Here is a 127,821-nt window from a genome sequence, read left to right as displayed (position 1 = left end):
CAACGGCCAATTTAATAACTTGCATCGATTCCGACTTGAACTGAAATTGACCCAAACCTGTTTTAACCCGTCAAAACTCGAATTTAACCTGACTTGAATTCAACCCGATTCGTTCATAACCTGACCCGAATTTAACCCAAGTTGTTACAAACCCGACTTGAAATCAACCCGACTTGTTATTGACCTGACCCAAATTCAACCCGACTTGTTATTGACCCGACCCAAATTTTACCATACCTATTACTTACCCTACCCAAAAATTCAACCCGATCTGTTACTAACCTAACTTGAAATTAACACAACTTGTTATTGCCCTGACCTAAATTCCACCCAAATTGTTTCTGACCCGATTTCAAATCACCTTAAATGCAAATTAGACCACCTTATTATTGTTGATCAAAGTATTTTGTCTTGGGAGACCAAGTCGGTCCGGGCCAGCAAAAGAAAGGAGCATCATCCTCAAATTTAAGAGTTAAATATAGTATATATTTGTTGTATAGTCAAAGGAGATAATTATCTTCTTAAATTATAGACTATAGTTCCCTAGTATATTGCCATATATATTATAGTCAAGGAAATAATTAGCTTGATAAAAATAATAATTATCTATTTATAATTAGTTGAACCCGAATATGACCTGACTTGGAAATAACCCGACCTGATTGTAACCTGCAAATTATTGACTTCAACATAACCCGACTTGAATCCGAGAATGACCCGATTTGGAAATGACCCAATTTGATTATAACCTGCAAATTATTGACTTGAACCGAACCCGACTTGAACCCAAGAATGACCCGACTTGAAAATGATCCGACCTGATTATAATCCGTAAATTATTGACTTGAACCGAACCCGACTCAATCCTGAGAATGACCCGACCTGATTCTAACCCGCAAATTATTGACTTGAATCGAACCCGACTTGAACCCGAGAATTACCCTAACCCGTTCTAACCCGAATTAAACCCGACCTAAATCCGATAAGAAGTATGACCCGACGTGATCCGACTCAAGCATGGCCCAACCCAAACCCGACCCACATAGGTTATGGAATTAATCTGAATTGACCCGACCCACTATTACCCTACCTAAACCCGACCCGTTTACCCGAATTAACAGCTCTAATTACAACTATATTGATCAAGTTATTTATAGTATGGATGGAGTAATTAGTTCATGTGAAAACTTTATTTTATTCAACCAACTTGAGTAATATACAAGATTGCAAGGTAAAAAAGACATGTTAAATTATTTAAGATGGTTTTCATTTAAAAAAAAATGGAGATGAAAGTAAAAACAATCTTGTTACATTGTTAGGAGTGTTTCCTGTTATAGACAAGACTAAAAAATATAATGCTAGATTCCCAATTTCCCATGATTAATGTACTTGATATGATTGTTGATTAATTAAGAAAGAATAATTTTAATGTATAAGCAAAAAGAATTACAAAGAAGACCACATTAATAAGGACAAAGGCATCATCCACCATCGAATTGGTGGTGCACATGGAGAGGTTTGTTGGAACCATTTTTTTGGTTGGACGGTTCATAGGGATTTGGTTATGCTCTCTACCAGCCGAAAGGCATGGCATTCCCAACTATTTACGTTGGCCTTTTGCCCTTGTCTTTCCTTTTCTATTATAAATTTACCGTTTTAGTAAAGTTTAGCTACCGTTTCAGTAAAGTTTAGTTACCGTTTCAGTAAAGTTTAGTTTGTTATCATCGTCCTCACTTCTACCTTTTTTTTTATTTCTATAATCACAATAATTGAGATTAGAACTCAGAATAACAGAGAAAGTAAAAAAGTTTATGTGACCAAGTACAAATTTGAGCTCTACGGAGTAGTACGATGTGAGTTGCTTGGAATTTGAACTTGTGAATTGGTGTAACGTTGCTTGTTTATAAAACAATGAAACCTTTCTATAAAGTAACAACTAAGATCACGTAATAAAGGGATTAAAATTTAAAAATATAGAGCAATTTGGTTGTGTAATGTTGCGGCATATTACAGAATAATGGAACAATAATTAGGATGCCTTAAGTTAAGGGGCTTCAATGAAGGTTCTGGTCTTTTATATAGCAGACCCAGATCCAATCATTCAACGGTTAGTTTATCATAAAAATAAAAGTGGTTATTAGTAAGATAATCATATTTAGCTGTTCATTTGCGCGTAACTAGCTACCAGGTCAAAAGAATCTAATCATCATTTTTATATTTCTATTTACAATTTTTCATGCTAGGACAACTACATATGACCTTCCTGCCGCTCAAACAACCCCCAAACTTTATACCAAGTATAATGTACCCTCTAATTACATATAAAGAGGCTTCCTTTAAGTGATCCTTTGGTAGCCATACATGAAAATCTGCGCGTTCTTTTTGACTAAACCGAACATATTAGACTTGATCAACCCTGGTTAGATCTACAACATTGTTTTTTTTTAAGGTGAAGAGAACAGTCGGATGTAGTTGGAATTTACTCGAAAAGTTGCTTAGCTCTCCCATAAGTAAACACAATTTTGCACCTCAACAGTAGAGAAATTGTTTTTAATCGATTAATAAGAGGAAGTAGTACAACTGTACAAGTATATAAATAAGTAATGCAACTATACAAGTATATAATTAAGGACCGGTACAAAATAAATGATAATAATAGTATTATGAACACAAAAGAATGAATTTAAGTATTATTATTGAAATGCACAAACTATTATCTGGGTTTTTTTTTCCAAATTTGTTTATTAAGAAGGGGGGTGGGGTCCAAAGTTGTTGAATGTGAATATCACCTTTGGCCCCCACCAACTCCACCCCATCACACAAAATTAATATCCCCCCACCACCACCACCGACACCTTTCACCATCACCAACAAATAACAAAAAAAAAAGGTAAAAAAAAAAAAAAATTAATAAAAAAAATTACAGTTTTTTTTTTCATCTTAACATAATTTTACTGTATACATTTATAACTACAGCAGCTTCTTTCTCTCCTGGGGGGAGCTATGCAGGAATCTTGACGATAGTGGTAAGAAATAATATTGAACACCTCCTGACCTTGGCTCCCCAAACATGGTCTTTTTTACCCTTGAATATATTGTAAAAAAAAATTAAAAAAATTAAAAAGGAAAACTGTTTTAACATCACTCTCTAAAGGCAGTCATCTGAAGCTGTTCACTTGTCACCAATTTTACATCTGCCAAAAAAAAATCGAATAAAAAAAAATTAATAGAGCGTTTTTATGATGGACCGTGTTACAATAACTTTTAAGATATCACGATAAATTAGTGTGAGACAGTCGTCTAAAACTAGAACTTACAAATTACTCACAAAAGAAAGAATAATAATGGAAACATTGATAGTGAGTTGTTGGTGACAAGCTTTTAAAAGGTGAGCACTAAATGCAAATCATGTGTGTATACTTTGTTTTTTTTTTCTTTATATTTATACTATGCTTAATATGTAAGTTAATTCAGGAGCATCAAACTTGTACCTACTTAAGAAAGACTCACAAATGAAGAAATATTTCATTATCATCACCACCCACTCTCCTAAAGATTAAAGAAAAATTTTAGGTAGAAGAAAAGGAAGCTTAAGCATTGCCTTCATATTACAGCAAATTCTGAAACCAATCTTTTGAACTCCATTTACATTAACTTTCTTCGAAAGTTGGAACTGTTTTAAGGCAAAGTATTTCCCTAAAAGAAGGCCAATAATATGCAATAAAGGTTGAAAAGTCTAATGATATGAGAATAATAATCAAATCAATAAAATAATTGGGTTGGAAAGAAACAAAACATGTAATGTGAGGGTGTATCAAAAAGAAAAGAGCCAAGATTCGAGGTGAAACCTTGTGGTTTCTTGTGATGCCTAACTGTCAGCCTCGAGACAGCGTGTTCACTCATTGGCAAGCATTCAAGCGCTGTCCCACGGAGCCAAGCACCCAACATGTTGATTTCATCAATAACCCTGTTACATAACCATGTAAATTTGTTAGACACAACAGCAAACATAGCATAAAACTGCACTCGAAAAATCAATTAGGTACACAGCATATATGATTCTAAAATTCATCCCATTATCCTAGAACGTGATACTTAAATTTCAACGCACAAAATAAGGCATATAGAATCTCATTCTGTATACTACTAGTGATAAAATATTTCCTGAAACAATAATTGTCGTTATTGTCAGTTCACAGACCAAGACTACACATATATACATGATACATCCCCTCCGTTCGGATCATTTCAGCATGACTTGAACTAGCAACGCCGCAGCTAGATAGGAGTGTAGGTAACTATGTTGAATTTGATAACTAAATCCACTCTCTGTAAGGTGTGTCACATGAAAGAATTCCCCTCTATCTGGACTAAAAGTTTATTTACAGATGAATACAAACTAAATTGGAGTCAATCGGCTTGTCTTGACAATATTACTCCGAAGTTCCTTTGATAATAAAATATTTATATCACTATAAGGTATAAACATACAAAAAAAAAATAGTAATATGGACATATGGTCTGAAAACACTTAGAAGAGAGTTGTATTCTATAAGGACAAGACGTCATCATCAAAGCAACAGCTGGAATTTTTTTAGCTGTTTCCTCAATTAGTACTAAATTACTAAATTGACTCTCCGGCTGTTTCACAAGCAAACTAATTGACCACCCATCATCCTTGTGTTTTACTCTCAACAATCTAACTCATGCCCTGCTATTTCTTAGCGATACAAAGTCAACACAGTGCACCGGGAAGTACTTTTCCATGGAAATCATCACTTACGGCACACAGCGGCAGAAGTAGCAATAAATTAGCTACTTCAGGATACAAATAATAATTGCAGGGCCACATAAAGGTTACCCTTAAATTTTAAGCCCACAAATGTGTGCGATGTAATGTAATGGTAGGGACCTTCATAACTTTGCTAGAGTTCTACAAAAACTAATGGATGAAAGACCTATTAAGAGTATCACTTTAACACGAGGATAATATATTAATATTGACTTATTACTAACCAAATTATTATTTCACCTCGAAAATTCTACGGGTAAAAATTTAATCAATAGCTAAAAGTAAAAGCTGACCAATTCTGGTTAACACGGAAATGAACCATTTCAATAATTAGTACACCCTACAAGACTAATGCTTAATCTTTGTATTGAGTCAATGTCACTGCCTGTCTGCTCTTTCCCCACTAATGATCCATCATTTTCCTAAGAAGAGTTTGGGGCAACCAACAACTGTCAAGCATAACACTCTCTCACTCACTCAACTACATTATATCCATAGTTCATGAATTTCTTTTTTTACAGAATAGTTCATGAATTTCTAATACATGGATATCATTAACTCATACGGAGTATAAAAGATACTATCAAAGTTATTAAATTAATGAACTTATCTAACTTCCGAGTTCAGACTTCATAAAGAAAATACGAAAACAAACACAACTTTAAATATAGTAGATTAAACATCATGATCCCACTCAATTCCTAATGACTCAGTCAAGGATGACTAAATCAAAACATGTGAAACGAGTCTTTCTAGGTAATCTTTAATATCATTTTCCAGTATGATGGTACCTTAGGTTCCCAGACAATGTTTTTTTTTTCCCCATAATACAACGTACACACAATGTGTTTATAGATTTTTATCAACGTGTAGTAAGAGTGTTCATCTTGAATACTGTTGATGTCTTTAATAGAGTATATTTTTAAATGGGGGAGTGACACTTTCCTTCAACTTCTCTCGATATCTATTTTAACACCATAGAAGTATAATAAAAATTATCCATCAATCATATTACTCCCATTAGACTTTGAGGGTAAATGTTTTAAACAAGTCTCCATCAGAATTTGTGTCCTTTCCTCCTCTTATGCTCCATCAAACCACCACTCACCCACAAAGCCACAATTGTCAGTGAGAAAGCAATCTTTCTTAATAGCCTAATTCCAGCCATCCAAGTTCGCTTTTCTCCCTAATACAACGATCAAGACATTACTTAACACCAAAGCTGTTTGCCACATTTTCAATACAAGTAACACCTTGCGTAAGCCTATGTACACAAAAACATTGTGGAAAAATACAGTCTAGTCTATTATCAAGAAGTAATACAGCAAAAATAACATCAGTAGATTTCCTCTTGGGCTTATACGCCCACTTCCTTTCACCAATCTCTGTCCAACTCCGATGACACAAACAAAGATGAGTAACATCAATGCATGTGCAAAAGGTTGAGCTTATTAATCTAAATTCCACGCTACTAGTATACGTGTAATTTAGGCCACCCATGAACAATTTAATACTGAATTATCTGTTTCATGGAAAATAATACTACACTTCTCACTTCCTACAAGATCATCCATCAACCCAAAAGATGAAAAGAACAATCTTTGAACCACCATCCCCTTTTTTATTACACGCATTCTCTTTTTCCTCATGTTCATTGCCTCCCAACTAAGGGAACTTCACTTTCTGTTCACAAATACTCACCACTTTCCAGAACAATCCCACCTAAAATCCATAAGGCCCGTTACTTTACCCCGAATTTTTGGTCATCAAATGAACATGAATGGATTTTTCATACGAATTACCTTAACGTTGCGGTTATCCTCGGATTCACACTCCTAAGCAATCACTTGTACTATTTCAAAATAAATCAAAACAAAAACCTAAGACCTTGTACCTAATTATAAATTCTCACGTCACTAATATCCATTATATTATGATCAAAATATTTGCTACAAAAAATACTCTTTTAGATGAAATGTCATGGTTAAATTCGGTTTTACCTCCAATTATAGCCAAACTAAACAGTAATCTTACACCTAATTAATTTTTCTATTAAAAAATAATCACATATAATAATCAAGAAATTCCCAGTAAAATCATCCAATCAACAAACTAATGAAATAAATGGTAAATAAAATGAAAGAAATTACCTCTTCTTGTTTTGGTGACAACTTTAGTAACACGAGTAGATTTTTGAAGAGAATCAGTTTTATCATCTTTTTCTTCCAAAGGAAACAATACTCCATCAATCCCTTGAACAGAGATCCTACCATCTGTATAAATATCCGGGTCAAATAAATAGGCCGAACCTTCTCCTTGCCCGAATTTGACCGACCCGTCCGCCTCTTCGGCGGTCATCTTATGAGGCAACCTCAAAGTGTCATACTTAATCTTACCAAATCTTCTCACTGCATTGTACATACTTTCTTCCGTTTGGTATTCCGGTATTATATGGTAGTACATGATCTGCTCCGGCGCCCCGGGTTCGGATAATTGGTCTGTGGTTAGCTTCGCCATCGCCTCGTCGTTGGGGGCTAATACTGTAATTACATATCCTTCCGAAACTAGTCGTCCCATCTCAGTGGCGAGGGAGGTGAGGTTGACAAGGATGTCAGCTAGCTCATTGTACCCTCCGTAGTGTACTAGTGTAGTGATGAAATCCTTCACTTGAGCCTCACCATTGAAATGATGGTGAGACCCACCTGGCCCCGGTGCGGGCGCCGGGGCCAGGCTGGGGCCTGGCGCCATCGCGGCGTAGATGGGGAGTGCCGGCGGGGCGCCAGGTGGTGGTGGGGGACCCGCGGACTTCTTACTCTTCCTCACCAACTTATTAGTCCGCGGGTCCACCACCGGTGCTCCTTGCGGAATCACCGCGGAAATCGACCTCAGGTTGCGGCGCCGATTGAAGTCCTCTAGCACCGACTGTGGGACTAGAAGACGCTCAATCCCGTGGATCACACCATCAGGCCGTACAATATCATTGGGCCGAATAACCTTGGCTAGATCCACGGTTTTAAACCCAGATTTCTTATTCTGATGCAAATGGACTTTCTCATTGGAAAGAGTCAAGTGATGTCGTCCATTGGAGTCATGACTCGGCCAACCCTCGGAGTTAACTCGAGCTGGAATAACATGAAACAGTAGAAGAGTCTGAAGAGAGCGAAGATTCCCGGGTTCGAGTAAGAAGCGCTTGAACTCAGGGTCTAAGTCGCGCTCCAAAGCCTCATTTCTGGGTGCGAAGATGGTGACATTTTGCTTACCCACAACATCCTCAAGCTTCTGAAGAAGAAGAGCCTTCTCAACCAACTCAGCTAACTCAGTATAATGCGAGTCGAGCAAAGCAACAAGAACGGAGTTAGAGTTGATTTGAACAGCCGAATTAGAATTTGTCGAAGATGAAGATGTGGATTTAGCAGGACGAGCAGGCAATGCAGTAGAAAGTGAGGAGAGGAAGAGGAGAGAGAAAATTAAAAGGCAGCCATTAAAATTAAGGCTACCCATTTCAGCAAGGTTCAAACAATGGTGAAGGTGAAGATCGAAAATGTGGGTGGATCTCTGTTTTATTATTATTCTGGTCAAATTAATTTCTCAGAAAAATAAATTGGAGATTGAAGAAGATGAAGAAAGGGGGAGAAGAAAAGGGAGGGAGGGAGGAGAGAGAAAGAGGGAGGAAGTGAGTAACTATGGTTTGGTGGAAGAGTGTCGGCTCAGTTTAGTTTTGTGAGGGAAATGAAACAAGGGATGGTGACGTGGAGAGAGGTGATTGGACTGTGATAGGGGTAAGGTGAAAGTCTTTTTGGAGGGTAAAATTGGAAGTTTGACAAGAAGGTTCTGACAGCCTGGATGTGGGGTCCACACAACAAGCTGAGTTTGTAAAAAGTGAAAGCCAAGCCGATAAGCCGAGTCGAGTCGAGTGAAGCCGAGCTGAGCTGGATTGGGCAAGTGGTTAGTGTTGTTGTTGTTGAGTTTGAGGGTCCTTGAAATGTCCATGTGGTGAGTAGTGGAGAGTTTATTTTAGTTAGAATAGAAAGAACAGCAGACAGTTGTGAGGCATTGTGTTGCTTGCTATTTCTTCAAGTCAATCTCTTTTTTTCTATTGTCTTTACTTTGTGGTAAAGATAAAACTACTTGTGATTTGTGAACCCTTTTTAAAAAAAAAAACAATTAACAAATGTGTGTATTTATCTTTGTTATAAAGTGAAGCTTGATTTTCATTTTATTTTTTTTGTTGTTTTAACTTTATAATGGTTAAGATTAACATTGTGATCGAGCCCTACATCACATGGCCTACTGTTGAATTTTTTGTTTAAGGCTGTATAATACTAACGACCAATTTCCAGATTTACAACTTGCGCCGATTTCATTAACTCATCAAGCCTACCACAAACATTTATGACAAAAATATAAAGATCATATATGGTTCCAAATGGCATTATATGACCCCGAGATGTATCCCCTAAAATCTAAAGGCTTTTCACCACCGGGCCCTGAATCCTCTAAAATTTCCCAAAAACGTGGATATTAACCTTCAATTTTGGAATTTTTTTACTTTTCTTCGTCCGGAAAAAAAAAACTGCTGAAATGTTTACCATGGTCCCTAATACCCTCCGAAAGTCCAATTGGGTGGGTGGAACCATCAATTTTGCCTTTAAACGGCCAATTTACCGGTTTACAACTTGCACCGATTAAATTAACCTAAGCCTACTACGAATATTTATGACTACATATAATGATCATATATGGTTCCAAATGACATTATATGACCCCGAGATGTATCCCTTTAAATCTCCAAAGTTTTCGACACCGGACCTCGAAACATTATAAATTTCTCAAAAAACGTGGATATAGCCTTCGATTTTTGAATTTTTTGACTTTTTTTCATCCAGAAATATAAATTGACGAAATGTTTACCATGATCCCAAATACCCTCCGGGAGTCCAATTGGGTGGGTGGAACCAACCAATTTGCATTTAAACGACCAATTTACCGGTTTACAACTTGTACCGATTTCATTAACTCAAGCCTACCACGAACATTTATGACAACATATAATGATCATTTATGGTTCCAAACGACATTATATGACCCCAAGATGTATCTTCTAAAATCTCATTTCATTTCGACACTAGCCCCGAAACCTCCAAAATTTCTCAAAAAAGCATAGATATTAGCCTAATTGCGGAAATGTTTACCATGGTCCCTAATACCCTCTTGGAGACCAATTGGGTGGGTGGAACCATCCTATTTGCCTTTAAACGACTAATTTACCGGTTTACAACTTGCACCAATTAAATTAACTCGAGCCTACTACGGACATTTATGACAACATCTAATGATCATATATGGTTCCAAATGTCATCATATGACCCCAATATGTATCCCATAAAATCTCAAAACTTTTAAACACCAAGCATGGGCTCTGATACCATGTTAAATTTCGAGACAATATGAAATGGGCCTGGACAATCTCAACAAGGAGGATGAGAGTTTGGTCCACAAACAAGGCTTTGGAGCTTCCATATTAAATCCAATTGGCAATAGTATGAGTGACTCCTCTACCTTATAAACTGGAAACACCTCTCCTCTTTCTCCAATGTGGTACAATCACAAGTGGATTATACTCCCTCCGTTTTTAAATACTTGCTCCAAATCTATTTTTTGCACTATTCATTTATCCTACTTTGACTAATGTTTGTGATTTATACATAAGAAAAATAATATAGGCTTGTAGGTACTTGTTGGAATCATATCAATGAATAGATTATTAATTTTTAATTGTTAGAATTTATACTTATTGATAATTAAAGATATTAAGAATCAAAGATTAGCATCGTCGCATCGGTATGCGTGTCCAAGAGAAATGGAGCAAGTATTTAAAAACGGAGGAAGTAATGGGTTTCAACATTAAGTTTGCCCTGAACCCGTAATCTTTTTCAGTTCGGATCGTAATTGATTACCTCTACTCCTCTGTCTCCTCTATTATCAACTTAAATGAAAGAAAAGTAAAATAAAAAAAATTATTATACTAGTATGTATTATTTTATTATTAATGAATAATAAGATAATGTGCAAGGTTCTTTGCTTCATAAACCTATTACCAAACCCTCCTTTTGTTTTTTGTCCTATAGCTTTGCTTTGAGTTTTAGAGAGTTGTGTTGTGACTTGTGAGCTATAAATAATACAGCTCATTCTCAAGCCGAGCCGAGGCGATGATGGGTTAAAAACAAAATATAAGCCGCACAAAGAATATCACATGCGGGCCCGCCAAAACGCTGTCGTACCTGTAATGTCTTTCTGAACTTGAAGATGAGCTGTCTATGTCTTCGATTAATAAGCCCACCGCAACTATTTTATTTAATTAATACTAATGTATTAAACCGAAACCAGAAATATCTACTGTATAAAATTAAAATTAAAAACACATGAATTCATAAAATTTACTCTTTATTACTTTACGAAGCACTTGTGAGTTGTGATACACGGCAATGCTTTGACGACGACGTATTTTCTGCCGGAAGGCCGTCCGTCTCCGTCAATTGTATTACTTTTCTCTGTTTCTTTTTATTTGTCTCATTTATCACCTTTTAATACGAGTAGTTTTTAACGCGCATATTTAAATATATACTATCTCTGGATCGTATTATATGCAACTTTAGAATTTTTTATATCTCACAAATAATACCCCAAATTTGCAAATAATATAATCCGGTGGTAGTACATATTTTAAAATGCGGTACTGTGTGGTCGGCATTACTCGATTAGACGATTAAGGATTATTCAGTCGGTTAGGAGTTATCCGCTCAATGTTTTAATAGGTGTTAACTTGCGCACGGTAACCACACCAAACCTATATTTACTAAGTATGATACTACCTCCGTTACATATTATGTTTAGGAAATTATTTATAAGATATAAAATTTTTTAATACTACACATAATATATAACGGAGGTAGTATGATATAGCTGCGTATCAAAACAAAATCAACAAAAATCTCTCCTAATATTTTCTCTTACATAAATCAATAATTAGCTAAAGTTTTCGATTAGACATACAAAAAATAATGTAGTGACCAATGATAGGTGTAGTATTTTTTGGCCAAAAACGAAAGGTGAATTGTTCTTTAACCATGGTTTATTGTTAAGCAACACCCAAAAACGTAGCTTTAATACCTTTTTCATAAGTGTGACAAATTTTTTCATTATCCTCATTGATTAATATAATTGTGCATAATTAACCCAACTTTAGTTTAGAACTTATAATACGTGACACGTTTTATCAGAAACTTAAAGACCAAGGCTAAACCGCAAGGCATATTGCAAGTAATATGAGATTTTGAGTGTGTTATAACCAATAAGAATCCATATTAATATTATATCAATTTATTAGATTAAATAATTATAAGATGAGTTGGTACCAATTATAACATTTACTTATTTTGCGGTTTGGTCTACGTTAAGTTTTAGAAGATTATTTGTTGAAATTAAACTAGATTATGTTTGATTGTTTAATAATTGAATCATACATATTTTAATACTTTATGTATAATGCTTAGTACTCCGTATTACATTAGCACAAACAAACTACAAGTAGTCCATTAAATATTGGACTAATCATTTTTTGCCCTTTATTGTAAATGGCTTTTCGAAATGGCATTGCTAAAAAAAAAATGCTAAGTTATACACCAGCCAAATGTTGAGGCCTTGTTTACCTACCTCCACTTATATTAAAGTTAGTAAATTTCGAAAAAATAAATCAAGCTCTAGTACATTTTTTTCATCAAAATTAAGTTGAAGAATACTAACAAAAAACTCAAACAATCTCTTTGTAATGGTAGGTTAAAACTCAACTCTTCATTTAGTAGACAATAGAAATCAGTACGCCAAAATTAAATTAATTACTTCGTATATTAGGAAGTAATATAATCAATCATATTATTATAAAATCATTATTGATTGCATACACATTATTATTAATTCATTGATGACGATACTCCTCCCCTACCATTCTATGTAACATCACAACAACCATAAATAGCACAATGACTTCACTCAATCTCAACGACGAATGGCAAGTTAAATCAACGCATAATTTGCAAAATTTGCTTCTTATTGATTATATTTAATAGCAATACAACTCCCTCTTAAATTGGCATCAAATAAAACATAAGGGTTTAATTAATGAAATTTTGGCAACACAATTGGTTTAAGCTTAGTCTCAAACACTAGATATAATAAAAATATTTCAAAGTAATAAAATATGTAAGCACTTGTCGGTTAATTACAACTCTCTCAAGTCAGTATTATTAATTATATACTAAATAAGCAAGGAATTGTATAGTAGGTTACTACTCGTGACTCCAAAATAGTTTTATGTTAAATTGTCATGATGAATAAAAGAGAATTCATTCCTTCATGACAAGCAATGAACCCTAACAAAAGCCAAAAATAAGCTAGTAGTCAAGTAACTCACACTAGATTCTTAATTTAATACGGAGTACACAACATCCGTTATCACTATTAAAATCCAACAACCTAATTAAGAAATATGGTATCAACTACTATTATTAGTTTTAACCTCATACCCAATACCAATTTATAACACGTAATTGTCGGTCATAATAAGCATCGAACCCTAACAACCAAATTTTAAATATGGGGTATGTTGTATGTACAACTACTAGTAAGTACTCAACCTCACGCCTAATGGTCAACTCAAGGCCAAATCTTATACCAAATTTTTGATATGACCATAATCTATACGACTATTAGGTCACAATTCCTCTTTGTACCCTTCTCTTTTCCTAGCAATACCACTAATTTCATTGATACAAAACAATTTCTTTTAGGAAAAAGAATGAAGAAGGGCCAAAAGGCCCCAAATGGTTGTTATTATAAAAAGTTAGGTGGGCACTATATGTTCTCTGGGGTAGCCCCTTAACTCAGAGAGTTACAAATATTTGTGAAGGCTTCTGTCGGTGCATTCATCAAATACTTGTATTATTTCTTCTTTTGTTTATTGCTATACTAATATATCGAGTTAAAGTTAAGCTTAGCCTAATGATAAGGATCGGGTTATTCAAGTTTAAGGTTAGGATTTCATCACGATTTAGAACAATTTGAAGTGAGGATTTATTACCCTTCTCGAGTTCTCCTACACCCAAATGACCTATAGTGCAATTAACTCGTGTGAGATTCTAACCGATGAGTGCATTTTTTGTCCTTTCTTGATACCTACCAAAGAAAATTGTTATACTAACATAGTGCTACGGAGTATTTCATAGTTAATGAACTCTATTAATCATTTTTAGCAAATGGGTCCATATATTAAAATGATTTAATTACTTAAGGTGGGCCATGATAATCATATTAGTTATATTGTCAGTTTTTGTCACGTGTCACTATTAAAGACAGCTCCTGAATAATCATATTTTCTACAGTAAATTAATTTTTATTTTTATTTTATGTTCTTGGTGGAATGGTGGTTTACATGGTCGTTTTCGCATTTTCCAATTAACAAAAAGCAAGTCAATTCCACAAAAAGTATAATTACAATAAATTATTTAAAAAAAAAAAAACCAAAAAGAAATTAAAGGTGAAGAAAGATTGTAAAATGATTGGGTTTGGAGCATCTTTTTACGTACAAACTAACAATTAACCAGAGATAATATGTTTAATTAATTAAATAATGACCACTTTTTTGGATTTTATATTGTACACGTTCTTTCTTCTAGGAGTATAAGCTAAGTACATGGATATGATGAATCTTTTATACAGTAATTAAAATAGAAAGTTATGTCTATTATTTATACTTTTATAAGGCTGCCGACAATTTTATTTATTTTTTTACAAACTAATTTCCAGTAAATGCATAGTAGGCATTTAAAAAAAAACGTGAATGTATAGTAAACACTACATATGAATGATTGGAATCACAACTTTTGGCTTTACAATCTCTAGTGTTGTGTGGAATATTTTTATTTCTAAAACTTTTATCTATCTTATTATAGAATTTATGAAAATCAAATTAACTTAAGCTTGAGATAATGTATATGATAAATGTTATATAGATCATAAAATACACTCTACAATTCGTATTATGTTATGGTATGAGGTGTCATATATACGGAGTACTTGGTATAATACTACTAGCAATTAAAAATATTATTTGCTAGATAAAAGATTGTCACACACAATTTTTTGAAAATAAAATTTTCGCTAAACTACTTTGTTTTGCTAAGAAAATGTTGATTTCCACGTGATATGACAACTTATAGTTGTTCTCTTTAGCATCCGGTATGATTTGCTGCTTACTTTTGGTCATAATAGCAAAGTTTACATTATTGGTAAGATGTCACATAACATTTACTATGTGCACATTGAAAACCATTCATATCTTAAGTAATCTAAGGGTATAACAACATCAACATAAGTTTCAGAGGCAATAAAATCAACTTAATTAAAAGTCATTCATACTCGATAACAACTCTTAAATTGTAACTAAAGTAACTATATAAATCTCCATGTTTCGCAAAATTCAAAAAAATAATTTAATTTGACCTAATCAAAATAAAGAAGAAGAGTTTTCATCACTTATAAGCATGTTTCATGACCTCTATTAGATCGTTGAATTTGGTATATTTTATGTTCATTTGATGACTTAAGGGAACTTAAATCCAGTTTAATTCACATCGTCATCTTACAATTATGTCATGATTTAATAATTTTATTATTATTATTATTATTATTTATTTTTGGTAAAAATATCATGAAATTTTGTAGCCTTCTTTAACATGTTTTTGGGTCTGCTGTACTTTAATGGTAAATTAAATGGACTTCATGCAACCTTAGCTTGTGATAACTAGTACTACTTGAAGTTCATTAACCAACACATTTACTCTTCGGGTATGTTCGGGTATGTTCGGGTATGTTCCTTACCTATCTTTCAATCATTGTCAGTGCTAGCAATTTTGATTATATTTTTTTTCAGTCGATATGGACTTCCTAACTTTCAAGTTTCAAGCAATTTTGCATTCACCTAAAGGGTAGTACAATTGTTCAAGTTTTTAAACATCAATGCTTATTAGAAGAACTATTTAAACCTCTAAAATTTGAAATTAGTGCGATTCTCAATTCCCCAAAGAAAATTATAAAATAAAAAAATTAATCCGAGATCAAAATCTAAGCACAAAAATAACTCAATTTGTAATTTGACATCTTTGATAAAATGTTAATTTGGTAAAAAATAGGGATCTTTTGTTCATTGCATGCCCTTGTCTTAAGGTATAAATTTTCCTTAAAACTAAAGCGCTCATACGTGAGGTTCCAGGTCTCCTAAAGTGCGTTCTGGAGCATAAGATAACCCCACGTCTCTCAATTCTTGCTACTTTACTTCTATAACAATTAATTACATTTGTTATAAATCTTTGTAGGGCAATAAGTATTTAAAGTCTCGTGTGTGACAATATATTAGAATGAACACAAATTTTTATATGTGGCTGGCCGGCCACACCGTGTGGCCGGTGTTACTGAACCAGGGGTTACTTGATGCGTTTTGTCAGGGATTAGGTCAGGGGTTACTCCAGTAATTACCCAGTCGGGAGTTACTCGAGGGGTTACTCGATCAAGGGTTACACGATCAAGGGTTACACGTGTGTTAGCTGGCCACACGGTGTAGCCAACCACACATAAAAAGCTCTGTAGAATGAAATCCTCGTTATGATCATGATCTTGATGTGCACAACAAAAAAATGAAACGAGAGTGTGTGGACAACCGTACAAGAGTAGGAGAAATTAGGGCCTCTCCTTTTATCATTTATTATGCACAAGTGCACAATTTATACAATGCCGCATAGGATTGACAATAATACTACCATACAATTTCTCACTTGTATTTCCTAATTGCAAAATTGATTATTGATTACATTATTTAAGATGTATTAATAAAGGGTTCATAGCTAAGTACACTACCGACACTATTATTGAGCAAAGTCAAACTAAGAGCAATGCAAATTATTGAAACTTTAGAAGTGAGAAATTCTATTAATGCTCACGTCACTTTATAGTGCTACAAATAATCAATAATATTGAAACAAGAGCTACTCATATTACTTTTTGTAGCCAGCATATTGTAAATTCTCAATATTATCTTGCCGGGAATGACTGTAAACTAGATATGTGAATTCGGGTAAACATGTCGGGTTTGGGTCGGGTTAACTCGGGTCAGGTCAATTCGGATTAATTCAATAACCTATGCAGGTTGAGTTTGGGTTGGGTCATGCTTGATTCGGGTCACGTTGGGTCATACTTCTTATTGGGTTTAAGTCGGGTTTAGGTCGGGTCGAGTGAACAATAGGTCGGGTTTAATTTGAGTTTTTACGGGTTAAAACGGGTTAGGTAATTCTCGGGTTCGAGTCGGGTTTGGTTCAAGTCAAAAATTTGCGGGTTAGAGTCTGGTCGGGTCATTCTCGGGTTTGAGTCGGGTTCGTTTCAAGTCAATAATTTACGGATTATAATCAGGTCGGGTCATTTTTAAGTCGAGTCATTCTCGGGTTCTAGTCGAGTTCGGTATAAGTCAATAATTTGCGGGTTATAATTAGGTTGGGTTATTTCTAATCTATAAATTAGGAAGATAATTATCTCCTTTGACCATACCAAAAATATATACTATATTTAACTCTTAAATTTGAGGATGATGCTACTTTCTTTTGCTAGCCTGGACCGACTTGGTCTCTCTAGACAAAATGTTTCGATCAACAATAATAAGGTAGTCTAAATTTCATTTAAGGTGATTTGAAATCGGGTCAGGAACAATTTGGGTTGAATTTAGGTCGGGTCAATAACAAGTCGTATTAATTTTGAGTCGAGTTAGTAACAAATCGGGTTGAATTTTTTGGGTCGGGAAAGTAATAGGTCTGGTAAAATTCGGGTCAGGTCAATAACAAGTCAGGTTCAATTTGGGTCAAGTCAATAACAAGTCAGGTTGATTTCGGGTCGGGTTTGTAACAGGTTGGGTTAAATTCGGGTCCGGTTGAATTCAGGTTAGGTTAGTAACAAGTCTGGTTAAATTCGGGTTTTGACGGGTTAAAACGGGTTTTGGTCAATTTCGGTTCAAGTCAGGTTCGGTGCAAGTTAATTATATTGGCCGTCGTAAACAATAAATAGGTGCAAGTTGAAAATCGGTAAATTAGACGTTTAAAGCAAAATTGGATGGTTCCACAAACCCTAGAGTCGAAAAGTATTAAAATTCTATGAGATACATCTCGGGGTAATATAATGTCGTTTGGAACCATGATCATTATCTGTTGTCATAAATGTTCGTGGTAGCCTTGAATTAATAAAATCGGTGCAAGTTGTAAACCGGTAAATGGACGTTTAAAGGCAAACTAGATGTTTGATGTTTCCACCCACCAAATCGAACTCTCGGAGGGTATTAGGGATCATGGTAAATATTTCGACAATTTTTATTCCCGAGATAAAAAAGAAAAAAATTTCCAAAATTGAAGGCTAATATCCACGTTTTTTCAAAAATTTTTGAGGTTTTGGGGCCCAGTGTAGAAAAGTCTTGATATTTTAGGTGACACATCTCAGGCTCATATAATGCCGTTTGGAACCATATATGATCATTATTTGTTGTCATAAATGTTCGTTGTAAGCTTGAGTTAATGAAATCGATGCAAGTTGTAAACCGGTAAATTGGTCGTTTAAAGGCAAATTGGATGGTTCCACCCACACAATTGGACTCCAAGAGGGTATTAGAGACCATAGTAAACATTTCGGCAATTATTATTTTCGGGCGAAAATAAGTCAAAAAATTCCAAAATTGAAGGCTAATATCCACTGTTTTTGAGAATTTTTAAAGGGTTCGGGACCTAGTGTCGAAAAGTCTTGAAATTCTATGGGATACATCTCAGGTTCATATAATGCCGTTTGGAACCTTATATGATCATTATTTGTTGTCATAAATGTTCGTTGTAGGCTTGGATTAATAAAACTGTTGCAAGTTGTAAACAGGTAAATTGGTTGTTTAAAGGCAAATTAGATGATTCCACTCACCTAATTAGACTCCCCAAGGGTATTAGGGACCATGGTAAACATATCGGCAATTTTTATTCCCGGGCGAAAAAACACAAAATATTCCAAAAATTGATGCCTAATATCCACATTTATTGAAAAATTTTGGAGGTTTCCCGGCCCAGTGTAGAAAAGTCTTGATATTTTAAGGGACACATCTCAGAGTCATATATATAATGAAATTGGTGCAAGTTTTAAAGGCAAATTGGATGGTTCTACCAACCCAATTAGACTCTCGGAGGGTATTAAGGACCATGGTAAACATTTCAGCAATTTTTATTTCCGGGCGAAAAAAAGACAAAAAATTCAAAAATTGAAGACTAATATCCACGCTTTTTTAGAAATTTTGTAGGTTTCGCACCCCGGTGTCGAAAAGTGTTGAAATTGCTGGGGATACATCTCGGGCTCATATAATGCCGTTTGGAACCATATATGATTATTATTTGTTTTCATAAATGTTCGTGGTAGTCTTGAGTTAATGAAATCGGTGCAAGTTGAAAACCGGTAATTGGTCGTTTAAAGGAAAATTGGATGGTTCCACCCATCCATTTGGACTCTTAGAGGGTATTAGAAACCATGGACCCAAAATTGAAGGCTAATATCCACGCTTTTTGAGAAATTTTGGAGGTTTCGGGACCTGGTGTCGAAAAGTCTTGAAAAACTATGGGATACATCTCGGGGTCATATAATGTCATTTGGATCTATATATGATCATTATTTGTTGTCATAAATGTTCGTGGTAGGCTTGAATTAATTAAATCGGTGCAAGTTGTAAACCGGTAAAATGGTTGTTTAAAGCCAAATTGGATGATTCCACCGACCTAATTGGACTCCCGAAGGGTATTAGGGACCATGGTAAATATTTCGGCAATTTTTATTCCCGGACGAAAAAAGGACAAAAATTTCCAAAATTGATGGCTAATATCCACGGTTTTGGAAATATTTTGGAGGTTTCATGGCCTAGTGAAGAAAAGTCTTGATAATTTAAGGAACACATCTCAGGGTCATATATATAATGACGTTTGGAACCATATATGATCATTATATATTGTCATAATTGTTCGTAGTATGCTTGAGTTAATGAAATCCGTGCAAGTTTTAAACCGGTAAATTGGCCGTTTAAAGGCAAATTGGATGGTTCTACCAACCCAATTAGACTCCCGGAGGGTATTAAGGACCATGGTAAACATTTCAGCAATTTTTATTTCCGGGCGAAAAAAAGACAAAAAATTCAAAAATTGAAGACTAATATCCACGCTTTTTTAGAAATTTTGTAGGTTTCGCACCCCGGTGTCGAAAAGTGTTGAAATTGCTGGGGATACATCTCGGGCTCATATAATGCCGTTTGAAACCATATATGATCATTATTTGTTTTCATAAATGTTCGTGGTAGTCTTGAGTTAATGAAATCGGTGCAAGTTGAAAACCGGTAAATTGGTCGTTTAAAGGAAAATTGGATGGTTCCACCCATCCATTTGGACTCTTGGAGGGTATTAGAAACCATGGTAAACATTTCGGCAATTTTTATTTTCGGGCGAAAATAAGTCAAAAAATTCCAAAATTGAAGGTTATCCACGCTTTTTTAGAAATTTTGGAAGTTTCGTGGCCCGGTGTCGAAAAGTGTTGAAATTGCTGGTGATACATCTCGGGCTCATATAATGCCGTTTGCAACCATATATCACTAGAAGAAAAATAGCAAAGGGCACCGGTTCAAACCCGGCTTAAGGCACCGGTTTGAACCTGTGCCTATGTGGGGGTGCCAAATACCCCCCCCTTTTTGGCACCAGTTCAAAACCGGTGCCATAAACCGGTTTTGGCACCGGTTAACCGGTGCCTTAAATAGTTCCGCGAAATATTATTTTTTAGTGGAAGCTCTTTTAGGCACCGGTTAACCGGTGCCTTTTTGGTATTTTTTTTTTACTTTTTTCTTGCAATAATAATAAAAATAATATACAAACAAACATCACAAATACGAACCAAACAAAAATAAATGGTAAAATACGGAAGTCTTGATCGAAATTGTTATATTCAACATCAAAACAATTGTAAATCACATTATATCCAAGTAAATTGTTATTGTACAATACAAAAAAAAAATTAAAAAGTTACAATGAATTATAATGAAATTCAACTCATAAATTGAAATTGTAAAACAATAAAAAATAAATAAATAAATAAAAAATTACAACATCAAAACAATAAAAAAAAAAAAAAAAAAAAGTCTTGAATCCTTGAATTGTTGCATGAATTAACACCTGCATCAATTAAAACCCATAAATTATTAAAAGTAAAAAAAAAAAAAAAAAAAAAACGAGAAACAATAACCCAGAAAACTCATGCATGAAAGAGAAAGAGAAAATCAATATAGAAAACCCAGAAAACCGCACAAACAATGAATTAACCCCAAAACTTTCAAAAATCAATTAACCCCAAAACTTTCGAAAATCAATTAACAATAACCTTGAAAACTCATGCATGAAAGAGAAAGAGAAAATCAAGATAGAAAACCCAGAAAACCGCACAAACAATGAATTAACCCCAAAACTTTCGAAAATCAATTAACCCCAAAACTTTCGAAAATCAATTAATCCATAAACTTTCGAAAATCAATTAACCCAGAAAAACAATTAACCCCAAAACTTTCGAAAATCAATTAATCCCAGAAATTTCGAAAAATCAATTAAGTGCAAATTTACAACAATCAAACCCAAAAAAATTAAGGCAATGAATTATAATTACACCAATCAATTTTGAACAATATTACAACAATCAAACCCAAAAAAATTAAGGCATATAACATAAATAATTAAACCCAGAAACCCTTACTAATTAAACCTAGAAACATGCACTAACCTCAAATTTGACCAGAAAATAAGTGGACTTGGTGGCGGCGGTGGTTAGTGGCGTCGGTGGTGGTGGGCAGAAGACAGAATAGAGGTCGGAGATCGAGACAAAAGAGGACAGAGAAGGGAGAGAGGACAAAGAAGAGAGGTCGGCGAGAGAAGGAGGGGAGGAGAGGAACGCCGACGCCGATCTAGATCAGAGGAGAGAGAAGGTGAAGCGGATCGAGATCAGAGGAGAGAGAAGGAGAAGCGCCGAGGAGAGAGAAGGAGGTAGGTTAGGTTATATTAGGGTATATATAAAGGAAAGGCCGGTTTTTTTTTTTAGAGCAACGGTTCAGTGGCACCGGTTCAAACCGGTGGCCTTTTTATTTTTGGCACCGGTTTGAGCTGAACTGGTGCCATTGTTCTTGGTCTAAATCCCCGCCCAATTGCAGGCCGGTTTTTGGCACCGGTTTGGCCTGAACCGGTGCCAATTGGGGGTTGCCTTTTTGTATTTTTCTACTAGTGTATGATCATAATTTGCTGTCATAAATGTTTGTTGTCATAAATGTTCGTGGTAGGCTTGAGTTAATGAAATCGGTGCAAGGTTTAAACCGGTAAATTTTTCGTTTAAAGGCAAATTGGATGGTTTCACCCACCTAATTTGACTCTTGGAGGGTATTAGAGACAATGGTAAACATTTCGGCAATTTTTATTTTCGGGAGAAAATAAGTCAAAAAATTCCAAAATTGAAGGCTAATATCCACGTTTTTTGAGAAATTTTGGAGGTTTCGGGTAGAGCTGTCAATTCGGGTAAACGGGTCGGTTTTGGGTCGGAAAAGTGGGTCGGGTCAACACGGATTAATTCCATAACCTTTGCAGGTTGGGTTTGGGTTTGTGTTTGGTCATGCTTGAGTCTGGTCATGTCGGGTCATACTTCTTATCGGGTTTGGGTCGGGTTAATAACAGGTCGGGTTACATTCAGCTTGGGTTAACAATTGGTCGGGTTTAATTCGGGTTTTCACGGGTTATAACGAGTTAGGGTAATTCTCGAGTTCGAGTCGGGTTCAGTTCAAGTCAATAATTTGCGGGTTAGAATTAGGTCTTGTCATTCTCGGGTTCGAGTCGGGTTCGGTTTAAGTCAATAATTTGCGGGTTATAATTAGGTCGGGTCATTTTCAAGTCGGGTCATTCTCGGGTTCAAGTCGGGTTCGGTTCAAGTCAATAATTTGCGTGTTATAGTCAGGTTAGGTCAGGTCATTCTCGGATTAAAGTCGAGTTATGTTTAAGTTAATAATTTGCAGGTTACAATCAGATCGGGTCATTTCCAAGTCAGGTCATTTTCGGGTTCAACTAACTATAAATAGATAATTATCATTTTTATCAAGCTAAATATTTCCTTTGACTATTATATATATGGAAATATACTAGGGAATTATAGTCTATAATTTTGGAAGATAATTATCTCTTTTGACCATACAACAAATAAATACTTCCTCTGTTCTTTTTTACTTGATCTGTTTCTTTTATCACGCTTGCCAATGCAAAACTTTAGCGATCAATAACTTTAATTATTCATAAGTAAAAATTATAAAAGTTGTATATTACAATAGTACTTATTGAGACGAATTAAAAAAGATATCATATGAATATATTTTTCCTCACATATCATTCACAAAAGGCGGTCAAAGGAGAGGTGGTGAATAGTGTAAAAGTCAAAACAGGTCAAGTAAAAAAGAACGGAGGAAGTACTATATTTAACTCTTAAATTTGAGGATGATGCTCCTTTCTTTCTGGCCTGGACCGACTTGGTCTCCCTAGACAAAACCTTTGATCAACAATAATAAGGTGGTCTAAATTGCATTTAAGGTGATTTGAAATCGAGTCAGGAACAATTTGCGTTGAATTTAGGTCGGGTCAATAACAAGTCGTGTTGATTTCGAGTCGGGTTAGTAACAAATCGGGTTGAATTTTTTAGTCGGGTTAGTAATAGGTCTGGTAAAATTCGTGTCGGGTCTTTAACAAGTCGGGTTGAATTTGGGTTGGGTCAATAACAAGTTGGGTTGATTTCGGGTCGGGTTTGTAACAGGTTGGGTTAAATTCGGGTCGGGTCGGGTTGAATTCAGGTCAGGTTAGTAACAAGTCGGGTTACATTCGGGTCGGGTCATCTCTAGGTCAGTTTGGGTTGAATTCAGGTCAATAATTCGGGTCAGGTTGGGTTGAATTCAGGTCAATAATTTACGGGTTACATTCGGGTCGGGTCATCTCTAGGTCAGTTCATGTTTGGATTCGGGTCTCACATACTTGGGTCAACTCGAGTCTAGGGTTGGTTTCAGGTTGGGTTTGGGTCAACATTTTTTCGGGTTCAGATGGGTCGGTTAATAATCGGGTTTGAGTCGGTATTTTGGGTCGGGTCAACTTTTGACAGCTCTATGTTAAACTGTAAACTGATGGCAAGCTCACAATAAATTCATCATTTTAAGGTTATTTGTTTTATGAGTAGTGATTTTTTTTAAGGTCTCACAAATAAGTTAATATAACGATCATAAGAGTATGAGATCATTGATTAATTATACCCAAAAGTTATAAACCTCGTCATTTTTCATTTTTAGTTTTTTTTTTTTTTTTTTTTAAAAAAAAAATTTAGTTTTGATAAATTATGGATTAAGTACAATCTTAAAACATAATGCTACTCTTTCAAAAAAAAAACATAATGCTACAAAATTTTGATATTATAATAAAAATATAAAGGTAATCCATTAAATACAAGTTGGTTGAATTATATGATTATTTTAATGGCAGCATAGCCCATTTCTGGCAAAGACCACCATCTCTCTGATATTTTGTCAGTTCAACTTTATGAGCATCACGCCATTACTGCGTATAAATGGCAAATTTGGAGCTCAAATTTAATCTTTTCAAGTCACAATTTCAACGAACAAGTTCCATTGTTCCAACAAACATTTATCGCTGCAATTCATAAATACAAACTTGAAATGAGCAATTATTAAGAAAAATTATATGTAATGCGTGCTACTGTTTTGTTTATGCTAAGTACTAAAGAAGTTTTACGCATAGATATAATTATGAGAACATCTCACACAAGATTGCCATATGTGAACTTTATGCACAGTGAACATGACAATCTAAATTCGAAAGGAGTATTGATCTGTGTTGAATATCACTTTCACCTTTTCCATTTCACTTGTCTATTTTATGGTTGCATAATCATATACAGAGACGTTGCAAACCTATTTTCTCCGTAAACTTTATCATAATTCATAATCCAAACACAAACGCAATTTTTATCATGCAAATAAACTTTGGACCAAGTTTAATTAAACGCATATAATTGGACATGATCAATATCAATATGTAGGGAAAAATAAGGCAATGACGTAAGCTTTAACTTTACTCCTATAAAATTCTTCCAAGTTCCAACCACTAGCAAAAGCATCAAAAACATCAAAACGACGTTGACCCACTAACCCATATTACCAAACATTTCATACTCTGCGAATCGCATTAAATACACGGAATATATAATCAAATATCATGTCGACCATCAATCTCATAAAAAAGTCATCTTTTGATCTGCTACTAGAATTCTATAGATTATATTCAATGGAAAGAGGGCACCGCAAATAATGATATGGAGATCTCTCCAGCACACAAGTAAGATGCGTGAAACATGCCCACGGAATTGTACGTCAACCCCGTACGAGCCATCTCAAGTAGATCATGGCCAGCAAATATTTTCATAATTTAGGTCGAGATACAAACATATAATTTACAATCACGTACTCGAGGTACCATCTTTAACAAGCTCGGATGAATCTCTATGTATTTTTTTTTTTATTATCTCTTCATATCACAATTACAAAAGACATTTTCCATACACGGAAATTACCTACTAGTCTGCTATTGAGACAAAAGCATCAAAATCACAGCATCCACCCGATCGCGCAGGAACTGTATCTGAGACAAAAAGAAAATAATCAGTCCATGCTAATATAATCGAATACACTTGTTGATTGCAAAACTTAACAAAATCATAAGAGACCATGATTATACAAGTTGCACTAAAAACATGCTAAAGTTCTTGATTGAGAATGAAATTGTCCTCATAATGTCAATGAACATTGATCAAATCATCCATAAGAAACCATATTTCAAATCAAATATCTGACATCAGAAAATATCAAAGTCCAGCATTTCTATCAGAATAATCAGATCCAAGATTTCAGGATCAAATTGTGTCAGATACCATACATTTACAATAAACAAAGTATTACTGTACATTGTTTCTATATTTGGAATGCTGTGGAATATTTCAGCAATGTAGACAAATGCACTATGCCTATGTATACTATGAACATCAAGCTCTTAATGAATTCTACTTTGTTCTCCTGAGCATAAGAACGTCAAAGCAGAATGAACAAATAGAGACAGAGAGGGTAGTACATACTAGATATACAACCATCAAACAATTACATGCTCATAACCATTTTACAGCCATATCAGAGCCAAAGGTCTAGAATTCAAAGGTTCAAATTTAGATACCAAACCGGATATCTAATATCCGAAATGCAACACTCAAACATTAGGTCAGGTCTCGGATATATAACAATTCATTTATTGAATAGATGCCGCAAAATTTCGGACCAGATATCCCAATGATAATCAATCTCGAAACACGTACTCACGACTCAAATCAAGGGGAAGAGCTCATGGCAAAGGCATCGATGAAACAAAAGATGCTGAATTCACGGTACACTCCAGCATTTGTTCTTCTCTTGAGCTAATGTGGATGGAGAAGAATATAATTAAATTGATTGCCTTAAAATCAATTTACAGAGCAATTGATGTGTTTCCTTAGATTACAAGCCTTAAAACATTGATAAAACTTACTTTGCATATCTACCTCACGACCTCTCAAGGAAAGTCATGTGCAATCTTATAAAACAAAAAACCCTGTAGTAATCCACAAAGCTTATAGTTTTGGACATTCAGGCTGCATGAAAAAACAAGGGATAATGATCCTACTCAACATATTTTAAGGCTCGCCAAAAATAATATCACCCCCCCCCCTTCTCTCCTAAGGCACGAACACCCCCTTGAGTATGTATCTTATGGTTTCCAACTTCATCGCAATTCCCAAAAGCCCCAGCTAGCGTAGGTGTTTAAGAACATCTCATTTATTTTTGAAAATGGAAAGCAGAATAAGGGGTCTAGACCACCAAGGGAACTGTGACAACTGGACCCAAAGAGAAAAATTTAAACATGAGCAATAAGTCAATAACACATTCCTATAAGAGTAGACTTGCTGGTTTAGTTATAAAAAAAAAAAGATAGTCATAGACTAAGAAATTTGGTGCAGAGTTACAGACTTACAGAATGTCACGAGACTCAAATTAAATTCCAATTTGACTCATGACCAGTACAAGAACCACAGCAATGACACCTAATAATCCAAACTTAAAACTAGTGGTGATACAAATTAAAATGAAAGGAATTTTTAAAGCTGATGGTAAGAGTGATTTTTGTTGGAGATTATAGAGTATTTAGTTGATTATACTCATGTTATGTTATGTTAAGTTTAAGTCATTTGGTTAAAGTGTCATGACTGTCATGACTTAGACAATATAGGATTAAGATAGTAGTATACAACAAATCAAGCGAAAAGAAATAAAGTATGCTGATTCGTCACTAAAGTCACACCCGCTACCTACTAACAGTTTCAGTTTCGGTTTTGATATCTCGCGTTTTAGTTTGGCATTTACATAATGCTTTATTTGATAAATGTCGGTTGACATACACCTATCAACTACATACATGAGACTCCTCATTTAGCATTGGAAGCTATATAAATCAGACTTGTCATCGTCACAAAAATAAATCAGTTTGTTATCTTGCTTCGGAAGTTTTACACTTTGTTTCCATTTTACATTGTTTACATTGAGCGTGACCATTGTTCTTCTTCTTTGGATCTCGAAGGTGAATTCAGTGCAACCCATGCTCAAGGTATAGGGTTGGAATATTACTTTGGGAAAAGTGTATAATGCCTAAAAGATAATATAATTGCTGTAGCCATTTTTGTGACCCTTTATTTTCTCTAACAATTTTTGGGTTGGGAATGAATTTAATTAAACCATTAACGTTACCAAGTGTTTGGTTAGAAGGTTTGAGTAACAATTACCAATACCCCTGGGTAATGGTTTCCACTTATTTGTTACCTCTCTAAAACCTAAGATTTAAGTGATTTCTTTCCATGGTTAAACTGAATAAATGAAAAATAAGAGTTATATAATTCTTTTCATCACCCTAATTTGCTTCCTTTCCACTCCATTTCCGATATTTATACCCATCCCCTTAGTATCAGAATCCCCTATAGATGGCATCATACAATCACAAGAACCTTTTAACGAATCAAGTCTTATCATTTCCCCAATACATTCAGCTTCACTCATGTTCTAGTTCTTCCACCAATCCAATCAGAAAATAATCATATATATATATATATATATATATATATATATATATATATATATATATATATATATATATATATATATATATATATACTACCTCCGTTTCTTTTTAGTTGACACGTATTCCTTTTTAGGAAGTTTTTTTTTTGGTCGACACGTTTCCTTTTAGGGTAAATTTTTTACCTTGCATTTACAAGTTACCCCACTTGCTTTTTCATCCTCTCTCTCTCTCTCCTCTCCTTAATATATGTGCCTAAATCAAACGTGTCAACTAAATAGAAACGGAGGAAGTATATATATAGATTGGATCAACAAGAAAATTCTGACATTGACTATTCCCAATTTACCAGTTCACCACAAGGTACTATTTCCAATAAGTACTAGCCCTCTCGACTGATAATTTATAGGAATGAAGTAAACATAAAAACAGCACCAGTAATCCCAAATGCTTTTCTCTATTAGCTCGCTGTCAGCGCAACTTCTCAATAGATGTTGTCACCAAAAAGTGGGGGCAAGCAGAGACAAATTAATAGAAAGAGCTTATGGAGACTAGAGAGTGAAATTAGGGTATTAGATTTTGGGGGGAAAGTTCATCTCTATGCAGCTTACATGGCTAATATTATGCTAATCAGTGCCTTTTTCATTGTAAAATCCCAAAAGGTGGTGGTTAAGTCACTTGAAAAATGATATAAAGGTGATTTGGTATAAAAGAAATTCAACAAGTGGTATCCAGTATTCCCACAAAGAAAAACATAAGGTGGTTTACTTACAAAAAATTACATAAGAAAGGTGGATTATATAAGTAAAATAAATAAATAAAAGGAGACTTTTTTTATAAAAAAAAATTAAAAAAAAAGGTTGCTTCTCACAACCTATTCATACATTGCAATATTTATTGATTTGGAATTAAATACCACAACAAAGTTGGAAGAATTTAACAAAAAGTGATGCTTGATATGATGTTATAAAACCCCAATATGTCATAATTAATAAAGAACCATTTAGAAAGAAGTTTACACTACTTCAGTCTCACCTCAAAGAAAAACATCAACTCTCAATCAAGAAGACAATCCCCACACTCTTCCCAACTCAATATTACTACTATCCAACTCCCAAAAGTACACTCTACCATATGATATATTTTTCCTCCAAGTCTCTTTGCCATGGATGATACAGAAATGACATAATCAACTCCCCCCCCCCCCCCCCCCCTCTTGGAGAAACCATTTCATTTGTTTAGCTCAGAAAACTAGATGCTGGTACAAAAGTCCAATATTTTCACTGGTCAGGTATTAAAAAAAAAAAAAAAAAAAAAAAAAAATCAACTTCAAAAACAGTACACTACAGAGTGAAGAATGATCGTAAAATTCATTACCATGCACAAATTTATCAAGCAGCAAAGATTTTACAAGCAGTTATTTAAAGAGAATGAAATGATTTGGGCTATAAGACTAACCTTCAACATCTAACGCTATAAGTTGATGCAATGGCCAACATTATCCTCAGTCAGAACCAGAATGTGCAGCACATGCTGCTTGCGTCCTGTTGTCACTCAAATGATTCTCTTCCGGAGATGCAACTGAGTCGACCTCATGTTCTGTAACAGGGTCTCGAGCTTGACTGCTCTCAGAACTGTCAGATACAGATTCATTGCTGGGTCTCTCATCATCCCTAGTTTCCAGACGTTCCATCATTCTAGACACAGTTGCAATTCCAGCATTCACTTCTCTCCTTACTTCAGAACCAATATCAGTCATAGGAGAATTGCGGGAAAACCACCTTTCCTTCCACCCTCTTGTACTCTTGGAGATAGACTCTTTGTACCTATTTAAAACATCAAAGATAATTAAAGAAGTTTAAATAATATATCAGGTTTGGAGGTCACTTAAAATTTTAACATGTTTAGTACCTAGAAGACATCGCATTAAGCCGAGACTTGAGAGTTTCTGAAAACGTTTGGAGATCAGATGGACCTGCTCTATCTTGACTTCTTGGTGAAGATTGACTGGGAGAACTTCTAAGACAATGAGACAGAGTACAGGTATTAAAATATGATGATTGAATAAATAGCAACGGAAACACAAGTGAAATATATATATATTCCCTTTGTAATCCTATCTAAATTTTTGTGTATGCATGTGCGTAGGGGGGGGGGGGGGAAGAGTGGGCAAAATGATCATATACTGAGAAGGTCACATCACTAACCCACTGTCTGAGGGTGATGCACGGCCGGCACTAGTTCCAGAGGCAGAAACCATGTCTGTGTGGCTTGAATAATTAGGCAAGGATAGATGCGGCGATGCTTCTCCTCCAATTCTGAGCAATGAAGGCGTAACAGCTGAACTGGCTGGAGTAGATTCAGCCTGCCCTCCTTCAGGAAGAGAGACAGAACCAGTCTGGCCATCAGGTTGAGCAGAGAACACCAGAAAATGTGGACGGCCTTGATTTGAAGATCTTCCTCTGTGGCCTTCTCTTCTAGCAAAATGACGAGCACGGCCCATAGCAGCAGCAGCAGCTAAGTGCTGAATTATGCGCTCCTCCAATTCAGCATCATTAACACCAACAGGCAACTGCAATGCATGTAAATGAGGGTAAAGAGAAGTAAAAGGAAAAGTCCATCCCCGAGAAAAAATTGGCAACAAGGAAGAGGATTGAAAGAGCTGTCTACTTACATGCTGTATCTCAAAATTGCCTAGCGCTGGATGGTGAAATATTGCTGCATTTCTCGGTGGGTTAAGCCTGATGTTTCTCTCCTGTACTACAGCATCTAACAATTCTTGGCTGCAGAGAGTCAAACATTAAAACCAAAAAAGTTGTGAGAAACTTTCTAGTAAACCAAAAGCATAATTAGACAAAAAGATTATAGTGCAAACCCTGTAGGATCCTTCAAGCTGATAGGCTGCCAACACATTGGGCACTGAGAACTTCTCTGGCACCTGCAAGGAATATAGGGCGTAGATATCTAAACATCAGTGTCTATAGCAACCACTTGAACTAGAACAAAAGCAAGTTCCATGAATAAGATTTAATATTACTTGTACTACCTCCGTTACATATTATTTGCAACGATTAGACATTTTTCCTCTCTACTTTATGTCAAATCGTTGCTAATAATATGAAACGGAGGTAGTATATGCTTTTTCAAGAATAATAAAACACGATTTATCCTCGCCGGAAACATATATCACAATAACTTTTCCAGCCAACACACTTGATTCAGGTATTTACAGACACACCCGCAAATCTAAGAGCGGTACTAGTTCCGCTATCATAATAAACCGTTCACATCAACTACTGAAACTATCATCTTAGCTGAGAGAATATAAAGCATTTCCCACATCCAAAAATCATAGATCAAAGTACAATTCTTGGCTACCACATACTGCAATTCTAGGACAATTACTTAAAACAAGCAGATGGTTACACAAGATTCAACTCACAAACAACAGACGCACCTATCCACAATCCACTGGCATTTTTCATACTACATTTCTTCACAAAGCCAATACAACAATGTAGGGCCGTAATAGAACAGCCGGACAGCTAAGCTTCTAATCTCACCAGTCGCCCGAAATGAGTAACTACTCAAGTTGATCAATAATAATCCTGTTAGGCTCTGTAATACAAATACCCATGCAATAACTTGATAGACCCAGTAACTTAATGAACCCTCCCCCATCTCTGAAAATGAGCAAGCTTTATCCAATAGAACAGTCCTTAAAGACAATTAATAGTTGCACAATCCATGATTCATGTCATATCATAGCACAGCGCCATACTTTCTATTGTTCCTCAATTCCAATTAAGGCCAAAACCAAACCCTAATGATTCTACAAAACACAAAACACAGAAAAACCGAGCATGATTACCATTCGAGAATACACTGCAGATGAAACTCGTGCTTACATCCCGTCACCTGCAAGTTTTAAAAAGTATTAATTCACAAATCAGCTCTAAACATTCACAGGTTCCAATTCAAAGAAAAACTCAATAACAAATAATAAGCACACAATGTATAATTACCGTCGAAGGATCACTATCACAAAACTCCTCAAGACAAATACTACAAGCATCATCACAAGCTTCTTGAATGCCGCCTTCTACGAACGCGGCAGCCGACGTTAATTTCGCCTCCTCCAACTTCTTGTTCTCCTCCATTGGAACCTATCAAAACCCCAAAAAACCCTCAAATTTCAGATAATCACAAAAAAAATTCCACAAAAACATCCAATTATTTCTCCAACGATTCTAAATCGCAACATCCACGTAAAAACAACTAAGAAAACCTAAGAGTCAACTCGAATTATCCATCCAAGTAAACACAAGTCAATCCAACCGATCAAATTCAACAAACTAAAACATAAACAACAATTACAGCACAAACCAGCTAATTCAACCTAATATAAACCTCAATAAACCCTAAAATTCGGAATTAATACAAAAAATGAATCAAATTAAAAAAAATAAATTACCTCCATCAACTCAAATTACTGATAAAATTAGGGCAAGATAATCGATTGAGAAACTTCAATTGAAATTCAGATACAGATCGTATAGATGAAAACAAATGGATTGAAGGATAGAAACCCTAGAGAGAGAAAGAAGGGAGGAGAGAGAAAATGGAAGAAATGAGGAATATGGAGAGGATGAATAGTGGAAGAGAAAAGGAAGACTAGTCTACTTTAGTTCATCTTTTTTCTTTTCATTTTCTTTTTTTGTTTTTATTTCTTTCTATATATTCAATTTTTTATTACAGAAAATCTTAAAACGCGGTGTTTAAACCCACGGAGTTTTAAAGCTAGGTCATTCACTCAGCTTCTTCCACGCGGCAATTTTGTTTTATGTAACAATCATCAAATTATTCATTTGTCAATGTTGAGTGATTATTTCTTCGGTGGTTTGTGTCATATTTGCTAAATATGTTTATTTTTCTTCTTTTCAAACATGAGTGTTGATTACCAACAAAAAATAAAGTGCATAGTTTGTCAATGTTAACCTTATTTGGTTTCCACTAATTAAAAGACTTGAGAAGAGTGTGACTATATTCGATTTAGGGTTGTTCTCTTCAATAAATGTATTTATTTCGGTAAATCGAACACAATATATGTAAGTTACTTATAATCTATTTAAATTCAACAAAAAATTATTACACAAAATTTAGGAAAAAAATTTAAATTCAATAACTATTAGATGATTTGAACAATGCCTTAAACTAATCTATATTATGTGGAGTATGTTATATAGATTATATTAAAAAGCATTCTGAATCAAAAACAATTCATAAGCCACATGATACTCTTCGAATAAGAAGACAAACTAACTTAAGTTTTAGCAAAAATTAGGAGGGGGATAAAGAGAGACTGAATAAGAATAATTTGGCAACTTTGTTACTTATTACAATTTTTTAAACCAACTCATACCAAATACGTAGTAGTAATAAGGAAAAACATCATGGATTATTAACTCATTCACCATTTATTTTCTCCCATTCCACTTTGTTATCCATGTATCTTACACAAAGCATATTATACATCACATTTTCTTAAAAAAAACCACTGTTGCACATAATCATCATTAAGGATTTATGTGAAATTTCATAAATATAACTTGTTAGCTTTCATCAATATAATATAATTAAGTTTATAAATAAATTAAATGAATGGCATTAATTACCATCGGTGTGCACATCTATATAGAAAAATGCTCCAAAGGATTAAGGATGGTTGAAAATTAACTTCTTTTTTTTTCGACAAGAGAAGATTAACTTTAAGATATACGGAGTAGTAGTAATTCACAGGCCTTCTTAGAAGGCCTCACATGTACTGCTTAGGTAGCCACAAATTTAAGAGGCCATCATCGTTTGTAATTGTCGCACACTTGCACTATCCAGTTTGGCTTAATAAATTAGGTTATGTTGGAAGTGATGTGATATTGCATAAACATGATATCTTCAATAGCTTTAAGCCTCTAACAGTGGCATCATGCTTGGAGAGGTTAGTTAGTACTCCACTAAAAGGAATAACTACCACTCCCATTCTCAAAAGTACTCCGTAATTTATTCGGATTTCAACATAGTCTTTTACGAAGTAGTACTCAGTATAAGTATATTCAATTACGCATGTGAATTGTATGATGTAAATATATTGAAAAAAAAATATACGTAGTATAACATTCTACACGATAACATTTTGATACACACGTACCAAAGCATAGTTTAATATAATGATAAAATTTGTAGAATTAAACCCTACTAAAAGCACTTTGAAGGTGAGGATTCCCTTACCATCCCACCTCACTATTTTTAAAGTGACTAGTCTACTAACCTAAGCCGGAAGGATCTGTGAGAGATACCATATGCCTTACCAACCATAAAAAAAATGTACACATACCTAAAATGAAACATTTTTAAAAAGCATAACGGAGTGTAGTACGAATGTACGATGTACTCCGTAGTCCGTAAGATTAAGCGGTTGGATAATTTGTTTGATGGGAAAGTAGATGGACAAGCAGATAGAGGCACTGAGGTCCAAATTCAAGCTTGAGATAGTTGGGCCCATACAATAAGGGATTCCTGGGCCCATAAACTTACAATCTACCCAATTGTCCAAAGATAATTGCAGCGGACCAATTCTGTTTTTCTTCATGTTTTAAAGATGTACACTGTTACAATCATTAAGCTTGTTGTCTATCATAACTCTTGAGGGTAATTACACACCACAAACATTAATAACTTGATAATAATTTCAATGTGTAATCGTATTCTCTTAATAAACTACTTCGTATGTGATAGTGTGATACTATAATTTCGATTCCTTATAATAGTCCCGACTCTCCAAGTATGCACGCGTAACTCTTGGATGAGTTGGATCCATTGAAAATATCATGGAGTATAAGAATCGGATCATCATATATACCTTGTAAGATCATAATCTAAGAAATGACTGAAAGGTTCGGATTAAATTTTTTTTTTGGAAGGAATTACTTGATTCATAGTTTTATAATTTTCAAACCAAAAAAAAAAAAAAAAAAAAACTTTCATATGTGTTTTGTGATCAATACTATTCTCCAAAATCACAAAGATTCTAGGGATTGAATACCCATCTTGATGGAATAAAGTTACCAAAGTGTAGTAAAAAGTGACATCTACGGTATAATTTTTTATAAGAGATAAAAATAATATTCCCTTCATTTTTAAATATTTGTTCCATTTTTTTTTCCAGACGTTGTCAAATAATTGCTCAGTTTTCTTATTTGAAAAGCCTTTACAATATTTAGTTCATTTTTCTCAACTAGTAGACTCACCATAAATTATATTTTATTATTGCATATTCTCTCACAATCTCACTTCCAATTCTATCAACTACTTTTAGCTTTTACAATTTTTTTATACTTCCACCTATCCCACTTTTTCCATAATTTATTATTTTCTTCAATTTCTCTTAAAACTATACACATAAAGAAATGGAACAAGCATTTAAAAACAGAGAGAGTATAATTCTTATCTGTACATTCTAGGAGTTCCCTAGTCGTTCAATGTTTATCATGATAGTTGGTGAAGTATGGCCAAAATTCAAAGAATCTAGAACATTGCTAAACTATTGGCATTGATTCCCTATGTTAGGCCCAATAAGGACCAAGGCTACAGAGCCAACACAGGTCCAATCACTCTCTATTCGGGTTCATAGTAATATAGTATGCAATTGCAATTGCGAAGTAAGGAGCACCACATTAAACTCGATCACTTTGCTCAGCCCAATTAAACTCAAAGGGATATGATTGTATATGTAAGTTAGCTTTTATGTTTGTCCACACATAATTTCAATAGATAACTTGTAGAATTTGTTATATGTATACGGGTGCACCGTATACTTGTATAGGAGTTTACTCAACTAACCAAAAATTAGTTTTTGTTCTTTATTATACGGTGCTCTTGGGTATATATAGCAATCTCTCAATTTAACGGTACTCTTGGGTATATATAACAATCTCTCAATAACTTGTTTAAAATATGATTTATTAACAAGATGTCATTAATATTTGGAAAATATATAAATTACAACAAATCCAATCAAGACAAATTCATATCTCCATGATAACATACAATTTTATAGTAAGAAAATGGTCAACACAACACAAAGATAATGAAATTAAATACGAAGTATTACATAAGTCAATGTTGAAGATCATCAAAATGGAGTAATTGTTTTGTTGTGATTATATCCAACCATGATGATAGATATGATAGTAGTACGGAATATATTCTAGTTAGTGAAGTGAACTTAAATTCCACCCTTTTAGCATGAAAAATTGCAAGTCGTTGTGGCCTTATCAACAAGAGTAACCATAAAACATTCTCCATGATTAACAAGCTCAATTACAAAATATTAATTGAAACAAAATACTCCAAGCAGATAAACTTCACAACCATGTATATTGAAAAGAAAAGGAAAAAAAAAAAAAACTTTGCAATTAGTTTTAATTTGCAATTAGCTTTATTGCCCTTCACATACATGCGATGACAAGAAGCAATATACTTTAATTCAAAAATATATACTTAAACAAAACTCAAACGCTAATAATCGAAACAACAAAATTTTGATATATACCATTAAACTTCATGGAAAAGCAAAAAAACCTTCACATTAGTGTTCTATGCAAATACTTGGACATATGATAAAAAGAAAAAATTGTATATTCGTCCCATTTTCATGTAAATGCATTATTCTATATACCAAATTACCATTTAACAATCCACCAATTGTGGCGCTTCCGCCTAACCTTACGGTATCAAAATTTGGGAAGCAAACACCTAATCAAACCATCAACAAATCCAACACAACATACTTCTCTAATAATCCAATCCAATTACGGAGTACAAACAATAATACCATTGACGTTCCACCACTCGTACATTCATACTATACGACTTGTCCTTAATCCGATTCATTTCAACACAAATGAATAATCAAATGTCGTACTCGTACCATGGTGTCATTCGTGTGCGAGTCAATCGTTCCATGCAATCGTGCAACCCAAAAATTCAATAAATTCAATTCGGTTCAATTCAACTCAACACGACACGACGGATTCAAACGAAAGTGTCATTTATCATGATCACAAACTTGACAAACAACTTGATCATCATCATAATCATATCTTTGAGAAGGGCTTCTCCAAAACCCGGTATTACTAAAGCGGTCCCACATCTGTTTATCCAACTCAACCGCTGAACCATCCGTCGAAACTTTAATCATCTCAAAAGCCTTCCAATCAAAATCCGACACTTCATCCACATAATTCTTATTGTGCGCCTCACCTACACTAGAACCCCCCTCTTTCGCTTCAACCAACACCCTTTTCTTCTTCTTCTTCATCAACAATTTTTGTCGTTTCTTCCGCCACATCCGACGGCAGATAGACGCCGGTACTTTATAAACGGCCAAGATTAAACACTCCATTAAAACGCAAGGGCAACAACATGATACCACTACGCAATTCGCCGCTGTTCCTCCGGCGACTTCTCCGACGTTCGATAACGACTTTTTCCGGGTTCTCGCCGGTGGTTCTGCCGGAGTTAGGGTTCTGGCGGGAGGAGATAAATGGCGATTTTGAGGCATTATTTGTGTTGATCGTATAAGAATTCGACCCGTCATTCGTAAGAAGAAAAAGAAAAATGGTGGAAAAAAAAGGAGAGAGAAAATGGAAAAAGGAAGAAAAGAAAAGAAAAGACGGCAAATATCTGGCGTGAACGTGATTATATTGAATTTTGGATTTTTGGGTTTTCCTGTGATTTTGGGTGAAAAGAAGTTACTTTGATTAATTGAATTTTAATTAGTAATGGAAAATGAAATTGAATTTTAATTGGGTTGCTTTCTTTGTATTTGACCAGTGATAAAGTGAATTAGTTTTTTTAGGCAAGTATTAGGGTGACGTCTGGCAAAGAAACGGTTTATGCCCGTTGTTGATTGTTTTGGGTTGATTGTTTTGGGATATAAGATAGTGGATAACGACGTGTCTGTGCCAGTTGGCATTACCGGAAGACGGCTTTACTCCCTCCGTTTTTATTTGTTTTTCGTTTTGAAAATAATCCCTTTGTTTGTTTACATGACTCATGTTTTTACTCGTTATACTTACTTTGAATTTTTTTTACTGAAATAAGGTCTGTTCATTTTACCTTATAAATATATGAAAATAATTTCAGTTTATTAAAATACAATAACTTTAAAGCTCCTGTTTGGAAAAAGTAGCGGTAACGGGTAGCTTTTAGCTGTTAAGGTAGCGAGTAACTGTCAATTAGTAATTGATAGAGATTAGTTGTTAAAGTAATGGTTGATAATATGAGTGTTTGACAAAAGTAGCGGTTGCAGTACTAAGGTATATCAAAATTTATATAAATATTATTTAAAAAGTAATTAAAATTTGTGAAACGCTAACCGCTACTTAAACACTATTATTTTTAACGTTTGAGAAAAGCTGCCTAAACGCTACCTCTATTGTCAACCGCTACTAGACTCGCTACCTTGTCACACACTCTCAAATTTTCTCTACCACCAAATCTCTACTAGAATCGCTAACCGCTAATTCAAACGCTACCACCAAATAGGGCCAAAGAAGAAATATAATAGACAGTTAATAAAAATAATTTCAATTCAGTAAAAATTATTTAAATTCAGCAAAATAAATATTATTTCAGTTTTAATAATTTAAGTTAATTCCTAAGAAAAATAATACTCCCTCCGTTTTTAAATACTTGCTACATTTCTATTTTTTGCACTATTCAGTTATCCCACTTTGACTAATGTAATATAGTTGTGTGGTTACTTGTTGGAATCATCTCAATGAATAGATTATTAATTTTTAATTGTTAGAAATTATACCTATTGATAATTAGAGATATTAGCGATAAAAGATTAGCATCGGCATGCATGTCTTAGAGAAATGGAACAAGTATTTAAAAACGGAGGAAGTAATAATTTGAGTTTATCAAAAAAATAGTTTCACAGATGAAATTTGAGCATTTAATAAGGGTCAAACATTACACGGATGAAATTTGAAAAGTATCAATGGGTCACTTAAAAAAGTAGGAATGTAGGATTTTGGTGTAAGTTTGCAATCGTGCAATTAAATAACTTCTGTTTTTAGGTTTGACTCTTGTTGTGAGGTTTTAATTATCATGATTCTTTAATAAAAGTGAGCCAATATAGGTCTATGGTATTTGGTACTAATTATAAAGGTGTGATGTACTGATGTATCACCTAATTTCAAGTACAAGACATATACTTATGCCTCAAACTTTATTCAAGTAATGCTCTATTCATCTAACCTTATTCATAATTATAAAGACTTATGAGAATACATTCAATTTAAGTCCATTAGTGCAAGGAGCACTCATTACATAGACTAAAACTATGGGGATCATAATAAGTAAGAGCCTGATCTCATTTACTGAAATGAGCTGAACTAAACTAAATATTTTTTAAGAGACGAAAATTAGGAGCTTAGCTAAGCTGAAGTGAAAATAATCGTTTGAGAACATACCCTAATACTAAGTATAAACAAAATAAGGTCGTCTTTTATTTTGTTTAGTTTATATTCATTAGAGGTGGGCAACGTGCCATGTTGGGTTGTTGCGGGCCGTGCCTCGTGGTGGCTCGGGCCACCCATAATATTTTAAAATTTTTTAAACTACTTTTAAAATGGATGTACTATTTAAATAAATTTATAAATTTATGTTTATGTTTTTTTTTTTAATCACTATCTTATTATTGTTCTTTGCATTGTTCTTATTTTTATTATTATAGTTCTTTATTATTATTTATGTTATTTTATGGTCGTGCTTGGCGGGCCAAACTGTCGTGCCGCTCGCGAGTTTGATTCTTGAAATCATGTTCACGACACGGCCCACGGCCCACTCCTCGGTCACCATGCTGTACCGTGTCGGGCCAATCTCGTGTCGGGCTACGACCCATGCCCACCTCTATTATTCACTATTTATACTCGTATTTCTTTTTAAAGTTCGAATTAGATAGTTTAGATAATCGAAATATAAAGTTTAAAGCCCTACAAATTCAATACACAACCAAACATGTTATTTTAGAGTTTTTGTAATGTTTGAATGGAGTGAAGGAACTTGGGATCATCTTGTTATCTAGTAGAAGGCTTGGAAATAAATGTAATTGGATTTCGTTAATTGTTATGAGTACTTATCAATATACCAATGTAAGCCAAGCCTACTATTAGGCAAGTTCAAGAATCAATTACCAAATTAAATACCTAAACCAAATCTTAGTTTCAATTAGTATAGCTAAACACTTTACAATAGCCAATTACAATAATTGCGCAATGCTTTAGAAAGCTACAAAACACTCAAAACTCAAGTAATGATCATTGATCATATATTCATAGTAATTCATCAATCAAGTATACTAAAAAAAATAAAATTATTTACAATATTTTGTATATTTACACTTTTTTATCCCCCAATTACCACACCATAGTGGCGGCCCACCATTCAAGAGCACTTCCACACCAATCTTACGGTGCATACAACCGCACATTACATCACCTCAAGATTGAAGATTCCCAACCCAATTTTCCCCAAAAAAAAAAAAAAACAATCAAGAAAATCTTTGAGAAGAACTTCTCCAGAATCCAGTATCATGAAACTGTTCCCACATCTTTCGTTCCAATTCCACCGTTGATCCATCAACTGAAACTTTGATCATCTCAAATTCCTTCTTATAAACCTCTGAAAATTCATCAACAAATCCAGTCTTATAGTACACTTCACTAACACCAGATCCTACCTCCTTCGCTTCTTCTAGAAGCCCTTTCTTCATCTTCTTCCTTTTCATCATCTTTCGCCTTCGCCGAAGCATCCGACGGCAGAGATTCACCGGAACTTTATACACGGCCAGGATTATAAATTCCACCAGAATACATGGACAACAACAGCAAACAGCGACGCAATTCGCCGTCGTAACTCCGGCAACTTCTCCGACATTTGACGACGACTTTTTCGGAGATGTTAGGGTTTTAGTGAGAAGCGGTTGACGCCGAGATGACGTCATTGTTGATGATTTGATCACGATTTGACCAGTCATGAGAGAGAAAACTTGACGAACAAGAAGAATTAAAGCTTGAAATTCCAATAAAAATGGCGAATTATTAAGAAGAATTGAGAAAAAAATTGATTTGAAGTGAAAAAAATAGAAGTAAAATAGCAGGAAGAAGAGAGAGGAATAATAAAGAGTATTTGGGAGAGAGAAAAAGGGGGGAAGGAGGTGAATATATTATATATATACTCCACTCCGGGCGGGTGCCTTTACTTTCGGTTATTAATTAATTAATTAAAAAAATTAATCGTTTTACTTTTATCACTAGTACTCTACTACTGTTGGTGTTGGTAGATTTTTTTTGGATTTAAAAATATCGACGGGTTTAAGTTATTCTGTGGCTGAGATTCTTTTCATCTTAAATTTTTGTTATATTAATTTTTTAAATAGGTAAAGAATCAAAGTAGTAGTATAATGAATGAATAGAGATAAAAAGATTAGAACAAATAAAATATAATATCGTAAATTTGATTTGATTTGAGTAAAAAAAGGGATGTATAGAAAATCTTGTGTGGACCTGTTCACAATAATATTATTGTGAACCTAAGGTTTATTCACACGTAACTGGCATAATATTTAATATAGTGACCCTTATTTTTAACATAATAACCTTATTTTTAACATAGTAACTTTTTTAAAATTTTGAGTGGACGTTTAATGTGATTATGAATTTAAAGTACGACATTATGTCGAATAGTGACCTAATTTTAACATAGTGATCTTTATTATTTATATTGACCATTATATTAAAATTTTCATTAAAAAAATTAACCTTTTATAGCTTTTATAATGTCACACTAACTTTTATTTCAATATAATAACCTTTATTATAATATAGTGACTTTTTTTATTTTATTAATAAAACAATTATATTGTCTCTAATGTTAATGGTTCACAATAAATTAGTGTAAACCAAGTCTATTTAAGATTTTTTAGCATGTTAGGTACCACATTAGTTTGAGTTATTTATTGATTTTTGGTTTAAATTAAAGATTGTTTAAATGGTAAATTTATTGTAAAATTGGTTGTGATGTGCAGCATGTGGTCATTTGTAGAGCTCCACTTAGTCTCCGGCCTCCACATACATAAATAAAGGATATTGTTGTATCAGGTGTAAAGACTAAAGTGTGGCCGATTGCATTAGAGACATTTTTGGGTTAAAATTCATGATTATATGATTTGTATCATTGTTTGATAATCTTAAAATTGGCCTTATTCTTAATACTTAATAGTTATACTAATTTTTTTTTTTTTGTATTGAAGATTCTCAATAAAAATAATTTTTGTTTACAAAGATTTACGAGTAATAAATAAACAAGCTATTACAATTCATATAAGAAGTTCGCTTTATTTAAAAGAGTCTTAGTAACTCCTCTATCGTAAACTGTTAAGAAAACACATATCACATCTTTCATGTTTGATCTAAATGGTTTGAAAATTATGTCATTTGTCTACGAACATGCATCCAGAAATACAACACATAAAAATATTACTCGTATAAAAACATATTAATACTCAAAATTGCAACTTAATTATATCTTTTGAAAACTAGAAAATCGCCGAAATCTTCAATTTGTAAAAATATAAACAACGTCAAATATAGTATGATGTGTTGTTTGAAATACAAGCAATGCACTATTGAGTTAATTGGAATTGTTATTAGGATTATAGCTTACAAGAACACTATGAATTAGTTTGATTTGAGAAAGAACGAGGAAATGATTAGGGAGTATTTGAGGTTGGTGGAATAGAGAGAGTGGGGTATTAGTGTATAACAGTAAGAAGAATTGCTCGAGAATGAAGGTGCAAGTAGTAGTAGTAAGATAGATGGATCCACGTAAGTAAGGAGAAGTGGTACATATCTGGAAGGTCTGTTGGTAAGATGTTTGGGTTGACTGGATTGGATTTTGGCTTGATTTGCGTGGTGGTGGTCAATCCTACTCATGTTTTCAGGGACAGGTCTAATCATCCATCTCCCTCAATTCATTTTACCTATCTATTCTTTCTTTCACATCTGCCACCTGTCATTTTACTTTGTCATTCATATTTTTCTACATTTTTTTTTTACAAAATTATTGAAAGAAAATACTAGAGAGAAAATACTAGAGAGAAATATGGATGTGTCCATGTGGGTCAAGCCGGGTCCATAGGCTTTGTCACTTTGGGTCGAATTAGGTCCGGTTCGGTGATTCGAGTATGGGCCTGTTCTGATTAGCTAAACTGAGCTGAACAAAGCTGAATTGAACTGAACTGAACTTATTGGAACTGAACTGAAGTAAATATTTTATGAGAGAAGGAAATTAAGAACTAAAGTGAACTGAAAATAAGCCCTAACCCTATTTGGTAGTGACGTTCAATGCTGATATTATTAAAAGGGTGGCTCAGGCACTAAACTGAAAATTAACTCGAGTGCAACACAACCCAAACTAATCCTATTTTTATTTTCTATAATTTGGCAGTCGTAGTAGTTAATAAGGGCCTGTTCTAATAGATTGAAATCAGTTGAGCTGAACTGAATTGAAATGAATATTTTATAAGAGAAAGAAATTAAGAGCTAAACTGAACTAAGCTGAACTGAACTGAAAATAAACGTATGAGAACAGACTCTAAATTGAATGGCGGGAGTACAATTAAATTCAGCCACGAAAAAAAGAAGAAGTTGATCCTATTCCTCAGTTAGCCGCCAAATTTAATACTGAAGTAGCTAGCTTGAGAGCTATCTGAGTGGTTTAAATTGCTTACAAAATAAAACAAATCAATATTTTTGCTAAAAAAATATGCATGGACTGTAATTTTTACATCTTGGGATTTTATTCTTTGATGAGCTTTCAAAGCAAATATTTTGTAGAATAGTATGAATATTAGTTTCAATTCAAATACTAAATGGGTAATATGAAGTATTTCATTTATTTATTTATTATTTTATTAACACAATGTACAAGTATGTATATTATAAATTTGGATTTCATGTACCATGGGAATAACTTACTACGTATAACCAAGCTTAGCTTGTTTTAGTGGTAAGATTGTCACCTTCCAACCTTGAGGTTGGGGGTTTAATCCCCATTAAAGACACTTTGAGGGTGGGGATCCCTAACCCTTCCCCCTCACTCTCAAAGTGTCTGACTGATAAATACCGGACCAAAAAAACCATAAAGGTTGAGATACAGTCGGGATTTTTTAATAAAATTATACACTAAAATTACTAAGCTAGTATATATGCATGACACAAAGACGAAACACCTACCTATGCAAACCTGCAACGTGTGTACACAAATAAAATTGATATACGCGCGGCGTACCAATGTTTGATTAGAGTATAATATATAATTAGTAAAACTAATAAATAATAAGAGCTCCTAATCATTGAGGGGGTTCATCTACATCGCGTAAAAGCTTTGTAATGAGATCATTGCCAGAAATCTAGATGTTGACAACATAACAACACATACAAGCTTATATATACTAATATACATACATACATACATTATACGGAATATATACAATTCATTCATAGATTGAATATGATTTTTATTGGATAATATAATGCATGCCGACTATGATTTATATTAGATATACCAATAATGTATCAAGTAGTTAGGATATAATTTTTACTTCTATTTATTAATAAATTTTCAATAATATATTGACAATCATAGTTCTATCTTTTTCAAAAGAATGTATATCAAGAAATAAATTAATACGAAGTACCTTGTTTTATTTTGACCAATTAATATAAGAAAGAGATAAGATATATACGAAACCTCGATTATATTTACATACAAAATCAAGTTATGCTAAGACTAAAAATACTTATACGGATACGAGTTATAATACGGTATTTAGATTTGGTCACCAAACTCACTGCAATTTTTTTTCAGAATAAATAGTCAAGAAGAATATTACCAACATGACAAATATTTCTACAATTTAATCCAAAAAATGTCTCACTTCAGATCAGACTATAAATCTGCATACACCGTACAATGTACTTCGTATATTCCTTGTTTTTCATGTATGTTTTACAAATTTTGGACTACTATTGAAATTCAATCCTTTAACTAGTCAATATAATTTTGGAAAGCTATTTGGCTTTTCTCTTACTATTATTATAATGTAATAACCATAATTAGATGAATATGATAAACAAATAGAAATATATTCTGATTTTCTATTAATAATATACGAAGAATAATTCATATATAGTTCATACACGAGTATATTCTTTCGTCCACCAAACTTTGTGCAAATATCTTTTCCAAAAATAAAAAAGCTCCAAATTTCCTCCTTAATTTGTACTTAGATTACCTACATGCATAGCATGCAAATGGATCGAGGACTAATGGAGTACCAAGAAAACATATTCGTTCTCGTACTCCATACTTAGATACTCCTTTCGTCCTTGAATAGAAACTCAATTTTTTTTAGACACGAGATCAATAAAAATGAAATATAGTGAACAAATTGGAATTAAAATTGAATGCAAAGAAATTAGAGGATAATACTAATAATAGGCATTGCTTTTATAAGTTATAGGTCTTATAACAAAGCATATAATTCAATACATTAAGGAATATTAATGTTACCCTAGTAATCTCAACCAGTCAAAATAAAATTGATAATGGAAAAATTGATACATGTCACAATCTTATTAAATAAAAAGGAAAGTCGGTTTGTATAAAAATATATTTGAGCAAACTTTTTATAAATTAAAAATTAAAAAGGCATATAAGACCTAATCATTTGTCTTACGAGGAGCGGAAAGAGAAATTACCAATAAAAATTAAAATACTTAGATTAGAAATTTACAAGAATGCTGAGGCCAAGCAAAAAATATTTAATTTTCTTAGGATAATACTTACAAATAATGTCAACTACCACTAAAAATATTCTTAATAACTAATACAAGCAATAATAATTTTTTTAAAAAAAGTCACAATCAAATCCAGGTCAGTAAGGTAATTTTCAAGATGGCTGCATATAGTAAGTGGGGAAGTATATTCTTTGAAATGCCAAAATTATAATTTGATTGCGTTTGCAAGTCGCATTTGGCCGGCCTATAAAGCCAAAGGTGCTCCTTATCAATGAATATTACTTGTACTTTGCATATTAGCTAGTGATACCAAAACTTGGAAGGACCATTTTAACTAAGATACAAGAATTTAATTTATTAATCGGTTTGTCTAACGGGTACCCATTGGGCCATAGAAAAATATGATATATTAAAATAAATATTTTTTCAACTTTATTGTCAGATTAAGTGAATAACTCAATATAAAAAAAGAGAGTAAATATGAGAATGGTAAACTCTATACTTTGATGAGGTTGAGCTTGATACGATGCTTTGAAGGTTAGTTATCACAGAAATTTAGCGCGACCAAGAAGGAGATGCACCTGAGTTCAAGGAGGTGTGTGTTTAGTGTTATAGTTGCTTTTAGTTCTTTTAAATGTAGTAATGAGAGGCGAGGAGGTAATGTGGTTGCTCATTGTGTTACTTGGTGGAGACTACCTTTGATTCAGAACATATTTGTATCAAAGTTTTGCTAATAAATCCCGCTTTTGTTCTTAAAGAAGAATATTTTAAGTCTTTAGATGCACCCACATTAGAAAACTCCTTAATTGAATGATTACCAAGATTTTTTAAAGAAGAATATTGAGAATCAAATTTGATTACACTAGTTAATTTATGTGCACGATCATGAGGGAATAATGCATTAGTAAGTTTATGTAACATAGTGCAAAAGTCATTTCCACTACATCAATGACAATAATGCAAAGTCATATCTCATATGCATCAAACAAATAACGCATGGTGTCACTAAACAACCGAAGGGAGTGACTACTAAAGTAGTAAAGTACGAGTAAGCTTTTATGTTCAATGAAAAGGAAATACATTTTTTCTTAAAACAAATGAAAATTTAATTTGCTTAAAATGGAACTAATATTACTCAAGAGTCAAAGTCACAATGACTCACAAGTCACAACAAATGGAGTTTAAGTAATACGAAGTACTAAAGAGTAATATAATACGAAGTATATACTTGTCAAAAAAAAAAAAAAAAAACCGTAGTATTATATATATAACACTATTACCAAATTATTTTACTAAAAAAGGAAGCTGCACCATCAGTTATTTGGATGTTATAAATCAATACAACTCTTTCAACACTATAACTTGAGTTATAAGAGTTATAACTATCAACTACGAGTAACATACTAATATCTATTATGTCATCAGAGGTCATATAATAAAATATTTATCAATGTATGGGCTTACTTAATTCTAAGTACTTCGTTAAGGACAAAACAAGCATGAAACAACACTACTCGTATAATCATTTACTTATAAATAATTAAATATCTTATTATCCAAAAACAAACTGACGTGTTACAAGGACAAGACTTGGAACTTTGTAAGCATTGTGACCCTTGACTTAAGTATTAAACACAGCTTTGGAATAGAATATACGAAGAATAATAAAACAATGTGAAATGTGTCACATCTCGACCATTAAATTGAATAGTGAATGTTGGTCATTTAGTTTCTGATTATCTTGATATTGTTTCTTGTAATGAATTAACTTTATTTCCTACGGCGTATTTGTTAGGTTTCTGAAGTATAAGATTTCTCCTCGTCAATATTACCTCCTAATATCCTCTTTTCCTTATCATGTCCGAGAAAAAAAAAAAAAAAAAAAAAACATAAAACTTTTCAAATTCAACTATACGTTAATAAATATAGTCTGAAATACTTATATTACATAATTATTGTTTTTGGAATCATGCATGTATGATAGTGATAGAAATTAGTTGATGACTAATGATTTTATAGCAATATTTAGTTAATGACTAATGATTTTATAGCAATATTTAGTTAATGACTAATGATTTTATAGCAATATTTTTCTCCGCAGGTTGATCGTGGTGATGAAATGAGGTAGTGAGTGGTGAAAGAGAAAGGGTGAGAGAGAGTAGTAATAAGAGAATAAACAAATGTCAGCTCGATTCTAAGTAAATAGCTCAACCAAAATAAATTTGTTAGTTTGATTACTTCGTTGTTTCAAAGTATACAAACCTTAACAGGAAACTAGGAAAGAGCCAAGTATACAAAGATAAATTGAACTACATAAATTCTCATAAACAAGTCAAGTCAATGACAATATACGAAGTATTACCAACTAACTACAACTCAAAGAGCTGGGGTGAGAGTGAAGGAAGACTCAAGTGGACAAGTGATTAGAGCTTCCCTCCCGATTTCGGGAGATCTTGGAATCTCGCCCTTGTGGCTCTCTAAACACCAAAAAAAGAGCTGGGATAAAAAAGAAAAATGTGCAGACATACTAGAACTCTAGAAGACGGGAAGCTTGTAAAACAGAACACTACAGTCTACAGTAACACGAAGGCTGGATAGATTACTAGATTAGAGGGCCGTTTGTTAGACCCATCAAAAAATTTATACCCCAATTCTTCTTCAAAGAAAGTGCCAGGGGTTCAAACAAATAAAAGGATACCTCACATTAGCTAACATACATAAGTTGACGATCTCTTCTTTAAGATTTACACACCCCTTGAACACCAAAAGTTCGGCCCTAGATTTGCTGATATCGGCAAGTACAAGCGGTTATAACAGGAGATTTATCTTACTGTCCTGAAAAATCACCTACCAATGAAGCCGAAAAAGTGAAGGATAACAGCCAGAAGAAGCATGCATACGGCTATAATCATTCCCGGTCTTCCCAGTAGCCAGTTCTTTGTCTTTTTCGCACCTTCTACTCCTCTTTGAATTCTATCAGCCCAACGCATCTAAAAAAAGATTGAAGGGAGAAATGTCAATAGAGAAAAAATCAGGCAGTGACATCAGATTGAATTTGAGCATGAAACATGATAAGTACTATGGTAGAAAATAATTATGAGAGTTAAAAACAGTTATAAACCAGGAAATGAAAAGGTTGAGTAAAATAAGTTCCTCAATCCAAATTCTAAACTATAGACTTAGATTCTTCCTAGAATGAAAGCAGGCAGGGTGACTAATTGAGTTAGATATTCAGGTAAAATTATGCTTCCATTTGTTAATAAGTAAATGAGACTACGAGCGAGATTCTACAGCTAGATAGATCAGCCAACTATTCTTTCCAAATAATTGAATTGGTAGCAAAAATTTCAAATTTAAGCAACAAAATCTTGGTGTGCAGTTTGAAGTTGATAACATGACCTCTATGAGATAATGTATACTTTGGCGAGTGGTTTAGAGTAGATTAAGGCAGAGTCCATAGAAACAGAAAGTACCATTTTATCTAGGTCTTCAGGTGACAATGACGACATGGCTTCTTGAGCTTTTGCAGCGTCTTCTTTGGAAAGCTTGAGTCCAAATTGCTCACTCATGCTGGCCATCATATCGGGGCTCATATTTTTCATCATCGACGAGAACATCTGATAGGTGCCAAACAAAACGGAATTCATCAGCAATATTAAGGCATAGCACATCTCAAATTTTTAATCAGAGATGCACTTTTAAATTCAATAGACAGAATTAGCAGCTAGCTCACTTGTCGCATGGCGGGATCTTTCATTTGATTTCTCATCTGTTCTTGCATATCACTCATAGATGTAGGCATACTTGATTGGGAAGTACTTCCAAAATTAGTATACGAGCCAGATATACTGTTCCTCTCACCAATACCATTATTTCTATCAACAGGTACATCCCGATTTGCAGTGAACTTTGAGCCAGACTCCGAACTCGATCTGCCACTTGACGAACCTGATGAGCTGGGAACTGAGTCCTGCTTCAAAGAAGAAGCCATCTCAAACATCCTTTGAACTTCCTCCGGTGACATTTTACCCATCATATCACTTGCTGTTTTCAGCATTTCGGGTGACAAATTTGGAGGAACTGAGCCCGGTCCAAAGTTACCATTAAAGGGTGAATTATCACCCTTAAACGAGGAGGCCATTTTCATCATATTTTGGAGTTCCTCCGGAGACATTCGGCCAATCATATTTGATGCTGTCTTCAGCATGTCAGCAGGAACCTCTCCATTGTTTCCCATATTCATTCTGGCTAGAACCTCAGGATCAGTTTCGGAAATGAAATTCTGGAAGGATCTGCAGACAGGCAAGAGAAAATAGACCAACCAATTTATTATCTGTCACATAAGAAGTCCTTAACCAGTCCTTTCACATTCAAGCAGCACAGTAGCAGGACATTGAAAATTATAACTTCAAATTTTATAATTTCTCCATCAGAGACTACGATTAGAAATCATTAAGAAATGCAAGAGCATAATTGTTTGAAATTCAATTCAGGTCATGACCAAGGAAAAGTGTCATATGCCAACAATAGATATGCAATTCTAAACCAGCTTAGCATTGTGAATTCTACATTATGTTGCTTCAACAACTAAAAAATATCTATAAATAATACTAAAACAAACCTTTCATTTGATTTTGCTTATTTTAACGTACTTCGTATATACACGTAGTACTAACATTGAGTTATATCCTTTTAACAATAATCATTATGAGTAATATATTATATACGTATATAAATTTGCCCTCAGAAAAAAAATAAAATTATGTAAATAAATTTTTACAATCTTTATTATGAATACTGTAGTACTATACATGAGTTGAATTATGGTTTTCTACAACTACTTTATCCAAATACTTTTGTGCATAGCACGAGTACTAACAGAGAAAAGAGGTGTTCAATAATTCACCTGGTTAAGTGGCAGTTCTGCCCCCCCCACCCCCACCCCCCCACAAAACACACACACACACAGAGAGAAAAATTTATAAAACTTGCCTGATTGTGTCGGGATCATCTTTCATTGCCTGCAAACATTCTGATTCCGTCGTTGGTCTCTTACTAACAGTTTCTGATTGATATTTAGAATGCCCAATGCTTTCCTCAGGGTGAGTAACTGAACAATCTTGAGACGCTCTCTTATCATTTGAAACTGACACAGCCTCAACTTCTTCAGTAATTTCTTCAATTACCAATCCTGTAAGACCCATCAATATAAATGATTCAACTTAAAAAGGCTGAATGACACCAAAAGCAGCATATTTTGTAACACTAACTAGTCATGAAATAATATACCTGTAGAAGTTCGTGTGACACCTTCTTTTCCTAGACTTTCATTGACCTCCCTGTAAAACAGGAGAAAAACCTCATTTCAGACATGCTTCTTGCTCAATGATTGAAAATTTGCATGATAACAGAAAACCTAACAAAACTGCTATAAATTTTCTAGATCTTGACACAGTTTGCACTGACAAACATAATCAACAAATAATGTGTTGTCAAAATCGACGTCATAATTAAAAAAACCTGATTTACCTTAAAACTTCAGCAATCGTGTCATCACCAGGGGTAACTTCAAGTGCCCTAGTCAGGTCAGAGGCAGCAACCTAGAAAAAAATATATATATACAAAAGTTTACATATATGGAGTACATTGAAGCCCTTATACAACAACTCATGGCTACATAAGATACATACACGCAAAAAAAAAAGAAAAAAAAAAAGCAAAAATAACAACAATAATAAAAATTACCTCTAATTGACCTAATTCTTTGTATGCTTGACCCCTACGGTACAAGGCCTTGACATTCTTTTCATCATAGGCCAAAACCTGAAAGAAAAAGAGCAAACTTCAATCATTTCTCTATCCTACCCTAGCTATAAAAATGGAGAGAGGAACTCAGTGCACATAGCTGGTAATATCCTTCCTACATTGCAAAATTGAGTAATATGGGGTCTGGTCATTAGAACGATAACATCCTATGGCCTAATAATGATTTGAAAAATACCTCACTGCCTTCTTTGATGCAGTCATTAAATTGTCTAGTTTTCAAATAACATGACATCAGATTGAGTGAGCATGCTAACTGCAATGCTCTACTTCTGGCAACTGGAGCCCCTTGTAGGTTGTTCTTTGCCTGCAGATAAAGATGCCAGCTGATGAGATTTTCACTAATAAAAATCTATCTAAACAATAAAGAATACAAATAAAATACTCACCCGCAAGTATTTCTGTGCTGCATCATGATATTTTCCCTGTTTGTGAAGGTCATTTCCCTGGAAAGATTGTAAAAGTTATAAGCACAAGCAAACTAGGTAGTATAATAATTTCTTTTCTTTTTTTTTTTGAACAAAAAAAAAACTAATTTGATAAAGTATATAATTAATGAACAAGAAAATTCAATTTACAGTAAAGCTCCAAATATTGATTTATGAGTATAATATGACATGATTGGTCATTTATATGAAATTTTTTATGCTAGAAGAAGATTGTAAATGACGTATTAGACAGACCCGGCAAGTGAGTTGTTTTAGCTTGTGCCTATTACATAGACAAGGATGCAAGTTTGTATGAAAAGTATTTATATTAAGCAAGGCAAGGTATTCATGGAGTAATATGCAGGTTCAACTAACAGAGCAGCCGAAGAAAACCATGTGCATGTAATGGTTACCTCTATATATTTACTAGGTGCTAAATCAAGATCTTAACGTGCAAACTAATAACGTCATATTACATGAGTACGGACTATGCCACAATCTCCAACTAGCTTACACTGGCCATGCAAAAATACTTTTTTTAACATCAATTTCAATACATGTCCATATTAACAACATGCAAGACATTGTTGATTTGTTGGCATCGACTTACCTGTTTTTTAAGTAATTCAGCTGCATTTAACTCGTAGGCTAATTGAGCATCAGCACGTGCACGCATTGATGCAATTTCTTCCGGGGATGAATTAGCCATCTTCTCACCAATCTGAGCCATTTCTTCGGGACGTACATTCTTCATTTGTTCTGCAGCCATCTTTAGGTCCTCAGGCCTCATATTCTTCATACCCTCCGAAGCCATCTTAAGCAACTCCGGATTAGACATCATCTACAACACCACAAACACACATCCGATATCACTAAATCAGCACCACACAATGATCTAAATAAGACATGCACTTGATTTTATAGCATAGATTACATCCAACTTGGAATCACCTCCCAACACTAGTCGTCAATCACATAATCCTATAGAAAGTCGAAAACCAGTAACAATTCGAAACCTTTTTTCTCCTATTATTACAAACAACTAGCCGTCAATCACCAAAATTCCTTTTCACTTGATTTAAAGGATCAATACGAATAAAGGATCCTCAGTTCCACATTAGTAGAATACGAATAAAGGATCAATTGCGAAAGATAGAATCTCAACTAGTATCAAGTTCATTAACAAATTCTCAATCAATATAACACCCTAAATTAAACCCCCAAATTGAACTTTTGAGCCAAAAAACAATAATTGAGGAATTAACGACACTGCTAATTTCAAGTGGAAGCAAAAATTACATCTGCTAATTTCAAATTGAAGCAAAAATTACATCTCAAGAACAAAACAAAAAACGAATTCCATGATCATCTAAAAATTAAAATTCAAAAAAACATTATTAAGAACAATCAACAAAATCTACAATAAAAAAGAAAGAAAAATAAAATTAAATCAAAGGAGAACCTGCTGTTGGATCTTAGCCATCTCAGCAGGAGACATGCGACTCATCTGTTCTTGCGCAATCCGAAACAACTCAGGATCCATCATACCGTTAAACATCTCGCAAAATCCTTCGATTAATTAGGGTTTTTAAATCAATAAGTTACAATTGAGATCAAATCGAAGCAGAAATTCGTAGAATCTAGGGATTAATTAATTGCGATAGATGCAAAATTGAAGAGAGAGAATTAAACAGTTGGGGGAATTTGGTGATAATTGTGAAGGTAAATGGAAGAAAGAGGTGAAGAATTAAAATTTATAATTTTAATTTAGTTGGAAATAAATAAGGTGGGTCGCCAAGACGCCAACCACACTTGAATCAAATAGGACTAGGACTCTTACACGGTCACAAGGAAGAGAATCGGAGAAAGTACAATTCACAAGTGTACCCTTGTTCTAATATCTGTTGTCCCGGATTAATAGTCACGTGAGTAACTAAGTACCACATGACTTGTATAGTTGTATAAATGTATAATAACGTGACTCGTGTTAATTTGATTTTGTTCGAGTTGGGTTGGTCGAGTCTATTAGCTCTACATAATACGGAGTACTTTATACATATACTTCTATTTTTAAATTTTTGTATATAATACTTCATAGTTATACTTGTTAGATTTGTAAATATCTAAATAATGATTTGAATTGAGTACATGGCTGCTCATGATCGAAATGTTAAAATTTTGAGTTGAATCAAACCGATGTTGAAGTTTTGGTCCTTTCAAAGTACAAGACCTTTTTTTCCCCCAATTTACAGACGAAGTAAGTTTTTTTTTTTTTTTTTTTTTTTTATTTTTTTTTACATACTATTTATTAGAAATAAGGAAAATGTTGTACATAGCCCTTAGGGCTACATATAAGCATTAAATTTACACTTGAAAATCGTAAAAAGTTAAGAAATCATCAAAATATAAACACTAATAACATTGATTTACGCGTGTTTTTGTCTTGAATTCCTAATTTTGTACAATTTCCAAAAGTATATTTAATGCTTATATATAGCCCTTCATATTTTTTGTTCATGGGTTCGTTTATTGTTGAAAACTTGAAACATTACAAAGTACTTCAAAAAGTACTATGTAGTACCTTCAATTTCTTGATGGCTTTCATTAAATAATTAACGTAACGAAAAAGAAAAATACAATCTTATAAATAGGTTGACGTTGACAAACTATTTTTCTCATGCACACGAAAGTAGAAGGAAAAAAAAGTGTTAATCACATGGAGCATTGCATACTCGTTATTTAACAATAAGTAAACTATAATCTGCATTCTAATTATAATTAGTAATTTGGGCTTATAAAGCAACGTCTCAAACTTCAATGTCTTCGTCTAATGCTGCAAAGCTTCAATTTCATCCAAGCTTGTCTCAAGCTTCAATGCTTGGATGAAATGTGACGCTCGTAGTATTAGACGATGACAATGAAGCTTGAGACATTGCTCTATTAGCCCAAAAACCACATATTATGATTAGGATGAAGATTATAGTGAACTTGATTGTTGAAGAACGAGTGTGCAATACTCCTTGTAATCGACACTTGTATTATAATAATTAGCCTCAAATTTCAATTAACTTCATTTTTTAAAAATTCAAATTATTGACACAAAAGTTAACTTAAGTTGGTGTAATTCTAATTGATCATTAAAAAAAAAAAAAAAAAAAAAAAAACATACACTATTTTCATTCTCAATTTCATTTATTACAAACTCGTACATTGCACGAACCGGGGAAAAAACCGAGTTTATGACTAAAGTAGTAGCCGTGGGCACCAAGGATTAGGGATTGCCATGGTCGAAACATTGATTTAAATCTGTGCCGTGACATTTTGTAGTTGTTCTTTCTATTATTGCAAAACCCCCAAAACCTTTCCGATTTCAACTGACCCACCATTTCTTTACTTCCGGCAACAAAATTTTGTCTCTTCTAAATCCCCAATTCATCAAATTGTTCATCGGAAAAAATGGAATTAGGGTTTGCTCAAGAACAAGTGAGGAACATCTGCATCCTTGCACATGTCGACCATGGAAAGACTACACTTGCTGATCATCTAATTGCGTCTTCTGCTGGAGGAGTTTTGCATCCTAAACAAGCAGGTAAGATGAAATTCATGGATTATTTAGATGAAGAACAACGTAGAGCAATTACCATGAAAAGTTCTTCAATTGCTCTTAAATACAATAATCATTCTATTAATTTGATTGATTCTCCTGGTCATATGGATTTTTGTAGTGAAGTTTCAACCGCCGCTCGATTGAGTGATGGTGCGTTAGTTTTGGTTGATGCTGTTGAAGGTGTTCATATTCAAACTCATGCTGTTTTAAGGCAAGCTTGGGTTGAGAAGCTAACACCTTGTTTGGTTTTGAATAAGATTGATAGGTTGATTTGTGAATTGAAGTTAACTCCAATGGAAGCTTATAATAGGTTATTGACTATAGTTCATGAAGTAAATAGTATTGTGAGTGCATATAAATCAGAGAAATATTTGTCAGATGTAGATTCTATACTTACTGGCTCATCTAGTGAAATGGGTGTTGATGAAATTCATGAGTTGATTGAGGATGATGAAGAGGAAATGTTTCAACCTCAAAAGGGTAATGTGGCTTTTGTTTGTGCTTTGGATGGATGGGGGTTTACTGTAGGAGAGTTTGCCGAGTTTTATGCCGAACAGTTTAAGTTAAAAACGGCGGCGATGAAGAAGGCTCTATGGGGTCCTTGGTATTGTCACCCTAAAACAGGGAAGATAGTGGGGAGGAAAGGGTTGGGTGAAGGGAGTACAGCTCAACCTATGTTTGTTCAGTGCGTACTGAAACCGTTGTGGCAGTTTTATCAAGGGGTTCTTGAGCCTGATGGTGATAAGGGGATAATTGAGAAGGTGATGAAGAGGTTTAAGTTAGTAGTGCCAGACCGTGAAAAGAATAATAAGGATCCTAAGATTGTTCTTCAAGCTATTATGAGTCGTTGGCTTCCGCTCTCAGAGGCCATATTGTCCATGGTTATAAGATGTATGCCGGATCCAGTTACTGCTCAGGCATACCGAGTCTCACGTTTGCTTCCAAAGAGAGAAGTTGTGGATGAAGTAGCTAAATCTGAGGTGTTTTCAGAGGCTGAATATGTGAGGAAGTGTGTTGAAACTTGTGCTGCTAGTTCTGAAGCACCTACTGTTGCTTTTGTTGCTAAGATGTTTGCTGTTCCAATGAAGATGATTCCTCATAAGGGTCCAGATGGGGACATTTTGAATGATTTCACCGATGAAAATGGGAACAACACAGAGTCAGATGAATGTTTTCTTGCATTTGCTAGAATTTTTAGTGGAACCCTTACTGCTGGGCAGAAAATTTACGTTCTTTCAGCTTTGTATGATCCACTGAAAGGAGAAGCAACACAGCTAGGTTGCACGGAAACGGATACGGGGACAAAAACGGGTACGGGTACGGGGACAGGAAACGGCAAAATCAAAATTTCAAAAAACGGGTACGGCATGGGTACGGCGAAATATAAATATATATAACGCAAATTAAAAGAAAAAGTGAAAAACTTGTTTAAAATTAATATTGTCTTAAACAACACAAATAAAAGAAATGGATTATCAAATCATTTAAAATGAGAAATGAAGAGAGAAAAAAAAATCACAAAGTTCACGCCAAACCACTACTGCTGCTACATAGTCAGTTAGTGGAATGAAAACAGGGGAAAAAAAAGATAATCACATCACGAACTCGCATCACCCTATCATCTTAAACAAATAATTTTCTCAAAAAAGAAAGTAAATAAATAAGTAAAATAATAAGCACAAGATTCACATCCATCAAAAGGGGAAATAAAAAAACTGATTTAATTGAAGTATTCAACAACCCAGCTATGTCGAAGAAAGAGAAAATAAGGTACAAGTAGAACACTTGTTAGTGACGCGTGTTCACCGGTCGCCGGTGACAGATGGGTCGTAGGTGGTTGCCGCCTTCGATTTTAGGGTTGCAGCCTAGGTCGCCTCCTCCTCCACAAAGAATCTAGCCTTTTCAATTTCTAGGGTTCATCCCTAATCGAACTCAGGTAATGTAATTTGGGGTTTATTGTAAAAAAAAAATGGGTTGGGTTTGTATGGGGACGGTAGAAGATGGGTCGAGCCGTCCCCGAAACGTTTCCTCACCACCTCTCAGCCGTCCCCAAATTCGACTGGCGTACCACTTTCTGATGGTACGGCTCGGGGACGTTTTTGGGCCGTACCCGTCGCGTACCCGTCCCGAAAACGTCCCCGGTACGGGAGACGGTGGAAAAGTGCCGTACCCGTGCATCACTGCAACACAGAAGCATTTGCAGGAAGCGGAATTGCAGTCGCTGTATCTGATGATGGGTCAGGGCCTTACACCTGTTGCATCTGCCACGGCTGGGAATGTGGTAGCTATACGAGGACTGGGGCATCATATCTTAAAAAGTGCGACACTTTCATCGACGAAGAACTGTTGGCCTTTCTCAAGCTTGATGTTTCAGGTTTCACCTATGCTTAAAGTTGCCATTGAGCCCTCTGATCCAGCAGATATGGGTGCACTCATGAAGGGCTTGAGGCTCCTGAATCGTGCTGATCCATTTGTGGAAGTTTCAGTCTCGTCTAGGGGAGAACACGTGCTTGCTGCTGCTGGAGAGGTGCATCTTGAGAGATGTATTAAGGATTTGAAGGAAAGATTTGCCAAGGTGAGCCTGGAAGTGTCTCCACCACTTGTCTCCTACAAAGAGACTATTGAGGGTGAAGGGCCTAATCCATTAGATAATCTTAAAATCTTGTCTGGAAACACAGATTATGTTGAAAAGACAACATCTAACGGAAGATGCACTGTTAGAGTGCAAGTCATGAAGCTTCCAAATGCTCTAACGAAGCTGCTTAATGAAAATTCTGACACACTTGGGGAAATCATAAGTGGTAAACTTGGTCAGACTTATAAGAAGTTGGAGTCACAGATAGGCTCTGTTGCTGAAGATGATGAGCCTCTCGAAGCATTTAGGAAACGCATAAGGGATGCTGTGGAGAACGATATTGTTTCTGCTATTCCGGAAAATGAAACTGATAAGATTCAAAAGTGTAAAGTTTTGTGGGATCAACTTCTTGAGAGGATCTGGGCTCTGGGTCCTGGGCAGGTTGGCCCTAATTTGCTTATTACCCCAGATTCTATAGGAAAAAGTACTGAAGATGCCATAATTGTGCCTGGATTCTCCCATGTGTCTGCAAAACTAGGTTTTGTAGATGATACTAGAAATTCTGATAGTGCCGTGGAGGCAAATTCTGCACTTTATGCTGAAGCTGCTAGTCTGGCAAGTAGTGTGGTGTCTGGCTTTCAAATTGCAACTTCAGCTGGTCCTTTGTGTGATGAGCCTATGTGGGGTTTGGCATTTATTGTTGAGGCTTACATTTCATCAGCATCTATTCAATCAAGTGATCCTGAAAATTCTCAACAACTAATGGAACAATATGGAATGTTTACTGGTCAGGTGATGACTGCAGTAAAAGAGGCTTGCAGAGCTGCTGTACTTCAGAGAAAACCTCGTCTTGTTGAAGCTATGTACTTTTGTGAACTAAACACCCCAGTTGATTATCTGGGTTCCATGTATGGTGTGCTTGCTCGTAGGAGAGCCCGAGTAGTGAAGGAAGAAATGCAAGAAAGTTCCCCTTTGTTCACTGTGCATGCTTATTTGCCAGTTGCTGAAAGCTTTGGGTTTGCTGATGAGCTTAGGAAATGGACTTCTGGGTCATCAAGTGCACTTCTTGTTCTTAGTCATTGGGAACAGCTTATGGAGGATCCTTTTTTTGTTCCTAAGACAGAGGAAGAGATTGAAGAGTTTGGAGATGGTTCTAGTGTTGTTCAGAATACAGCCAGAAAGCTCATTGATGCTGTGAGGCGGAGGAAAGGATTACCTGTAGAGGAAAAAGTAGTTCAGCATGCAACCAAGCAGAGGACCCTCGCTCGGAAGGTGTAGAATTTTCTGCTTTAGTACTGTCATCATTTTTGGAAGAGGAAAAATTGTATTTTGTCTTTTTAACTACTTCATTGTACGGAGTGATGATCTATTCCCTCATTTTGTTGATTACGAGTTCAATTTTTTGTTACAAGAGCTAATATTTGAATGTTTTTGAGGCCGGAGGTCTATATGTAAGTTTTCAATGTGAATGAGAAAATGTGTCTTGTGAATTGTGACAGTTTCATTTATCTTGTTCAATAATGCAAATTGAAGAACATCCGTGCAAGTAGTAGACATGGCTGTGACACCATCTGGTTTCTTCAATGGTAAGCTTGCTAATTAGTTACACAAACTAGAAAGTAATAAATACATTGATAATTAATTAAACTTGACAAGTAATGAAACATTGGTATGTGAATTGTAAAGCATGAATTATTAATCACTGAATTCGTCATTTACTTTTTGAATTGTGAGTTTCAGTACAACATGAATCTTGGACTTTTAACATAGTACATACAGCGAGCATGGTAAAGCAAAATTTAAGCTGCTTCAATATGGGAACTGGCTGACAAAACCACTTGACAGTCAGCTGGCTTTTCGGCTAAGAGTATTGTGTTAGCTTCTAGGATTGATTTCTGAACATCTTCAAGTTCTTGTCGCATTCTTTCAGACAGAAGGCCTGTTATGTGTTGCTCTCTGTACAAGAGTTGGGTTGCTCTCTTAACCGCAACTTCTCTTTCGCTCTCAAATATAGCTAATTTTAATGACAACATGTACATATCTTCTTCAAGTATCATCAGCCCTTCTTCTCTGAAATGCTCTTTGAAGATACACTGCTGATATTCAACTATCATGTCATCAATCTCAGGCTTCCCATTCTCTTTCATCTCCAAAAGCATCTCCTTTTCATTAGTGACATTTTGAAGGGCAAGTTCCCTTTCCTGCACCAATTTTGTAGTCTTTTGCATCTCTACATTTTTAAATTGGATTTCACTATCCAGCTTTTGGCCCTTCCTGTTCAAATCATCAACCTGCTTCTTGATGACACCAAGTTTTTCCTGGGTTTGCTTGATCTCGCTGTGCAATTTGGTTTTTTCTTCCTCAGATTTGAGCAAATCAGTTGCCTTGCTGCAGATCAGAGCTGGAGCTTCGGTTCTCTCAATGTTATCAATGGCAAGGAGAACTCTTTGACTTTCTTGTTTTTGGTTTTCCTCCTCAAGTTTAGATTTGAGGCGCCACAAGTTGTTCCTCAGTTCCACTTCAGTTTCTTGGATCTCTCTTCTTTTTGCATTGATTTCATCGCTTTGAACCTGAAGACGGACTAGATTTTCCTTTTGTTGGCCCAAGGATGACATTGAGTCATGCACTCTTGCCTTTGCTCTATCTTCTCTTTGTTCGAAGTAAGCAATAGATGAAGATATATTTGATATAGAAACTTTAAGTGCTGCAAGCTTTCTAAATACAAGGGCACTTCTATCCTGCGTCTCTGATGAGAGAGGTTTCAGGGATCCAATCTCCTGTTGCTTGAACTGCAAGAGAACCTTTAACGCATCAATCTCCCTCGAGACTGCATCAACTAGAAGTACTGCTTTCTCAATGGTTTCAAATTCACTGACAGCGTGGACCGAATTTGAAAGCCTTTCTCGGGCCTTCTCCAGCTCCTTCTTTACAAGGACAAGTTCCTCCTCTGTTAATGTCTCGGAATAAGTTCTGAAGTGCACCCTCCTAGTATCTAAATCATCCTGAGAATCACCAGGACATTGGATTTTCAAGACATTACTCTCATTAGTCTCATACTGGCCCTGAACACATGTTCCAAAAGAATTTTCCTCCATGATAGGACGCTGTTCATGAATATTCTGGATTTCATCCAACCCCGCATCCATCTGAATTTCAGTTGTAAGTGGAGCGGGTGGACACTGGCCACATGTATTCTGCACATTCCATTTAGACGTGTCAGCTTCCTCTAAGACCACTGTGTCAGCAGACAGAATTTGCTGGTCTTTCATGCCACTGCTGCTTTCAGCAAAACATTCAGAAGACCCCGCATATTTTCCTCCATCAACCTCGACAAGCTTTTCTGGGAACTCGAATTCTCCTCTCTCTGCAGTATTGTTGTGCACAGCAGATGAAAGCAATCTTTTAATATCATCTCTTTCTTGCATTGCTTTCTCATACAGACTCATAAGTTTCTCATTTTCATCATGCATTTCCGCAAGTTGATGCTCTAAATCCTCCAGCCTTTTTATTTCGGCGTCTTTTATCTGAGAAATAGCACCAGATCCAGTATTTTGGCCTTCATCGGCATCACCTTGAGCATCTAAATTATTGACTTCATTGGTCTCTGCAGCTGCCCTTTCATACAAATCTATCAACTTACTATTGTCCTCGAGTAAAACCTTGATCTTAGCTCGTAGTTCATCATTCTCCTTAGCCAGTATGATTGCCATTTCATGTGCTTCAGCTTCTCTTTGACTTGCTGCTGCAATGACATCAACCATGGCTTTGAGCTCCTGCTGGTCATTGCTGTTCATGTCATTCGTTGTAGTCGAAGTAGCATCAACTTGCATTTGGTGGCTTTCTTCTTTTGTGTTTAGGGAGGATCTAACTTCATGTAACTCTGCCTCCAAATCCTTGATGTGCCTGCAAGATGTGAAATTTTGGTCAGCCTGTCATGTGACAAAAACATAATTGAATTCTGCAAAATGCACTCGTCAGAATTCTGGAATCCCACAAATATCATACAAAGTATCATTATTTAATCACTGCATCTTTGTCTGTGGAGACCTCAACAATGAAAGAACTGAAGTCAACAAATAACAAACTAACTTAATACTTTGTATTCTTCCAAATACCAGTCACCTTTGGCAGAAAGAAAGGGGCTGTTTCCATTCCATTTCTAAGTTATGGCAATTATTAGAAGGTATTAATGAGTTTAATCTTCAGTCATGTAATATCAATAAGACCAAAGAAGTTTATAGACAGTCACCTTTCCAATTTTTCCTTCGCCTCCACAAAGGAGTTGAGTTTCTTACGAAGAGAATCTATTTCTGCTTGGTTTTGAATAGCCTATGAAAAAAAGAAGTTGACCATCAGCCAATGAAGAAGCAAAAAGCTTTTAGAGCAATGAAGTCAGAAAAATCAGGAATCAAACTACAGTAAAAAATGATATAAAAGGCACTCCAGTGACCTGCACTCGCAGAAATTCGTTTTCCTCTTTGATTGATGATTGCCAAGGTGATGCAGATTCCTGAATCAATAGACCAGCAACAGGGTGAGGTTTATAAAATTAGTTTGAATTCAGATCATCAATTGTATATACATTTTAAGTCTTTTTTCCATTTGTTTATGAAAATACCCAAAACCTCTATTACAAGGTTATATCCCATCATGTTATTGCTGAAGACTACTGTTAAGAAGAAATTGAACATTGTAGATGCAAAATACTAATAAAAAGTGGAGATAAAGCAAACATTCAGTTACATAATAGGGGATTATGATTATAGCTTCTAAAGGTTCTCGACTATCCGAAAGTTATTTATTTTGTTGGGAAAAATATTACTTTCATAAGGAATTAGCAGACCAAGATTTTGTCACTCAAATTTGATTTTGAATGTATTACTGTTAGCAGCAGACTTTGGTAGGTGTTACACAAACATTACCAATAATACGGAGTATATATGTTTACATCCCTAATATTTGCTCCCTAAGATTTTATGTGCAGATATACAGTCAGCACTCAGCAGCTACATATACTAGTATATCTTTTTTTATCAATCTCTTCAGATATCACTATGCAAATTGGATATTACTCCAAATTTTGAACATGAGGTGATTTAAAACTCATATTAGTAATAGTTAAAGATTGCCTAATGGAACAGATCACATGAATATGACATCCTACCTTGTTAGAGTTGAGCTGGTCCAAATCGCTTGGACTGTCTGTCAGCAAACAAGGACTCCTTTTCTGCTAATGCATGTCACACTTTGTAAGTCGCACGTGAAGTAAACTCTTTTTTTTTTTTTTGACAAGCACGTGAAGTAAACTTAACATGATGAAAAAACTAAATAAAAATCATATAAGGCACCTGAGCATTGGATGGTTCTGATTCATGCATAAGCTTCCAATCAAGTGCTTCAAGTAACTGCACATTGTTTAAAAAATTGTAGTCAAGCCTGCTAGTCATTTTCAAGAAGCATAGAGAATGAAAAGAGAGTGATCAATTAATTAAAAACCTTGTTCTGCAAGGTATTAATCTGTTCGACCATTCTTTCTCTTTCACCTTCCTCACAGAAAGACTGTAATCTGTCGAGCAACACACATATTAGCTGTCAGCCTAAAGTGTATGTAGTGATTCTTTGAAACATATAATCAGGATTGCAATTATCTCTGTTGTGACATAATACTCTTCTGTGGTTACCCACAATACGCATAAGGTTTAGTCTCTGCAAAATTCATTGTAGAAGTCTGGGGAAAGGGTCGTTAAAAGTTCAAGAGCTTGATGACAATATGACTCAACGGACATCACAAGCACATGATGGCTGGAAGGACATACCTTCTAATTTCTTCTTTCAAACGCAGATTTTCCATCGCAAATCTTGTCACCTCCTGATTCTTATTAACTTGAGCACGCAAGACCTCGATCTCTTTCAAGTGTTCCTCTTTTTCCTTTAACAAGTGGGTCTCTGCAGAGATCTTACCAGAGGCAACAGCTTCTAATCTTTTAATCCCTGCTTCTCTGAACCTGAGCCTCATTTTCAGGCCTTGTATTTCATCTTGTCTTTGTTTTGCCTAATCAGCATATAATATCAGATCAAAGTTCATTTATAATTACCAACATCATGAGGTATGGAAATATGGAATTGACAAGTTAAATCACACTTTCGTGAAAACATAGAAGTTATCATATTAAAAGTTTTATGCTGATGATTAAAGCAGTTGGATTTAGCACAGTAGCTAATCACTAAAGATTATTTGCACATAATTGTAACTGGGGCACTGAGAGTGACAAGAAATCAATTCAACCGATTGACAGGCAACTGAGACAGCATGGATAGCATGCTACTATGCCAGCACAATATTGCACAATAAATAATGTTCATATTTCACAAACTTGAAAGTCTCTAATGGACATAATTGGATAGCATGCCAGCACAGTATTACACTACTGAGAGGGGCTGAATAGATGAATATTGAATATATTAATAAGCAACAATGTATAAAGCACAAATAAAAATAGCCTAGTTTTTTCAACATCAAGGAACAATTGAATGGCAATATAGCATATAGGGTTCTTTTGCTACATACCAGCTGCATAGCTGCCTGGTTTTCAGCAGTGAGTGCTTGCAATGCCATGTCTTTATCCTTTTCCCTCCTAAAGGCCCCAACAAGAGCAACCTCAATTTCTTTCTTCTGAAGAATACCATCGAACTTGGTAAGAGGAAACTTGATGCAAAAATGTGCAGTGTATAGCATATTGAAGCAACAAAAGCACAAACCTGGGACAGTCTTTTATTAGAGGTCAGGGGAGTTACAGAACCATTAAGACCTTCCCACTTAAAAGCCCCAGGTGATCCTAGAAAACCCAATGTCATGGCATCATTATCCTGATTTCCAGCTCCTCCATTTTGTAAACTACGCAGATGTGACACTTCTTTCTGCACCATGATAAATCAGATGAGTACAGACAAAGTTCATACAATGTAACTTCTTTATGATATCCAACACTAATCCAACAACAGCTTAACAATATTCTTCTGAAAAATATTTTAAACATGAAGACAGAAATTATACTAGCATACACAAAATAAAAAGATTAGTACAAATTCAAGTGAGAATTGAGATTGTTTGGCAACAAGACTTTTGCATTTTTGCACAACCTATAAAATATGTGTCTGTTCACATAATCTTATGCTTCACTCAGAAGAAATTCTATATTGTATTAGTTTTTGGGAAGATATAAAATAGATGTACCTTCAATTGCTGAATTTGCATTCTCATGGCAAGGACATCACCAGAAGCATCTTCGTTTACAATGGCCTGATAGATTGAACAAATGGATATTATATTATAATTAATGAACATGAAGCTTACCAGTTAATAATTTTTAGAGAATGTTACTTAAAGGCAAATATCTAAAGAAAACCAACTCAGCCAAACACAAAGTAGAATCAGACTTCCTGACAACATACATTGTTCTTTATAAATTTAGCACGCTGAGCGAACTTCAGGGTGCTAAGAGTCTCCAGTGAGCAGCTGCAAGAAGAAGAAAAGTTATATCAAGGAATACAGTTTAAAACACAGAAAAATCTACCTTCTATATTTGGAATTCGAGATAAAGAAAAACAGGAAATAATCTGTATCTATTTAAGCAAAATTATAAACTCCGCCTTCACCTCAAAATAGAGGAGAAAAATATGAGATTGCTAAATAAACACTACCATGTGTAGGAGCTAGAAACTGAACATTTTTCCTGGTTCAGATTCCCAATACATTATAGATGAAAGTGATGGTTAAAAAGAAAAGGGACGCAGGAAGCACTAACCAGCTGGATGGACTTATATTAGCAATTATAGTGGTTTTCGCATTCCCTCCAAGTGAGTCCTGAATTCCAAAGGACAGCTCAAGTCAGACTTGCAAATAGGACTCCTCGGCAGCTTAAGGAGCAAAAAAAAGTGTTACAAAATACCTGAAGTAAAAAGGTTAATTTTGAATCTCGATATGGCACGTGATGAGATTTTCCATTGGATATGCTCACGAGGTTCATTATCACGAGTCTGAAGCATTATAAAAAGTAAGGACAATCAAGAGATAAATACTTTACTGTGAGCTACTGCTGTATAGTTTAATTGAAAGAAGGAAAAACAGACCCTAAAGTTGACAGTGACTTATTGATATTTGTGGCTTCTTTAAGGCGATCACCTTCTGCACCAGAACTCTTTTGCCTGTAATGATCAAATTGGTGAGGCTACAACTTGAAATAGATTAGATTCTATTGTACAACACTCAACAAGAAGATTAGATTCTAGAACAATAATTTCTCTCTTTTGATTTTCCTTCTTTTGTATTACTCTAGTACTAGCAACGAGTAGCAATTATGATTTTACCTTTCAGAGCCAGCTAAATCTACAAGATTAAGTCGAGCAAAGCGATGATGTGTTACACCTTGCGATTCCCACTGCAGTTTCACCACCATTCGTTAAGCACTTAAATTTAAATTTTGAAATTTCTGTACTATAAAAGAGCTGTTTTTTTTTACACATCCTACATTTAGAGGGAAAATACTTACAGTACTCTCAATAACACAGGTGAATACACTGTGAGAACGACTACTTGCACGATTCATGTTAGTGGCAGCCACCTTTCTGTTTGCAGCACCCTGACAACCATTAACATTCCTGCATTAGGCACTTGTTTATAGAATTCATAAGAAACAGGCACCAATTAAGATTGTCATAATTACCAGTCAAAAGTTCATATAGTAGTTTTGAAGATGAAAAGTGGAATCATCACATAATTTTACTAGTTGATACGTATTATTCCTAGTCATCCTAGAGACTCCTAGTTAATTTGCAACCTTGTCACAAAATATTTGTTAAGTTTATTATTGTAACCCATTAAGGAGGCCCCCCTAGTAAAGAGGCATATTTTAAGAGGTCAAAAATCATGTCAAGGGTTGAGAATACTTGAGATTGGTTCCTTAAGTTTTAGACTATTGCAAAGAACGAAAGATTATCTCTCACCAATGCAAACTTAATTATGCTTGTACAGTCTAATCAAGGTCTTCTGTAGGTTGAGTATGTGTTTCGTTATGTAGATCAATACCTGAAGAAGCTGTTGCATAACATCTCGAGCACTTGTGACCTCTAACTCAGTTAGGTTTTCAACATGAATGCCTTTCTTCATGTCTTCTCTAATCTGAAAAATGAGGAGCATAAGCTTTGAAAGGAAGCTACTGGACAATAAAATATGACAATTTATACTTTAATAATCATCAACCCAGAGACTCGATCCAGCAGTCCTACTGATAAAAACAAGCTTATGACCTCACTGCTACAATGATCATTATGGCTCTATACACACACACACACACACACACACACACACACAATATATATATATATATATATATATATATAAGAAGAAGAAGAAGAAGAAGATTTCATAGCTTGCAATTCACATGATCACATGATCCTTACCTGTAAGTTCGTTGAGGAAGGGTTTAAAAGATCAAGGATTAGTTCGTTGTAGATCTCCAAGAATGAGCATTTACAAGTAAAACGGTACTTTTCTTCTCTCCGAGCCTCTTTTTCCTGTGATATTACAATATTATTGTTTATGCATTCATCACATTCCAAAGAAACAAGATCACAAATGAAATTTGAAGTAGTATATACTATAATCAGGTTTCATGTTCTTGCTAATCTAGCAACTACATAGACTGATGTCACTAATCTATATAAAGAGTGAAGCTAGCATATATAAGCATCTAGTTGTACATTAACCCTATGTCTGAGAAAGAATTAACAGCAATGTTTTTTTAATTGTTGCAAGTAATCTATAATTTAAAACAGATACACATAACTTTTGACTTTATCTAATTCAAAATTAGTACTAAATTTTCATAGCCATTGCAACTCAAACAGAAAAATCTATAATGGAAGAAATTAAGTAATAAATACTCAAACCACAATTTGCTCACAATATCTTTTTCAGAAGAAAATACCTTTTGGATCCTAGAAAAGAGATGCTCAAACACTCTAGGTGTCATTCCACAATCAACACTATGTCGTCGAGTACCACCTTCAATATCTCCCAACATTGTGTGTGTTTTCCCACTTCCAGTCTGCCAATAGGACATACAAAGTTACACAGCCTTAAAAAAAAATAAGTAGAGCAGAACACAAATAACTCTGTTTCCCAGAAGACAAAACTACATAGAAGTGCACTTGCCTTTATTTATGGCCTTCATAAATAAAAGGCCTTAGCATAAAGAAAACAAAATAATCCTTTCAAACTCTAATACTGGTAGCCTAATGAAATGCATATTTTCATATTCTATTGGACAGCAAAGTAATAAAACATCCATAGAGCTAGACCACAAGATCGAACTAAAGTCACAAGCCTATTATATGCATAAATCAAAGCACAATAGAACAAAAATAAGACGAGTTGTATACTTGTATGTAAATACAATAGGCATAGACAGGCATAATGGCTTACTTGTCCATAAGCAAACATGCAGCTATTGTACCCTGCCACACAGTTTTCAACCATAGGCACTCCAGCCACTTTAAAAAGCTTTTCCTGATCAATCACATGAACGGAATTCATCAGCAATCATACGCTCGTACAGATAGGGTCAGTAAACATGATCAGATGAAGATAGAATAATAACAATATTATACAATATGAAAGAGGAATAAGACCTGTGTAACATTTTCATCAGCAACAACATCGAAAGTGAATCGTGATTCAGGATGTCCGGTCCATGTAATACTTTGAGAACTTTCTTGCCTAACACACCTATTTTGGCCTTGCAATGATATCTCAGAATTGTTGAGAGGGCGAAGTCTAATAATAACCTGCTCATTGAAGTTGTAACATCAACAATTAAATGTTAGTCTATCTTAGGAAAGACGGCACACTTTGCATAAAACTCAATCATCATTTGCAATTCGCAAACTCGAGAGCTTAAATCCAAAGCATATTACTAACTGCTTCAATTTGTGATCATACAAAAAGCAAACCATGATAATTCCAAACAAAAATTATACTCAACTAAATTTGATAAGTAATAAAGTATCAAGTAAGTAACAAAGACTATATCATTTCATCGATTCACTTTATTTTTCCAATTAATTGAGCTCACTTGCACCATTAATTCAAAGTTCAAACCCTAATTCGATCATATTTACTCGCATTGTTTCCACAAATTCACAACTTCAACTAGAAATAAAAAACCCTAGATTTTCGAAAAACACAACAAAAAACAAAACTAAAAATCAAATGGAATAATATGATTTGAAATCAAACCTGAACATTGTGATCTTTCCAGAAAGAAGGATCTTCGGGCAAATCAAAGCTTCGAACTACTAACGCATTGTTAGCAGAATCGCGAAATTCTTCTCTATCATTGAAATTTCGAACAGTTGAAGACTGCAACAAGTTATCGCGAGACATTGATTTGGCGATGCTCGGAGTAGCCCGAGCTGACTCGGGCGGGTCATGGAACCCAGGCCGAGTCTTCACTGAACTCGGTGTTTCGGAGAAGAAGGGAATCTTGAACATCAGTAATGGCGTAATTAGGGTTTCTGAGTGAGGAGAGAGAGTGGAAATTTGTGGAAGAAAGCAAAAATGGCTGACAATTTTGAATGAAAAGGAATGGAGGATCTGAATCTAACGGTCAAATAGAGGGGTTTTGTTTTTGAAATTTTTGAATTGGGGGCTGTGGAGCGGAGCCAATTTGAAAGTTATTTCCATGACTATTTTGCCCTCGGTCTTTTTTTATTCGAAAGTTATTCCCAAATATATTGCATCAATGACTCAATGTTGCCTAGACTAAAGAATGGCTCAAGGCTGTGCTTCGTGCCAACCACGAATGTCTTGTGGTACACTTGACCCAACCCACTAGCTACTTGTCGTGTCGTAGTTTTTGAAAATGCATCATAAGTATGTATTTACCGAGTCGTGTTGTTTGAATTTCACTTATTTCATCATGTTAGGTTGTGCCTTGTCATGGTTTTTCAACAAAAATGTAACCTAAGCCGACCCGACACGATGTCATCTTAGGTTAATCTAATAGGATTCTACAATGTGGTGTTATAAAGTAGGATTTCCAATTATATGGATAAACAGAGATGATTTTGACACTCTTCTTTATAGCACAATTGATTGATGTTGTGGATAGAATAACAGGAGAAGGAATGGATCTAGAGTTAAGGGCTTTGTGGCCTTCTTCAATGAATGTTGTGATTTTGCCTCAATTTATACTGTGAACAACAACAAAGCATTACACATTAGAGGATCCAATCTCTTTTAATCTGTAATACAAAGTGAGTAGATGAATACTTAATACTTCGTTTAATTTATGGAGCTACAAGATCGATAGCCTTGGTGTGTAAGAGAAAAATTTTTGGAGCTACAAGATCAAGCCTTGGTGTGCAAGGGAATTAGCATGTACGAGTGATACGGCTGAATGGAAATGATTTCAGCACTCTTCTTGGCCTCCAGGAGAGCACATGTGCTTGATATTGTGCACATTACAGCTTAAGGAGGGTGCAGGCACAGAAAATCTTAGATGAATACTCCTTAGGTTTCATCTCTCCTAAGAAACTAGATAAAATTTGTTAGCAACTATGGATACATTTCAAATTAAACAAATTGTGACTGATAATTTCATAAACTCGTAAATGCTGCCATCATGAAATAGTGATTTAAAACAACATGAACTGTATATGACTGGACTTCCAGAATTGAAGAAACTGCAATATGCCAAAGGTGTATGAAAAACAATTTTGACAATAGTGGCATTGAGCAATCCAAAATTCCAAACTGCAGAAATTGAATGAAGAAAAGTAAGCAGAAGCGCATCTCACAAAATTGCAACTGATGCATAGAATTTGACTATAATGTGCAAATTTGTTAATATAAAAATTTACAAGCGAGCAACAATCTTCCGAATCTTATGATATCTTATGATGGGAATAGGTTACAGTAAGAATATAGAATTTCACAGCTAACGTTACATTCTTGCCAAGAGCAGATGCAGATACCAGCTTGATACACCTCATAGCCTCTTGGAATATCCAGATCCTGCACATTTCTTGCATAGTACCATCCCTGAAAAGAAAAAAGATACAAAGATTAGGTTCAGACTGCAAACACTGTTGTGCTTTAGCAGCTAAAGATAATCTGCATTGAAGATATTTGATGACCTATGTGGCTATTCTCAGAGTCTCAGACACAGATCTTGTGTTGGGAGGGCAAATATAGAGTGTAAGGCACACCACGACTCAAGACTTCGGACATGGCCACTTTTCTAGAATTAGACTTAAAGCATGCATAAAACACTTGCCTAATTTTTCAAAACTGTTTTCACGAGTTTCCATATTACAATACACACACATATTAGAAGTTTGATTGATCTGCGAACTTCTGTTGTTTTTTTATCTCAAGCCAACATTTGAGCATATATAGCATAATTATCTCCTCTTTCCATAGCTTTTAATTCTTTCCTCCACAACTTTGCAGTTTAAGGATGAGGTGAACTTATATAGCACAAGGCTGCATACTTGAAGAAGAGGCCCGAAAAACTCCATAAGGGGGCGTTTTGGTTCACAAACTGATATGGGGTTGGAATCAAGAATGAAACCATAGTGGTATGGGTTTGGAACTTGATTCTTAATACCATATGTTTGGTATGATTATAAAATGCAATGTTTTTCTTTTATTTAATGCCTAAATATATGGGAATGAGCCAAACCCACCTCAACCCCAAGGTTTCTAAACCCCATACCTTGGGGGTTTGAGGTATGGGTTTGAAACTCATAAAATCATAAAACAAACATAAGGTATGGGTTTAAACCATTCTAAACCCATACCTTATACCTTAATTATGTGAACCAAACACCCCCTAAAAAAGTATACACTGAAATGGCTGGTGATGCTCTCATATTCCCTGGTCTACAGTGTTTGGAAATTGGAATAGATACTCTATCCTTAAACACTATATTAAAAGGCTCATTATGCAAGCGGGTGATAGACCAAGGACAGGCTTTTAAGGATTGGTGTAAATGCTGATTAACTATGCTCTGTCTGTGGTTCAGCTCCAAAGGCTCGTGTTCATTAGTATGCAGATTGTATATACAGTGAAAATTGTCCTCCATATTAAAGCAGTGTAAGAGTGGCTATCAATTGTTCACTTAAAAAGAAATCCCTACCAATTGTTCACGTGGACAAGAAAGAACTTAAAATGCTCTAAATACCAAAAGAGAGTACAGCTGCAATAGCAGCTGGCAAACTAGGAATAACTTTGAGGAATAATGTTTTTGAGAGTATTGAGACTGATGCAAAGGGCATACAGGATATAAATTAATTGAATTTTTTTTATATAGCAATATTAGAAACATATTAAGTTGTTAAGTCCATCAGGATAGAAAGCTGTTTGAGAATTTGTGAAGGAGATGGATTGAAGTGTTTTACACTTATACCTACTGCAGTTTGGGGAGTCTTACCTAGAATTCTTGAGGGTTTTCAAGCTACAGTATGGACAAGGTTTATTGATATTTCGACAGGAAAATTTCTTGTCAAATATTAGAACCATACTACGTATTACTATTGTGTTTGAGTGTAATTGAAGTGTCAAGTAAAGATTTCATACCCTTAATAGAAAATCAAGTGTCAGACACTGTTATGTAATGTAACACAAACTGAGGATTTGAAGTAGCATAGTCAAATAACCTATTGGCTAACAACCACCTAATTTAAATCCTCTCTATGTTACAGTAATAATGACGAATGTATGTGAAGTTGTAGCATTGTGAATCCATACCTGCACCCTTGCAGACTTTGCAATCAATCTGTCCTTTTTCTGTCTTCATTTTTCCGTCATTGCAAAATACGCATTTTGTACCCCCTGTATATCAAGAGGCAAATCTTTTTCAAACACTGCTGGTTCATCGTAAAAATGCTTCGACTATTTGAAGTTTTCAATCTTTTGAATGCCACAAAGAGTCAATCAAGTTCTCAGTTAACAGATAAAAATGTAAAAGTATAAAACATCAACCTCCCATTTGCATACAGAAAATATTTCTAATGCAAAACATATGTGCAAATCCTAAGATCTTCAATCACCAACAGTCCAACACTAAACATGCTTTCACTCCTATAGTGTACTTCAGAATAGTTAGTAAAAATAAAACTTAAGATAGGTTTGGGGAATGAAGATAAGCGCATACCATTTCCTGCACATCGATCACAAGGAACAGGATCGCCCTGCAAAAGCCTATCAGTTATTCACCCATCAACACTTATATCTAGAACAGAAAAATGCTCCAGTCAGTACCAACATTGAACAACAGTATTCAAACTCCACTAAATTGCTTGAATTAGTTGGGATTATTACTTTATTAAATGTTATTGGAACCTTTGGAGGTCAGCTCCATTAATAAATTGACCAAATCAACAATCCTTACTTTGCATTTCAATCAAACACAGCTCCTAAAGTAGTTCTAACTACGAAGGTCGAGGACTCGAGATTAAGGTTGTGCACACTCTTGACTACCCAAGACCCCCACCCCCACCAACTACCAGATACATGTATGGTGGTTGATGCTTGCAGCAACATTACTAATTGATTGGAAATACAAGTACATTAACCAACTAATCACAAAATGCTATTGTTCTTACAAAATATTACTTCACAAATTAGAAGTAATATTGAAATCAATCACCTGATTAATTACCCTAATGTTAAATAGGATAAAGATAAGGTACAATTCGATTAGTTGATTACAACTAAACAATTTCATATTATATACTTACATTTTCCACAATGCTTACATCAACTGTTTATGTCAAAATTCAAACTCCTTGTTTCACAATTCACATAATTATTACAAACATAAATTAACCAGGAACTCAATTTGAAACCATGTTACTCGGACTTGTTGGCTATTATGATCAAAATAAAGTGTCAAGGATCCGACATGGGTACTTAAGGCGAAATAAAAAGCCGATACCGAATGCAACTAACTCAATGGCAATGCAATCAAATTAAAAATCCCATTACAAAATTCAGCTAAAAAAACAAAAATTAAGGAAGTACCTTAAGGCCAAGGAAGAGAGAGAGTGTAATTGCAAGCAAGACGCTGACAGTAACCAAGAAAGTTTGGGTATCAGGAGGTCTGTCGAAAAGAGCAAGCATGAAAATCGGAGGAATTACGAGATTTTGCCGGGAATTTTTGAAAATGGGATTTGGACAAGATTTATTTTTGAATTTGGGAAATTTGGAGTTTTTGTTGGGAATAGAAGAGGAGAGAGAAATTTGGAAGAATGAATGAGAATGAAAATGGAGACGACGATGCTGGTCAGGAAGAGGGTAGCAGCTGTGGTTCAGTGACACCGCCATGGATAAGACACACTACATTCAATCGCAATTACGGGGTGTTTGGTACTACGGGCTACAAAGAGGGAAGATATAACTTTTTTTTTTTTTTTAATTTATTTTTTAAGAATTCATTAATACAATATTAGGACTAGTTTGTTTCACTTTATTTTTGGACTAAAAAAAATAAAAAAATAAAAAATAAAAAAATTGAAGTGGGATCTTATTAGATTTGCAATAATGTGTATATTATTAATATGTGATTTATAATTTTTTTTCATTACGAAATTAAAGATATTTAGCGATAAAAAAATTACACATAAAACAACACAAATTTTTGTATCCACAATTTTTATTTTTTTATTATTTTTTTTAAATACCACAACTCTTCTCTCTCTTTTTTTCTTACCTTCTTCTCCGAGCCAAATCACACATCACCAACAACCATATCTCTACTCCACCCATTTTCTCTCTCCTCTTTTATTAGCTTCTTCTTCAAGCCAAACCACACATCATTAACAACCATATCTCTACTCTACCCATTTTCTCTCTCATCTTTTCTAAATTGCTACAATTAAAGCCCGAAATTGTAGAAATTGGGTGTCAAATTGTTGTGAAAAATTGTGATTAATTATTCTTAAAATCATGAACAACATTTGAAGTAGTGAAATCGATGAGAACCAAAGAAATTTGAGCTCCTTTTCTTCGTGGAATCTCAAATCGAACATTCTACGTCAAAAATTGTAGGGTGTTACTAGTTTGGTCAGGGGTTACTTGTAGGGTGTTACTGGTTTGATCAGGGGTTACATGTAGGGTGTTACTGGTTTTGGTCAGGGGTTACTTGTTGGGTGTTACTGGTTTTGGTCAGGGATTAGGTTACTTGTAGGGTGTTACTGGTTTGGTCAGGGGTTACTTGTAGGGTATTACTGGTTTTGGTGTTACTGGTTTTGGTCGGGGGTTACTTGTAGGGTGTTACTGGTTTTGGTCAGGGGTTAATTGTATTACTGGTTTGGTATGGGGCCTACAAGCAACCTTTTTTTTTTTTTTTTTTTTTTTTGAAACCAACCTACAAGCAACCCTTGAATAAGTAACAAGTAACCATTAAATAAGTAATTCATACAAGTAACCTTTAACGTAACTCATATAAGTAACCCTTGAATAAGCAACTCATACAAGTAACCCTTGAATTAACCCATACAAGTAACCCCTAAAAAAAAAAAGTACCCTTGAATAAAAAAATATAAGTAACTCTTGAAAAAAAAAATACAAGTAACCCTTGAATAACTAATCCATATAATTAACCCCTAAAAAAAATACAAGTAACTCCTGAAAAAAAAAAATACAAGTAACTCCTGAAAAAAAAAAAAATACAAGTAACCCCTGAAAAAAAAAAAAAAAAACAAGTAATCCCTGAAAAAAAATACAAGTAACCCTTGAAAAATACAAGTAACCCCTGAAAAATACAAGTAACCTTGATAAAACCAGTAACCCCGTTATGCGCGTGAACAATAACCCCGTTATACGCGCGTCAGAATCCGTTATTTTTACTGACTTGGCAGCAGGCCACACGGTGTGGCCTGCTGCACCAAAAAAGCTCTGATAAAACAATGGTCTGATCTGAACTTATTTTTTCTCATCTGATTTGAACTTATTTTTTCTGAAATAAGTAAAAATAAGGTGAACTAAACAAGACCTTAGCTTACTCCCTCCGTTTAGAATGCATCAGACGTTGATTTTTTTTTTCACTTTTTTTTTATTATTTATGCATTAACTTTGACCATATCATCATTCTTTTTAAACTTAGGGCATGTTCACATTTACTGAACTGAGCTAAAATGAACTAAACTAAACTGAACTGAACTGATTAGAGCTGAACTGAACTGAGCTGAATTGAATATTTTATGAGAGAGGGAAATTAGGAGCTGAACTGAACTGATTGGAGCTGAACTGAACTGAACTGAAATTAAGTAAACAGGCTCTTAGGCTCATAAAACTCGAGGAAGTAGTAATGAAGGTTTGATATGTATTTGCAAATACATATCAAACCTTAAAATATTAAAAAGTATTGTAAGCACATGGGGGTGAGAGAAAGGAGGAGTGAGATTGGCAAGTGGGACCAATTTTTAATTGTACCACTAAAAGCTTATATAATGTCATTGAATATGTAGTGATATTATTTCTATACGTAGTTGGTACCACTAAATGAATATACAGTACCATTGAATGAATATATAGTATCACTGAATGTTCAATGATACTATTTGATCACCCAGTGGTACTATTAATCATCCAGTGGTACACTTAAATCCAGCACGTGGGGGTGAGAGAAAAGGAGGAGAGAGATGGGTAAATTTCATGCGAAATGACTCAAATGCCCCTTGATATGTACATACAAATACCTATCAAACTTCCCTTTAGAAGGCCTCCATAAAACTCTAATAGTGGGTAACCCATTGGCCACATGCCCACACCAGCCAATAAGGTCTTCAATCTTCATCTAAGCTATAATTGGCAGTTTGACACAAACAAAAATATAATGAACAAACAAAATTTATAAAACAAATAATGATAATCTAAATGGAGTAAACAGGAAAACTATAGTACATCAATAAAACTTGTACAAAAACAAAAAGAAAAAAACCTTGTACTCCGTAACAAGTCTAACTACTCATGACTAACTTAAGTTTTGCAAAGAAGAAACTAATAACAACAATAGAGGTGAAATTGTTGCTAAGAAGAAATGCTACAATTATCAAATTTCTGGACAAATTCTTGATACCCCCATACCATAGAAACTAATAAACAATACGTTGATGATGAATTCGACCCGTTGATTATCTGTTGCTCATTGAGATCTTCGGTATCACAATCTCGAGGCTTAAATGATACCTTACCCTTTAGTGTTTCAACACTTTCACCCTTAACCAAAACATTCAAATTAACTTTTAAAATAAGTGAAGCAATTGATGGCACATCAATCACAGATTTTCTCAAATGTAGTTCATCACCGCCCTTTACCAACACTGACTTGCCCTTTTCAAAGTTAGTTCATCACCACCCTTTACCAACACAGATATAATGAATTGAAGAATTGGATTAAATCATTGTACACAATTAGTGGAGTAATAATCGCTGGCAGAAATTGCACATTTCATGATACAGTTAATCCCTGATGATTTTGAAAATTTAAAGAGTGTATGAGAATAAGGATGTAAGTAGTTGTTTTTTTAATTAAGAAAGAAGACTTATACAAGCAAATTAACTAATTTATTCTTCTTATTTTCATAATGCTACACAATATGCAACTTGAAATTTCATCTCCAAAAAAGCATATTCCAATTAATAAATTGTTTAAACGTACGAAACATTATAACAAGTCATTTTTTATTTCACGTAATTTGTTTTTTTTTTTTTTTTGAAGCAAACGTAATTTATTAACCAAAACATTCAAATTAACTTTTGAAATAAGTGAAGCAATTGATGGCACAGCAATCATAGATTTTCTCAAAGGTAGTTCATCACCACCCTTTACCAACACTGACTTGCCCTTTTCATAAAGAATACTTTGAAAGTAGTCCTTCTCATATTTGGTGGAGTAATTGTAGTTGCTATACCTACCATTAATACTCCAACAAACACGACATTCACCTTCATTCTCAGGCGTCGATAATATAAATTTTACCTTAGCTTGTATTGCATCCTGAAATATCGTGTAATATGCGGCCGTGTAACCATGTTTACTAGGAACTGTAGAGCACAAACGTCTATTATACTCAGGCAGAATCCTTTCACTATATTCCAAAAATCCTCTGCTGATTTGATGACCTTTACCATCCTCCAAATCAAAAAACATACCAAAATTAGGAGCCGTGATACAATATTGAGCTAGGTGCGGATATAAGATGCCAACTTCCAACTCGTTTACACTAAAGCAATTCTTGATTTCAGTGATCTCATATGCATCCATTTCTCCAGTGAGACTCGAAACATCACCAAAATCATCAAAAGAACAAATGGAAACACAAAATAACTCCACAAGCTCTTCGGGGCAGGAATTTGTGAGCCTGAATAATCAAAATTAGATCAAATTAAAACTTTAAAAAAAAAACAAAACTTCAACGGTCAACTTTCTAGTGTACCAATTTTGTCTTGAATAGTTTTGTGAATAGCAGGTGTTAGCACTGTCAAAACGGTTTGACAATTCGGTTTCGGTTCGGTTTGAAATCGGTTCGGTAGTCAATCGGGTCGGTTTGGAATCGGTTTAATTGTCTCACGGGTCGGTTTTGGTTCGGTTTAAATAGTTATCGGTTCAATTCGGTTTCGGTTTATTCTTAAGCGGTTTTAATTCGGTTCGGGTTGTAAACAGTCCGGGTAGTAAACGGTTCGGTGCAGGCGGGTTGCGGTTTGTTAACGGCGCGGTGTAAACGGTTTTTATTCCGGTTCAAACAGTTTCGGGTTGGAAACGGTTTCGGGTTAGAAACAGTTCGGTCTTTTTTGGTTCAGTTTATAACTGGTTCGGTTCTTTTTCGGTTCAGTTTTTAACTGGTTCGGTTCTTTTTCGGTTCAGTTTTTAACTAGTTCGGTTCTTCGATTGTTTAACCACTTTAACGTTATTCATATCGGTTCCATTTCAAGTTTGCTAAATTACGGTTCGGGTTGGTTTTCGGTTTCAAAAAATAAATTGTTTATCGAGTTGTTTAGATTCGGGCAGTTAAATGGTTTTGGTTTGAAATTTGATAGTACTTGCTAACCTTTAGTTTTCACAATTTTTATATAAAGTCGCGAAACATTTCATATTTAGGCATCATATTATAAACAAATTCTCTTTGATTTTATAAATACATATTATGTTCTGTTTCAAGTGTAGTCATACTGATCTTACTAGTTTATTACGAAGTAGATTATAAGAGTTAGTGTATTAATGTATTATTGTTTTACAATTAGGTTATTATATGCTTCTTATTTATTCATTTATATACTACACAGTATCATAATCATGATTTGATGAGTTCTTGTGAAATGGAAATTTGCAATTTGGTAATTCGATACTTGATTAGTCAACAAGACTGATAATTATGACTCGTTTATCATTATATATTTTCATGAAATTATGAAGATATAACAAAGTGCTTTGATTTGTATAATGAAAGAAAACACTAATGATTGATTAACAAGGTAATATTGATTAGTTCACTCGATTATATGTACACATTATTAACACATGTCATCTAACCATCTCATAGTTAAATATTCGTATCATCGTTATTCGTATGTATTAGTACAAAGTTATAGATTCATTACTTCATTAGTGATCTTTTTAAATTTATCTATTTATACATTTCATTAATATAACGTTTTATAATTTTTACGTGTATGAAAATAAAGATATACTAGTAGTCTAGTAGATGTTTTAATACGTGCCTTGGGCATGATCCCGATCAAATGGGGCAAAAAAATACTAAAGAATTGAGGGAATAATATTTTTGTAGATGAATGTACAACACACAAACACACACGGATCACCACTCTCAACCATAGATTAAAAAATCAATGGTTAGATTCTTTCTCCCACAACACACACGGATCACCACTCTCAACCATAGATTAAAAAAATCAATGGTTAGATTCTTTCTCCCACAACACACACAGATCACCATTCTAAACCATAGATTAAAAAATCAATGGTTAGATTTACATGAAACCCTTTTGAAACCCTTTCACTCTCACTTTACCACCATGCATCTATCTAATTATTTTAATTATAAATCAATATATGTGATAAAATAAAATCAATATATAGCATATTCATAACTCTTATGTTGATTAAGGTAATTTTTAACTTGCTTTGGATAATTTGTTAGTATTGCAAAAATTATTACTAGTGTTACTGGATGAAAATTTAAGATTTTGTGGTAAATTGAAAATTGTGGAGTTTTGTCATTGTTTTATTTAAAAGATCTACGGAGTATTTTGGAATAATATACTCATTTGTATCTAAGGGAAAATTTTTCAAATTATATAACTCAAGAAAAGTAATTATGAGTCTCTGTGTTCCGGGCCAAATTAAGTTATGCAAATTGAAATGACCAATCAAGTTATTAGTCTACTCCGTAATTGTTTGGGGCCTTCCCCTCGTTTTGCACCAAAAAAAAGTTATTAGTCTAATTAAGGGGTTAAGCTAAGCAAAATTATAGTACTCCTAGTTATCATCAGTCCACAAAAAAAATGGGGGACATTGAATTAGTTGCTTATTAAGCTCTTTAATTTCATAAATATACATCATAAATATACATCATCTTTATGATAATATAAGCGTTGTTGTTTAGCTCGTCTCTCAAAAGTTTAATTCCAATCACAATTAATTTTCCAATGCAACAGCTACAGCGCAACAACAAAAATTATTTAATTTGCAACATCAAGATTCAAGAGAATTTCTATATATCAATATATGTGATAAAATAAAATCCATTTAATTATATAAAAAAGTTTGTAAACGCTTCGATTTAGAAGCGGTTTGGTTCATAAACGGTTCGGTTTATAACCAGTTCGGTTTACAATCAGTTCGGTTTTTAAATGGTTCGGTGTAAACGGGTAGTAGTTTGCTAACGGTTCGGTGTAAGCGTTTTTTTGCCAGTTTAAACGGTTTCGGGTTGGAACCGGTTTCGGGTTACATACGGTTCGGTTCTTTTTCGATTCGGTTTTCTTTCAGTTCGGTTTATATTCGGTTCGGTTTTTTAACGGGTTCAGTTCTTATACGGTTTAACATTATTCGGGTCGATTCGGTTTCGGGTTTACTAAAATACGGTTCGGGTCGGTTTTCGGTTTCAAAAAAATCGGTTTTTAATCGGTTCGGTTCTCATTTGGGTCGGTCGGTTTCGGGCAGTTAAACGGTTTCGGTTTGATATTTGACAGCACTAGCAGGTGTACATTAATTTTATTGTAAAACGGTCACTTTAACTATTTTTATTATAACCTTAACCTTATTGGAGAAAAATAATACGAGTAACTTTTACAGTATAAAAGGTAACCTTAAAGTAATTTTGATTAACTTTAACTCGTTTTATAAAAAATTAACGTACACCCGCCTTTGGAGAATTCGTGTTTTGTCTTACAAAAATGTTCTAAATCGAAAGAGCGGCAATATCAAGTTAACATGTATGTGTATAGAAAAATATTCAGAATTCAAACAATGCATACATATCAAAATTTCCACTTACCATTTTCGATCGCACAATGGTTGTAGCCGTGGTTGAATATAAACACCAGTGTCATTGGATGTCACCTCCTTAAGCTGTAGCCAAAAGAATAATAAAGATTAGATCAAAAAAAAAAAAAAAAAAAAAAAGGAACAACAATAAAACATACTAACATGCTTCTTATGTTCAAAACTAATCTCTTCTTCCCAATCTAATTCTTCACTTTCACTGTCACTAGGAGAATCATCCCACTCTCATAGATAATTTTCTGGTAGCTTATCAAAAGCATGCTTCCAAGTCACACTTACTAACATCCGACATTTTTGCCCAACAATTTCCTTTTCATACTCCTCCACAATACAATAACGTGTATCCTCTGGAATGAATTCCAATTCACTCACAATCGTCGTCTCTTCACCATCGAATTTCAAATCGGCTATGATTTGTAATGGCGCGTATACTGGCACAGTTAACACACACAACTCAGTAGAAACCCCAAATTTTAAATTCAAAGACCCGTCAAAAAGCTCATGGAATACTTTCCTATTCCTAAGTATAATCAATGCTCCAAGTTTCAATTTCACTTTCTCGGAATCAATTTGATCGCTTCCAACATTAAGAAAAGTAACGGTTATACAAGCAAGTATTGCACAATGAAATATTGTGTAACCCATTTCAAGGGAACTTTCAAGCCTACGTGTAGTGTGTTCGACATTGTAATTGAGGGTGCAATATTGCACAATGTCGTAATCAACTTTCCGAGAGAAATTTAAAAACTTCCAATCGTTAAAGAATACAACATCTCGGATCCTATCGATAAGTAAAATATGTAACCGGAGGTTTTTGGGAAGACATCTAGGGATACCTAATTTAGATTTTTGAAGGATGACCGATAAATCATCTTCCAAAATCACGGTTTTGGCATGTTTATGATCTAATTGGAAGAGGGTAAATACGTTTCCCTTGTCATCAACCAATCTAATATGACCATATAATTCAATTACACAACTAGAAACGAGTCCTTGTACATCATTATTATCATATCCCTTTCTCATATCCATATATAAAAACAAGTCCCTGTAGATTTTGATAGACGACAACTCGAACAAAGGTGATGCTGGAGTGTGAGGATTACGAGGCTCACAATAATCCGATTCCAGTATTTCCTTAGCACGTTCATCATACCAAGGATCCGTATCACCTTCCGCAACACTTTTCATGAAATCGACATATCCTGGTGCTCAACATCTACCTATTTCTTCTTACTCGTAGACATTGTATATCCTTGAAAACTCATTATGTTTGACTTTATATCCTTAATTATATTATCTTATTTGGATATCTTTTCCTAGTTATTAGCTTCCTATTTCTAAAATTACCATAAGATAAGAGTTGTGGTAGGAATAGGAAAGTGAGATATAAGATTTGTGTGCCCTAGCTGCCAAATCAATATAAGATTATTTATTCATCTATTCTACAAGAAAAATCCAATCTCATAGTTTCATCCTAATAATAAAGGCAAATTTGATTCGAATATCAAATTAAGTCTCCAGAAACAAAATCGAATTTAGAAATTATAATCAACAGCACAAGTTACCTTATATGCATGTATATTTTTGGTCTTGTTTCTTTAGAGTTTAGAATATACTTGGATGGATCTTTTTCTTCTTGCTGATAAAATGATGTGAGATTGAGAATATATATCCAATTTTTGTACACCAACTGTTTATGAAATTAGGAGCCGTGATACAATATTGAGCTAGGTGCGGATATAAGATACCAACTTCCAACTCATTTACACTAAAGCAATTCTTGATTTCAGTAATCTCATATGCATCCTTTTTTCCAGTGAGACTCGAAACATCACCAAAGTCATCAAAAGAACAAATGGAAACACAAAATATCTCCACAAGCTCTTCGGGGCAAGAGTTTGTGAGCCAGAATAATCAAAATTAGATCAAATTAAAACTTTTTTTTTTAAAAAAAAAACCTTCGTCGCTCAGCTTCATAGTGTACCAATTTTGTGTTAAATAAGTCTTGTGCACAACGAGTGTACATTAATTTTTACGAGTAACTTTTACAGTATAAAAGGTAACCTTAAAGTTATTTTAAGGATTTTTCGTAAATTACCACCCCAAAATGCACCATGTATTGAAATAACCACCTTTTTTTTTGAAATTAAAAATAACCACCCATATTTTACAAAAAAAATGTAGGTTTTACCATCCAACCTATACTCCGACCAGCTTTTCGAGCATGGGCCCCACATAACGGCTGTTTTTTATTTTTATAAAAGTTGTTTCTCGATTTATTTCCTCCCTTGTTTCACAAACTACTCCCAAACTTAAAATTCTTCATTTTTTCCACAAATTCTAACAATTTTTACTCCAAGTTTTGCAAATTGACAAGCGAATCCTTTGAAGAACGCAATTAAATTTTTTTTACACCAATTTGTACAGCAAGGTAATTGAAGATCGCACTTAATTTTTATTTTTATTTATTTTTTTAGTTATTTTGCAATGATTAATGAAGTAGAATTCAAGTTATATGATATTTTTTGTTTGGAATGTGTTTTATTAGGAATTTAATGATGTAATCGTTGTTTGATTCATTCAATTTTACTTGAATTGAAAATTAGGGTTCTTCATAATGAAATTGTGCATGCTCGGAAAACTAGCCAGAATATAGGTAGGGGTTGTAAAACCTACAGCTTTGTAAAATATGGGTGGTTATTTTTAATTTCAACAAAAATGGGTGGTTATTTCAACACATGTTAAATTTTAGGGTGGTAATTTACAAAAAAAATCCTTATTTTAATTAACTTTAACTCGTTTTATAATAAATTAATGTATACCGCCTTAGGAAAATTCATGTTTTATCTTACAAAATTGTTCTAAATCGAAAGAACAATATCAAATTAACATGGAAGTGTAACGAAAAATATTCAAAATTCAAACAATGCGTACATATCAAAATTTCCACTTACCATTTTTGATCGCACATGGTTGTTGGTTGAATATAAACACCAGTGTCATTGGATGTCACCTCCATAAGCTATAGCCCAAAGAATAATAAAGATTAGATCCAATTTAAAAAAAAAAAAAAAAAAAAAAAGGGAAAGAACAACAATAAAACATACGAATAAATAATTTTCTGATGGAAAAAGCTTCTTATGTTCAAAACTAACCTCTTCTTCCCAATCTAATTCTTCACTTTCACTACCACTAACAGAATCTTACCTTAGAAGCAACTTTAATGAAAGATAGAAATATCAGAATCGGAAACGTGGACTCGTGGAGTGCGCTTCAAGGGATGATATTAGAGAGAAATATTAATATCAATATATTTTAGGTTAAGATAATATTTTATATTGCTTAGGATATCCTGTCAAAAAATATATTGTTTATATATTGCTTAGGATATATTTTCCTAGTTAGCTTCCTATCTCTAGAATTAACAGAGTGCTTTTCCAAAATAATGTTGGGAAGAATTGTAATTCCATAAATAGCTCTACTTTTTTTATAAATTCCCAATCTACCGTCCACGTCATCAATTAAATTAATTTTTTTTTTGATTTTTTTGGCAAAACCGCTACTTGAAGTAGCGGTTTATATAGGAAAACCGTCCCACCTAATACTATTATTTTTTTAAAAAAAAAAGACCTTTTTTCTTCGCTTTCCCATGTCGTTCAAATCAAAGTTGGGTTTCCAGTTTCCTCCATTACCTTAGATCAACCATATAAATTAAAATCAAACCTCTTTCATTCATTCTTTAAATTTCATTATTCATACTCCATGTCAAGGTGGGTGAATTTTCATATTAAATTTGGGGATGATTAGACGAATAAAAGTTTTGAGAATTTGATTTACTGATTCATTTTTTTTTGGATAATTTAATGAGATTATTTTGCAATTCTCTCTCAAGCATAATTCTTTGGGCATGGATAAATTCATGGGATTATCTTGCAACTTTCTCTCTAAATCTTGATTTTTTCAATCAATCCTGAATACTCGACGCTCAAATTCACCGTATCTGCCGCCTTTGCCACCGCCACATCTTCCACCTTCGCCACTAGAAGTTCTACCGCCTTTACCACCACCACATCTTCCACCTTCGCTCAAAACCAAAACAAAATCTTGGCTCAATTTCATTATGTTATTCTGAATTCATCCATTAATTACAAGATTTACAGTAGAATTTTTTTAGTTTTTGAGAATGTTGATAACGGATTTACAGGAGCTGCACTTCCTAATATTGATTACAAATTTAAAGTTTTTTTTAAAAGTTTTGAGAGGATATCACTACCCCAGTTGGCGGTTTTATTTGGGGAAATAGCAGTTTTTTGTGATTTTTTTTTTTTTAAATACCAATTTGACAGTAATTGGGAATTGTTAAAAGTATAGTTGTATTCATGGAATTGCAATAGATCTAAGCATTATTATGGGAAAGCACTGGAATTAACATAACAAAATCTAAGTGGCACACCTCCATTCATTTCATATGTTTCACATGCATGTCGTGCATTTATATTATTATTTTTAAAAAAAAAGTACTCCACAAGGAACACACAACCATTAATTCTATAGCTACACGTCTTACCACCAAGCTATTTGATATTTTTATGTTATTTTTTTATGCAAAATCTTAATATGTACTCCCTCCGTTTTTTTTTTTTTATATGCATCAATTTGACAATTGACTATTCATATATCATGGTTGACTTAATTTTTTTACTTATAAAAAATAAATAAATGTTATTATATAATATATCATTAGGCTTGTCATTATGTCTAGTTTCATAATATAATTTTGTTACAATTTTTACTAATACACAATTAAAGATATTAATGGTGAAAGTTGCGTCTCGACAAATGTGTCGGTCAAACTAATGCATATAAAAAAACAGAGGGAGTATAACAGATTTTATTACAGGAAAAAAGGTAATGACTCGGGCCATCGTCCGAACCTAAATACTAGCTGTATCATTATATAATGTGTGCCTTAGCTGCCAAGTCAATATAAGATTATTCATTCATCTATTCTACACGAAAAGGTCCAATTTCATAGTTTCATCCTAATAATAAAGGCAAAGTTGATTCAAATATCATATTAAGTCTCTAGAAACAAAATCGAATTTAGTAACTATAATTAACAGCACAATAATCAAGTTTAGAAGAACTCTAAATTGAGTGTAGTGAGAATCAAATTAACGATAAACCCTAGACTTTGATACTGATATTCCATGATTACAACCATTATATTACCTCGGACGCAGGTCGAATGGAAGATGATGGAAATATAATGGAGAACGTAGAGTGCGCTTCAATCGCCTTATTAAAACTATGTTTGATTCACGATTCACCTGTTAATTACTAGAAAACATGCAAATAACGACGGAATTTTTCTGTCGTAAACACCCTAAATTCTGTCAGGAATGGGGTTTCCGACGGAATTTCCGTCGTAACGGGTCGCCGAAATACATATTGTAGGAAAACCAGCTTTTTCGACGGAAACACTATTCCTGTAACACCCCAATAATTCTCCCTTTTCCAAACCACTTACTTTAAATAAAAATAGAGGAGAACCATTGAAATGTTACTGCCACGTGTTAAAACGTTAAGGCTTTATCAAAGTAGTGCAGCGGAAATCCAACTTAAATATTAAAATAATATAATTTAGAAAACCAATAAGTCAAAGCTTACAAATTGGAACCATAAAGGCCCTTATTTAAAACCAAACCAATAATCAAAGTCCCAAAACATAATTAAAGTAGTAAAACATAAATAAGTTCAACACAAAGAACGAATGCTCTCAATCACACCAATCCCTTGACAATGCGTATGTCAAATCCTCGAACTTCACATCTTCAAGCTAACCTGTGCAATACTGCTCCCCAATAATACAAATGTAATAATTGGATCATCACAGGGTCATTGAAAGGCGAAGGCCATGACCAAAAGAAAACACACACAAAAGCACGCAATCAGCAAAGCTGAGTACATACAAGCTACAACGTACGAAGCCTAGCATGCTCAACTAATTAAAGTAAATAAACATACAACACGAATTCATTAATCAAGACTCCACACTTAAACAATTCAATCGACTCAACATACTTGCTAACCAATTCCAAACACTTGACTCTTTATATTTAATTTAATTAATTTAATTTGGAGTAAGCAATAGACGAGGTTGTCCAATCCACCAAATCATTTTGGTCCCAAATGACCATTTAAAAATAAAAGTTTAGCGCGATGCAAGAATGAGCGCGACTCCATTCTCACAAAGTTAGTTTAGGATCCCATCTAACTTTCATTATAAAAATAAAATGTAAATACCAAAAGAAAAGAGGACATGTTGATCAAACAAGCCTCGGAAAGCCACGGGCTACCACCGTGTACCCCAACCCATAATTGTCAATACTCTAGAAGTGCACGCTTTCTAGAGTTTTATTGCTCATCCATGTTTCACTTTACTTGATTACAATTTTAATTAATAGCCGACTCATTCAAGAAGACCATACATAACAATCATACATCAATTCACTTTTAATCTTATTTAGGACAATGGTGATCACATCACAAGTTGACCTTTAGTTCCATTAAACTTTCAAATTATCCAAATTGTTGAACATAGTCAACTCACCTAGCCATTTCGGCTTAATCCACCTTTACTCAACATACTAACAATTCATGATTGAGTAATAAAATAAAATAAATAACAACCTTGTGGAATAATTAATAAATTAATTCCATTTAAACCATTAAATTCCAATCCTTTAATAATCCAAATGTGGTTAACAAACCAATCCAATAAAATATGTTTGTATCAACATTCCATACAAATAATTAATCCAATATAATTCAACATGTTTGCATCCATAATTCCATACAAACATAATCAATTCACCAAAACATGTCTCATAAACATAAGCACATGAATTAATTAAATGTATAACCAAACAATTTTCATCCAAGTGTTCTCTAATCATGAAACTAAGTTTTTTTTTTTTTGGTACCTAAACATGATACTACTTACAACGAAGTAGACATGTACGTACCTCGTATAAACAATCCTTTGTGCCACTTTTAATCACTTAAAAGTCTCCTAAGAAATAATCACTTCCTAGAAAACAAGCAACAATATAAATTAATACTTAACTAAATTTCCAACAATATAATTTAGATTAAAACTCCTTAAAACTTCATTAAAAACATGTTTTTATGGTTAATTATGCATTAGAAATACAATAGGAATAAAATCCCCAATTTAATTAGTCATAAGAACCCTAAAATCCCAATTTAAATAAATTGAAACCCTAGGTTTTAAAATTATAAAATCTGAAAATTATAACAACAATTATAATCTGAAATTATTAGTTTAAAACATAAAAACATGATTTTGATACTAAAAATATAAACTTTATACTATAAAATCAAAACCCAAAACTAATTATAAACATTAAGCATAAAAAAAAACTTCGTTTAAAATCAAAAACTGCCCGAAAATCATATTTAGAGACTGAATTTGGCCACGAGAGGGTGGTGCTTATTACCAAAGGTATTGAGTCTTTCTTAAAACATTGTTTCCACATGGAAAGCACTACTTTTTTGTCAAAATCGAATGAGTTCAGAACCTGACCGGGATTAAAACGGGATTAATATTAACGAACCAAAATCTAAACATTAAAACACGAATTTACGTGTTCAAAATAATCTGGGATTAAGTTAAACTAATTAGTAGTATAATCACCAAAATTTCAAAACATCATTACTATAAAAGCCCTAAATCGATTGTTCATAAAAACCCTAAAATCATGATTTTCAATGATTAAAAACCCCAGATTATTAAATTTACAAAATCTGAAAATTATAACATTTATAAAATCTAAAATTATAAAGTTTAATCATCAAAATACAATTTGATACTAATTAAATTAATTTCAAACAATAAAATCAAAACCCATAATCAATAATTATAATTACACAAATTAATAAAACAAAGGAGAAAGAAAATAAGACTAACCTTTTGTGTGGGGAAATTTTTGAGGATGTATGGGGTATTTATAGGAGAGAGAGTGGTGTAGGGTTAGTTTTAAGATTGGGCCTCATAAAATTAATGGGCCTCATAAGATAAATGAAATGGGCTAGCTTTGTTTAATATGTATGGCATAAATTGTTGAATGGACAATTAAAAATCCTTTTAGAACAAAATCAATCATTAACCCAAAAATAATTTGGAACTTTAAAACTTAAATCCCGGAAAAACACATATAAATATTATTAATAAAATAAAAATTCATTTATAATATATTTATAAATATGGGGGATTACAATTCCGACGAAATTTAATCTGTCGGCAGGGATTTTCAGGCCAGAGAAAATCCGTCGGAATATAATCCGCCGGAATTTTTCGACGGAAATTCCGTCGAAAAAATCTTTCAAAAAAACAAAAAAAAAAAACAGCCACCCACCACCCCACACAACCACCCTACACCACCAGTCCCCCCATCCAAACCCAACCACAACCACACACCACCACCCCACACCACCAGTCTTCCCCCTATCCGGACCCAACCACAACCCCACACCACCACCCCACACCACCAGTCTCCCCCCCATCCGGACCCAACCACACACCACCACCGACCCTATCCCACCACCATACACCACCACCGACACCACCACAACCAAAAATTAGCCCAAAAAACCATAAAATACCCCCCAAAAAACCGTAAATTAACCCTAAAAAAAAAATTTACACGACTAAAGCAAGAAATAACACACAAAACTAGTAGATCTACATATTTAATCAAAATTTCATAAAATAAAACGATGTTTGATCAACAAAAATTAAATCAAATATATAAATATACAATTATCTATTTAAATTTACAATTTATCATTACAATAACATATAAAATTAACTAGATCTACGAATCTATCCTAAATTAAAACAAGATCTACCAAAAAAGACGGTGGTTGTTGGGTTTGATATTGATGCGGCCCGGTTGTTGGTGTTGCGAATCTGTTGCGATTGATGTTGGTGGTGGTGTGTTGTTGCGGTTGTTGTTGTCGGTCGGTGTTGTATCGTTGTTGTTGTCGGTGTTTGATGTAGGTGAAGAGAAAAGAAACGAAGGAGAGAGACATGGCGGTGAAGAGAAGTAGAAAGGAAAGAGAAGGAGAAGAGAAGAGGGGAGAACGAAGGAGAAGAGGGAAGGAGAACGGAGGACTGAGAAAGGGAGAACGAAGGAGGGGAGAGAGAGAAGGAGAGAGCAGAAACTTTAGAGAGAGAAAGAGAGGCGGAAATAACAAAGGGGGAAGGGGATGCTTTAGGGTTTGGGAATTTAATTATAATTTTTTTTTAATTATTTTCTGACGGAAAATTCCGTCGGAAATTGTAAATTCCGACGGTAAATTCCGACGGAATTTTCCGACGGACTATAATTCCGTCGGAAATTATAAATTCCGTCGGAATTTACAATTTCCGACGGAAATATTGAATTTGTCGGAAATTTTCGACGGAATTTAAATTCGTCGGAAATATTTCGAAAATTTCACTTATTGCGACGGAAATTCGGGTTCGTCAGAACCAGTCCGTCGTAATTTGCTTGTTTTCTAGTAGTGTAAGGTAACAAATGGGGACTAAACTTTATGTTTTTTCATCTATTGGGGACTCATCTTTTTTTTTTTCACTCTTTGGGGACTCAAGTGGTAAGGGGTTAACTATAGTTAGTTTGTTGGGCCCACTAACTTTTCAAACTCACTCACAAACTATAGTTAACCCCTTACTAGGTGAGAAATGTTGTTGTGAAAATTTGGTTCAAATTATCATAATTAACACTTGTTATAATTAAACCATCAAAAAATCAAGGCATATTATAATATTAGGGTTTATTGACTAAAAAATTAGGGGCTTTGCAAACCATTATCACTTCTCACTATATTTCTATGTTGTAACTTAACAAAGAACTTATATTTCTATATAGGAAAGATGTATGATTAGTCAAATATTTTTTATTGTCAAAAAATTTGAAATTTTCCTATTTTTTATATTTCGAAATTTTTTTATGATTAGTAAAAAAATTTCGAGATTTTTCTATTTTTTATTGTATTTTTTTTCAACTTTGTTGCAGTTTGAGAGATTTAAGTTGTCTTCGTCTGGATGATTGCTACTCGTTTAACTTGAATAGCATTAATAGGAGGTCTATAGTTCAACAGTACAATGGGTTAATAGGTTGGGTTACATCTTTGAGCACACTTGGTGGAACAGTCATTTGTGGCAGAAGTTGCATTCCGTGATACAGTTAATCCCATTATGATATTGAAAATTGAAGGACTTCACGAGAATAAGGATGTAAGTAGTTCCTTTTTATTAGGAAAGAAGATTTGTACGTTGTTGGGTATGCTCTTGTTGCATCAGATGAAGCAATAAGAAATTCTGCAAATTGGGTGTTAGTTCGTGATGGGTTCACAATATTAGAAGGAGCTACGTATGCAAGTTGGGATGCTAGCTATCTTTGTAAAGTGAGTGGCAATATAAGTGAAGAAGATGTTGCAAAGTTGAAAAAGTTAAGGCCTAACAGTGTACTTACGGCATTGTCCCTTTTACATTCACAGTCTTCCTCTGCACGTGCAAAGTGCTTACACTTCATGCCATTGTTTATAACTTTTGTGAAGATAACAGGTTTTTAATTGCTGTGGATTTTATTGCAAATTCGGTTTTACATTATGCAACATGAAATGATACCATAGTGTTGGAGAAATTAGGCCCAAAAAATGTGATACTTGTCATGACTACTTTACCTTCAAACGATTCATCTAACCTTTCAATTTTTTTTACTATTTCACGTAATTTGTAAGTCATCATTTTCTACCTAACGTAATTTGTTAATGTTGTTATATTAAATACGGAAATTTCATGAAATGTCCCTGAGTAATTTTTTTATTCACCAAATATCCATCAAAACTTTCAAATTCAACAAATACTCCTGAGTTTAAAAAAATTTCACCAAATGCCCTTAATGACTAACGGCGGTTAACACCGTTAGTCATTAATGGCTAATACGCCACGTGGCAGCCTCTAATTGGCTGTTGTAATATAAATAAATTAATTATTAAAAAAAACTTTAAAAATATATTTAAAAAAATTAAAAAATACCCCCACCACCCCCTAGACCCCACCCCGCCCCACCACCAGCCCCTGCTAGACGGCTCCGGCGGCGGCCGCCAGCTCCCAGCCGGAACCGGCGCCGGTCGCCGACGAGGCCAACCCCCCCACCTCGACACCCCCTCCCCTGCTCTCCCTCCGTTTCCCGTCCCCTTAAACCCCCTCCCCATCCCTCGAAAACCCCCCCTTCTTCGCGGTCGGCGTCCAAACCCCCTCCCCGACGCCGGCGAACCTTTTTCGCTCCACCCCCCACCATCCCCACTCCCTTTCCCCCCTAAACCACCACCCAAAAAACCCTTTAATCGAAAAAACCCCAAATCGAAATCTAGGGTTTCGATTTGGGGGTTTTTAGGTTTTTAGGGTGGTGGTTTAGGGGGGAAAGGGGGTGGGGATAGCGGGGGGTGGGGCGAAAAAGGTTCGCCGGGGAGGGGGTTCGGACGCCGGCCGCGAAGGAGGGGGGGTTTTTCGAGGGATGGGGAGGGGTTTAAGGGGACGGGAAACGGAGGGAGAGGGGGCTGGGGGTAGGGGAGGGGCCGGTGTCGGAGGGGGGGAGGGTTGCCCTCGCCGGCGAAAAGGGACCACCGGCGCAGGGGGGGTGGGATCTAGCGGTGGTGGCTGGTGGTCGGCCGTTAGGGGTGGGGTGGGTCTTGAGTGGTTGGGGTATTTTTTAAAACTTTTTTTAAGTTTTTTTTAATAATTAATTAACTAATATTACAACAACCAATTAGAGGCTGCCACGTGGCGCATTAGTCATTAATGACTAACGTTATTAACCGTCGTTAGTCATTAAGGGCATTTGGTGACATTTTTCTTAAACTCAAGTGTATTTGGTGAATTTGAAAGTTTTGATGGGTATTTGGTGAATAAAAAAATTACTCATGGGCATTTCATGAAATTTCCGTATTAAATAATAGAAAACTGAAATTTGCTTGAAATATAATTAAAAATTATTTATTATTAAAATAATATTTGCACTACATATGTTTTATTTTTTAAAATATTTATAAACTTAATCATATAACTAATATATAAAGCTAAACTTTTAGCCAGGCAACGAGATAGCGACACTTGGCGTTCCAACTTTTTGCCAAGTGTCGCGCCACGTAGGATAGAGTTATATAGGATTCAATTTGTATGATAAAAAAATTAATTTAGAATTCTATTTTCAATCAAATTTGGATAGAATTTTAGGATAAAATTGTTAATTTAGAGTTTTATTTTCGATAAAGTACCAATATTTCATATGTACAAATTAAATTATAATTTTTTTAAAAAAAAAATTATTACAATCATAAATTATCATATAAATTTTTTTTTTGTATCACAATATTTTTTTGGAGCGAAGGAATTAACTCAAAATGCACCACATCCAATATTTATAATATATTCTAATCAATTAAAACAATATGCTTTACAATCTAGAGTCATTTCGAACAGGGTCATTATTTCAGGTTACAGGTCAAGAAATATTTTTCACCAATGTTATTATTATTAGTCAATACATGCCTACTATATAGTTTAAATCATCACAAAAACACATCAATTCCTAACTAATTTTGTATCAATGATATGTTTTAAAATTTGACATATAGATTTAAAATTTATCTTAAAATTCAATAAACAACCCGAACATCGCACGGGTACAAAACTAGTGATTATATAATTCAATTAAATAATAAAAAACGAGTCATTGAACAAAACAATTCTTAAAGGTGATGTTGGGATGTGAGGATTAAGAGGCTCACCATATTCCGATTATAGTATTTCCTTAGCACGTTTAGCATACCAATGATCCGTATCATCTTAAACAACACTTTTCATGAAATCGACATATTGGTGTGGCTTTAGAATTTTTTTGTTTAAGTTTTTAAAGAATGAGATATTTACAAGTTTTATAGCCATTTTCAATAAAATAAAATTTTAAAAAAAAAGTAAAAATGCTTTCAAACCTAGCTTCGTTGACAAACCCAATGAACGTCCTTTAAAATTACAATTTAAAAGAAAAAAATTGTAAATTTGATCAAAATATATTTATATGAGAAGGGTAAGAATAATTTGAACTGTATTAATAGCATACATAATATTGATAGAAAAGCAAAAGAATAAAGATAAATAGGAGGTAGTAATTATTCATTTTACAGTACATAATCATAGTATTAACGTAACACCAAATCATATTTAATTTTAACATAAAAAATTATAGCTAAATAGATAGATAAGTTTCTTCTTAATTCTTTATGTTGTTTTGTTACATAGTCATTCACTCATCTTTGCTTGGATTTGTGAAGAAAATTTATCATGTGTGGGTATAAAAAAAATTTAGGAAGTTGAGCTCAATTGGTTTGAGCTTTCTACACAATTTTAGGAAATCCTGAAATCTATTATCCGTGCTTATGGCTTTTAAAATAATAATAATAATAATAATAATAATAATAATAATAATAATAATAATAATAATAATAATAATAATAATAATAATAATAATAATAATAATAATAATAATAATACATTAGATGACACAAAACCTTGCTTCCATGACCAAAATTTCTGAATTGTTACAGTCAATGAAACGATAATTGTAAATTTGGATAAATATATAATTGAATATAATAAGAGATCTATGATATTACCATTGCTAACTGCTAATAAGGGAACATCTAGAGGGAAAAAACATATAAATATCAAGATAAATTTAAGCCCAATACTATTGGTATACTTGCTACTACCACCAATTGTAGTTTCTCCTCGTCCCATCACTACTAGAGTTACCAAACCTTGACGCAGAAAATCTATGTGGATAATGATTTGAATATCCTTGTTTAATTGGAGTACCAGTACTGAACTTACTCCGTCGTTTTGAAGACTGCGTGTTTGAACCTTGACCACCCGCAGTCAAACCAAATATCTTGTGCTTCTTGTTTGGTGCAGAAGGAGACCTCCAGCCATATGAGCCATTTTTAGGGGGCAGATCACCTGGATGATCTGTCATCCAGCCACTCCTCCTGTTAGATTTGCTCGACCAGGTAGGACTTCCGTTGTCAAATCTCTTATGGGTATTGCCAAAATCATGTGGGGCAGATTTAAATCCTTTGCTGGTCTTGTAGTCACTAGGGTATTTCTTGGTTGGAGTTGATAAATCACGAGTTCTTTTCTTCACCTATGACCGCATAAGAGAAAATAAAACTTGTCACTAAAGTCCAAATCATCATTATAATAACATTAAGGTTATAGGATTCAAATAAAGCAACAGAGATGAAGGGTAGAAGGTTGAACTTATTCCAGGAATAGGCAGTTCAATTAAATCAAATCAGTGAAGAGCCAATACAACTAAAGAAAGTACCTTCGAAGAATTTGTGCATTCACGAACAAAGTGCCCTTCTTCACCGCACTTAAAACATGATGTGGGTGTACCTGCAGATGATGTCTCTCCCCGTGATCCTCTGCATTCCTGCAAAGAAAATAGTCAGATCCACATGCAACTAGAAAGGCATCCTCCAAATTATAAAAAATTGGACCTCAACACTTAAGTAATGGATGCAACATAACCCCAAAAATGATGAGTGCTGAAGTAACATTTGCAATGCGTATTTGCAGGATTGGCCTATTCAGTGTACAGGACAATTTTAAAAAGCTAAGGAAGTTTAATGTTACCCCTTAAGAATCAAACTAGATCTCAAAAGCAAAGCAAAAGAATTAAAGCAACTTGTGAATATCAGGCAAATCAATTCCTGACGCTATTAAGCTAAACTCCTGTATACATGAAGAAGACACTTGTTTTTTCTTGCCTTTGTAAATAAAATCAGGAGTAATTCTTTAGCTTGAGCTTTCTTACTTGTATCTCCTGCTAACCTAAGGCTTGTGTTCCATCAATGTCCAAGATTCGCTGATTATATAATTCATATCCTTATAATCCTCCACTTCCTTGTAAATAAGTGAGACTCTTGGGTGTTTTTCCAAGTATTTTCATCGCTTACGCTTATCCTTCCGTTAATATATACAACATTCAAGTTTATTAACAAGCACAGAAAAATGCAAACTCAAATTTCTTCTTAAGATTCAAGTTTTTTTTTTTTTTTTTTTTTTTGACGGGAGATTCAAGTTGATTAAGGGTGTATGAGAATGTTACCCAAATATGACTTTAATATTGGAAAGAAAAAAGCCTACAAGCATTATGAAATAGAGAAAGCATCAAAAAATAAAATACTACAACACTAATGGCAGTTAGATAAAAAGCAGTATAATCAGCATAACAACGATGAAGTACAAGATTATACAGAAATGACAAAGTGCCAAAGAGGCAAAGAATGAACATTAGAATAGCAAAATATCTGGGCAAGGAAACAGAAGAAATTTCATAGCAAATTTTGAAATAACATTGAACAAGGTCATGAGCCCCAGCACAAAGCATTATTCCCACTTTTCACTAATAGTAAGTCATCAGTTGGACCAAAAGTAGTGCATAAAGCATGATGCAGATTAAGAGAATAGAAACAATACCTGTCCATCATGTCCTGACTGACCACATTTGAAACATGAAGCTTCACTTAAAAGAGCATCATAATAGTCCACACAGCAAAGATGTCCAAATCTCTTGCAAACATAACACTGAATTTCCTGGTAACATTTATAACCAATAAGTATGGTCAGGAAGATACTATCTAAAAAAGACAAGCACCCCATCACAAATAAGATTCCCATTTGCATTCTCTTTAGTCAACTATGGTTATATTTACCCAAATCAAAGTTCAGAATAATTCAACAAATGTTTTATTAGTTTAGGATTGAACTATGACTCAACTCTTTCAAGCACAAAGTCTAAACTACATAAACTTAGCATAGAAGAACAATGCCTTCCGGTCTCAATTTTAGTCATAGTGCAAACAAAGCACAATATTTATGTGATTTTATTGACTTGTCTACGCAAAGAAATACTTTATTAAGCTAACACAAAGAAGAAAACATTTCAATGAAATACTCTTTTAACTTTTTAAAAAATAATTAGTCCCCTGAAATTTCCATTTTCATTTCCTAGTATGATTGCTTGGTCAGCGCCCTTTTTACAAGTAATCCTTTCCACTTTTCATTGCAGAAATTCAGCTGGATAAAAGGCAAAAAAAAAAAAAAAGACCTTGAGATCATCAGGTAAGTAGCCACTGTTGCATGAGGACATGGAATGAGCAGAAGCACCACATTTTAAACACAAATCTGAGGCCTGAGAACTGCGCTTAAACTTTTTAGGACAATCTTTGGCACGATGACCCTCTCCCTTGCATATGTAGCAATCCTTTCCCTACATCATTGCACACAGAAATTACAAACATCGTTGTGAAAACTTCAAACAGTACTAGGAAGGACAAAGAAACTTCTCAACACAAAACGATAACAATAGCCCTGAAAGTGATAGTTGTCCGTCTTACTATAGATAGAGTAAAGACATGACAGCTTCAAGACCTTAATAGCTCAACAGGTTCAACAAATACAACTTTTAAGTAAGCCGTGAATAATGCAGGCGGGATAAAATTATGGGGAAGCAAGAGATTTGGAGGTATATCCATGGGTAGCTGTATTTCAGACATATACCAACCTTCCAACTAATCATAGGCAGAAACAGAATCATATCCTCAGAGTCCCTATTCCCTAACAGGTGTAAGAGTATAAATTATAATGGGTAATGATGGTTGATTTACAAATAGGGGACATGAAAAATTGGGCTTTAGTGCACCTTCGAAGGTAAAGAACCTCCCATGTCACATTAGAATTCAGTTGAGCATAAAACCTTCGAGTTCCAGTGATATGTATCAACCAAACATTGCAACATTTCTGTACTTAAATGAATTTACCAAGTCAGCTTACAACCAACCAGACAATCAAAACAGAGTAGCTCCTATGATGAATAAGAAACTATATCAATTCCTAGTAGATGACTAGATTGAACTGTTAAACCCATCCTAGAAATAGATTAATTATATCAATAGACAAATGACAGCTATGGATACTAAAATACCCAAACATTTAGGCTATTCAACAGACTTCAGACATAGCAGAAAGCATCAGTAAGCAAGCTTGCCTCAGCTTATATAAATATCAGGAACACAAATTCAGTTACCTGGCTTATAAAAAATGGAAGAAGCTAAAAAGTACAAATACAATCATATTCTTAAAGTTTCCTCTCTATATACCTTTTGACATTGTTTCACCTCGTGCTCAAGACTCCCACATATAAAGCAAGGCTTCTTTCTCCTAGCCGACGTGCAATTAACAGCTGAATGGCCATCCTCACCACAATTAAAACATGCTCCCCAACTCTTATCTGGAGGGTCAAAATATCTTGGTCCGCGCTGAGGGGATAAAAAGAGACATACGAAACTAAGCCTTTACAGTAAAATGTACTTCCGAAAATGGGCATTCAGGGCCAGTAATCACACTCACAAGAAGCTTTCGTAGAACAACATTATTAGAATTGGAGTTGTCAACACCATCTGATTCGGATAGCTTAACCACTTCCGCGTCGTCTGTTGGCTCCACATTATCTTCCTCCTTCATAGGTGTGACCTAGAACAATATAATCAATCAATCAGAAAGCACATGAAACATGACCTGAATTCACAAGATATAACCTTTCTATAAACATTGTTAACATAACATGATCAGCAAAAGTTTCAAAACCAGAAATCTCATCATCATCTCAGATGCTATGACTATCACAACTATAACAAGTCTTCTGAATATCAATGAGACGACGAATAACATCCAAACTCATGGGTTTATTTCACTAACATGGAGCATAGCCTTGACTTTATAATTGAGTTCCATTAGTCACTCTATACTCATAAAGATCACCCTTTTTATAATCATATCGAATATTAAACCAAATAAACTTGGTAAGTGTTGCCCTATCAAAGCGAATGCAACTGAGCTTGACATCAAAATTTCAACCAACATTGATACAAAAGTTCATCAATCTATCATAACACATAATGCACACTACTAATTTATACATAATTCAAATATCAATCATAAATGCGGAAATATGCAATAACTATATATTAATTTACAGGTATATATATATTCAAAATAAAAACTTTAGAGCATGGAAAACTACTTAACCATATGAATTTCAGTCCCAACTTTTTTGCCCTTGATTTTCTTCTTCATCTTTTTCTCTTTCTTCTCCTTCTTCTCCTTCTTCCTGACGATTTCCGACGCTACCAATTCAGTTGTGACGATATCGTCGTCACCTGCAACATTGGCGGCGTTGGAGGCGCGTGACATAGCCTTCTCAACAATTTTGAGGCTCAAATCTTCGTTAGCTTCTTCATCGTCACTATCAATGAAGACGAAAGAAGATTTACGACGAGATTTATGGTGTTCTTCATCTTCTGAGTATTCCGACTTCGATCTCGATTTCGATCGCTTCCCCATTGCTGGGGTTTGCAGAAACACTAAACCCTAATTTGGTGATTATCGATTGAATTCGATGAATTTGGGCAGTTTTTTCTATTTCTATTGATGTGTGACTAAGTGAATCAGTTGAATAGCAGCAGCCTGCAGAAATCTAGGGTTTGTACGATGTCACGTCTCCGAGTGGTATCTGTAAGGTTTCTAGGACAGTTAGTATTTTTTTTTCAACGACATGTTAAAACGAGTTACGAGGTTTCGTTTGACATCACTATAGTTTTCTTTTTTTGGTTTTTTATTTTTTAAAAGTATGTTATATATGTCACATAATGAATCAAAAATTATTTAGACTTGATTATTTTAAAAACTGATAACAGAAAAGTGAAAACACCTCTTTCTTGTTTCCTGTTTTTGGTTTTTAGTTTTAAAAAAAACAGAAAACTAAAAACCAAAAATGATGTCAAACAAGCCCGGAGTAAACGAGTGGGTTGTTTTACACTTTTACTTGCTTGGTTGATGTGGAAAAACTCAATTACGTCAAACTACTCTTTTTCGGTGTACTTTGTATAGATAACGGAGTATTTATTATACGCATACGGTGCAATATGTGATTAAAAAGAAAAAAAGACAGATGAAATTCAAGGTACATATTTATATTGGAAATTAATTAAACAACTTAACAAAAGAAATAAAATTAAGCATTGCAATTTGACGACTTTGCTTTGTGGATACTTAGAATATCTCTTTTGTGGATCTTATACGATAAGTACATTGGTTAAATGGTTAAGAAAACACGATCAATTTGTCAACAATACTGACAACATATGTATGCATATCATATCAATATGGAGTAATATTCAAGCAATACACGTGAAATTTTTTATAATGGCAATGAAAACCAAAACGTTGCACAAGTATGAAGTAACGCCAAGTTTGGTAATTTGTCTTGAGATCGCCAAATAGTGCGTTCTGTAACGTATATGTTTAATTTCGACCTTTAAGTGAGGAAATATATTGTATGTGTAACATATTAATAAAATTTAGCTTTCGATTGACTCCGAGGCAATTGCTCGTATGTTGTTGGAGGATGCGCCTCCTCACTCTCCTTATATTCAAATCATCCACAAATGTTAATCACTTATCTCGAGACAGAGTTGGGAAGTGTTGGTGGAATATTATTCCCTCCGTTTTTAAATACTTGCTCCATTTCTCTTAAACATGCATGTCGATGCTAATCTTTGATCACTAATATCTTTAATTACCAATAAGTATAAATTCTAACAATTGAAATTTAATAATCTATTCATTGAGATGATTCCAACAAGTACCTACAAGACTATATTTTATCTTGTGTACAAATCACAAACATTAGCCAAATTAGGACAAATGAATAGTGCAAAAAATGAAAATGGAGGAAGTATTATAAAGAAGCTAATCAAGCAACGGATTGGTTGGCTAACCATAGTGTCAACTTGATCAAAAGTTGGTGATTTTTTTTTCTAGCGATCTCAAGGGATCTTCGTGCTGTTTTATTGGAGGATTTGAGTGGAGTGGTTCAGACGAGAATTGTCGCTTCTAATAGGGCTTGAAGTGGCGTCATGGAGTCTTGGTTTGTTTTGTTAGTTTTTTGTTTGACTTTGTTTTTGTTTATTTAGTGTGGTTTGTATGTTTCGGGGACTTGCCCCTCTTTTGCACCTTGCCCCTATCTTGCACAAAAAAAAACCATGTAAATAATCCAATCAGATCACCTTGTTTATCAACCCTTTTTTTTTTTACAACATATAATTATCTTTTAACTGAACTTTAATCACGGGGTATTGACATCAAGACTATTAGGTGGCAGCGTCCTCCTGAGTTTGAAGGTTGATCAAGCACCAAAACTTTGTTTGTTTTAAATGTCATCGTGTATTGATATGTTATGAAATTACATTACTCAAAGTTAGTGTTTGTATCGCGACATTGTCAATGCAATATTGCTCAAGCATATAAAAAAGCAAATCATCATATCAGTGCCACAAAGAACACAGGAAAAAAAAAAGGTACAAAATTACTGAACTTGAGAAGTAGTTCGAAATCAACTAGGATTCGACTTAATTGTCTTCTGAAAACTAAACTTTCAAAATCGACTTAAGTAAAATATCATGTTATTCCTATATCTAAGTTAACCTGCAACTCATTAAGAAATAATAGATGCAATTGATCCGCACTTTAATAGATGACTCGAACCTCAATTTGACCAAATAATTATTGTTAACCATACAAGTACATCTAATAACTAATTCCATCAAGGTAATGTTTTTAGTCTCATGCTTGAATGGTCGCATGGACCGTACAAATTACTCGAACTATATTATATCATTAGATTTTACAAGGCTCAATCAAATTACATATATAAAGATAATGCCAAACAACATTTGCGCGTACTTATTGAGATAAAAGTTTGCACCTTATGACCTTGAGGTTATGATGAAAAAAAAAAATACAAGAATGACACTTGAAAAACCAAACGAATTCTATTAATTTCAACGTTATTCAATAATATGAAAAAGTGGAATACATAAATAGTATGATAATATGGAGATAGAGTAATACAATATATACAAAATATCAAAATCTAGCAATTTAAATTAATAAAGTGGTCCAAATTTGAAAAGAACTCGAGCTCCAATCCAAACCCGAGGTTTGTTTTTTTTTTTTTTGAAGGGGACCCGAGATTTGATTGATTCATACTTAACCATCTATCTCGTGGGTTTGATAATAAAGACGAGACTTGATATCAGATTTACAAATACCACCCCAAAGACTCCAATATTTTTTTTTTACCTAATCCCTAATAATAATAATAATAATAATAATAATATACCTTTTAAAAATTAGAGATAACTCTTATGGATATTGTTTGGACAATTATACCCTTTAAAACATTTACTACTCGTACTTTTTTGCCTTTATTATTGCTAGTTGACTTTTTTTTTTTTTTTTAATAGATTGCTAACATTTATACCCTTATTTATTTTGTCTTCACATATTTCCCCTTATCAATATTGTCAACAACTAAATTTGTGACATGTGATCGACTCGAAAGAGCTCTCTAAACATGGTTAGTTGAGGCTAGCGCATCGCGTTCATTATCCGCTTTTGCTTGAAAATAAAATTTGACTAGATGAAGCCCGTGCGATGCACGGTTTGTTTGATTTTTTTTTTTTTTAAATAATTGTTTATATATATATATATATATATATGCTAAAATTTAGTATATATTTAGATAAAATTCCTAACATCAAAAGATAATATTTTATTTTAAATTATTTAATTCTAAAAAAAATTAATAATTTCGTATTTAATTGACTACCACTAAAATTTATTATCCTACATGTCGCGTTAAAAAATTAAATCCTACGTGGCTTTCTAAAAACTCGGGAAAAAACTCCCCTTTATACAAGTACTAGTATCGTGCCCCGGGCATCAGTTTGTTTATTAAATTATAAGATAAATTTTTATTCTATATATATCAAATTTTAAAATGTATCATTGATATAAAATTAGTTAGAAATTGATGTGCTTTTGTGACGATTAGTGGACATGTAATGCCTAATAATATTAGTGGAAATGTTCGATTTAATACATAAAAAAAAAATTAAAAATTAACAAAAAATAAATTAAACTAAATAAATGTTCAAATCCCGTTGGGTTGATTCGAACCCAAAACTTTGGGCAAGTGTTGAACAGTTTTGACTCGTAACCTGAAGTGACTCAATCCGAGATTACTCATGACCCGACCCTAATTGACAGGCCTACATAGTTATAAAATTCTATTAGATTGTGAACTATATTATTTTAACCGGTTAGTATATACTACATAGTTATAAAATTCTATTAGATTGTGAACTATATTATTTTAACCGGTTAGTATATATTATAAATGTATGTTTTACTCCTTGAAATACTTCCTTCGCTCCAAAAAAATATTATGATATAAAAAAGTAAATTTATATGATAATTTTTTAGAATTATAATCTAATAATTTTTTTTTGAATAAAATATAATTCAACTTGTACATCTAAAAAAAATGGTATTTTATCGAAAATAAAACTTTTAACTAACAATTTATCCTAACATTCTATCCAAATAGAATTCTAACTATTTTTTTTATCTTCTTTATTCTATTTAAATCTATCCAACGACTAAAAGTTTAGCTTTATATATTAGTTATATTATATATATATATATGATATATTTGAGTTGATTTCCTACTTGTGTAAAATGATACATACCAATCTTGACCAAATTAATAAGTAGACAATTATTATTATTAATTTTTTTTTTTTTTTTTTTTTTTGTAAAGACGACCATTATTATTATTATTATTAAATTGAAATAAATTGATAAACACTTCTAGAAAAACTCGAAAATGCCCATGATTGAATAAAAAGACGAAAAAGACCCTTTCTCTTTTCCTTCTCTCCTCTAACCTCGACCACCTTCTTCTGACGATCTCCTTCATTTTGCAATTTGCATTCTCCCCTCTCTCCCTCCATCTTTCTCTCTCCTCCGTACTCTCCGCCATTAACGGCTGCTCCACCTCTTCTCTTTCTCTCTCCTCCATCAATGACTGTAATGACTCCTGCTCCCATCGACGTACGCCTTCTCCAACCTCCTTCTTCATCATCTTCTTCTCCTTCTTCGTTTCCGTCGCTTTCAATTTTCTATCAATTTCAGAATTCTTGCTCAATTCATGCGTTTAATTCAATTCGCTCGAATGTTGTCGATTTTGTTTGTTTTTTGGCAAATTCTATTTTGATTGCTGTTTCTTATGTTTGTTTTAGGGCTTTTCTGCATTTTTTTTTTTGATTTTTGGGTACTTTAATTGGACTGTTTTCGATTAGCTGATTGTTCGTCGTCTTTCGAGTTGATGTTAGGGTTTTTGATTAGGGGTTTGATGTAAGTTGGATCGGATTTTTTACTCTTGATTTTTGTTGTGTTTGCAGCAAGAAGATGAGGAGATGCTTGTCCCGCATTCTGATATAGCTGCTGACAATCACCAGCCTATGGAAGGTTAAATTTCAATTTATTTTTTAGGATTTGTGTTTGAAATTTATCTTCTTTTTCGCGTTGATTGATCTCTTTTGGGGGTTGATTTGATCTGGTTGAGTTTATAAGTATGCTAATCACATTGCTAGGGTTCTAATTGTATTGTTGCTAATTAGTTTTGTTTACGTTTTAGTCGTTGCGCAAGCCGAGCCTGCTACTAACCCTGAGAATCAACCGGCAGAGGATCCTCCATCCTCCAGGTTTACATGGAAGATTGAGAATTTCTCCCGTTTAAATTCCAAGAAGCACTATTCAGATGTGTTTGTCGTTGGTGGTTACAAATGGTACTAATGAGTAGCTTTGTCGTTAATCTCGTTATGTATGCTATTGGCAGAGCTTTTTGTTGGCAGTTATAAACTTACTGTACAATGTTTGATGCAGGCGAGTATTAATTTTCCCTAAAGGGAACAATGTGGACTACTTGTCTATGTATCTTGACGTTGCTGATTCTCCTAGTTTGCCCTATGGGTGGAGTAGGTATGCACAGTTCAGCTTAGGTGTGGTCAATCAAATTCATAACAAGTATACCGTGAGAAAAGGTATTGTTTAGTAATTGATAAATGCCTTTACCTTTTTTATTTCCTTCCTTGCATTTGGCTGTAATAATTACCATGTCTCCGTGGATATGTCATTTCATCTTGTAAAATTGGAGATTTAGTTTATAAGTTTATTGAGCTGTAGACTTGATCATATCAAAGGCATTGATTATAAAGGGATTATGATAGATACCCAATCAGTAAGTAAAGACATGAGGTGTGAGTGTGTTTTGTTAATGCTAATGTTGACCTATTTGGTGATTTGGGTGCTATGTCACACTTGTTGTGTGCAATGTTTAATATGTATGCATGACCTTCCCGACCTTTTATGGACTACTTTAACTAGCAAAATCATGTCATGTTGGCAGTTACGAGTGCTGAAAGTAAAGAATTGTCAATGTGTAGGCAATCCAGGCCTTAAGCCTTATTTGGTGGTTTAGATTTTTTAATGTTACATTTTTATTTCTTTTATATCACCATTGTGAATTTGCAGATACACAACACCAGTTCAATGCCCGGGAAAGTGATTGGGGGTTTACGTCTTTTATGCCTTTAAGTGAGTTATATGACCCCACCAGAGGATATCTTGTAAATGATACTGTTCTGGTGGAGGCTGAGGTTGCTGTTCGTAAGATTGTAGACTATTGGTCTTACGATTCGAAAAAAGAGACGGGGTTTGTTGGACTTAAGAATCAGGGAGCTACATGCTACATGAATTCTCTGCTTCAGACACTTTATCACATTCCTTATTTCAGAAAGGTCAGTCGTAACCCTAGCTAATCTATTGATTTTAAGGATACACGTTTATTTTCCGGTAAGCTAACACTCTGTTTGCATCTGGTATATAGGCTGTGTATCATATGCCTACAACTGAAAATGATATGCCATCTGCAAGCATTCCTCTGGCTCTTCAGAGTTTATTTTACAAGCTCCAATACAGCGATAGCAGTGTTGCAACTAAGGAATTGACCAAATCTTTTGGATGGGATACTTATGATTCTTTCATGCAGCATGATGTCCAGGAGTTAAATAGAGTTCTATGTGAAAAGCTGGAAGACAAAATGAAGGTAGGTTTTTGAATGGAATAAACTTTCATGTTACTCATCTGTAGAGTTTATGATCTATTAATGTTTTATTCCAGGGTACTGTTGTTGAGGGCACTATTCAGCAATTGTTTGAAGGGCATCACATGAACTATATTGAATGTGCAAATGTTGATTACAAATCTACAAGAAAGGAGTCCTTTTATGGTAAGTTCTTCTGATTAGATTTTTTCTGTATAGCAATCTCATCCGAATGTTAGGTTTGGCTGTTCAGGGGTATGTGCTCTTAATTTCTTGCATATTTTGTCACAGACCTTCAGCTCGATGTCAAAGGTTGTCGTGATGTTTATGCTTCTTTTGATAAGTATGTGGAAGTTGAGCGATTGGAGGGTGATAACAAGTATCATGCTGAGCAGTATGGTTTACAGGTTAGTATTACACCATTGCATGATCCTTAAGACACCCACTTTGGGTAGTGTACCACATGATTAAAGCAGTGGTTATAGATTTCGATGTCCTATTGGTTTTCTGATTTCCTTAATTTTTTTTAAGATCCCTTCTTTTAATATAATCTAGCTGATGTTTAAACATAATTTACCTTCCTGAAGATTCTGTTTGTCAGTATTTATTACTTATTATTTGACTCTGTCAATACCAGGATGCTAGGAAGGGTGTCTTGTTTATTGATTTTCCCCCAGTTCTTCAACTGCAGCTCAAACGATTTGAATATGATTTTATGCGTGATACAATGGTGAAGGTTGGTCATCTCAATCCTCAATTTATATCACTTGATTTTGATACACAATTTTAGACATTTGTATGTTTATCATCTTGTGGAGTGTTTTACCAATAACAAGTGCACAAAGTGATGAAAAGGGGGAACATTATGCTTTAGTAGCTCTCTTTGGCCTTTTGCTGACATCGGGTCCCTATGACATTCTGCTTTTTTTTTTTTTTTTTCTTTTCTTTTTTCCTTTACGTTTTTCCACGTGCAAAGCTGATGTATTTTTTATGTTACAACCTATTTACTCTCACTCTCTACTTATGTCGGGTTAACGGGTTTTAATGTTGATTATAGTGCTGTTTTGTTCGTTATATTCCCTTAATATGCATCTCTTCTGTATTACAGAGTTCGTATTTTCCTTTTACACAACTATCTTGTATTTCTGTATTGCTGTAGAACATTTCTAAGTCATTTGACTGCAAATCCCTAATTATACATTGCACTCTTGTTATGCTTTTACCAAGAAATTTAGAAAATTTGCTAGGAAAAGGTGAATATTTTGCTTTTTTTAAAACCACCTTGCACATTTGCTGATTCCTTAATTTTCAATTTGCTATCTATAATCGAAGAGTTTTTTTTGTATTTTCAATATGATAAAACTTACGGTTTTCTTGGTCGCCTATAGATAAATGATCGCTATGAATTTCCTCTTCAACTTGATCTGGATCGTGAGAATGGGAAATATTTATCTCCTGATGCTGATAAAAGTGTCCGTAACCTATACACACTCCACAGGTATGTATATGCCTATGCATATTGTACTGTCTTTCTGGGCACTTCATGGTGGAAGTTCTGGAGCTGAATTGTGTAGTGTGAGTTTATTGCTTTTGCATATTGAATGGGTAAATTTTCATATGTTAGGATTGGATCAGGTGGCATTCAGACCTATGCTGTTTCATGTCTTGGTTTAATTTTTCTGTTTGATATTTTGTGTGTTTGTGGGAGGGGTTTTTGGGTCTCTATGGTTTTACCTAAGTTTCTTAATTTGGCCTTTAACTTCTTTAGCTTTTATTTTCTTGATCCCTGGATTGTAGCATGTTCATGAATTGCTAGTGGTAACTATGTTGAAGCCTTGTGGTCAATTGGGGATTACCTGTCTGATTATGGGCTATACTGTTGCTTTGCTTGAAGAAAGATGACACTTCTAATATGTACAAATATCATTTTGCAGTGTTTTGGTTCACAGTGGTGGGGTGCATGGTGGACATTATTATGCCTTTATAAGGCCTTCTCTTACTGATCAGTGGTATGCGTTTAACTTTTTCTGTTGGTTGGTATATTTTTTATGCATTAGCATGTAAAGAATTGCACATTAGAGGATATGCTATATATATGACTTTTTGAATATTTTATGTAGTTACATTAAAATTTCTTGGTTTCTCCATTTACTATCTATCAAAATTCCCATGTAGTGTGTATATGTTTAGAATGTGATATGACTCATTTTGGCTTGGTATACAGTCTAGTACTGCAACTCGTATGGCTTAATAATTCTTGGAGCCATGGCTAGATCATTTCTGGACAAAGGGAATTTTTTTTAACTAGCTCTGAATGTTAGTGATGCATAAATCTTGATTTTTTTTTTCTCCCTTTCACATTAGAAATTACATGAAGAGAAGTCATTTAATTAGATAATTTTAAATCTGGTTTGTTATCTTGTCACTATAAGCCTATGAGATTAAATATGTTCGAATAGGGAGGAATACGTGGCACATTAGGGATAACGTTATGTGGAATTTTTTCTGTGCACAGTTCAAATGTTTACCATAATTAAGTTTCAAGTTTTACAGAATAGGGTATTGGAAGTTGTGACTTGTTTAACTGGAGTGATAATTTTCTGTGGCAGTTGATAGTAGTATGCTGTAGTGACATTACAAAAAGGCCAAATTTAGGGTGCGTTTGGCTGGGAAATTTTGAAAGCAATGGGATATGATACTCCCATTTCCATTAGTAGGTGTTTGGTTGGCTATGTGTTGAATTCTATTTCTCCACTTTTCTTATTGGAGCTCCCCATAAATCCTTCACAAATCAAGCCCCACCTCTCCTTCATGGACTTGATACCTCTAGCTCCTTACCATCCCCATCCCTGTCCCCACCAACTAACTGCCCACCACCTCTGGACAAAAAGAGGACTGATAAGTTATGCAATAGTTTATGCAATCTGTTTTATTTCCCAAAATCAATCAGTTTATTCTGACAATCAAATTTATTGAGGCTGATAATATTTCAATCAATCTCCTGACATTAATTCTGAATCATTGACATTTTGCAATTATTTAGCCAGCAAGTTACTCTTTGCCTCAACTTGCACTCCTCGATGCTGTTGCCACTTTGGTACTCATTAATTGACTGCTGTTGGCTCATGATTTCTGTTTCAAATTTGATTTAGCATAGCTAACAGTAAAGCTGTAACTGAGGCTAAGGGCAGTAGTTTGGATGCCATGTTGTTCATGTTCTGTTGGTCAATGATGTATAATGCAATAGATGCTTCTGCTCTCGCTCTGTCAAATTTGATACTACCCTTTGTGTTGCTTACTAGGTACAAATTTGACGATGAGCGGGTTACTAAGGAAGATTTGAAGAGAGCTTTGGAGGAGCAGTATGGTGGTGAAGAGGAGGTAAACTTTATCTGGCACTGTGGGAATATTTCTTGTATGGATCAACTCATTCTACATTGTTTTATCTTTACAGTTACCACAGACAAATCCTGGTTTCAATAACACTCCATTCAAGTTCACAAAATATTCAAATGCATATATGCTTGTTTATATACGTGAAAGTGACAAAGAGAAGATTATGTGTAACGTGGATGAGAAGGACATTGCTGAACATCTTAGGGTGAGAGTTTAGTGTGGTGCTGATTTTTTTTTGCTGTGTTTTAAGATGCAATGTTTATAAAATTAATTTTTATTTTTCTGTATCCAGGAACGCTTGAAGAGAGAACAGGAAGAAAAAGAACATAAGAAAAAGGAGAAGGCAGAGGCGCACCTTTATACCATCATAAAGGTTACTGCTTTTTCTTTCTGGAAGTAATCCTAGGTATGTATACTCTTTCCTTGTCAATGTATGTTCTGATTGTAACTTTTCTTTTTCTAGGTTGCACGAGATGATGACTTGACCGAGCAAATAGGGAAGGATATCTATTTCGATCTTGTAGACCATGACAAAGTTAAATCTTTTCGTATTCAGAAGCAGGTGCCATTTAATGTTTTCAAGGTAATTCTTCTATGTGGATCAATCCTCATAGCTTGGTCTTGTCTACTATCCTGGAAAGGGTGCAGGGACTGTCTGGAGTACAAGTTGAACTTGAAATAACAATACTTTTGATACATATTGTTTATGAAACTTTTTTTTTAGAGAGTAGTAGAACTAATTTTGACAGGATAATCTTAAAATTATAGTTCTTGGATCACGTCGAAGATAATATTTAGGATTGGCTTCTGTCTTTTTGCGGAGAAAGTGTTTCCTATGATAAACTATTACTCCTATATCCTATATGTTTAAATTACTTGTCAAAAGGATATTCTTAATAAGTTTAACAGCGTTCCGATTGAAATTATCTTAGGAACCTGGCAGTTTTATTTTCCATCTTTTGTGGGACTACTCCTTACGCTATGCCACCTTTTAGGTTATAGATCTCCATGTCATCTAGTAGGGTTTTTTTTCTTTTTGTCTTGATCAGCACAGCACCTCACAGCCCTACCAATTTTTTTGCTTGATTCATACATAACCTTTGACTTTTTGCCCATGCAGGAGGAGGTTGCTAAAGAATTTGGCATCCCAGTACAATTTCAGCGGTTTTGGCTGTGGGCTAAGCGCCAAAATCATACATATCGGCCAAATCGACCATTGACACCTTTGGAAGAAACCCAATCTGTATGTCTTCATTTCCAACCCTTTGCATTATGTGTTTGGCAAGTATTTTCAGATCTTAAAAACATTTGTAGATGTTCCTTTTTTCCCGTGAATTTTGTTTATTAACGACTAAACTGAAGGGATACCTTTTTCCCGGACTGTTTTGTGTAGGATGATTTTAACGTGATAAACATTTGGCTAGTTGTTTATTCAATAAATATTTGGTTGAATTGAAGATATCAGTGACAAGGCATGCTTTTGCCATTTTCCATGCGGTGGATCTCATGATGAATTTTTTTGTTTGGAATGTGTTGTAGGTTGGACAGCTAAGGGAAGTATCTAATAAGGTTCATAATGCAGAACTTAAATTGTTCTTGGAAATAGAGCTTGGAATAGTAAGTTTCTGTCATCTTCTGTTTTCCTCTTTTTGACTTCTGTTAAAATTATTTTTGTAAAAAGGGAACTGTTTGGTTTTGTGGCTGAAATAGCATAATTGCAGCACTAGGCAGAAACGGTTTTCTGGTAATAATTAAAGCTGTTATACTATAATACAGGATTTACGACCTCTTCCACCTCCTGACAAGACAAAGGATGAGATTCTATTGTTCTTTAAGCATTATGATCCTGAGAAAGAAGAGATGCGGTAAATTTGATAGTATTTAGTGATCATTATTGTGTGCACTGCATAATTTAGCCTGCTTTTGCTATTCAGGGATGCAATCTAATTTATAATGGCAGTAATGTTTTTCCTCCCTCTCATCACTTCAGTTACGTAGGAAGACTTTTTGTTAAGGCCACTGGAAAACCTGGAGAGATTTTAGGAAAGCTGAAGGAATTGGCTGGCTATGCTGCTGATGAAGAAATTGAATTATACGAGGTTAGTTCATCAAAAGTTATTGTTGTTTCTTTAAGTGTGACATTAATTGCAACTTGGTATACATTATGATATTTTTGTTTTGGACAACAAATATTTGGAAATTTCTACTATTATGCACCTACAAGTAGCATTTTCGTATAGAGACTGCTTTCTACAGATGCTTAGGCATATTTTTTCTTAATTACATGCATTACTTACCGAGTAGTTTATAGCTCTGGTCACACTTTTTTCCCCTATATCACTGTAATTATAAAGAGTATGGCACTATGACGTAAACTGTACAGATTGTCTGATGTTATATGTTATGGTCTCCAGGAAATCAAGTTTGAACCAACTGTTATGTGCGAACATATTGACCGAAATCTCACTTTTCGTGGTAGCCAGGTATGTCTTTTAGAAACGTTTCCAACTTTTATCTGTGACTATGATGTACATTTCCATTTATTTACATCTTGATCTTTGACTACCAGCTTGAAGATGGGGATATAGTCTGTTTCCAAAAATCCCTTCCAGCTGAAACCGCAGAAAAATGCCGTTATCCAGATGTTCCCTCGTTCTTAGACTATGTTCACAATCGGCAAGTACGTTTTCTTCTTGAACTTCTAATTACACAACCTTTCAGTTGCCAATTAGGAGTATCTCTTTACAAGTCTGAAATGTATATAAGTGGTGATGGGCTGACGTTTATTTTGGCTGTTATTGTGTATACTTAACAGATATTGTCAGTTTCTATATCCTAAACTATCTTTGCATGCAGTTACTGGGTTTTGTAGATTAAAAAATTACAAACGTTAGTGTTTGCAATTCTGATATGTATTTTTTTTCCCTACTCACTTTCTTCCATTTTGAGTGTCTAAAAAAGTTCAACTTGTTTCTACTTTATACCTATTTTGGAAAGCCCCTTTACTATCTGAACCCCCCTATCCCGCACTATTTACACTTTTTTTTCATTCATTCTGAACCACTTATATTTATACCGTATCTCTTATTTTATTTACTTGATCCTTGCACCCGCTTTCTTTTTCCATGCACTCCTAGATTTAGAAACAAGAGTCTATAGTAACTGAGTCTGACTTTCAGGAATGATGGGAGTATTAACAGATTTTCGTGGTCAATTTTAACATAGTTTGTTCTTGAAATGAGTGGTTGTGCAACTGAATAAACTTAGGAATTATTATATCAGACGGCTGTATATCAGTTATGAAAATTTCTGGTATAGGTATCCTGCATATATCTCATTTGAGAGACTTAATTTGTCCATCTAGAGTGACATAGGAGCTGGTCCTTTGTAGGCTTCAAACTTTGTAGCTATTATTATTCGTCATCAAGATCCCAATTGGTGGTAATCTTCTAGCATTTACACTACACTGGTAGATGCTGTGTGCCTGTGCGTCTCATAATCTTCTCTCCCTCACCCTCCCATGTGTTTGCTTACGTTATCTTTGTTCTTGAAAACATTGATTAAAGTTACTCGCATTGTATTGTCCTTGCATTTTCTTCGTGTTAACATTTTATTGGATCTTCCTCTATTGCTTTGGTACATTGAGTCAATCATGTATGTCTTGACCTTCCAAAGCTTCTCAGTAGCTGTTAATGTTACTTAAAATAGCTGATTTATATGTAGGTTTTATTTAACCTGTTTATGCTGTCAATATGTGCACATCTGTTGGTTGTGTCTCTCTACCTTATCTATTTGTTTGCTTCATAGGTTGTTCATTTCAGATCACTGGAAAGACCCAAAGAAGATGATTTTTGTCTGGAGTTGTAAGTTGGCCTTTTTTTTAACACTTCCCTATACATTTATGTGTGCTTGATTAAGGGATGTTGTATGTGTGAATGGTATGTCCGCTCTTACCCTTTTTACTTTCTTTGATTAATGGTAGGTCAAGACATCATACATATGATGATGTAGTAGAACGAGTGGCTCGTCAGCTTGGTTTGGACGATCCATCCAAATTAAGGCTGACATCTCACAACTGTTATTCTCAGCAACCAAAGCCCCAACCTATTAAATACCGGGGCGTGGATCATTTGTCGGACATGCTGGTCCACTACAACCAGGTAATGGTTTATTTATTAAGCTTTCAAGCAATGACAGATAGTGGTTATACGCTGTGTGTTTTAATTAATTGCTTCAACCTCCTAAAACTTAATTTTGAAATTTCAGACTTCTGACATACTGTATTATGAAGTTCTGGACATACCTTTGCCAGAATTACAAGGCTTGAAAACTTTAAAAGTTGCTTTCCATCATGCGACAAAAGATGAAGTGAGTTGGTTGAGATTTTTTTTATACCTTTTATTTCCAGGATTTAATGTGTTCTCAAGTAATTTTTTTGGTGCCTCCTTTTTTATCAGGTAACCATTCACACTATTAGACTGCCTAAACAGAGTACAGTGGGGGATGTTCTTAATGATCTGAAGACAAAGGTACAGACTTGGTTTTATGCAGTACCAAGTGTATTTTGCTATGCACCTTGTATTTTGTGCATATCTTTGTTCTACATTCCCTCTATTGCTGACCAAAGCTCTTATTCTTGCATCTCAAATTCTTGTTGTTCATTTTGCAATTGTTGATCTTTTGACTGAGACAATTATTGGAGTGTTAATATCCTGAACTTCTGACCTTTCATCTGCCCTTATCCTATTATTATTAATTATTTGCCTTTTCTTGAGTAGGTTGAATTGTCACATCCTGATGCTGAGCTGAGGCTGCTTGAAGTATTTTATCACAAGATCTATAAGGTACAGCTTATATCTTGTTATCCGATAGACTTATTGTTCAGTTTTAACTGTTTCAAAATAAATAGAGTTGCCTCCATCTTTGTCCTTTGACCTTGATATTACAATTTGTATGTATCTAGTTAAACAAATATTTATTTTGCTTCTTTATTGCAGATTTTCCCTCCTAATGAAAAAATTGAGAATATAAATGATCAGTACTGGACTTTACGAGCAGAAGAGGTCAGTGTTTCCTTATAGTCTTTCGCACAAAATATTTGGTTACTTAATTCTGTGGTTAGCGTTATTAACTTTGACCAGTATTTTTTGTAACTACATCATTGTTTAGATTTTGATAATGTTAATGTTTGCCAAATTGCCTTCTATGGTAAAGCATGTAATGATATCTAGACATAACTTTCAAATTAATCCCAACATTGTTTATTCATCTATTTGTTTTCTAGATTCCTGAAGAAGAGAAGAACCTGGGTCCTCATGATCGACTAATTCATGTGTACCATTTCACTAAAGAGACAGCGCAGAACCAAATGGTAGCTAACTTACATTTATAAACAGTGCTTTCAAAATCTCTTCCTCCAACCTCTTTCTATTTGCCCCTAGTGACAACCTTTGATTTTTGGACTTATGTATGATGTTGGATCTTTGAATACATCCTGATTGACTTTTCCCTTAACAGCAAATACAGAACTTTGGTGAGCCTTTTTTCTTGGTGATTCATGAAGGAGAAACTTTGTCTGAAGTCAAGGTGAGAATACAAAAGAAATTGCAAGTTCCAGATGAAGAATTTTCTAAGGTATGCTGATTTCATATGATACTGCATTTCATGGTTATTTGTTCAAGTTGAAAGTCGGTCTGGTTTTACGGCTGTTGATGAAAACATCTTGTTCTTTGCTCTATTTTGCCAGTGGAAGTTCGCATTTCTTTCATTAGGGCGTCCAGAATATCTCCAGGAGACTGATGTTGTGTCCAGTCGTTTTCAGGTTCTTTTTTATTCTCTTTTATGTTTGTCTATTATTGCTATGCATTTTTTTGTAAGTTGATTTTTATTATTGAACTGGTCCTTCTGTCTCTGCCATTCAGAGAAGAGATGTTTATGGTGCGTGGGAACAGTACCTTGGATTAGAACATGCTGACACAGCTCCTAAAAGAACTTACACAGCAAATCAGGTAAAAGTGTTTTATTTTCTGGTTTGTCTTGTCAGCATACCATGTCTAAAATTTATTTAGTCTAGATTGATATGTCATATGAACTATAAGATCTATTAAGTAATCTAATTTCATGTATTGCATGATCAAAGTTGATCTGTGCCACCGACTGTTAGCTTGAAACATTTGGTTCTATTTTTAACATGATAATGAACTGGATTTAATATGATATATTGCAAAACTGAGCTGGATTCAACTATGATATATCACAAACTGAACTGGATTCAACTATGAATACTTATATGAGTTATAACACTGCTGAATCATTTAGCATACATTGTTACTTTCTCTCACTTTCAGATCTTGCAAGTTCTTGATGCACTTAGTGCTGAAAAAATTTGGAAGTGTTCAATTAATTCTTGTGGTTGCAAATTGCAGAACCGTCATACATTCGAGAAGCCTGTAAAAATCTACAATTAGGGTGATTTTGGGATATAATTCTATTTGCATGGGCAGACTCTGGCATCCTTGAGGGGTACTCCATTGCTGTGTTAGTAGTCGTCATGGTTCATTGGTCCAGAGCAAACCAGCACCTAGCATATCAGATGCCCTGGTCAGTACGGGTGTCGGCAAGGATTTAGAATGGATTTTGTTAGCTGTATAATTCTTTCTTGTAGTGTGTATGTGGAAGATCTTTTTCTGATGCCGGTATTTGATTTTTCTTGTCGACCACAAGTCTGCAACCCTCGTCAAGCTTTTCAAGTCTTCCATTTTTACTTATGGAGTTGGTTTCAATGGCTGTAATGTGTGTTCCTTGGTACCCAGCCACAGTTGTAAGTTTAAAAAAAAAAAAACGGTACATAGATGAGATTTTGGCTTTAGGAATGTGTACACAGCATAGTTGGGGTGCCTGCCATTTTTTTTCGTTTGCTCACCTCTCCTGTTTATTTAGGCACATGTCTAGTTTTGGGGGTTTCGGACTGGTAATTGTTTGTTTGTTATTTATGCAGCTCCCCCGCTCTCTATTTATTTATTTTTATTTTTTACCTGGTCTTTTTCCCTGTAAAAGAAGTTTGTCAAGTACAGGCTTGATGAGTCTAAATGAGTAAAGATTTTAACAGCTTCATCTATGTGTAATGATAAAACCTGAGTTAGTCGGAACATTTTGCAGTATATTTTCTGGAGATGTTCCACGCCCAATTATACGTGACACTTGTCCAAAAATGCATTTGTAGCATATTTTCATCTTTGATTGCAGACCTGCATGAATTATCTGGTGAAAATGCTTTTATTCACAAAGTAAATGTTTATTATAGACATCCTCAAAATCGTATCCCTATTATAAAATATCTTCAGTTATTTAAATGGTGACTTGGTGAGCCATGAGATTATGAGACTGTTTTCAAGAATTTGTACTTGACAATAGTAGGTAACTTTAAAAAAGTCCCATCTTAATCAAGAATTTGTAATACACTTGGCTAACTATACCAATTTCAAAATTAATTCATTCCAAATACCCAGTGAAATTCATCCCAGTATTCCACCTTTATAATTGGTTATCCTTTCTGCCTTTATTTTGTTGCGAAAGAATGGATAATTAGTTTCTAAATGCTTTTTAATAAATTGTAACAAAGATTTCATCCATAATATCTTTAGTTTTGTCCCTTAATAAATTGTAACAAAGATTTCATCCCTCAATAAATTGTAACAAAGATTTAGCCCATAATACTATACAGTATTTGATTTCGTCCCTAAATATGAATAATGTACTCCCGCCATGACAACATAACATGTTAAGATTTTTATTTTAATTTTTTTCGAGGAATAACATGTAAGTTGAAATTATACTTGTACTCTTTTCAAAAAAATAAAAAGCAATTATACTTGTACTCAACTAACCGGAATAGTAAATTCAAATAAAGTAAAAATCCCTTAAAAAAAAGATAAAAAGTAGTATAGCCATTGTGATTTTAATCTGGTTTTTCTTTCATGATAAAGAAATTTTTATAAACCGAAAGAGCACACAATTCTTACAAAACTTGGGAGAAAAAAGAAAAATGACAAATATAAACTCTATTGCATAGAGGCCATAGACTCTGCATAAAGTAGTACGACGTACAAGTAATACTCCTGCCAACAAAATTTCTTGTTTTTATTCAATTCTAATTATTTCTTACCCCTTTTAACCATAATAATAATAATAATAATAATAATAATAATAATAATAAAACATAATAATAAAACATAATAATCTCTATTGCATTGTTATAGAACTCTGTAAAGTACCGGTAATACTGTGACATAAAATATGCTTGTTTTAAACTTTATTGGAAATTTTATCAACTAAAACTTTTAAATGCTTTTTTTTTTTTTCACAAACAATTTTAAAAATTTATTTTATGAGAAAAAACCAGATGAATATTTTTTTAAATGCATTTTTTTTTGAGAGATTTTAAATGCATTTTTTATCACACAATTTTAAAAATTTATTTTACGATGACAAATCCAATGAATAATACTCCCTCCGTCCCTAAATTACATTTCTCTTTGGAAATTTACACGGGAATTAAGGAGGGAAGAATAAGACAAATAACAATAATTAGATAATGCAATGGGAAGTACAAAGATAGATTAGTCATTACTCATGACACGTCATCAATCCTTTGCAAAAAAAAAAAGGACCAATCACATGCTCCTAATTGAAAATTTTTAACCAATCATATTTATTGTAATTTGGCACAAGGATTATGAGTGAGATTAGGTAAGGATGAGTGAGAAAGCATTAAATATAAAACAGAAAAAGAGAGTTGATTTACGAAAAAAAACTTACCAAAAATAAAAACGAGGAATGTAATGTTGGAATACCAAAAATAGAAAGGAGGAATGTAATTTAGAGACGGAGGAAGTATATATTTTATAATTAAATTCATAGACGGCGTCTTTCCTTTGACTCGAATTTTCGGCATTGGCCCTTACTTGTGTGTCACGTGACCCAACTTAAAGACCCATTTCCCTTTTTTTCTTTTTTCCTCCATTCCCTCCAATTTCACTTCTCTTTCTTCCTTGTTCTTCTGCAAGCTTTCAACTCAATTTTTCCTGGAAAAGTTGATTTGTGGGTGTTGTAGCAAATTTTTCACTTTGGTTTGCGTGAGTAATTTCTTTTTAATCTTGGCTATATACTACGAGTACAAATTTTTTGAGTTCAAAATCTACTCTTTCCTTCACCCTTTACTCTCAACCATCCATTGATTCTTAGCCCATTTATACTAGTATTTTTTTTTTGTAAAAAGTTTCTTCAAATCGCTACTCAAACTTCATACCCACATTTTATTGTCTCCTATTCAAATGCTACTCAAATTCTTATTTTGAACTTTGAACTTACATATAATTATAAAGCACAATCTTTAATCAAAACCTGCCGAACATAATAATCTCTCGAAAAAAAAAAATGAAAACCAATAGAGTAATAAGAAGTAAGAATTAGACAACCTTTTTCAAAAAATAAAATAGTACAGGTAAACATTGATCGAGATGAAAATAAAACCAATAGAGTGATAAATAAATTCTTAATCAAAACCCACTTAATAAATTTTTCAAAAAAAACCATTAGGGAATAAGGAGTAAGCAAGTAGATATAAGATGTGTCCAAAACAAAGGATTTTGCATGAAATTGTACAACTCTACCTCTGTTATTCCGTACTACTAATATGGTGGTGATATGACCATTAGTCCATTACTGCACACTTTAGTAATTCTCTCTCCTCTGCACATCAAATTTGCACTTCTTCATTTTCTCTCTCCTCTCCTCTTCTCTACTCTTTCTCTCTCCTCATTTTCAAGAACTTCAACTACAACCGCCATTGTTACTCAAGGTTTTGTGTTATTGTTTGTCATTACTTTACCTACTACTCCGTACCATTTTCTCTCTCCTCTTCTTCCCTATTCCTCTTTCTCTCTCCTCATTCCAAACCAGCTCAAGCTTAGTCGCCGTTATTGCTTTCTCGCAACTCATTTACAGCTTGCTTCTCTTCGCTTCGGGAGTTCGGGTATATACTTTCTGCTCAATATTAACTTCAATTTAGTTTTCTTCTTTGAGATTTATAATGATAAATGGAATGTAGATCGATGACCTTTAATTTTTCTGCTTGTTTTGATGTTTTATGACTAAGTTGGGTTTCTGACTTGAAATTTGGAATTACTTCTGATTCTTCAACTAGTATTGTTCTATAAATGTATTTTGAATTAATAGTAATGTTTTGTTAAATTGTTGTGGGTAGATTTGAAAGAATTTGGGATCATTAGTACACTATTTAATATGGGTATACTTTATACGGATTTTTTTAATTTGTTTTTGAGATTTTATAGACGTGTTATGGTGTTTTCCTGTTTATTCAAAATCTTTTTAACAGCATCGATTAATTACATTATATATGAATTATACAGGATGACGATTAGGCTCTCTTCTCGATTTATTGAAGAATTGCCTGAAAATCACCGTGTTGAGTTTCGTATCAACACGTGTGACACATCGAAAGCTAAAATTAGACTCATAGGAAATTACCTGCGTATGATTTGCGACGCTAGGAAGTTATGTTCTGGTAGAAATATAGAGGTTGAAGAACAAGATATAGAGGTTGAAGAACAAGATATAGAGGTTGAAGAACAAAATATAGAGGTTGAAGAACAAGATATCTTCTCGATACCTAGTACGACGAATACTGGAAATCCCCCTGTTTTTATCATTCACGTCGAAGGTGAATTCGAAGGGTATTATTTGAATATCAGTTTGTTGGCAGCAAAAAACAATGATTACTTGTATGCAATTAAGGATAGCGACAATAATTGGAGAGAAACAGTTGGGGCAAAATATTCAGTTGAGAATGCAACCGAGCTAACTCCTGCTTTCAGAGGCTCTTACTTGGACTTGCCCGGATAAGATTTGGATTCAAAGCTTTGTGTCGAGCACTTATTGGTTTGCAAAGAAATGTTAATGTGGAATCAAATTTTATGTGTGTGGTGGCAAATGTGTTTGAGCCGACGCGTTATATTGCCCTCCAGAATGCGTTTATTCGTCAAATGAGCAGAGAGTTATGGTTAGGATTAGATAGTAAAAATTTCAATTATAATAGCAGACGCTTAGCAAATGGTTGGTCTTATTTTAGTAAGACCGTGTTGAGATATCGAAGGAGTAATATTTGGACGTTTGCTTGGGATGATGGTGATGATATTGAAGGCAATGAGGTTGAAGATGAGAAAAAATGGCCCCGTCAAAAGAGACGTAATGATTTTGATATCGAGGAAACTAATCCTGAGTTGAAACATAAAGTAAGATTAGAAATGGCCCCAATGATTATTGGGCTGCTGAAATCGACTGAGAGACATTAATTTTCCAAGTAAACGTCTATGATACTCTTAAGTTAAAGAGAGCAATCTGTCCTTGTATCTCAATGTTACTGATTCTCCTAAATTGATTTACAGGTGGAGGTATGAACGATTCAGCTGAGGTCAAGCATATTCACAATAAGTGTACCGTGAGCAAAGATATGTATTGCCTTTGGTAACTAGTAAAAGCCTTAACCTTCTTTTTATTCTTCCATGCATTTGCTTTTTATTGTTGAACGAACATGGAGGGTGCAGGAACTGAGGCAATTTATCTCTGATGTCAAGGTGGCTGCTATCGCTAAGGATACCCTGGATAGACGCGGTTTACAGGTGCTCTTCATCTGTTTCTTGACTGTGCGGAAAGCCAATTAATAAGGCCAATCTCTCCTACGAGAATAGATACTAACTTGCATTGCTTTTCATCTTTCTATGACTGGTGTGTTGATATGATTGGCAAATGCAAGGTGACTCAAATCTCCTGCTTTGGTGCTTCTGTCAAAAAAGTTCTTTTAGTGCTACATTTTAATTTCTTTTATATCACCCTTGTGTAAATTTGCAGATACGCAACACCAGTTTAATGCTCGGGAAAGTGATTGCAGATTTACATCTTATATGCCTAATATATGACCCCAGCAGAGGGTATCTTGTAAATGAAATTGATCTTGTGGAGGCTGAGCTGAGGTTGGTGCTTGTAAGATTGTAGACTATTGAATTGGTCCCATGATACTAAAAAGGAGACAAGGTATGTCGGGCTTAAGAATCAGGGATCTAACTGAATTCTCTGCTCTAGACTCTATCACATTGCTTATTTCTGAAAGATCAATTGCAGCCCCAGCTAGTCTGTTGAATGTTTCAGTAAGCTAACTATCTGTTTGCATTTGGTATGTAGGCTGTGTATCATATGCCTACAACTGAGAATGATATGCCATCTGCAAGCATTCCTCTGGCTCTTCTGAGTTTATTTTACAAGCAACAATACAGCGACAGCAGCTTTGCAACTAAAGAATTGACCAAATCTTTTAAATGAGATTCTTTCATGCAGCATGCATGATGTCCAAGACCTAAGTCTGTAGGGTTCCAAGTGAAAAGCTTGGTGTCAAAAGGAATGTAGGGTTTTGAATGGAACAATCTTGCATGTTGCTCCTCTTTAGAGTATATAATTCATGACTATATCTTTATGTTAATATTTCATTCCAGGGTACTGTTTGTTGAGGGCACTATTCAGCATTTGGTTGGCTACGTTTTGAATTCTCTTACCCCACTTTCCTTATTGGAGCTCCTCATAGATTCTTGGCATCAAGTCCCACACTCCCACTCCCACCTCTCCTTCATGGACTTGAGTTACCCCATTTCCCTGTACCATTCTCTTCACATCCAGCTCCTTACCATCCCCATCCACCTCTGGACAAAAAGAGGACGAATAAGTTATGTAAGCTGTTTTGTCTCCAAAACCAATCAGTTTTATGCCAACAATCAATTTTATTCAGGCTTATTTCATAATCAATCTCTAACATTAATTTTGAATCACTGACATTTTGCAATTATTTAGCCAATAAGTTACTCTCCCCCTCAACCTGCAATCCTTGTAGCTGTTGCCACTTTGGTATCGATTTCTGATTCCAATTAGGTTTAGCACAGCTGACAGTAAAGCTGTAATTGATAGACTGGGCAGTGGTTTGGATACCATTTTGTTCGTATTCTGTTAGTCAATGATGTAGAATGCTATGGATGCTGATTCTCTCGCTCTGTCAAATTTGATACTACCCTTTATGGTGCTTACTAGGTACAAATTTGATGATGAATTGGTTACTAAGAAAGATTTGAAGAGAGCTTTGGAGGAGCAGCATGGTGGTGAAGAGGAGGTATATTTTAATTGGCACTGCGGGAATATTTCTTGTATGAATAACTTATCCTACATTGTTTTTTCTTTACAGTTACCACAGACAAATCCTGGCTTCAATAACACTCCGTTCAAGCTCACAAAATATTCAAATGTGTATATGCTTGTTTATATATGCAAAAGTGAAAAAGAGAAGATTGTGTAACGTGGAAGAATACATTGCAGAAGGGTGAGACTTTGTGTGGTGCTAATTTTGTGCTGTGTTCTAAGATGCAATGTTTAAAGAATTAATCTGTTTGTTCTCTATCCAGGAACGTTGCAAGAGAGAACCGGAAGAAAAAGGAGGAGAAGGAGAAGGTAGAGGCACACCTTTATACCATCATAAAGGTTACTGCTTTTTTCTCTCTGGATGTAATCCTAGGTATGTATACTCTTTCCTTGTTAATGTATGTTCTGATTGAAGGTTTTATTTCTAGGTTGCACGAGATGATGACTTGACCGAGCAAATAGGGAAGGATATCTACTAGTATTTTGATCTTGTAGACCATGACAAAGTTGAATCTTTTCGAATTCAGAAGCAGGTGCCATTTGATGTTTTCAAGGTAATTCATCTGTATATCCTTCCTTTTTTTACGAACATACACTATCCTGGAAAGAGTTGCAGCCCTGTCTTGATGTGAGTACAAAATGAACTTCATAATACCTTTGATGTACAAGTTTATGAAACTTATTTTTATTTTGGACTAGGAAAGAAGTGTGGATAGACCTAAAATTGTAGCTCTTGGATCGTGTCACGGATAATCTTTAGCATTTGCTGCTGTCTTTTTACAGAGAAAATGTTTCCTACTACATACCATTACTCCTACATCCTATATGTACCAACTACTTGTCAAAGGATAAACCTAACACTTTATAAATAACAGGTTGGCTATTGAAGTTTTATTTTCCATCTTTTGTTACACTCACTGGAACTGCTCCTTATGTAGGCCTTATGCCACCTTTTAGGTCATAGGGCTGTCCATGTCATCAACACAGCACTTCATTAACCTACCAATCTGATCACTTTTTTTTTTTTTTTTTTTTTGGTCTTGATTAGGCAAGTAAATTTGCTTGATTCATACGTAAGCTTTGACATTATATCCATGCAGGAGGAAATTGCTAAAGAATTTGGCATCCCAATACAAATTGAGAGGTAATGGCAATCATACATATTGGCCAAATCAACTATTGACACCTTTGGAAGAAACCTAGTCATCAGTTCCAGCCCTTTGCATTGTGTTTGGCAAGTATTTTTACATCTTATAAACATATGTAGATCTCCCTTTTTCCCTGTGAATTTTGTTTAATAATGACTAAACTGAAGGGATACCTTTTTCCCGGATCGTTTTCCTTACGATAATTTTAAAGTGAAACACTTGGCTAGTTCTTTATTCTGTGTTAAGTTTGTGGTTGAATTGAAGATATCAGTGACAATAATGCATGCTTTTGCCATTTTCCATGCGGTGGATCTCATGATTTTTTTGTCCAATTTGTGTTGTAGGTTGGACAGCTAAGGGAAGTATCTATTAAGGTTCATAATGCAGAACTTAAATTGTTCTTGGAATAGTAAGTTTCTGTCATGTTTTCCTCTTTTTGATTTTAATTAAAATTGTGTAAAAATAGAACTGTAAGTTTTTGTGGCTGGAATAGCATAATTGCAGCACTAAGCAGACACGTTTTTCTGGTAATGATTAAAGTTGTTATATTATCATACAGGACAAGACAAAGGCTTAGATTCTATTGTTCTTCAAGCATTATGATTTTCCACCCTCTCATCACTTCATCATATATAATAGATTCTAGTGAACGTATTGTGTGCAATCTTATTTATAATGGCAGTAATGTTTTTCCTCCCTCTCATCACTTCAGTTACGTAGGAAGACTTTTTGTTAAGGCCACTGGAAAACCAGGATAGATTTTAGGAAAGCTGAAAGAATTGGCTGGCTAGTGGCTATGTTGCTGATAAAGAAATTGAATTGGCTGGTTAGTTGTTCAATCAAAAGTTGTAGTTTCTTTTAGTATGACATTTGTTGCAACTTGGTATACATTCTCTGTTTTGGACAACAAATTTTTAGAAGTTTCTACTGATTTGCACCTACAGAGTTGCATTTTAATTCGTATAGAGCCTGCTTTCTACAGATGGTTAGGCATATTTTTTCCTTGATTACGTGCATTACTTACTGAGTGGTGACACCTTTTTTTCCCTATACCAATGTAATTAGTAAGTGTATGGCACCAGGGCATAAACATTACAGATCGTCTGATGTTCTTAGTGATATGAAGACAAAGGTACAGACTTGGTTTTATGCAGTGCTATACGTAATACATGTGTATGTTGATATGCACTAAGTAAAATAAATAGATCGAGCTGCTACCATCTTTGTCCTTTGACCTTGATTTAGCAATCTTGATGTGTCTTGTTTTTATGTAAATAGAACTTGATCTGTACTCATATTTATTTTGTTTATTTATTGCAGATTTTCCCACCTGATGAAACTGGACTTCACGAGCAGGAGAGGTCAGTGTTACCTAATAATCTTCCACTCAAATTATTCGGTCAATTGACTTCTGTGGTTAATGTTATCAAATTTGACCAATATTTTTGTAGCTACATCATTGTTTAGATCTTTATAATGTTAATGTTGCCAAATAGCCTTCTATGTCAATGCATGTAATGATATCTGGACATAACTATGGATTAATCCTGATGTTGTTTAATGCTTTGTTTCGTAATTCCCAAAGAAGAGAAGAACCTGGGTCGGTCCTCATGATCCAGTTATTTATGTGTACCATTTCACTAAAGAGACAGTACAGAACCAAATGGTAGATACCTTACATCTATAAACAGTCCTTTCAAAGTCTCTCCCTCAAACCTCTTTCTCTTTATACCTAGTGATGACTCTGAGTCTTGGACTTCTGGCTTATATTGGATCTTTGAATACATCTTGATCGACTTTTACCTTAATAGCAAATATAGAACTTCGGCGAGCCTTTTTTGCTGGTGAGTCATGAAGGAGAAACTTTGTCTGAGTCAGGGTTATATTCAAAAGAAATTTCGAGTTCCAGATGAAAAGTTTTCCAAGGTATGCTGAATTTTTATGTTACTGCATTTCATGGTTATTTGTTCAAGTTGACATATTATGTGAAGTCGTTTGGTTCTTGTTGCTGCTGATGAAAACATCTTGTTCTTTTTGAATTGGTCCTTCTGTCTGCCTTTCAGAGAAGAATGTTTATGGTGCATGGGAATAGCACCTTTGGATTAGAACATGCTAGCACAACTCCTAAAAGAACTTACACAGCAAATCAGGTAAAAGTGCCTTTTATACTGATTCGTCGTTATCATAATACAAGTAGTATAATACCGTGCCTTAAGATTTTTGAATGTAGATTGATTTGGAAACATGGATAATGAGGCTTTAGATGTAATCTAGAGCCAGATGTTGCATGATTGAACTTGAACAGTGCCAGATTATTGTTAGTTTGAAACATTGGGCTCTGTTTATAACATGAAAATGTACTGGATTCAACTATGATGTATTACAAAACTGAACTGGATATAACTATGACTGCAGTTACATCACTGCTGTAGCATTTAACATCCATTGTTACCTCTCTTGCTTTGAGATCTTGCAACGCTTATTGCACTTAGCCTTTGAAAAACTTGCAACTGTTATCCAATAACTTTTATGGTTGCATATTGCAGAATCGTCATACAATTACGGTGATTTTGGGATTACTCTCTTTGCATGGGCTGACACTGTCGTTTGTGAGGGGGTACTCCATTGCTGCGGCCATATCTCATTGGTCCATAGCAAGCCCG

General features: G+C 34.3%; 9 protein-coding genes and 1 long non-coding RNA gene across 11 annotated transcripts; 2 read left to right on the top strand and 8 right to left on the bottom strand.

Moving 5' to 3' along the window:
• Positions 1-2,926: 2,926 nt before the first annotated feature.
• Positions 2,927-8,502, bottom strand: LOC145624696 (fasciclin-like arabinogalactan protein 17). Its single transcript, XM_081677787.1, has 3 exons — positions 6,943-8,502; positions 3,849-3,967; positions 2,927-3,194 (listed from the first exon to the last, which is right to left on the bottom strand). The coding sequence occupies exons 1-2, from the start codon at positions 8,291-8,293 to the stop codon at positions 3,900-3,902; spliced, it is 1,419 nt and encodes a 472-aa protein (XP_081533913.1). The 5' UTR covers positions 8,294-8,502; the 3' UTR covers positions 2,927-3,194; positions 3,849-3,899.
• Positions 8,503-25,204: 16,702 nt separating this feature from the next.
• On the bottom strand, positions 25,205-32,866 carry LOC145624694 (E3 ubiquitin-protein ligase RHF2A-like). Of its 2 annotated transcripts, none has more exons than XM_081677785.1 (9): positions 32,648-32,866; positions 32,199-32,339; positions 32,045-32,091; positions 31,049-31,111; positions 30,848-30,956; positions 30,381-30,745; positions 30,085-30,192; positions 29,632-29,999; positions 25,205-25,662 (listed from the first exon to the last, which is right to left on the bottom strand). In XM_081677785.1, exons 1-8 carry the CDS (start codon positions 32,651-32,653, stop codon positions 29,678-29,680), a joined length of 1,161 nt encoding a protein of 386 aa, XP_081533911.1. In that variant the 5' UTR covers positions 32,654-32,866; the 3' UTR covers positions 25,205-25,662; positions 29,632-29,677. The 2 variants fall into 2 exon arrangements, with proteins under 2 accessions (XP_081533911.1, XP_081533912.1); XM_081677786.1 differs by having other exon boundaries at positions 30,085-30,189.
• A 7,926-nt stretch (positions 32,867-40,792) lies between these two features.
• Positions 40,793-41,245, bottom strand: LOC145625555 (uncharacterized). The gene has a single exon (XM_081678563.1). It carries the CDS (start codon positions 41,243-41,245, stop codon positions 40,793-40,795), a length of 453 nt encoding a protein of 150 aa, XP_081534689.1.
• A 7,150-nt stretch (positions 41,246-48,395) lies between these two features.
• LOC145624692 (outer envelope protein 61-like) lies at positions 48,396-54,229 on the bottom strand. Its single transcript, XM_081677783.1, has 11 exons — positions 53,817-54,229; positions 52,965-53,195; positions 52,316-52,372; positions 52,105-52,233; positions 51,849-51,926; positions 51,633-51,703; positions 51,393-51,442; positions 51,096-51,294; positions 49,837-50,395; positions 49,577-49,720; positions 48,396-49,093 (listed from the first exon to the last, which is right to left on the bottom strand). The coding sequence occupies exons 1-11, from the start codon at positions 53,910-53,912 to the stop codon at positions 48,947-48,949; spliced, it is 1,761 nt and encodes a 586-aa protein (XP_081533909.1). The 5' UTR covers positions 53,913-54,229; the 3' UTR covers positions 48,396-48,946.
• Positions 54,230-55,703: 1,474 nt separating this feature from the next.
• Positions 55,704-60,026, top strand: LOC145624693 (uncharacterized). Its single transcript, XM_081677784.1, has 2 exons — positions 55,704-57,226; positions 58,144-60,026. Exons 1-2 carry the CDS (start codon positions 55,811-55,813, stop codon positions 59,812-59,814), a joined length of 3,087 nt encoding a protein of 1,028 aa, XP_081533910.1. The 5' UTR covers positions 55,704-55,810; the 3' UTR covers positions 59,815-60,026.
• A 218-nt stretch (positions 60,027-60,244) lies between these two features.
• Positions 60,245-70,156, bottom strand: LOC145621124 (kinesin-like protein KIN-12E). The gene is made up of 22 exons (XM_081675859.1): positions 69,833-70,156; positions 69,226-69,381; positions 69,020-69,103; positions 68,523-68,642; positions 67,996-68,109; positions 67,622-67,714; positions 67,086-67,175; positions 66,904-66,974; positions 66,667-66,741; positions 66,486-66,573; positions 66,342-66,400; positions 65,989-66,052; positions 65,771-65,836; positions 65,296-65,454; positions 65,105-65,209; positions 64,353-64,588; positions 64,033-64,102; positions 63,885-63,941; positions 63,701-63,763; positions 62,987-63,046; positions 62,786-62,865; positions 60,245-62,439 (listed from the first exon to the last, which is right to left on the bottom strand). Exons 1-22 carry the CDS (start codon positions 70,085-70,087, stop codon positions 60,336-60,338), a joined length of 4,269 nt encoding a protein of 1,422 aa, XP_081531985.1. The 5' UTR covers positions 70,088-70,156; the 3' UTR covers positions 60,245-60,335.
• Positions 70,157-71,388: 1,232 nt separating this feature from the next.
• LOC145621115 (protein BUNDLE SHEATH DEFECTIVE 2, chloroplastic-like) lies at positions 71,389-74,993 on the bottom strand. Its single transcript, XM_081675848.1, has 4 exons — positions 74,625-74,993; positions 73,756-73,792; positions 73,350-73,433; positions 71,389-71,638 (listed from the first exon to the last, which is right to left on the bottom strand). Exons 1-4 carry the CDS (start codon positions 74,925-74,927, stop codon positions 71,586-71,588), a joined length of 477 nt encoding a protein of 158 aa, XP_081531974.1. The 5' UTR covers positions 74,928-74,993; the 3' UTR covers positions 71,389-71,585.
• A 3,479-nt stretch (positions 74,994-78,472) lies between these two features.
• Positions 78,473-85,305, bottom strand: LOC145621108 (uncharacterized). The gene is made up of 3 exons (XR_014108354.1): positions 85,086-85,305; positions 82,121-82,194; positions 78,473-78,967 (listed from the first exon to the last, which is right to left on the bottom strand). It is a non-coding gene; the product is annotated as an uncharacterized LOC145621108 (long non-coding RNA).
• Positions 85,306-95,782: 10,477 nt separating this feature from the next.
• On the bottom strand, positions 95,783-100,885 carry LOC145624691 (uncharacterized). Its single transcript, XM_081677782.1, has 7 exons — positions 100,376-100,885; positions 99,698-99,820; positions 99,448-99,606; positions 98,397-98,558; positions 97,766-97,882; positions 96,609-96,716; positions 95,783-96,425 (listed from the first exon to the last, which is right to left on the bottom strand). The coding sequence occupies exons 1-7, from the start codon at positions 100,688-100,690 to the stop codon at positions 95,991-95,993; spliced, it is 1,419 nt and encodes a 472-aa protein (XP_081533908.1). The 5' UTR covers positions 100,691-100,885; the 3' UTR covers positions 95,783-95,990.
• A 4,241-nt stretch (positions 100,886-105,126) lies between these two features.
• LOC145624690 (ubiquitin C-terminal hydrolase 12-like) lies at positions 105,127-117,866 on the top strand. The gene is made up of 32 exons (XM_081677781.1): positions 105,127-105,304; positions 105,655-105,721; positions 105,891-106,041; positions 106,139-106,296; positions 106,787-107,052; positions 107,142-107,360; positions 107,435-107,543; positions 107,649-107,764; positions 107,995-108,093; positions 108,746-108,855; positions 109,292-109,366; positions 110,660-110,738; positions 110,812-110,958; positions 111,046-111,126; positions 111,217-111,336; positions 111,874-111,996; positions 112,293-112,370; positions 112,530-112,618; positions 112,744-112,852; positions 113,168-113,236; positions 113,323-113,433; positions 114,561-114,616; positions 114,736-114,913; positions 115,020-115,121; positions 115,211-115,282; positions 115,532-115,597; positions 115,751-115,816; positions 116,038-116,124; positions 116,271-116,387; positions 116,500-116,574; positions 116,675-116,761; positions 117,179-117,866. The coding sequence occupies exons 1-32, from the start codon at positions 105,275-105,277 to the stop codon at positions 117,218-117,220; spliced, it is 3,354 nt and encodes a 1,117-aa protein (XP_081533907.1). The 5' UTR covers positions 105,127-105,274; the 3' UTR covers positions 117,221-117,866.
• Positions 117,867-127,821: the final 9,955 nt, after the last annotated feature.

The sequence above is a fragment of the Chenopodium album genome, chromosome 3, assembly GCF_948465745.1.
Source record: "Chenopodium album chromosome 3, dcCheAlbu1.1, whole genome shotgun sequence".
In the NCBI taxonomy this organism is placed as follows: domain Eukaryota; kingdom Viridiplantae; phylum Streptophyta; class Magnoliopsida; order Caryophyllales; family Amaranthaceae; genus Chenopodium; species Chenopodium album.
This window is presented reverse-complemented; position numbering and strand designations above follow the sequence as displayed.

Excerpts from the sequence above, each read along its gene's own strand:
- LOC145624696 (XM_081677787.1), bottom strand. The coding sequence starts at position 8,293 with ATGGGTAGCCTTAATTTTAATGGCTGCCTTTTAATTTTCTCTCTCCTC. Across the intron at positions 3,968-6,942 it reads TGTCACCAAAACAAGAAGAG|GGTTATTGATGAAATCAACA; the intron begins GTAATTTCTTTC and ends GTTATGTAACAG.
- LOC145624694 (XM_081677785.1), bottom strand. Across the intron at positions 31,112-32,044 it reads CTGCAGTGTATTCTCGAATG|GTGCCAGAGAAGTTCTCAGT; the intron begins GTAATCATGCTC and ends TATTCCTTGCAG. Across the intron at positions 30,000-30,084 it reads CTTAATGCGATGTCTTCTAG|GTACAAAGAGTCTATCTCCA; the intron begins GTACTAAACATG and ends TGTTTTAAATAG.
- LOC145625555 (XM_081678563.1), bottom strand. The coding sequence starts at position 41,245 with ATGACGTCATCTCGGCGTCAACCGCTTCTCACTAAAACCCTAACATCT.
- LOC145624692 (XM_081677783.1), bottom strand. The coding sequence starts at position 53,912 with ATGTTTAACGGTATGATGGATCCTGAGTTGTTTCGGATTGCGCAAGAA. Across the intron at positions 52,234-52,315 it reads CAGCACAGAAATACTTGCGG|GCAAAGAACAACCTACAAGG; the intron begins GTGAGTATTTTA and ends CTTTATCTGCAG. Across the intron at positions 51,443-51,632 it reads ACGATTGCTGAAGTTTTAAG|GGAGGTCAATGAAAGTCTAG; the intron begins GTAAATCAGGTT and ends CCTGTTTTACAG.
- LOC145624693 (XM_081677784.1), top strand. The coding sequence starts at position 55,811 with ATGGAATTAGGGTTTGCTCAAGAACAAGTGAGGAACATCTGCATCCTT. Across the intron at positions 57,227-58,143 it reads ATGATCCACTGAAAGGAGAA|GCAACACAGAAGCATTTGCA; the intron begins GCAACACAGCTA and ends CCGTGCATCACT.
- LOC145621124 (XM_081675859.1), bottom strand. The coding sequence starts at position 70,087 with ATGTTCAAGATTCCCTTCTTCTCCGAAACACCGAGTTCAGTGAAGACT. Across the intron at positions 66,742-66,903 it reads GATTTAGCTGGCTCTGAAAG|GCAAAAGAGTTCTGGTGCAG; the intron begins GTAAAATCATAA and ends TGATCATTACAG. Across the intron at positions 65,210-65,295 it reads CTAATAAAAGACTGTCCCAG|AAGAAAGAAATTGAGGTTGC; the intron begins GTTTGTGCTTTT and ends GGTATTCTTCAG.
- LOC145621115 (XM_081675848.1), bottom strand. The coding sequence starts at position 74,927 with ATGGCGGTGTCACTGAACCACAGCTGCTACCCTCTTCCTGACCAGCAT. Across the intron at positions 73,793-74,624 it reads CTCTCTTCCTTGGCCTTAAG|GGCGATCCTGTTCCTTGTGA; the intron begins GTACTTCCTTAA and ends AGGCTTTTGCAG. Across the intron at positions 73,434-73,755 it reads TGATCGATGTGCAGGAAATG|GGGGTACAAAATGCGTATTT; the intron begins GTATGCGCTTAT and ends CTTGATATACAG.
- LOC145624691 (XM_081677782.1), bottom strand. The coding sequence starts at position 100,690 with ATGGGGAAGCGATCGAAATCGAGATCGAAGTCGGAATACTCAGAAGAT. Across the intron at positions 99,607-99,697 it reads TTGTTCTACGAAAGCTTCTT|CGCGGACCAAGATATTTTGA; the intron begins GTGAGTGTGATT and ends TTATCCCCTCAG. Across the intron at positions 96,717-97,765 it reads AGTCAGGACATGATGGACAG|GAATGCAGAGGATCACGGGG; the intron begins GTATTGTTTCTA and ends TTTTCTTTGCAG.
- LOC145624690 (XM_081677781.1), top strand. The coding sequence starts at position 105,275 with ATGACTGTAATGACTCCTGCTCCCATCGAC. Across the intron at positions 109,367-110,659 it reads CCTTCTCTTACTGATCAGTG|GTACAAATTTGACGATGAGC; the intron begins GTATGCGTTTAA and ends GTTGCTTACTAG. Across the intron at positions 111,127-111,216 it reads ACCTTTATACCATCATAAAG|GTTGCACGAGATGATGACTT; the intron begins GTTACTGCTTTT and ends TTCTTTTTCTAG.